This window comes from Lepidochelys kempii, chromosome 6 (genome assembly GCF_965140265.1).
Source record: "Lepidochelys kempii isolate rLepKem1 chromosome 6, rLepKem1.hap2, whole genome shotgun sequence".
Lineage (NCBI taxonomy): Eukaryota > Metazoa > Chordata > Testudines > Cheloniidae > Lepidochelys > Lepidochelys kempii.
Genome location: NC_133261.1, coordinates 96,442,216 through 96,586,394, shown reverse-complemented (window position 1 = coordinate 96,586,394; position 144,179 = coordinate 96,442,216). Strand labels below are relative to the sequence as shown.

Sequence of the window (144,179 nt, the reverse complement as noted above, 5' to 3'; positions counted from 1 at the left end):
CGAGGAGGTGCTGTCATATTTCTGGGCACATGGAGGAGGTCAGCCAGGACAGGAAAATTCTGACATTTTTTATTTTTTTCAGTTTTTAAAACAGAAATTATTCCCCTGGTTACCTTTAGCCAATGGAATTCAGGCCTGGGCCTTGGGTAAATGGCACAGAAATGAGCCTGAAATACAAATTAAGAGAATGTGTCCCTGCCAGGTGGGATTATTCATATTTTATGAGTCCAAATGTGCTTTGCATGTTACAGCTTGTGTTCCCATTAACTCCCAGGCATGAAGGGAAATGTGCAAACACTGACGGCAGGCTGTAGACACACTGTGAAGTGTGTCCACTTCAGCTGAAGTGTGGATCTGTCAGCTCACTAGGCTAAAGATGGCACTTTTTGAGCAGTCAGTTACTGGCTGACCATCATAGCCCTGGCACAATGTATCTGTGAAGAACCTGGGATTCTGCCATTGTCATTTTATTCCTTTTTTAGGGCATGATCCTTTTCCCACATAAAGAAGTGTCAAACTGAATGGTGTAGGGCCCCGCCACTCTGAGCCCCAGAGAGGTTTGGATTCAGATCCATCTCTGTATTTTCTATACTCAGACACCAGCCATATACTTTGCATGACTGACTTCAGTTTAGATTAGGAGAAATGACCAACAAGGAGTAAAGTCTACTTCTGGCAGATTCTCCTCAGATATGTTTACAATGAGCTTGTTCAGTAGAATGCAAGCTAGTATTTTGCCTGGTGTACAGAGGAGAGCAATGCATGCACATCCCCTCAGTGACAGGCTACAGCTCAGAGAACAAAATGGCCACTGTCTGTGTTCTTTGAAATATAACCATGCAGCAGAAAAGAAAGGCATCACAGTCTCTTATCAACACACATCACAAACTTTATACAGCATCTTCATCTTGAAAGATCACCAAACACTTTACAAACAGTGGGACCCAATTGTGAAATCTTTACTCATTTTTTACTCAACCAATTCATTTCAATGGGATTTTTCACTAAGAAAAGATTGACTATGTTCTTCAGGATTTGGCCCAATCTATGTGTTAATATATTTATGGCTTTATAATAAAATGTTGGACCTATAAACCCCTAATGGTGCATTAGGCAGGTCTCTGAGGTATGTAGGGCATTTCTTCCCATGTGATAGTGCAGCAGTTGAAATCAGTAAAATCTCTCAGACTAACACATGATTTAACTGAGAGAGGGCTGCTGACAGGGGATTGTAACATTACAGTTTATGGGAATCAGCTCAATCTACACTGTGGGGGGGGGCTCTTGGGGAATGTGTGACTAACCCAAGAGAAAAGGAGTTGTCACTCTTCTAAGGACGTGGGACAGGACATCAGCTCAAGCTGGATAATCATGCAGGGAGGGAAACCAGTGATAAAGGGCTAAGAGCAGCAATCAAGAATGGCAGCTGGGCAAGTGCTGTGACTGACAGCATTTTTTGTGATTTCCCTGTGACTTTAATTAGACACCTCAAAGGCACCTACATTTATGAGAGTGGCAGAGGTAACTGAAAGAAGCCAAGTGTCTCATCAACAGACATATCAGGAAGAATAATCAAGGCATCTGAAGCAAATCTGGAAGCAGCTGAGCATTTAAGGACAGAAAGGACCAAAATATGGTGAGGCTGTGCATGAAATCTAGAGATAGAAAGAATGAATTACTTTGTTCATGTCAAGCATGTCACATCTCATAGCAGGGAAGAGGGCAAGTCAAAAATGGATAATAATGCATCTAGTATTTTCCCATTAATATTATCTTAACAGCAGCTTTGATATCAAGAGATTCCAAAGAGCATGGGTGGTGGATGGATGGATAAGAATCACTTGACACTGAAGGTAGCCATCTTGTATGTGAAGTGTGTTTAATGGTGACCTCCTACACCATTCAGAGAAAGTAAAGAAAAATATATAATTTGAGTAAATACATTCTGCCTCCCTAACTCCCCTTTTCACTTTCAGTTGGTAGTCCATCACCGATGATGTTGACAATATTGTCATGCTTCTCATATATGGCTACGCATATGACTCTGCAGTCTAAAACCTGATGCACAGAGTTGGCCGCACTGAGGGCTTGGGAAGTCTGTATCTATGATGTTTGATGATGCAGCTTTGTGGTGCCTTTCACATGCAGCCTGGAGATAATATTGTTGATTGTTGATAATATTGTTGATTTTAGCAGATGACAGAACGAGGAGTAATGGTCTCAAGTTGCAGTGGGGGAGGTTTAGATTGGATATTAGGAAAAACTTTTTCACTAAGAGGGTGGTGAAACACTGGAATGCGTTACCTAGGGAGGTGGTAGAATCTCCTTCCTTAGAGGTTTTTAAGGTCAGGCTTGACAAAGCCCTGGCTGGGATGATTTAACTGGGAATTGGTCCTGCTTTGAGCAGGGGGTTGGACTAGATGACCTTCTGGGGTCCCTTCCAACCCTGATATTCTATGATTCTATGATTCTATGATCCCACTCAAACCTGTGTCATGCTGATCTTGTCAGAGACTGCCAGTGAGTCCTGTTCTGAACCATTTGTTCAAGTTCTTTGGGACTGATAACAGCTCGCTGGAGATTGCTCTTCAGATTATCTTTGAAGCGCTTATATGAATGACCCTTCTTTCTTTTGCCCTGACCCAGCTCCCCATACAAGATCTGTTTTGGGAGACAGTGGTCTTCCATTCTTATGACATGCCCGGTCCACCGCAGTTGTGCTCTCAGTAACATTTCCTCAATGCTGGTTGTGTTTGCTCTCTAAAGGACCTTAATATTGGTCACTCTGAACTGCCAGAGAATACTCATTATTGAGCGGAGAGAGCGCATGTGAAATTGCTCAAGCTGCTTAATGTGACGTCTATAAAGAGTCCACATCTCAGATCCGTATGGGAGAGATCTTAGAACCACTGCACTGTAGATCTTCAGGTTGGTGGAGAGATAATGTTGTGTTGGTTAAAAACTTTTGTTTGAAGTTGGCAAGGGCCTGGCTGGCTTTAACTAATTCTGGAGGAGATTTCCTTATCAAGGGAGCTGTCACTTGAGATGGTACTGCCCAAATACTTGAACTGATCCACATTTTTCAACTGTATGCCTTGGATGAAGATGGCTGGCACTGGGGCATTGGAATGAGGTGCTGGTTAGAACAAGACCTCTGTCTTCCCGAGACTGATGGTGAGGCCAAAGAGCTGGGATGCTTCAGAAATATCTATCAACGTGACCTCAAGGTCATATTGTCTATGCGCCGTCAAGGCGCAGTCATCTGCAAAAAGAAGCCTCTCCAGTGTTTTGGTCTTAGCACTGAATCTTCAAAGATCAAAGAGGGAGCCATTGAGTTGGTAGCAGAGGTATATCCCCTTATCCAAGTCCCTTGTTGCATGGCTGAGAACACAAGCCAAGAACAAGTTGAACAGCACTGGAGCAAGTACGCAGCCTTGCTTCACTCCATTTGAGATTTCATATGCATCAGAGAAGTCACCACTGGTGAGTATTTGCACTGTCATGTGACCATGGAACAGACGGATGATTTGTATGAACCGTCTTGGGTAGCCCAGTTTATGTAGAATAGCTCACAGACTTTCTCTGTTGACTGTATCAAAAGCTTTGGTCAAATCGATGAAAACTGTATACAGGACCATGTTCTGCTCTAAAGATTTTTCCTGGACTTGCCTTACAACAAAGATCATGTCCATAGCACTACGACCTGGTCTGAAACCACACTGCACTTCTGGCAGATTTTCCTCAGATATGTTTACAATTGTTCAGTAGAATGCAAGCTAGTATTTTGCCTGGTGTACAGAGGAGAGCAATGCCTCTGTAGATTCCGCAGTCAGCTTTGTTGCCTTTATTTTTGAACAGTGATACAATAATAGCATGTCTGAAGTCTTGTGGCATTTCTTCTTTCTCCCAAATGCTACTCTGGATGTCATGAAACACCTGGATAGCCCTTGGGCCTGCTCCTTTATACAATTCTGCTGGGATACCATCCTTTCCAGATGCTTTGTTCAGTTATCTGATGGTTTTTATAACTTCAACTGATGGAGGAAAATCAAGATCCTCTTTGATGGGTTTCTCAGGTAAATGGTCAAGGATATACCGATCGACTGGATGATCTATTGAGTAGACTGTTGAAGTGTTCAACCCATCTCTTTATGATTCCGTCCTTGTTTTTGATTAGGGTTGTGCCATCTGCCGACTTCAAGGGGGCTGTGTGAGATTTAGATGGTCCATAGACTGCTTTGAGAGAGTCAAAGAACATCTTTGCATTGTTTGTATCTGCGTAATGCTGGACTTCTGCATCTTTCCTCTCCCACCAATCATCCTGCATTCTCCTTAATTCAGACTGGGCCTTGCTCTGTAGGTATTTAAACCTATCTTTCTTTGAGATGGAAGTGAGCTCATTCTGCCATTCAACAAATGCTTTCTGCTTGTCACTTAGGAGTTTGGAGATGTCCTCATTCTCGACTAACCAATCCTGGTGTACCCTTTTCTTTGGCCCCAGCACTGATGTAGCTGTGTCAATAATCACATGTGTAAACTGGTTCAATTTTTCTGATGGGTTGCCAGTGATTGGTAGGCATGAAAAAAGCTTGTCATCAAGTGACCGCTGAAACTGCACCTGATAGTTGGCATGGCTGAGCTTTGCTATGTTGAAGGCTGTTCTATTAAATTTGGGATGCTTCCGCTGTGAAGGGACTATATGCAGGTTCAGCACTGCTCTTATCAACCTGTGGTCTGTCCAGCATTCTGCACCACATATGGCTCCATTAATTCTGACATCGGGATGTCTTGTTGGCGAGTGATAACATAGTCAATCATGTGCCATTGTTTGGACCGTGGGGGCATCCATGTCGTTTTATATTTATAATTTTGCCTAAAGATGGTGTTAGTGATGAGCAGACAGTGTTCTGCACATTTACCCAAGAGGAGGAGTCCATTGCTGTTCATCTTTCCCACTCCATGTTGTCCTATCATACCTCTCCAGTCATTGCTGTCTCTAACAACCCAGCATTAAAATCTCCCAGCAGGATGAGTTTGTCACATGCAGGGGTTGATCTGATGATGGAGTCCATCTGATGATGAACTGCTCCTTGCTTTCCTCTGTGCTAGTCAGTGTAGGTGCATAGGCACTGATGATAGTGACATGCCGTAGAGGATTCAGGGGAAATCGAAATTTCATGAGCCCTTTATTCAGGCCAACAGGGAGATCAGGAAGTTGTTTCAGGAGTGACGTTCTTATGGCAAATCCAATTCCCTGGATCCTGTCTTCATCCACTGCTTTTCCCTTCCAAAAGAAAGTGTAATTACTCCTAGCTCACTGATGGAATCTTCTCCGGCCAATCTAGTCTCACTCAGTGCTGTAATATCAATATTATAGCGGACAAGTTCTCTGGAGACAAGAGCTGTTCTTCTCTCGGGCCTTCATGCATTACCTCCATCCATAAAGGTGCAGACATTCCATGCTCCCAGGGTGAATCGTTTCTTCGAAAGTGTTTTTTGACTGCTGTAGGATGATCTGCCAGTTGCGGCAGTCTGGCCCGATATTATGGGAAAAGCAACGTTTAGGGCACCTTTTCTAGCCCTTTCACTTAACAAGGACGAGCAGTGCTATCCTAAAAAGGACTGCTCAGTCACCTAGGATGCTGCCGAACTTCTGTGCTGCCCCAGGGATGGAGCTGAATGGCCACTAGTCCCAGGGCCACCTACGTGCAAGATTGTGGCTACAACTGCCAGTGGTCATCTCCACCTGTCGCTTCGCCACGCCCCCATTGCCACAGGACTTGAATTAATGATATAATGTTAATGATGATGAGATTTGATAAAACAATGTTAATGGGATGAGAGCTGTGAGAAAACCTGGGCAGGAAATTTTTAAGTGGAAAAAGCTGCATGGGGCAGTCCCATCTCTCGGCTGTGGAAGCCAGATTCCAGTGGCACAAAGAATTGTTAAGGCTGGGGATGTCCTTAGCTGCAGTGGGTGACCAGGACATCTTCCATGCATTGTCATGCTCTCCATGCCCCACAGCATGTTGCTGAACCGCCTTCATGGCCATTGAATCACAAATTGATTTCCTCTGCCCAGTCCACCGGAACTCAAATTAGAATTAAACTAATACAACAAAGTTTACATCCCCCACACTTTCTAATCTCCAAGAGTAGCAGTGACACTCCATTGCTTGGGACATTTCAAGCAGAATTGGACAAAGCCCTAGAAAATAGACTATAGGGAATGGGCCTGAACCAAAATCCCAGATCTGAACATTTGGAGTGGGGGGTTAGAATCAAAACCCAAACCTGGATCTGAATTTCTCAGCTAGCTCCTATTTGTCTAATGGGTTAAATCCAAACTCTGGAGCTGAATATCTCAAACTTTGAGCTTGAAATCCAGAGCTTGATCCAAATGTGGCTCAGGCCTATCTCTGCATGGAATAATCCTGTTCAGTCCCGCAGAAGATGAACACCACTCCTGGAACCTAGAAATTTCACCTGTCCTGCTAGGAGTTTCCAGCCCTGCAGGATGAATTCCATTCAATAACAATGATTTCCTGTGAAAAATCCCCTTCCCCTGCCCCAGTCCCACAGCACAAGGTGCAATGTTCAGTTCCATGGCTCAAGATGTCCTGTTGAGTGTTCACTGACTCTGATTTCTGTGATTCTCTGAGCAGGGCTTCATGCCCTGTGTGGGCGAGAGGCCCTGCAGGGATTCTCAGTTCCTTCAGCAGGACTCATCCTTCATCCAGTGTAGAGATTGGATGCTATGCAGTATGCAAAGCAGAGGGCCACAAACTGAATGTTGAGAATAAAAATATAGGCCAGACCCCCAGCTGGTGTAAGTCAGCGCTACTGTCATCAATGCAGGCTTGCCAATTTCTGCCAGTGGAGGATCCATCCAAAATATCGAAAAGCTGCCTCATTTGCTGAGCACTCCCTACCACAATGGGACGGTGAGCTTGTATTAACAATAGTCTTTAATCACAAAGTCTATCTCGTAACGCACGTGCGAAAAGGGGAAAAGTTAAGGTTATACAGACAGATCTGACTTTGGCATTTTCTTACTTTTGAGCACTTCATTTTGCAACCTGAACATGCTTTCATGTTTTTATGGAGAGAGAGAGAGAGAGAGAGAGTGTGTGTGTATGTGTCTCTGTGTGTGTATGCATATGTGTGTCACTGTCATTAGTGGATGCCAGTTACCTTACTACTTATTTTCCAATCCCCTCTTAAAAGCAACTGCATTATGTTCATATATGTTTTAAAAATACAAAAGGATCAAATAAAGGTTTGTAACTGAATGTAGTAAATAATTCACCTGCAATTTTTTTTTAAATAGACCATATTTCTCTTTCCCTGTGAGCTGGGACTGAGAGTAATCAGGATTTCCCATAAAACTACGTGAAAAAATGAAGAACTGGAAAGCCCAAAGTGCTTCCCCAGCCCTTCCGAGAATTAGACATACAGCTCCATCAGCAGGAGGGCTTGCTGTAGTAACACTTAGCCTGCATCTGAAAGGTTATTTCAAATAGGAGCTTTAGTTTAAAGGGCACTAGAAAAACTGCAGATAAAATTAGTGGGAAATCTACGGAGGAAAAATACGATCTACACAACCTCCAGAAAGATAAGATATTTAATAATAACAACAATATCACATATTTTATAGTCACTTTCATCCCAAAGGATCTCAACATGTTTTACAACTGTATATATACAGGAGTCACTTCATCCTACACTGCAATGCAGCAACCTCTTGGCTGGAACACAACAGCACAAAGCAACACTATGTAACACTTTAGGATAGAAGGAGGCGATGAATGGGGGAGGGATAGCTCAGTGGTTTGAGCATGGCCTGTTAAACCCAGGGTTGTGAGTTCAATCCTTGAGGGGGGCATATAGGGATCTGGGGCAAAAATTGAGGATTAGTCCTGCTTTGAGCAGGGGGTTGGACTAGATGACCTCCTGAGGTCCCTTCCAACCCTGATATTCTATGAATGCTGTATTCATTTGAAATCTCAGGAGGAGTTTAGCAAGATAGGCCAGGACACTTGGGTTAAACATGCTCACTCTTGGGCAAATGCCATGGGACGTTTAATGACCAAAACTGGTCAAGACTTTCATCTTATATCTCAGGTGAAAAAGAGATGGCACCTCTCCCCAGCAACTTAACACCATGCTGAGGAGCTGGTCCATCATTGCCAAATCTCGTGATTTTTATCAGGAGTCTCAGGCATTTTGGTGATTTCTTAAAGCTCCAGGTGCTGGAATATTGGTATTACATGAGAATCTCAGCTTTCATTTTTAAAAAGTAAGCTTCTAGCCCTCATAGTTGCAGAGAAAATCTTAAAAATGGGAGCAGGTGCACCCCAAAGGCTCAGAAAGCAAATTAAAAGAAACCAAAATTTATATATTTTTAAAAAAATCTCATTATCTTTAAGTCAATCTCATGATTTTGGGGAGGAGCCAGACTCATAATTTTTGAACAATTGAGCTTGGCAGTACTGCAGAAGCTTCTCCTTTGCAGTTCCTACTTTTTTATCCCTAGATATGGGTTCCCCAGGACTGAGCTGAGAAACATGGGCAGGCAAGGGAAACTTACTGCTGTGCTGTACTGTGGATAAACAGAGGGGCATTAGTCTCCAGAGCTGTTTACTGACCTTTCATCAGCAATACAATTCCCTTCAACTGTTTTTAAAAGAAGAAATGGCCATGGCCAGCAAGACAGAATTTGGTCTTAAATTTCTTCTTTTAACCTCTGTTTTGATTGCTCAGCTGGTCTTTGATAACATGATGCTTACAAATTCATCTGACCCCATTACCATGTAGTTATTTAATAACAGCACAGTGATCGAGTGTCTGAAGTTATCTGAGCCAGTGCAGTGAATTTCTAAGATGAAATGAGCAAAATTAGCAGTGGGGGAAAAATACCTTTGACTGTGGAGGGATCATTAGAACAGTTCCTCTGAATAGTAATCTCCTGCCAAATTGATACACTTGGACATTATAAAATGTGTTAACACTGTTAAAATTGGCCCTTTTGTGTAGTCTCTTAGAGATGTCAGGGAATGAATGGGTCATGGAGACTTAACTACCCATTAATGCTGCCTAAGTAACATTGTGTTTGTAATGTTGTAGCACTGGCAGCCTAGGGGGCAGTCCCCTCTGCTGCAGAAAATAGAATACAGCAATCTATTTAAAACTAATTACTTTGTATGTAACAAGGAATCCAGTGGCACCTTAAAGACTAACAGATTTATTTGGGCATAAGCTTTCATGGGTAAAAACCACTTCTTCAGATGCATCCAGATGTGGATACAGACTAACACGGTTACCCCCTGATACTTTGTATGTAGACACAAATCATGTTTAGAACCATACCATGTTGCTAAGTTGCAAACTAGGGCCCTGATCTTGCAATGACCATGATGGCGGAACCCTGAGCCCAGCTGGAGACCCATTGAAGTCTACAGGGCCCTGAGCAGGTGCAGGGATCTGTCCTCATGGAGTTCGCTGCAGGATCAGAGCCCTCATTAGCAGGTGTAGCATAGACAGGATACTGATGTCACTTCACCCCAGCAGAGGTTCTTCTAGGAAAAAGCTAGAGGCACATTGACTAGGATACCTCAGGGGACTTGCATGGCCACTACTCAGGGTGCAGCTGCATTATGAATGAAGAAAAGACTTTCAGCCTCCAAGCCTGTTAATTGGCACTCAAATTCATTCAGAAGCAAAGATTTAACCAATCACATCTGGATGGGACCACTTATTCCAAGTTCAGAAGGCCTGGAACTCTGTTTGAACAGAATGAGGAAGCTTCTCAAGCTTAGAGCTCTACCAAATGTTGCTGCATTTTTCTTTTCTTTTTAAATCTGAGAACTTGTAAAATAAAGTTGTTGAAACCTCCAGCCAGAGAGAAGCAGTGGCCTGCAAATCCCAGGCCTGCAAGAAATTTGGTTTTGTTACTAAGATTGACACCTGGAGAGATCCCAATTCAAGGCCCTGCTGTTGCTGCCACTTCTTCCTGTGGTTCCACTCCAAGAGGTGCAGATTTGACAAATGATCAGGCCTGACAGATCATTTGCAGAGATGTTCACATGTTCTCGTGACAAGCGGGAGGCCCAGCCCACTCATTTTGTGTCCCTCCATGGAATCCAGCTTCAGTTCTGTTGCTTTCACACACACAAAAGGATTTTTTGGATGAGGAGGGCTGTGCGATGGAAGGGAAACTGCTTTTCTCTCACATGCTGTTGCTGTCTTCAGGATTTTACTCTTACATCCCAGCTTCAAAAATCTGTCATGTACATGGATGTTGGTTTAGCCCTTGCTTGGGATTTTATTAGGAATATTATGATTCTTGTTTAAAAGACTCTGTAAGTGAGAAGAAAAGCTTTTCAGTTCTGAGCGGCGTCTATACAGTGACAAGCCATTCTCCTTCAAGGGATGCATGGCTGCACCATTCTTCTGCTGAGAAGGAATGGCTGATCCTTTTATGTCTCCTTAAAAAAAATATACACCAGGGAAGTAAATAAACCTCCATCTCAAACTTGTCTGTAGTGCTCTGCTCTGCTGACTGATTATTATTTTAATTGGCTGGTGAGTTCACGACAGGAAAACCTTAAACATGGCCAGCCTGTGGAGAATGTTAAGATAGGATGTTACTTGCGGCATCTCTGCAAAGTGCAGAGCCACTCTGCAATCTGGCATATTTGCTTAATGACTTACTCTTTTTTGTACTAACTTCTTCATTCTTCCTTTCACCCTGATTACTTCTCCTGTCGGAGTGCCAGGTCAAGGCATACATGGGAATGGGGGAAACACATGGAGCAACTGGCCATTACCCAGATCTCAGTATTGACCACACTGCAAAGCCTTGGGGTCATGCTGGCTCCTGGACACACACATTACCACAGCAGCCAGAATGTATAGAAATCCAGGCACATATAATACACCCTCTGCAATCCAATGATATTGAAGGAGAAAATGCCACTTGCTCTGGACTCTGATGCTTCTTCATGCTTCTGTTTGGCATTTCGATACCAAAGTGATAGGCACCTTATAAAAACGATCAACAGACCATTTCAGTGGGGGATGAACTAATTCATAGATTCGAAGGCCAGAAGGGACCATTGTGATCATCTAGTCTGGCCCCCTGTGTAACACAGGCCATAGAACTTCCCCAAAGTAACTCCTAGAGCATATTTTTAGAAAAACATCCAGGCTCGTTTTAAAAATTGTCAGTGATGGAGCATCCACCACAACCCTTGGTAATGATTAATGTTATGATCCTTTGTGATGAAATGTGTTAGGTATATAATATAAGAAAGGAGAAGTTAATACTAGAGAAAAGTGTGAAGTTTGTGGCATCAGGTGTACAGTAGTTCAACATCATCCTTCCTCTCTTTTCCCTTTTTTCTCTGTCTTCCTCATCTCTCCCTCTTCTTGCCTCCCTCCCTTTCATGCCTTAGGATTCATCATCCCATTTCTCTCCTCTGCATTCCATCTCTCACTTTCCCTAATTCCCCCTCCTGTTCTCCTTTATCTTTCTCTTGTTTGAATTTATCTCCCTTTTAGGACACAGCCACTCGATGAGGATCTGTTATAGAAACTTGACCAGGTTTGTGATATTTTATCCAGCACAAAGTATAGAAGGGAAACAGACACAAATGCAAAATTTAAGCACCCATGTAAGCTACATATTAAAATCATAGGGTATGTCTACAGTGAAGCTGGTGGTATTTCCAGCTCAGGGGAATACACCCATGCTAAAACTAGACATGTATCCAGAGCGGCAGGAGCCACTAGCTACCCAAGTACGTACCAAGGTTTCAGATAGGATTGTACTTGAGGCAGCTAGCCCTCCTCACTGCTAGTGCCGCCATAGCTACCCTGGCTATTTTTCATGCACTAGCTGGAAATTACACCTCCATTGGAAATGACACCTCCAGTTCCAGTGTAGACATACCCATGGACACAAGAATCTTGCTGTTGAATTGCATTTTCCTAAGCTATCCTGTGCATTAATGAAATGATCCTTCAGTGCAGAAATATCTACTGTAGTAGCATATGGGATAGTATATAGGTGATAGAGCATTTCCTCTCCAAAAAAAATTTGTTGATGGGTCAGATGGAAATTGAGAAAATGGCAGTCGGAGACTTTTTCCAACATGATGGCGCCAAAACCAAACAGGGTTTGGGGAGCACCCCAGCCTAGCTCTTTGGGTTAGTTGTCAGCATTGCAGCTGGGTTGCATGGACAGTGGCCAGAGCAGACAGCATACTGAGGCGTTCAGATTCCAATGCCTGATTGGATCCCTGACTAATAAAGGGATCTGTGAATTTTTTCTAAGGTTTTCATGCAAGAAACATTCCTAAAGTCAGTTTCACTGCAGGATGAGAAGGGGACAAGCATACTACTCCTGTCATGTTTCTTTGTGCTGTTGTGCCTGGCTGTGCATATGTCAGGGACAGGCGGCATACACGTTGCCAGCATCCCGCTTAGCAGATGTCTCCAGCATATTTTGACATAAAAAGCCATTAGCTTTTTTGGGCTGGCTAATTGCTTTTATTAAACAACAAACAAAATCTCACCAACTAACTTTGTAAAACTGAAGCAGCTTTTAACCAGATGGAGCAAGAGGTAGGAGGCTCTTTCATTATTGTACCAAATTAATCAGAATACAGGAAGGCAGATACACAGTAGGTGTTAGCTGGTGTCGCCCATGAAACAGTTATGCTGGGCGGGTAATACTGGGACTAAGACCTTCAGCAGGCACTAGAGGGAAACAGGATGAAATACATACTTTAGAGGAGGAAATACTGTCACTTGTATACTATTACTTTGAGTCCCTTGAGAGTTATGTTAACCCACTTAATCAGGCCTGGCATTCCATTCAGTAGAGGAAGAAGTTTATACACATTACAGGAAGGCTAGAGATCAAGGAAAATTATTTATTAATTGTAAATAATATTCCTTGTGAATGTCACCTTTTCTCATTTGTGAACTGTCTGCAAACTAATCCTGATTCCTGCAAGTGAATCTATTATTTATAATTATTCACCAAATAGCTTGGATGATGAACAATTTTCAGCCTTAAGGACTGTTTGTGAACTGTTCGATTTTAATATTTGCCACTCTTAACCACAATTCATGGTGTGTGATGGTCACCTAAGTCACATGGTATTGTTTCTGCTCCCTGATTGAATAACTCCTTTTAAACTAGAAAACAACAACACAGAATTAATCTCTAGAATTGTTTTATCTTGTGCTGAGAAATTGCTCTGTTTTGTGGCAGCTTTTTTAGAATTGACCGTTTCCCTTAAGAGTGTTTATTTCTTATTTATCCAGTATGGGGTTTATTGCATCTTCGTTTGAAGTATCTGGTATAGCCACTCTCAGATACTGGAGACCAGATGCACCACTGATCTGATCAATGGGGCAATTACCATTTTCCTATGTGTCTGAGAATAACAAAGAATTTGCAGGAGAATATTCTTTTGTGCTAAGATTTGCGAAGAAACTTTCAGGATTTGCTTCACAAATGTTTGGTGGCCAGCTAAACACTTGAAAATAAGGAATCCTAGCAACTCAGCACTTTTATTTGCTGAGATATTGATGTCTCTGTTTTGTTCAATCTTTAGCATGCACAAACCTAGCTCTCAGATTGGCAAAAATATTTATGAATCAGTTTTTTCAATATCTGACCATCTCTAGATAATGGACAGACAAACAGTGTATTGTGCTGTTGTTTTTAACAATATGCACAAACACATGTCCAATCAGAGGCTAAATTTTGCAGGACTATTCCCTATGTCATTCCTGTTAGAAGTTTTCTAATTTCTTTTTGAATCTATTCTCTGCACTGATGGTACCTCAACCACCTCCACTGGGGAGCCTATTCTACTGTCTCAATTGCACTTGCCATTCAGAATTTTTTCTTGTTGTCTGAATAAAATTTTCCATTCCTTGGTTTCAGGCTGTTGCTTCTTGTCCTACCATTTTAGGAGAGTGAGTAAATTCTCTTCTCTAATTTGGATTACTATCTAGTTATGTTATGGATGGATTGCAGAGATGGCTACAGGGAAAAAAAGAGAAGACCTCAAAATAGCTGGACAACAACACATACCTTAGCGGTTCATCAAAATCACACCTTTTGGACTTCATTGACTATTATTAATTATTATTTATTAGTATTATCATAGAGCCTTGAAGCCCTAGATGGAAACCAGTACCTCTTTGTGTCAGGGGCTGTACAAACACAGAACAAAAAGACTGTTCCTTAAGGAGTCTGTTCTGTCTTCTGCTCCATTACTAATCATCTCTCCTCATTAAATACTGTGATTTCCTTCAGATGACAACTGAACCTCACCCTGGCAGAAAAGTGGAAGGTGACCAGAATTGTTTGTCTGCATTATGCTTGCCTCATGAATAACAATACTGGAAAGGATGTAAAATGCACTTGAATATAGACTCTCCCCTGGATAAGGCAGGTGGATGTTTTTACCTGGGTCATTGTTTATCCCATAAAGTTGGTGCTACAGCCCTGTCTCCTGTACATCCTTTAGCCCAGAGGTCAGTAGTATGCCTTCAGACATTGAATTTTAGAGTGAGAGGCTTTGTGGGACATCATTCCCCCAAGTACTGCTTACGGTGGGGAAGAGGGGGAGAGAGGGGGCTTTGAAGAGAGAAGTTACAAGGAAGCAGCTTTTTGGATAAGGTCGGGAGTCCTCATGGGATACTCAGGCCCTCCCATAAGACTTCTAATTCCACCTCACCCTCATCCTTTAGCAAGAATCTTATTGGAATGATTCTGAGTGCAGTGTAGTCAGGAGACTAAATCCTATTCAGAAAGTGAAAGGCTAAAGGTAAATGTTCTAGGATGCCCCACCTTCTCTAGGCCAACCCTCCCCAAAAGAAAGCTCAGGACATTCAGCATTAATCCTAATGAATTTCCTTTGGATCATGTCAATTAAAGGTAGAAAAGACCTAAGTAATTTATCTCTTTATCTTCCTTCCCTCTGCCCAGCATTGCATTGTTCCTGAGAGTCTATTCTCTGGAATGGTACATTTTTTAAAAACTGAACTAACATTAATTCTTCAGGTCTTTATCCAATCTAGTTCTAAATATCCCAGAAGTTGGGACTTCCATTCTTTCCCTTGGGAGACTATTCCATAGGCTAACAGATTTAACCATCCATCTGGAATCTAATGCTCTGTGGAGTAAAAATGTAGTGCAGAGTGAGGGAGAAGTGTATCTAACTCCCCAGACAAATTAATCTCCAATGTATTTTCAACTAATATTCTTGTCTCTTTTTCTCAAAAGTGAATCACTGAATTTATCTCAGTGACGTTTTTCTGCTGCATGAATGTTCAGCAATAGGATGGAGGAGTATAAATCGCAAGCCCAGAAAAATGAATAAAAAGAGTTTCAAATCATTAATAGAGGAGCCCTAGTTTTATTTTCTTCACATGCTGCATAATCCTTAGAAACAACCTCATATGCAGCAAAGGGTTTAAGCATGTGCTTCTCTTTAAGTACATGCTTAAGTCCCACTGAAGTACATTGTTATTCAGATCTTCATTCATGCTACATGAACAAATAATCTTATTAGAGTTAATGGACTCTTTGACCTAGCACAGCCCAAATGGCTTGATCCCTGTTAGGATATAGATATTCAGGCCTGTCTGTAAAGGCCTATACTCTAAGAATTTAGATGTATTCTTATCACTTAGCTAGTTCTAGAGGTATAAAAGAAAGAATCAAAATCACTGTCTGCTGGAGTAAGGTCCTTCTCTTACTGTGACAGTCTGAGGCCCTGTGCTTAGGCTAAGGCCTTTGGCTAAGCAGCAGAGGCAGCTATAAGCTGGGAAGCAAACGGTCACATCCTCACATTCCAAACTAGTCACATTGAAAGAAGGTGCTACTGGGCTGTTAGGAATCCAATCCTGTCCTGATAATGCCGATCACCTCCAGAGAAAGGGAGGTGCCTATAAAATGTAAAAGGAAACTTAGTCTGATAGCATCCTGTCTGGCAAGAACTCACTTATCAATAGCTGAGATGTGAAATTCTCATTTCTGTGTTTGTTCTGTCATTGTAGTCCCCATTTCCCTACTGTTTGTCTGTATAATCTCTGTCTGGTTCTGTGATTGTTTCTGTCTGCTGTATAATTAATTTTGCTGGGTGTAAACTAACTAAGGTGGTGGGATATAATTGGTTAAATAATCATGTTACAATATGTTAGGATTGGTGAGTTAAATTTCAGTAAAATGATTGCTTAAGGTATAGCTAAGCAGAACTCAAGTTTTACTATATAGTCTAGTCAATCAGCAAGTAAGGGGGGAAATGGGAGTGGGGAAATTGGAATCATGTTTTGCTAAGGGGGGAAATGGGAACAGGGACACAGTTAAGGCTCTGTGGTGTCAGAGCTGGGAAGGGGGACGCTAAGGAAGAAAACTAGAATCACGCTTGCTGGAAGTTCACCCCAATAAACACAAATTGTTTGCACCTTTGGACAATGTTGCTCTCTGTTCATGTCATCAGCATAGATTATCAGGGTTAGAAGGGACCTCAGGAGGTCATCTAGTCCAACCCCCTGCTCAAAGCAGGACCAATCCCCAATTTTTGCCCCAGATCCCTAAATGGCCCTCTCAAGGATAGAGCTCACAACCCTGGGTTTAGCAGGCCAATGCTCAAACCACTGAGCTATCCCTCCCCCATGAGAAGGACCAGGGAAGTAAGTGAGTGAAGGAATAAGCCCCCTAACAATCCCCATCTGCCCTACCCCTGTAAGAAACCTGCCAATGAATGATGGCTAGACTGAAGGCAGGAGGGGATAGCTGGCACATATTTTATGTATTTATAATATTTTAATTACATATGACTATAGCTATATCAAATTGTCTATATTTTATTTTACCTTTCTCCTCCACCCTGCATATGGCACTTTTCTTAGGCTGGAAGCTCTTTGGGGCAGGGGCCACATCTGCCTGTATTTTTGTACAGTACCTGGCATAACAGGCCCAATCCTGATTTGAGCTTCTACCCACAACTGCAGTAGAAATAATAATAATGCTAGTGGGCACAAAACCCTGGCTGTGCAATGGTAGTTAATTACTTCTATTTTGCTGCCAGCCATGCTCTCAGGAATGATTACCTTGTGAAATTTCCCCATCAGATGTGAAGCCAAGAACAAAAAGAGGTTCCTGGAATAGAGGATTACTACAGGAAAACTGGAAGGGTTATGAAAAATAATTTCCTCAGTTTAACTATTAGAAAGAAAGGTAGAAATTTACATTTTTAATTATACTAAAAATGTACAGCCACTGTATTACAATGGTGGTTAACCTGATTCAGAATCTGAGGAAAGAGAGAGAACATAATAAAATAATCCTGTGTTGCCATGGACAAGAAGGTGCATGCTTGTGGTTAGCTTAATAGAATGTGACTAGAAGCAACGCAATGGCACACAGCAAGACTGTTTTGATTGATCTACAGCTACAGACTAGGGACCGAATGGCTAGGCAGCAGTTCTGCGGAAAAGGACCTAGGGGTGACAGTGGACGAGAAGCTGGATATGAGTCAGCAGTGTGCCCTTGTTGCCAAAAAGGCCAATGGCATTTTGGGATGTATAAGTAGGGGCATAGCGAGCAGATTGAGGGACGTGATCATTCCCCTCTATTCGACATTGGTGAGGCCTCATCTGGAGTACTGTGTCCAGTTTTGGGCCCCACACTTCAAGAAGGATGTGGATAAATTGGAGAGAGTCCAGCGAAGGGCAACAAAAATGGTTAGGGGACTGGAACACATGAGTTATGAGGAGAGGCTGAGGGAGCTGGGATTGTTTAGCCTGCAGAAGAGAAGAATGAGGGGGGATTTGATAGCTGCTTTCAACTACCTGAAAGGGGGTTCCAAAGAGGATGGCTCTAGACTGTTCTCAATGGTAGCAGATGACAGAACGAGGAGTAATGGTCTCAAGTTGCAGTGGGGGAGGTTTAGATTGGATATTAGGAAAAACTTTTTCACTAAGAGGGTGGTGAAACACTGGAATGCGTTACCTAGGGAGGTGGTAGAATCTCCTTCCTTAGAGGTTTTTAAGGTCAGGCTTGACAAAGCCCTGGCTGGGATGATTTAACTGGGAATTGGTCCTGCTTTGAGCAGGGGGTTGGACTAGATGACCTCCTGAGGTCCCTTCCAACCCTGATATTCTATGATTCTATGATTCTATGATCTCAGAAGGCACCAAACACTAATATAGGAGATCACTTTCCAGAAGAGCTGGGTGAGCAATTCACAATGAACAATTTAATCCCCAATTGTAGCTCTTTTCCTACTCACATACTATCCACAAACAAAGTATGATTATTACAGATTTGTTGGCTACTTGCAGTTGTCTGACCAAACATTTTGTTCAAATAAGTGTGAGCATCTGGCGTTCTGACTCAGCATATTTGAGAAGCCCAATCAGAGCTGTGTGACTGGTCAACTAAGTCACATGCTGTAGTTTCCATTACCTGACTGGATAATCTAAGCTTTCTATACTACTTCTACTGCTCCTTGTTTCTTGATTAAACAACCTCAGCTACAGGCCTGAAATTCCCTCTCCCCAAATATTAGTACAAAAAAACTCCAAAAACCCTGTGCTCCCTCTCACATTCATGAAAGTGAATATACCAAACCAAAATTTGACTTAGGAGTCACTGAAATGTTTCTGGATTGTTTTTTTAAGTCATTTGCCCAACCGTATTTTCAAGCAAAGAAGACAGTGGTAGAAAAATTTTGCGTTTACTCTCCAGTGTTGGACAGACAAAACTAATTTTGTCACATCTGCTCATCACTTCTTAGCACCCTCTGACTCCCATCTCTATCTCATGTGATTTTCCACAACAAACCTAGTTTTTATTAAGACAGATACAAAATATCTCTCTGCCCTAGCCCCCTGGAAGATTCTGTTTGTGACATATAGGACCCCAGGGATAAGATTGCATGACATTTTTTTTAACTTATTTTGATTTCAAGATACACACCCAGGGGCATGGTGGGAAAGAAATGGAGGAACCTGAGAGGGATTCTCCTTTTCCACAGTACCCATTCCTACAATGGGCTGAGCATCAATTCCCACTGAAAATAACAGAAGTGGAGAGAGTTCACCACCTATCAGTAGTTGTGCTGCAACTTCACTAGACCAGGCTGAAAGTGTATAACTATCTTTCTAATAAATTCTCGCATAACTTATTTCAGAAATCTTACCAAATGACATGAGTTGGATTCTCTACTCCTTATTTAAGCAAATCTCCCAGTCTTCACTGAAAGTTTTGCCTCAGTAAGGAATGAAGCATCAGACCATGTACTGTAGAAAATTGCAAAAAACACAACAGAAATTTGCTTTAAACAGAGATTTACTGCCATTTTCCCCCCAACTGTACTGATCAGCAGGAACAAGAGAAAGCAGTGGAGTTCTGCCAGAGATTAAATTGCCCTGACCACTGTGATTTAATAACACTGGCAGTTAAATGGTCCCAAGCAGTTTTTGTCCTCATTAAGACAAACAGGAGAGTTCACACTCCTGCTGCTATCATGGTTTAAGGCACTTTTCTCCCTGGCTGAGAAGTTAAGGAGAAGCAGCGCATGGGTGATGCAAAGGGCTCCAGACTTTCTTTTTAATAAAAGAATGTCAGGATTCAGCAGAAAACAGCAAAATTCGTGAAAAGGCCCTTAAACGTTCCTAAATCTGTAATTTTATTGTGCTTGTGATTTTCTAATCTCCCTGGTTGTAACCTAACAGGCATTGCTCCTCCTAATGTATGCTGGGAAGTTGCTAATAGAGTAGAGCACACAAGGCAATGCATAGATACAAGACATCCGCGATATGATATAACACTGATGCCTAGTTGGCTGAGGTTACAACAAAGTTTTCTTGCCATGGTTAAATCCCTAACATTGTCCCCCAAAACAGACAAGGGCTCAGTCATGGCGAACATGAGAATAACCTTGTAGCCTGTGCACTCTGGGACCCACGCCAGATGCAGATCAAACCTGGACTTCATGGCACTGCCTGAATTGACTCCGCACTAGAGTTGGCCACTCTGGAGATGAGTTGATCAAGTGGGACTACATCACTGGCCCCAATACCTGTGACGGTGGGAGAGAGCCTCAAAAGATGAAGTAAACTGCCATGCCAGCTGCTTGAGCATGAGTACTCTTCCAGTGACCAAGCAGAGTGCAATGATCTGGCAATCGTATGTGCTAGGATGTGATGGGAAGCAATATGAGGTCACAACAAGAAGACGACCTGACAGCTGAAAATATATAGCTCTCTTATTGCATCCTACTGTAGCTGTGAAAATGGGGCTTTTTGCCCACTTTCTGGCAATGGAGTTTTTCCACATCAGATTGTTAATACAGCAAAAAAGAGGCAGAAAGAGAGAGGGAGAACTGTATTTGTGCTGATAGATTTTGAGAGCTTAATGTCATGTAGCATTCACATTTACCAGTAGATTATGTCAGCTGCTGATATAAATTTTCCTTATTTTTCATATCCCATTAACTAAAAGAACCCTAATACAAAATGACTCTGATGTGATCTGATGGAAAGCTGCTAATGAGAGATGAATCAAATCAACATGTGAAACTGGCTAGAAAGTAATAATTCATAGCACTCCCCAATCCACTAACACATTCAAGTTAGAACTGGTAAGAGAATCGGATCTGGCTCAGCAATGTTTCTAGATCAGAGCTACTCCAATACTTTTCCACAGAAATTCATGTTTAGAAATGAAGATCACCGTTCCAGTGGGCATCCTTAGCTGCACCTGTAAAATGTCTGAGCACATTTGCACACCCAGAATAGGTCACTGAATGTGCACATGTCATTTTTTGCAGGATTTATACATACAAATCCAAGAACATGCAAGCACATTTGGGGCATGATCCAAAGACTCCAATGGAAAGACTCCCACCAACTTCAGTGGGTTTGGGATCAGGCCCTTAAAGGAGGTCTGCTGAAAGTTGATCCCAGTCAAGTTGAGGGACTCTGCTGAGCAATGTAATGCAGCAGAATATATCACACATACTCAGCAAAGCTAGGGATAAATGGCAAATCATGAAGAACTGCTTGTTGTTTTGATGTTCTTCTACCTTTTGTAAAACAAAAAAGGTAGTCAATCCTCAATGAAATTAAGAACACCGACTAGTGGTGTTTCTGAATATTATTCAGACCCTAGGTGGTAAAACAAAAGATGGGGAAATTTTTCATATTAATAATGCTAAATACTGTTATTCTGAATTTACTCAAATTCACTGCTGAATGAAAGCTGCAATAATAAAATGACACCTGATATGGTAGAAGGAAAACAAGACATTTGGGAGAGATCAAGAGGAATTCAGCTACCTCTGATGTGGCGAAGCTGGGCATTACCACCCTCTCCACTTCAGAGATCCCTGGTGCAGTAACTCTATGGATATCTTACATTAGACATCATGGTGCCAAATGCTTGTATTCCGAAGTTCATTCTATGTAGTATTGTGCCTTTGACAAAGAAAGATGGTGGAAATGCTATTTTTAAAATCATAGTCTGGTAGCTAAAGCTCTGGACTTGAGTTCTATTTAGAGACCTGAATTCTATTCCCACCACTAACACTGATTTACTATGTGACCTTGAGCAAGACACCTAACTTATCCATACCTCAGTTTCCCCCTGTAAAATAAGGATAATGATCTGTCCATCACTGGGGTGTCTAGTAAGTCTTCAGTCATCGATTCTTGGAAGTCACTTTCAGATGTTATAGTGAACAGAGGCCACTGGAAACTAGATGGTGCTGTGGGATAATACATTAGTTTTTTACCTTCCGTGATTTCCTAGTCCCAGTTCGCCAACTAATCCTCATTCAAATTCTTCCTTAAAACCCACTTGTTCTACAATGCCCAAAAGAAGTGAGTGTGCTGTAACTTTGAGGAAGAAGAACAAAAAGGCAAAAGACTTTCTTATCCCTGGATGTCCCAATGTATCTTGTCTCCTGTGTGTGTCTAGATTTTATGGTGTACAGGTCTTTGGGGCAGTGAATATCTTTCTATTTGTAAACTGTACTGTGCTGGCATATTGGTGCTAAAAAATAAATGAGATCTTTGTTAATAACGGAAATCCTGTCTTGGGTCACAAGGCTGAAGAATTTTAACATCCTCAGAAAAGATACAGCCCAGGCAGTGATAGTGCAAGGTTACCCTCATAATGGGCTTGTTCCTTGAAGGTGCTGGGCACTCCAACCCAACCCAGTGAAGCATGTGCTTCACTTTAAGCACAATCCCACTGACCTCAGTGAGACTACTTGTATTCAAAGTTAAGCTGACGCTTAAGTACTTTGCTGGATTGAGGGCGTAATACTCAGCACCCTGCAGGATCAAATCCTAAATCTTAATTCTGTGCTGTGTGGTATCTACTTACTGAGTCAGAAGACAATGCAGTCTCCATCACCCATTCAGCGCTTCTCCTTTCTGCTAAGACTGATAATGAGGTACCAACTGTGGACGTAGATTTTTTCAAATGATTATTTTATTTTATATTCACAGAAAGGAGAAAAAGGAAATGGTTGCTGTTCATACAAACCCAATTAAACAGCACAACAGAAGCAATGCTTATAGATAATTAACAATGCAGTCATACTGGCCTGAGACCATAACTCGTTTCACGTAGCCTCTAAACAACCATCACATGATACCAATTTCAGATCCCTAAAACCCAGAGCTGAATTCAAACCAGTGACCCATAATTAAAGACACTAGTGTATCCCATTACCAATTCCCCCAAGGCAAATGCCTTTGTTGGCACATTGCTAATTGTTGCAATGCCTCCTACCCTGATATTTTCCACCATGGAAAATTTTGTCTCATTAATTTCAGCTCAGACTTTGAGACTATTTTTAGCAGCTTTAAAAGACACCAGGAGAGGCATCTGTTACTTGTAATACACATAAAAAACATGAAATTGTATTTGTTAAGGACAGTTTTTTAAAAATTATACTTTGCCCTGTTTGTAAGAGTACAAATGGGTTAATGCCAACCTGGAGTAGGGAGAAAGTTTAGCTGTTTTATAGTGCCACACATACCTGCTCCTGTATCTTTTACTTCATACATCTGATGAAGTGGGTTCTAGCCCACGAAAGCTTATGCCCAAATAAATTTGTTAGTCTCTAAGGTGCCACAAGGACTCCTCGTTTTGCTTTGTTTTTGCTGATACAGACTAACATAGCTACCACTGAAACCTTTCACATATTATTGTAGCTATATGTTAGGAAATGCTTTTAAATGGGTATGAGATTTTATAAAAGCATTAATTAATACTTCCCATGTACATATCACTTTTCATCAAAGGATCTCAAAGCCCTTTACAAATTAATCTTATCTCAATGAGTACTATTATCTCCATTTTACAGGTGGGGAAACTGAGCCATCAGGAGATTACAGTGAAATTTTTCAAATTTGTATGGCCTACAGTTAGACATCTAACCCCATATTTAGACACAGAAATAAATGTCATCATTTTCAGAGGGGCTGAGCCCCTGTAATTCCCTTTAACTTTACTGGCAGCTGTGAGTACTCAGCATCTCTGAAAATCAGGACAGTTGTTTTAGGCCTCCAATAGTGTCAGAACTGTGTTATGGCTTTGGATAGAAAACACACAAAACTCAGTGGTCCAATGTTTTCAACCCCAAATCAGGAGAATGTGGAGACTTGGGCTGAGCTTTGCTTTGACATTTTGGATTTCTTGGAATTCAGAAGTCAACACAAAGATCCCATGGATTTAAAAAAAAATGTTAAGGGTTTGTGAAAAACTACTAAGAAACCAAATCACCATTACCTACCCAGTCCTGGTAAAAGTTCTGCCTGTGGTAAAGGAGTGCTGTAGGATAACTCAACTGAACCAGCCAACTAAGGATACACCTTTCTAAAAAGGCCACAACTACACTAGGCCCCTCCTCACAGATGAGGACAAACCATGCTAACTCTATTCCCTAATACCATCTCTAGGCCCAAATCAGTTTTCCAAAAATATACCCTCATCACGAGATGCCCCAACCATTAAATACACAAATTTATCTGCACCCCATAGAAAACAGCTGTTATTTCACTGCCTCATGTTGCAAATTATTCACAAGGATGCTGCATCATGAAACCTACATTATAGGACATATTGTTCTTTCTACCGAAGAAATTAATCTTACTCTGTCTCCCGTCTCTCAGTCTCCTGTATTTATTTGTCTAGACACTTAAATAGCCCTATTGGTATAATATCTGAGCACCTTCCAGTCATTGTGATTTTATTATCAGGCTACCCCAGTGAGGTAGACAATTATTACAGACTCCATTTCACAAATGGGAAACTGAAGCCAGAACGGTTAAGGCCAATATTTTCAAAACTGGCCACTGATTTTGGGTGCCCAACTTGGTCATTATTTTCAGAGGTGCTGAATACTTGCAGCTCACATTGAAATCAAAGGTGCTCAGCATCCATGAAATGAGTCAAGTCCAAGGTGTCTGAAGCTGAGCACCCAAAATCAATAGCCACTTTTTGAAAATTTTCTCTGAGCAAGTTTCCTAGAATCAGCCAGAAAAGTCTGTGGAGATCCAGGAGCTGAACCTAACTCTTCAGAGTCCTGGTTCAGTGCTTTTACCACAAGGCTATCCTTCTCTCTCTAGTAACCACCCTCCTCTATTAGATTTTATTGTATCTAAAATGCCTGTAAAATGTAGTCTCCAAAACATTCTCAGCTATGTTGTACCAGACACTTTCAAGTCACAGAAAGTTCAATGTTGATACCACAGTGCCATCTAGTGGACAAAGAGCATTTCCACTGTTACCTTGTGGTGGGTCAGATTAATTCATAGGAATAAGATTTATCCTAATGTTGGGATTCCCTCTAAAACCATTTCCACCCAGGGTATGTCTACACTACCTGCCAGATCAGCGGGCAGTGATTGATCCAGAGGGGATCGATTTATCACATCTAGTCTATTTGGGAAGGGCCTGAGCCATAAAGTTCAGATCCTGATCTGAATTTTCCCCAAAGTTTGAGATGTCCAGATCCTGAGGTTTGGTTCACGTATACCTTGGCCTGAGATCCAACATACAACCTAGAAGGGAGTATTGGGAACAGCAAGGGTCAACTACCAAATAGCAAATGCAAATCAAATTCACTCTGCCCCGTCCCCCCAAGTGAGTTGTCTCTTTCACAGGAATTTTGTCTTCTGCAAAGTTTACTTGGTTATTTCACTATTTAAATCATGCATTGATAGTGAAAGGTGCCTTATTAACAGCCCTGGAAATGGATATCCTCTGTGTTTGCGCAACACAAGCACCACTAGTGCAAGCTTCCCGCTAAGCTGCCATTCTTCTCCCAGTGGCAACACCCCTCAACCCTGACTTGCAAGGCCCCCTTTGGAGACAAGAGAGCAGCTAAGCCTCCAGGACCCTTTCAGTCTGTGGCATCCTTGCTGAGCCTGCCAACAATTGTAATGATGGGGTGAGGGGGTTATGTTGACACCTGTTCTGAGCTCCCCACCAAATTCTTTTCATATATTGTGGGCCTCTGGACAGTGACCAGATGGTAACAACAACAAAAGGACTACATCAAACCAGTAGCAATCCACCTGTGCAAATGCTACTGTTGTGAGAGAGCTTTAACTCTAGTGGGGGAAAAAATCTCAAATGCCAAACATTTAAGAATTCCCACAGCAAATTAGATTTGTTTTTCTTGATGTCTGCAGAATACTCCCTTTTCATAAAAATGCAACCTGTAACCCTTCCATTTGTGAAGATTACCTTTCACTGCATAAAGTGATACATTGTTGTCTGGTTGACTCTGTAGAGATACTGAAACCACAGAACCAAGAGAGTAGCATATTTATTTAATTCGTCTTAATGGAAAGGTAACTTTCAAGGCTAGGTCTAATCACGTAAGTGTCATGATTGTGGAACTATTTGTGGTGGTTGCACTGACTGGAAGTTCTTTAAATCAAGGCCCCAAGATTTGATGATTAGGTACAGAACTATAAGAAGTACTGATCATGTCTGCATCACTGTATACATGCTGAAGTGCCAAAGTCTTGGCCCAGAATGCACTGGGTTGAATATAAACCAAGGCTGGATTCTCTGGAAGAAGTCTCTTGTTTGGGCTTGCCAAAGCCTTGATGTGATGTGGTGTATAAACTCCACTCTGGCCATGAAGGGGTTAACTATACACTGAGAGCTGTATTAGCCCCATCTTGATACACCTGGCGGTTGTATCAGGCTCAGGGAGGAGTTAAAAGGAAGGAGTTTAACACAGTGTGGGAGGGACATGGTTTGGAGTGTTCTCTATATAGGAAGGACCTGAGAGGAACCACAGAGAGAAAAAAACACCATGAACTGTGGAAAAAGACACTGTAGTGGAGTTAACTCCTATAGTGGGTCTTGAAAAAGGGGCAAGGCTCCTGGGAGGTAGCCCGGTACACTAGGTGCAAGTTGCTTAGTGTGTAGTTTTGTCAAGATTTTGAGTTTTACTGAGGGACTCCCAGGGGCAGCCCTGTGAGCCATTCCCCTGGAAGAAGACTGAGACTGAAAAGGAACCCAAGAGGAGTGGATGATATGTTGATTGCCATTATTTTGTTGGACATTCAGTGTTGGGGACACTGATACCCTGGAAGGGCTAGAACTATAGTGTGACGTTGCAGGAAAAGCAACTCATTACAGTTATCAGACCACTGAAGTCCTGTGGAGGAGAATGAGGTAGAGTTCAGCAGAAATACCATGTCAGGCCACAAGGTGACTTTCCAACATGGTGGGTCAATGACATTTGCTCAGAACATTGCACTTTTGCTGCTGTGTTGATCATTGTACCAGAAACTAGGTCCAGTTAATGTGGACTCGTGTCTCATCCTCATGGTTCTGTTCATTTGAAGGGATGTTCTGTAGGGATAAGACTGAATTTCCAGTATGCCAAGGGGTCTAATTATTTGGCTCTCTGAGATGCATGCTGAGGTCCTTAAAACATTAAGATTAGATGGACATTCTTTCTTTGTAGCTGTCACTAATCAAAAGATGCTGGACTCCTACTGTTCCTCAAATGTTCTTGTCAGCTGCTGGAAATGGCCCCTCTTAATTATCACTACAAAAGGTTTTTTTTCTCTCCTGCTGGTAATAGCTCACCTTACTTAATCACTCTCGTTAGAGTGTGTATGGTAACACTCATTATTTCATGTTCTCTCTGTATATAAAATCGTCCTACTTTATTTTCCACTGTATGCATCAGATGAAGTGGGCTGTAGCTCATGAAAGCTTATGCTCAAATAAATGTATTAGTCTCTAAGGTGCCACAAGTACTCCTGTTCTTTTTGCGGATACACACTAAAATGGCTGCTACTCTGACTCCTACAATGAAGCTTGAAAGGATTTTGTGAGTTTTCTATAAAACTTGGGGTAACAGCTTTAATAAGCTAATAAATACATTAGCATGATCCTTCCTGTGTGTAATATTTTCTCGTATTAAGATGTAAGAAGAGGGTGGAGTGTAATAGAAAACAGAAACAAAAATTCGTACAGATTTGGGAAGTGGGGAGACAAGAAACAGGAGTTGCTGGTGTACATGATCAGACCATTAGGTCTACTAAGTCTGATATCCTGCCTCCAGCTGTGGCTAAGAACAGATAATTCAGAGGAAGGTGAACTCCCTTCCTTCCCTTTAATGCACTCCGTCAGTTACGATCTTTTACATCCTCTGTAGGTAAATACAAGACGTCATTCTCCGGGACTGTCAATCTGCCACCTTCCACTAAATTTGCTGCTAAGAAATATAAATAAAAATAATAGACACGGTCCCAAGCTTCAGAAATTTGGCTCTGAATTTCTAGCCTCTCCATCACCAAAGTTTCAGGGGAGGTTCAGATCCAGGTTTTTGGTTCAGCTCATTATAGAGGTAGCGACAAGACAGTAGTTATCAATTCCCTGAGTAACTTGTAGATCTGGGTTCTATGTTATGAAGACACAGGAACTGTAATGTGCTTACTCCCTATAGGAGGGTGATAGCCAATATTAGCTGCTACCTGACCATACATTCAAATAGTCCAGGGATCATTGAAATGTTCATCAACCTTAGGTAGCTGGTAACTTTGATTGTGATGAACACTGAAATGGATTTCTTTTCAGAATTTGCACATCTCTAGTGGCTACTTTCTGCCCCCTGAAAATTCTCCTGCTGTTTCAGTGGGAAATATATGCTTCTTCTTCTTTTCCTGTCTGACACAGCTGTGTAGAGTTATTCCGCAGTTACACAGCTGCCAGAGTTCACCCCAAGAGGTAGCTGTGTTTCAGTGGTGGTGAAGGAATGCATGAAAATAAACAGTGCCAATTTCAGCTCTTAATTAAACCATAAATTCACTGAAATCAAAAAAGCTGTGTGGCATAACTAAAAGCATCAAAAAACCCTTAACTATCAGGACTCAGGATCCCTTTCAATTACTGCCCCAATTATTTATCACCCTGCTGCTGCTATGCTTAATCTCGCTGCTGTCCTAAAGACTCCTTGCATAGAGGAGCCCTATTTAATGGACTGCACAGAGGGGCTATGCAGCCAGCTGAAATCATTAGAGGCCTAGTTCTCTTTAATAATACACTTGAAAAAAGAGCATGCACCCTGCTTCTGCTCTTGAGAGAGCTTCCTGACCTGTTCTCAGGCTCTTATTTTACTCAGATGCCATGTGCCAGCAATGCCCCTCTCCCATGTACATTGTGGACAGTCTCTATGCAAAAGAATAAATGGACACAAATCTGACATCAGGAATCATAACATTCAAAAACCGGTAGGAGAACACTTCAGCCTTTCTGGCCACTCAGTAAAAGATTTAAGGGTGGCAATTTTGCAACAGAAAAGCTTCAAAAACAGATTCCAGCGAGAAACTGCTGAGCTTGAATTAATATGTAAACTAGGTACCATTAACTTGGGTTTGAATAGAGACTGGGAGTGGCTGGGTCATTATACATATTGAATCTATTTCCCTAAGTTAAGTATCCTCACACCTTCTTGTCAACTGTCTAAATGGGCCATCTTGATTATCGCTACAAAAGTTTTTTTCTCCTGCTGATAATAGCTCATCTTCACTAATTAGCCTCTTACAGTTTGTATGGCAACTTCCACCTTCTATATATATATATATATATATCTTCTTACTATATGTTCCATTCTATGCAGCCAATGAAGTGGACTGTAGCCCACGAAAGCTTATGCTCAAATAAATTTGTTAGTATCTAAGGTGCCACAAGTACTCCTGTTCTTTTTGCAGATACAGACTAACATGGCTGCTACTCTGAAACCTGGGAAACCATGGTAATTTAAAGGTTAGTACTCCATCATCTTATCCTTGATAGATTTGACTTAAAGGCCTTTGATCCAGTAAATCACCTTTTATTGCTATCTGTGTTGGCCTTGCTTGTTTGTTTCTCTGAATACTTATACCACTCTCATCCCTGTAGTGTCTGAATGTCTTTTTGCCTGAGGGGGCTCTCTAGGTATGGAAACAGGGTGACTGTGATCAGATAAGAGCAAGAAAGCAGGTGACACCATCCATACCTTCCACCCTCTCCTACTGAGGAAGTGATGCTCACCACCTCTGTGCTTCTCCTGGCTAACCACTATTAAGGGCTGCTCCTCTGCACTTGTGTGTGCATAGTACACTGATGAGTCATGAGGGGGAGAGAAGGGAAATCACATGGGACTTTTCCAACATCCCCTTCTGGGTTAGTTCAGTGAGGATGATGTAGGAGGAAAGGAGAAAGAAAAGGGGGGATAGGGGAAAACAGAGTAAGAGATGAAAGGAAAAAGATAAAAGATGATTGGAAAATAAAACAAGTGAGTGGAGATCCTGGAACAACGAAAGCTAGAATAAGAGGAGATGGAGGGGAAGAAGGCAGACTACCACATCAGTAAAGACAGGTTTCAGAGTAGCAGCCATGTTAGTCTGTATACGCAAAAAGAAAAGGAGTACTTGTGGCACCTTAGAGACTAACCAATTTATTTGAGCATCCGATGAAGTGAGCTGTAACTCACGAAAGCTTATGCTCAAATAAATTGGTTAGTCTCTAAGGTGCTACAAGTACTCCTTTTCTTTTCACATCAATAAAGAATCCTTAGAGGAAAAGAGCCTCTGAAAGCAGGGTGACTCTCCTTTTACATTTCCCTTTTTTAATAATAATGGCTAGGGAAGAGGATGGTATTTTCAATAATTATTCACTGACAGAGTTACTGGCCTAATGGGTGGAGGGAACGCAGTAGATATGTTATACCTCAATTTTTGTAAAGTTTTTGACACAGTCCCACACGACATTCTCATAAGCAAACTAGGGAAATGTGGTCCAGAGGAAATTACTATAAGGTGGATGCACAATTGATTGAAATATTTTACTCAAAGAGCAGTTATCAATGGTTCACCATCAAACTGGGAGGGAGTGTCTAGTGGGGTCCCACAGTGGGGTCCGTGCTGGGTCTGGTACTATTCAATATTTTCATTAATGACTTGGCTAATGGAGTGCAGAGTATGCTTATTAAATTTGCAGGTGACACCTAGCTGGGAGGAATTTCAAGCACTTTGGAGGACAGGATTATGATTCAGAATGACCTTGACAATAGGAGAATTTGTCTGAATTCAACAAGATGAAATTCAATAAAGACAAGTGCAAAGTACTTTACTTATGAAGGAAAAATCAAACACACAACTACAGAATGGGGAATAGTTGGCTAAATGGCACTACTGGGTAGGCACTGATAAGAATCTTGGGGTTATAGTGGATCATAAAATGAATATGAGTCAACAATGTAATGCAGTTACAAAAAAGGCTAATATTCATGGGTGTGTTAGCAGAAGTGTTGTATGTAAGACACGGGAGGTAATTGTCCCACTTTAGTCAGCACTGGTGAAGCTTTAGCTGGAGTACTGTGTTCAATTCTGGGTGCCTCACTTTAGGAAATATGTGGACAAATTGGAGGGAGTCCAGAGGAGAGCAACAAAAATGTCAAAAGGTTTAGAAAATCTGATCTATAAGGAAAGGTTAAAAAACTTTGGCATGTTTAGTCCTGAAAAGGAAGACTAACAAGGGGGGGACCAGATAACAGTCTTCAAATATGTTAAGGGCTGCTATAAAGAGGATGGTGCTCAATTGTTCTCCTTGTCCAATGAAGATAGGACAAATAGTAATGTGCTTAATCTGCAGCAAGGGAGATTTACGTTAGATATTAGGAAAAACCTTCTAACTATAAGGATAGTTAAGCTCTGGAATAGGCTTCCAAGGTGGTTGAGGAATTCCTATCATTGGAAGTTTTAAAAACAGGGTGGATAAACAACTGTCAGGGGTGGTCTAGATTTACTTGGTCCTGCCACAGTGCAGAGGGCTTGATGATCTCTCAAGGTCCCTTCTAGCCCTACATTTCTATGATTGTCTGCTTCTTCTCTGCAATTCCTGCCCCATCTCTCTCTCTCTCTCACTTCTCTCTTCTTTTGAGAAGAGTTACATGCATCTTGGTTTTTCATGGCTGCCACAGGTTATATTGAAAACAGAGTTTTGTCCTGGCTTCCACATGATCTGTTTAAAGTATCTAGTCTTATAGTATCTGGGCACCATCAGTTCCCTCAAGGAGGAAGAACAAAACTCTCATCCCCTTACTCAGGGATCATTGTCTGTTTTTACTGCAGTAGTGCTTAGAGGCCTCAAATCAGGCTGGAGCCACATTTTGCTAGCAGATGTAATAATGTATTATAAATTACAAGTCCCTGCCCCAAACAGCTTACATTCTAAAAGACAAGATGTAACTGATGGGTGTCACAAACAAAGGGGTCAGAGAAGCTATTTATTTTAAAAGGAATCCAACGTAGGTTGTTTATAGAATACTTGACCAATCTCTCTCAACCCTGCCCCAGCCAAATTGTACCTCCTCACTCTCAACACAAACCATTCCTTGACCCCTTTTCCTTATCTTTCCCAATCACTTTCTTTCTTTTATTCATGTCTCATTTCTCCGGCTCTTTGTTCATTTCTTCTCCTTTCTTGGCCTAATTCTTTTTCTTTGTGATCTTTTCATCCCAGTACCATTCTGTTCTCTCTCCCTTGGCCTTTCCTCAAACGCACGACAAGAGTGTCAAGGAGAGCTGTCTCTTTCTCCAGCACATGACTGATCTGTAGTGGGGGGAGGGAGGGATTGTAGTCTACTCCTGCTCTAGGTGGTGTAAATGCCATGAATCTGGTGCATACTCAGACACAGTCGATTCATATGCTGCAAAGTGAAGTGCTATAAATGGCCTAAAAATCCTTTGTAGTGCTACCAACTACTGCTTCTGCTTTTAACACAGAGGGTTGCAGATAATCTGTGTTCACTGGTTTCCCTGAGGGTTAAACTGATCTTGTTTTCAGTCTCTTCACTGAGATAAATACTATTAAAACAAGTGTGATGAACAATTCCATTTTCCTTTTGCTTGGCTCCTGATCAGTGGAACAGTTTCCCCAAAACCAGCAAAGCCTACACTGCCTAATTCCCCCAAACAGATCCCTGCAGATGCACCTCGATTCTCCGCATGTGGCCCAATTAGCACGTAGCTGCAGCCCAGCTCAGCTGTGTGCTAAAAGCTGGCCCGCGTGCTTGGGGTCTGCCGGGTTCCCCACTGCCCGGCGCTGAGCAGTCCACCCAGGCTGCCTCAATGGGTTTGGGGGCCTGGGGCTCCTGGCCAGCCCCTAGCGGTCCAGGGCAGCTGCCCAGCCCCGCAAGCTCCAGGGTCTGGGGCAGCTGGCCTGGTACTCCCTGCGTGGCGGGGATTAGGGCAGCCTCCTGGCCCCCCGGGGAGGCAGCCCCACACAGTGAGGATTGGAGTTGGGGCTGCTGCTGCCCTACCACCTGGCTCCTGCGGACCAGGTAACATATGCATATGCGGCCCCCAGTGTGTAATCAGTTGAGAACCACTGGCCTACTGTGATCTCTTTCAATACAGTGAAAGGGTTTGTTTGTGGAGAGGGTTGAATGGCATAAGCAGGGTGTGGTACGGTGCACTACCCCTTTAAGGGGCAGTCTGGAGTTTACCACCAAGATGGCCTGGGTGCAATCAAGGAACACCTTTTCCTGCCTTTGGGGCTGGGCTATATAAACGTGACAAATGGGGGAGGTTTAGGTTGGATATTAGGAAAAACTTTTTCACTAGGAGGGTGGTGAAACACTGGAATGCGTTACCTAGGAAGGTGGTGGAATCACCTTCCTTAGAAGTTTTTAAGGTCAGGCTTGACAAAGCCCTGGCTGGGATGATTTAGTGGGGATTGGTCCTGCTTTGAGCAGGGGGTTGGACTAGATGACTTCCTGAGGTCCCTTCCAACCCTGATATTCTATGATTCTATGAAAAGGAAGCTAAGCAAGAGGGATCAAGCAACCACAAAGAAGCCATTGCTGTTCTGCTACAGGTTGCAGGCCATCGGTCACTAGCCTGACGTGGGTCCTGTGCATTTTGTTTTTCTGATTAGAAGTTTGGCTGCACTAACACAAAGCTCTGAACTAAGGGCCTTGTGAACTGGCTTAAGTGGCTCCTCCCCTGACCTGGCACCTAAGGCCGGCCAGCCAGCATGCCTGCCTGCATCTTAGAACAATAAGAGAATTATGAACTCTGCCAGTTTGGGGCCAGCACATCCCTCGGCCCGCGCCGCTTCCCATAGCCCCCATTGGCCTGGCATGGCAAACCCGGCCAGTGGAAGCTGCGATCGGCCAAGTCTGTGAATACTGCAGGTAAACAAACCATCCCAGCCCGCCAGTTGCTTTCCCTGGTGGACCGTGTGTCAAAGGTTGCCGATCCCTGTTGTAGGCCTTCTTAAAGGTGGCATTTTTTTATTTTTTGGTTGGTTGGTTTTGGCTTTTCCTTCTTGAATCCTGTACCTATCTGGCCAATTTGTGTGGGCCTTCATGGACCTACAAAAGGGACTGATTACAAGAGAAAACACAGGGGAAACAACTGCAAGGAAAATGTAGTGATGGAATCATGGACTCCATGGAGCCAAGATTGTAATGGCAAAGTTCCTCACAACCATCCCTACCAGCGCCTTCTAATTCTGGCCTGCAATTCACGCTTACTCCACTCTTGTGTCCCCACATACCAGCTGATGCACATCAATACTGGCCTGCTGCATCCCCTGCAGTTCCAATTCTGGGCCCCCAAACAGATCCCTGCAGATGCACCTTGAGCCTGACCTGCAATGCATCTCCAGTATTCTCATCCTGGGCTGACTCCAACACTTATCTACCACTACACCTTAGGTCTGACCCCCAGCTTTCCCATTCCTCAATCCTACAATTCCAGGCCTGGACCCCCATGAGACACAGGTGAACTATTTGTAAAAAAATTATTTGATCTTATTTCCTATTCAAAATTATTCAACAAGTGGTTACTTTCCCAACATTGTTCATTATTTATAATGGTTGAATCATATGTCTGAACAAATTACATCCTATGAACCATGCATAAAATGAGCACTGTGATTGTTTGTTGTGTGATTGCCTAAGTCACGTGATATTTTCTCTTTCCTCTGCCCAGATGACTGACATTTTCCAAACATGAGAACAATGGATGTCAAATAATAAATTGATTACTTGTGGCACCTTAGAGACTAACAAATTTATTTGAGCCTAAGCATACACACTGTAACGAGAGTGATCAAGTAAGGTGACCTATTACCAGCAGGAGAGAAAAAAATCCTATTGTAGTGATAATCAAGGTGGACCATTTCCAGCAGTTGGCAAGAACGTGTGAGGAACAGTAGGGGGAAAAAATAAATATGGGGAAATAGTTTTACTTTGTGTAATGACGCATCCACTCCCAGTCTTTATTCAAGCCTAATTTAATGGTGTCTGGTTTGCAAATTAATTCCAATTCAGCAATCGCTCATTGGAGTCTGTTTTTGAAGTTTTTTTGTTGTAATATTGTGACTTTTAGGTCTGTAATCAAGTGACCAGAGAGATTAAAGTGTTCTCCGATTGGTTTTTGAATGTTATAATTCTTAACATTTGATTTGTGTCCATTTATTCTTTTATGTAGAGACTGTCCGGTTTGGCCAATGTACATGGCAGAGGGGCATTGCTGACACATGATGGCATATATCACATTGGTAATTGTGCTGGTGAACGAACCTCTGATAGTGTGGCTGATGTGATTAGGCCCTATGATGGTGTCCCCTGAATAGATATGTGGACAGAGTTGGCAACGGGCTTTGTTGCAAGGATAGGTTCCTGGGTTAGTGTTTTTATTGTGTGGTGTGTGGTTGCTGGTGAGTATTTGCTTCAGGTTGGGAGGCTGTCTGTAAGCAAGGACTGGCCCGTCTCCCAAGATCTGTGAGAGTGATGGGTCATCCTTCAGGATAGGTTGTAGATCCTTGATGATGCGTTGGAGAGGTTTTAGTTGGGGGCTAAAGGTGATGGCTAGTAGCGTTCTGTTATTTTCTTTGTTGGGCCTGTCCTGTCGTAGGTAACTTCAGGGTACTCTTCTGGCTCTGTCAATCTGTTTCTTCACTTCAGCAAGTGGGTATTGTAGTTGTAAGAACGCTTGATAGAGATCTTGTAGGTGTTTGTCTCTGTCTGAGGGGTTGGAGTTCTTCATTGGTCTTAAATACGAATATTTAGATAAATAATGGCACCAACAATTCTCCTGTAAATAGAAACCACACACACACATGTTCACAGAACACTAACAAAAGGGGCAGGAACACAGCTTTACTGCAAGTACACTTTCATAAGCATGTTTTCAAACATCTGTTCTCTTTATTCAATCAGTTGCACTTCCTCTGCAGCATCACAGCTCTGCTGATGTTCCTCAATCCTGAACATCAATACCCATTGCTATTCCAGTCCTGGGTCTCCCTCACACAGCTGTACCTATCCACCTTGCTCCTGACCTATAGTGGCCCCCATGCTAGCCCAGTTCTGGGCCCTTGCTCCAGGATGGATTCTGTGCTGAGTATTAGGAGGAAGAGTCTATGGAGCCCTTAAGTTAGGCAGAAGGAAAGCATTGAGTCCAGGTCCCATTTAACCTTGAAGCCATCCCCATGTGTTACTTACTTGTCTAATTTAATTTGCTTTGGTCCTCTTTTCATCTCTCTGAGCTTTTCCTCACTTAAAGTTGTGTACGTTACCTTGGAAACACTGTATTGATACAGTTGATGCCTAGTGACATCCACAAATGCAGGTAAAGCCAGTTTGTACCAGGGGTTGTAGGTAACAGGCAGGACAAATTCAAATAGACTACCACAGTGGTTCTCAACCAGGGGTATGTGTATCCCTAGGGGTACGCAGAGGTCTCCAAGGGCACACATCAACTCATCTAGATAGCTGCCTAGTTTTACAACAGGCAACAAAAAAAGCACTAGCGAAGTCAGTACAAACTAAAATTTCATACAGATGATTACTTGTTTATACTGATCTATACACCAAAATGTAAGTACAATATTTATATTCCAATTTATTTTATAATTATACGGTAAAAATTAGAAAAATAAGCAATTTTTCAGTAATAGTGTGCTGTGACAAAAATAAAAGTGTCTGATTTTGTAAGCAAGTAGTTTTTAAGTGAGGTGAAACTTGTGGATACGCAAGACAAATCAGACTCCTGAAAGAGGTTCAGTAGTCTGGAAAGGTTGAGAGTCACTGGTCTACCAGACCTACAGTTACAAGGGCTAGGGGCTGCACTCCACCAGAGACAAGAGAAAGGGCTAGAGTGATGTGTGTTATGCGTTCTCCAGTGCTATGTGGTGCTTCCTGTTGATTGCTAACTGAAAGCTCAGGAGTGATAACAACTTACACCTTCACAGGAATCAAGGTGTCTCCATTTTTATCACGGCTAAGAATGAGGCACTTCTCAGGTTCCCTCTGACTTTGTTTAGCAGGAAACTTCTGTCCTATTCCCTGTACAGAAACATACCTGCCAGTTTTTGATACATTTTCTGTTGCCTCTGTCCCTCAGAGGGGATTAGCTCTTCCTCTGGTGCCCAGCTTGCACACCAGGGAAATGTGGAGAAGGCCACTTACTGAATCTGCATTCAGAGAGCCCCTAATCAAACATCTTTGGAACACAACCGAGATTTGCTTAAACTAGCCTGCACTCCAGGAGTTCAATTCATTCCTGGAGTAATTTGTCCACCAAGGACAGAGGAATTACAAGGAGCTGATTTGCTTGTTTCTATTTACACAAGTTGTATCACTATATTCATCACCACAACTACATTTTGCAAGTTTTGCAACGGTAAATTTGTTTTGGAATAAAATTGCAATCTCAATAAAAGTTGAGAAATGTTGCTAGAGGGGGAAGGGATTCATTAACAGTGGAGACTGTAGTTTGCTCTGTGCCTGCGAGCTAATGTGGTCACTCAGTGATATAGTCTGTGTCCATTAGGGGGTGTGATAAGATCTGATTAGATTTTAATGTATTAGCTGGACTGTAGAAATTGGTCCCTGTAGTCTAAAAGGAGAGGACATTTAGTTTTATCCTCTGTGCCAGCAGCTCCAGGAGGATGGAAGTTTGCTTGTTAAATTAATGAAGCAAAAAGCAGCAAGGTCTTTTCCTTAAGGCACAAAAGACAGGGGAATTTGTTCCTTTCCTAGTGATCCTACATTGAAACCTCTTGGGCACAATTTTTCAGGAAACTGAGGTACAAAATCTACCTTTTTTTATAGACTCAGACTGAGGCAGACTTGTGACTAGAAAAGCAAGGCTTCTGAGTTTCTGTTCCAGAGCTTTAACTACGAGGGCATGCTGCTTGTAATTAAAAAATAGATTTTTTTTTCATTTTATTCTTTCCCCATAAATCCATCCCTTCCAGCCGCTTAATGATTTGGGTTGATCTTCCCTGACTTCTTTCTATTTAATCAACATTTTTCTGGTACTGAGATTACTGGAATTGCACAATGTTCCAGAAGCAGTCTCACCAGATTTGTATATAGAATGACTTATCTCTCAGCTTTTGTGATGCCTCTGTACTAAGCACCGTTGTGATTTTGGGATGCATGTCAAGACATTTTGAACAGCACACTCAACTATTTTGCTGTATGCCATCACCTGCAGCAGATCTCTTCTAGCACTATTGCTTCCCCATGCTTCCTCATACTAATCCTGGAGTTTCAGGAGGCTTGAATTGGTGGACAACACATGAACGTTCCCTGTCGCCAGCTAAAACAAACCATCTTTGTGTTAATTCTTGACTGTTGCTGAACAACGCTTTCTTTTGCTTTTGTTGTATATTTTCCTGAAGAGGACATTTGCCAAATAGGCATAGCTCATGCTTCTCAAACAACTCAGAGACAAGGCAGATTGCAGGCAAGTGAGCACAACCAACCAAACAGCATTAAGAAACCTTTTTTCCTGATGGCCACAATGTAACAGCTATGACAAATGTGCAGTATATAGATTTCATTATTTTCTGCAGGAAACCTCACCAAAGCTAACTGGCTCTATTCCATGATAAACTTAAGAATAAAAAATGAGTGATAGAAATACTTCAAAAGGTAGAAGAAAAACAAAACAGTGTCAAAGAGAGGGAACTCCAAGAGTGGGTTTAGGGGATTACAGCTAGGCTCCAGAGCCTTTTACCTCAAGGTCACACATTCTAATTTGGTCAAAGAGGGTAGTAACCAAAAGTTATTACCATCTGCTGGCTGTTCAGTCACCTGTGTGAAGTGAGCTGGAGAGGTCTCCATCCATTGCAGAAGACAGATGTCCACAAAAACACCACCATAATTCAGTCACAGGTTGGTAATGTCAGCAAAAAGGCCAAGAAATGACTTGGTAATAGAGACCTGACTACCCTCTGGCCCTGAAGTGGTGCTTTCAGGTCAAGTTTGAGGTACATGAAGCAAGGAAGTGTCGAAGAAGCTTACACTGCTGCTAACATCTGTGCTAGATACCTGATCATAGACTTTAAGGCAGAAGGGACTATTATGATAATCTAGTCTGATTTCCTATATAACACAGGCCATAGAATTTCACCCAGTAATTCTTGCATCAGTCCCATAACTTCTGGTTGAGCTAGAGCATATCTTTTTAGAAAGACATTCAATTTTCTTTTAACAAATTTTAAGTGGTGGATAATCTACCACATCCCTAGGTGAATGTGATGGCTAATCACGCTCATGGTTAAAATGTCCACCTTATTTCTAATCCAAATTTGTCTGGCTTGAATTTCCAGCCATTGAATCTTATCATGCCTTTGGCTGATGAATTAAGAAGCCCTCTACTATTAGAAATCTCCTCTTCATGTAGGTATGGGACATTCTGTACCTTGGGGGAACACCCAGCACCCCCATGTTCATCCTTATAATATGAATGTCCAAAGCAAAGTTTGTCATGTCAGGTGTCTTCGGAAGGCTCATGATGCACTGAGCATTGTTGTTATAGTACTGTTATGGGTTGTAATTTCATGTATATAATTACGAGGCTGCAAATGTGTCTTCATGGCTTAAAACAAGCCCAGGCAAAAACTCTCCAAGAGCAGAGGGGAGGTTCACACCTCATGAGGGCATGTATAGGACAAACCCAGCCCAGCCTCACAGGAACAAAGGACACTGGCCTAGGCAGCAACAAAGGATTTGTTGGACTCTTGAGTGAGTCACCCCCCTTCCTTTGGTCAGTTTGGGACTACGATGAGGTAATGCTCACCTAACTCTGAAGAGGTGGAGGGGCAAAGCCAAGAGGAAAGAAAGAACATGATAAAAGGGAGAGACATTTGCCATGCCCGCACTCTCTCCCACCTACATCTACAGACACCACCACCACCAAATGACTGAAGCTCTGATCAAACGAGAAAGCCTGGCTGAAGGGCAATCAGCCAGTCTGTGGTGAGAAACAGCTAAGTTTGTAAGGGTACTGAAAGTGTTAAGATCAGCTTAGAATGTGTTTTGCTTTTATTTTATTTGACCAAATCTGACTTGTTGTGCTTTGACTTATAATCATTTAAAATCTATCTTTGTAGTTAATAAATGTGTTTGTTTATTCTACCTGAAGCAGTGCATTTGGTTTGAAGCATGTCAGAGACTCCCCTTGGGATAACAAGCCTGGTACATATCAATTTCTTTGTTAAATTGATGAACTCATATAAGCTTGCAGTGTCCAGCGGGCATAACTGGACACTATAAGACGGAGGTTCCTAGGGCTGTTCTGGGACCGGAGATATTGGCTAGTGTCATTTGGTTGCACAATCCAAGCAGCTTAGATGCTAGAGTTTGTGTGTGAACAGCCCAGAAGTGGGAGGTCTCAGAGCAGAGCAGGGTAAGGCTGGCTCCCAGAGTCGAGGATTGGAGTGACCTAGCGGATCACCAGTCCAGATAACACCAGAGGGGAACCTCACAAGGTACTTATGGATCTCAATCAAGTCACCCCTTAACCTTCCTTTGGATAAGCTAAATGGATTGAGCTTCTTAAGTCGGTAACTGGATGTTGGGGTTTCCAGACATCAAATCGTTCTGATTACTCTTTTCAAAACCCTTTCCAATTTTTCAGCATCCTTTTTGAAGTGTGGACCTCGGGACTGGACACAGTATTCCAGCAATCATCTCACTAATATCATATAGAAAAGTAATAACACCTCCCTTCTTCTCCTACTTATACATTTGAAAAGCTGATGATAATTAGATCACCTCAGTAACCAGAACTGTCAAACCAGCTCCTTTCTGCAGCTCTGTAGGAGGAGGAAGGGAGACAAATACAATGTATAAAATAAAATGATAAAGAATGTTGTGCTGTATCAGGGGTCTGCCGCACCTTAGGCAGGACACATTGATATCTGCTGAAAAGAGAGGCACAGGGCTATAAAATAGGTAGGCTCTATCTCTTTCTCTCACATACCTGTCAATTAAGTATATTCATGCACACAAGCTTCATGTTAGTGTCAGCAGATGGCCTCTTTATGACTCCCACATATACACTATTAGGTCACTTTAACTATGCCTCCATAAATCTGTTTTGCAGCCTACACTGTTTTGCAGCCCATCCACTTTTTGCCCGGGGCAGACCCCATCCCCTTCCCACCAAGCCCTACGCCCAGCCCAGCCAGCATGGAGCCCGGACGGGGAGCACATGCAGCTGTGGGGACCCGCAGTGGACCCTCCACCTGCCCTGGGTGCGGGAGGGCTGAGAGTGGCCCCACAGCTGCCCACCTGGCTCTTATCACAGCCTGACTATGGCTCCAAGGCCTCCGCTCCAGCCGGAGCAGGGTTGGGGAGAGCTGCATGGGCAGCTCTGGGGAGCCAGGGTCCCTCCACCTGCCCTGGGCGGGGGGCCTAGGACAAGGGCAGGGGGCTGCTTTCACCTCCACCTTGGGCAGGGCCCCTGCTCCCCCCCCCCATTTTTGGGAGGGCTCCGGTGCTCTTGCCCCGAGCTGGAGCTAGTGGGGGCCAGCCTACAGCCAGGAACTCCAGGCAGCTGGAGCCAGTGCTCGCACCACCCCTCCACCCGGGGCTGGGGGCCATGCTGCCTGCCCACCTGGCGCCCCGGGGTGGGGAGGGCCGCACTGCCCATCCACCCACCATGCTGGGGGCCATGCTCAGCTGCTCCAGGGCTCAGCCTGGGGGCCATGCTGCCTGCCCGCCCACCTGCCAAATACTCCAGAGCTGGGTGGGGCGGCACTTGGGTAGCCCGGCACTTGTGGGGGGAGCCTCTGGGCTCCATCAGGGCAGAGGGGCAGGAGAGGTGGGGCCCTGGGCATAAGGGGCAGGCCAGCTGGGGGCTGCCTCCTGAAGCCCGTGGTTCACCCGCCGCCCATGAGTAACAGGATGAAGGGACATGTTAATCAAGTTTACCTGAACTACCCCTGGAAGATTGGTTTGACTGAGGGGAGCGGACAGCTCTAAATAACTTTATGAAACATTTAAATTCCAAGGGAGAAAGGTGCTTTATACATCCTAACACTCCTGTGAGGTTGTCTAGTGCTAGACACAAAAAAGATGGGCAGAGGTGGTGGGTATTGGTGATATCTGCAAAGTTTTGTTTCTGTTTTTGTTGACACTATTTTCATGTATATTTTCCAGCCAGCTTTACTCAAAACTGGAGCTGGTCAAGTCAGGGGATGAAATATCTCTTCTGCAGGAAATTCTGACATTTCAAAATTTTCTTTTGTCCCAAACTGGAACAAAAAAAAAACAATTTTGGAATTTATCACAAAACTAAAATTCTGAAATATTTTATTTTGCAAACAAATGACCTATCAAAACATTTAATTATAACATAACATAAAAGTCAAAATGATGATTGGCTTAGAGGAGCCGACCTTGAGAGAGCATCCAGTATATAAGGCCAATAGCAAGCAGGCTGAACTCGTAGTGGGTTTGGGGCTTAAAGAAGAGCAGAAGCTGCAAGACACCTGCAAAGAAGCTACCTGAAAAGTAGCTGCCTAGAAAAGAAGCAGCAACCACAGAATTCTAAAGGGTTGCTGTGGCAATGAGCAACTGCCTTCTAGCAAGCCACCTTCTCTACAACAGAGAACCTGCCATTAACTGCCTCCAGAGTTGGTGGGAAGCAGTCGCAGAAGCCACAATCTTCTGGACAAATTCTTCACAGCAGCTTGCTGTGACAGAGCAGAAGGCCCATTCTGATGAGTCATAGGGATTTTGGTATCCATGTAAGTTTGATCTTCCTACCTATTATGTAAGGAATGTGTGGATTTTGCCTATCAATAAACCTGGATGTTTGTGTTTAAGTGAGATCTCCCCTACGTGTTCTCTGACAGCTCGGCCAATCCTCATAGGATGTTAATGTAAATATTAAGAATAATATTAAGTATTAAATGTTACTGTTAAATTTAAATATTTAATGTTAAGTACTAAGTAAATGTCTCATCTCTAATGCTACAATTATATTGTGTGTGTGTAGAGGCCATTCATGCCACATTTACAATTACAATTAATTAAATTGTAACAGTAGGATCAAGGGTCTCTGGATATACAGGATCTCTATATGCTTGTTACATTGAAACTACAGTATTTCCTGTATATGTTAAATGTCCTACGTAATCTGTGCCTTTTTATTTTACTGTGCCATTTTAATTCTTTCAATTGTATTTCCATTGCATTTGACTCTGATATATAGTCTCTCTTGCCTGTCTAAACACTGTAACCATTGATTTCTTCAAAGAAATAATTCTTGTGGTTTGTTTTTTGTTTTTTTTTAAGAATTACTGCTTTATGTGTCTGTTCTTGATTGGAAAGCTGCATCCCTGTCCTTTCAGGAGTTAGCAAGACTAGCTTGCTCTGGGGAGCTGTAGAGGGGCAGTTACCCTGCTCCTAAGCAGCAAGCCCAGGCTGATTGGGGCGTGGCCCAGCTGTGTCTACTTCCCCAATCAGGCCACAGCTGGCCCTGATAAAAGGGCTATGAGCCAGGAGCTAGTCAGTCTTCCTCCAGCTTCAGAGGGAGAAGGATCTAGCTGCCTGGCAGCTAGGTAACAGAGCAGGGCTGAGGAAAGGCAAGAGGACCTGGGGAGCTCCCACCTGGCAACTCCTCAGGCTGCAGGCCCTGTGTAAGGCCAAACCAGGTACTGGGGTTGCAGCGGCTGCAGCCCAGAGGGTAGGCAAAGGCAGTAGGTCCAAACCCCACTTTGCCAATGATGAATGGCTTGTACTGCAGTCTGCTCCAGTGAGTTGGGGCTAGATGGTGACTGGGAGTCCTCACAGGCTGAGGTGAGGTGGGGATACAGGGTTGGGGGTTCCCCTGGGTGGGGAGACCCAGAGAGAAGGTGTACTGCCAGGGGGAAGCACCCATGATAAAGGGGCACCGGGGTTGGGGAGGGACACAGGGGCCTGAGACAGTGGTACAGCGGCCTGCAGAGGGTGCTCTGAAAGCAGCAGAGCTAATTCCCAGGATGACTGACAGGAGGTGCTGTGCTGGTGAGTCACGCTCGCTACAGGAGCCCTCCGCAGGTCAGAGACAAGCACCCTGGTAATACTGACAATTCTTCTAGGGCAGACTACAACCTAGTTACCCTTTTTAAGGGAACTGAAAGTGCTATTGTAGGTAACATAATTGGCATTTCAAATCTTAGTGTCTCAGGGATGCTGAGAGCCATTGAACCAAACTGTAAACCATGTGCCATAAATATAAAGGGAAGGGTAACCACCTTTCTGTATACAGTGCTATAAAATCCCTCCTGGCCAGAGGCAAAACCCTTTCACCTGTAAAGGCTTAAGAAGCTAAGATAACCTTGCTGGCACCTGACCCAAAATCTCCATTGAGGGGACAAGGTACTTTCAAGTCTGGAGGGGGCGGGGTGGGGGAACAAAGGGTTAGTCTGTCTGTGTGATGCTTTTGCTGGGAACAGATCAGGAAGGCAGCCTTACAACTCCTGTAAACTTAGTAAGTAAGCTAGCTAGAAATGCATTAGATTTCCTTTTGTTTAATGGCTGGTAAAATAAGCTGTGCTGGATGGAATGTATATTCCTGTGTTTGTGTCTTTTTGTAACTTAAGGTTTTGCCTAGAGGGATTCTCTATTTTGAATCTGATTACCCTGTAAGGTATTTACTGTCCTGATTTTAGAGGTGATTCTTTTACCTTTTCTTTTCTTTTTCTTTTAAGAACCTGATTGCTTTTTTTCATTCTTCTTAAGATCCAAGGGTTTGGGTCTGTTCACCTGTACAAATTGGTAAGGATTCTTAAGCCTTCCCCAGGAAAGGGGGTGTAGGGCTGCGGGGGGTGGGGGGGATATTTTGGGGGAAGACATTTCCAAGTGGGCTCTTTCCCTGTTCTTTGTTTAAAATGCTTGGTGGTGGCAGCATACAGTTCAAGGACAAGGCAAAGTTTGTACCTTGGGAAAGTTTTTAGTCTAAACAATTAAGAATAAGCTTAGGGGGTCTTTCATGCAGGTTCCCACATCTCTACCCTAGAGTTCAGAGTGGGGAAGGAACCTTGACACCCTGTATATGATGAAACCACTTCAAGCAAGGGGATGAGGCAGCACCCCTATTTCCAGCATGTGTCTCCACATAATCATTGCAAGAAGGAAGTGGATGGGCAACAAAGCATGTCACTTCTGGATTAGGAGAAGTACAGCAGTTACCAGATAAGGACCTAATCCAACTCCCATTAAAGTCAATAGGAGTCTTTCCATAGACTTCAGTGGGTTTGGGAGCAGGTATTAATAATGGAGTGCAGCAACTCTGGCCACCTTCTCATTAGTATTGTCTCTGTCAGTGACAATGGAAGCTGCACAGGTAACTTATGTTGATGTATATGGCTATCCAACATCTTGACAGATGAAAGGAGGCACAACAAAGTCTGTCCAGCAGCGGCGCTTAGCAGTGGGTATGGGAAAAGAGCTAGATGTACAGGCAGAAGACCTTCCCATAGTGGCTACAGGTCTATTAACCAGAAGGAAGTTAATTCATACACTGCTTCCTAGCTCACCTGCAGGCCTCATTCTGGGCTCTCTGGGGTGTTTGCACCAGTCTTAACCCTCTTCTCCAGAACTGAACAATTGTGGGTAGGATTTTTCCAGTTGTCGGTAGGAATGATGAATTTCTTGAGGCCTTGCTTGACCTTGTTGCTGTTTTGGAGCTTTGGCCATTTTTTTAAATCAATGAATAAATCTTTGAGATTTTTAGCAGCAATTTAATATTGCTCCAGCATTTCTAAGTAAGTCACTATTCTAGTCTTTATCTACTTTTATTGCATCTATGGAGTCCTCTGTATCTCAGGCCTCCTGAAGGTTCCATGTCACAGGTAACATCCTTCTGGCCATAGGGGATTGGATGGAATACTTTTCAGAGCCAATTGGTCCTTAAGCATCAACTCAGCTCACTGTTGAGCCTCAAGAACATGGAAAACCTATTTTCCTTTCTCCAGGGTTGTTTGCAAGATCAACAGATTAGTATAGTTAGAACAAGAGGTTAGTATGTTGCCTGGGGAAGCAGCACTGGCAAGCCCTACTAACTTCAAATGTGATTTTACATGTGTATGCAGTAACACGAATTTAAATAAATTCAAAATATTTTTCTCATGAGACAGTAGCATTTTTCCAGTCTTCTGGGATTAGCCCAGTGATCTCCTTTGCCAACTTGTCTAGAACTTTTGGGTTAAAATTCAGTCTACTGACTTTAAACTGCATATATCAGGAACATACATTTTTAACTAGAAATATTTATTGAACACTTTTGCCTTTTTTCTGTATCATTAACCATTCCATCTCTCTAGTAATGGACCAATACCATTGTTTGCTGTTCATTCTTCCTAATATATTTAAACTCGCTGTCCTTAATTTCACCAGCCATGGATTTTTCCTTTATCTTTAGCTTCCCTTATCAATTATCTACACTTCATAACTTCTTATTTATATTGTTTGCTGTCTGAGTCCCCTTTTTTCTATTTTTATTTTTCATTGATGCCTTCACTTCTCCTAGCTAAATGGGTTTTTACTCAAAGTTGTCCTTTCTTGATTGTGGATTTTTGGTCATCTAAAATTCTCCTTAACTACAGTATCCGTGGCACCTAAGTCAGAGGAGGGGCAGTCCTTTTCCTTTTATCTCTGCTTTTCAACAATAAACTTAGCTTGTGGCAGCAAGTTCCACAGTTTATCATTAAGTCCAACAGCTTAGATTTTTTTTTAAAAAAAAGGATTACACATTTATATGCATAATAACACAGTAACTTTAGCCCAGATTCAGTTTTTACCCAGTGTAAAGTCCTTGTGCAGCAGGGCATAAACCAACCAATAGCAACAAAATTCCCTTTGGACAAATTATTCCATAATTCATTCAGTGGGACAGAGAATTAGTGACGCTATAGCTTAGCAGTTAGGGCACACTCCCAGGATGTAGAAAAGTGGGGTTCCAATCCTCACTCCCATTAATAGTAAAATTTCATACAAAGCATCAAGAGGGCCAAAGACCAATGGTTAGGGCACTCACCTGTGAGATAAGAGACCAGAGTTCAGAGTCTTGCTTAAAGTCAGGCAGAGCAGGGATTTGAATCTGCATCTCTTCCATCCTCAGTGAGTGCTCTAACTTAGGGGTATAAGGGAAGCAGCACCTCCTCTGGCTTTGTTTTGTGCTGGGCCTGCCTGAGCTACTAGGCATGCTCTGAACATGCTCACTAGATCAAGCCCCAGCAGACTTTCAGCATGATGTAGGCACTGGGCATCAGGACTTAGGCAATTGTGCATGTGTCCAGCAGCAGAAATTTAGGGAACTTTATTGGAAGAAACTTAGGCACCTATGGGGTTCGGTAGCAGCTGATCAGGCATTTTAAGGATCTAAATTTTTGACTTAGGCACCTAAATCTATCTGTGGATCTAGCCCTAAACTTCTCTGGTCCTTTGTTCTCTCATTCCCATCTGTGAAATGGGAATAACACTTTAGGGTACATAGAAGCCGAGAGTCTAATTTTTGTACAGGGTCTGACCCAAAGCTTATTGAAGTTAGTGGGAGTGTTATCACTGACTTCCATGGACTTTAGACAAGACCCATAATGTTTTGAGTTCCTCAGATTAAATGTATTTTAAAAGCACAAAGTATTATTTAAACTTTGAGTAGTTACTATTTGTCAGTTCATTTGAAAAAAGGGGCACTGATCATGACCTGCATTTCTCAGTCTAATGCCTGCAGAAAAGATTCTATGGAAGCCCCTAGGTCATGCTACTTTTCAGTGCTTTTTCCATTTTGTCTATGCCAAAATATCTAGTAAAAATTTTACAGAATAAAATTGATTAAAATAAGTGATAATTTTATTGCTGCTTCTCAATCTACCAAGATTATACAGGACAGTATATACCGAATTAATTGGAACTAACACACGCTGAAGACTTGAATGGATTACTGACACAGGATGAATTAACCAGTTCAAAAATAAGCCCCAAACCCCTGGATCAAAGCAACCCAGAACTCTGGGAAGGTTTGGATCTACATCTCAACTTTTCATCTTGCCCCTAACTCTCTAATGAGTACCTCTCTCTCCATCCACCAAGCATTTCAGACAAATGATTATTTGGCTTTCTAGTTGCTCTCAGATCCTACAGGTGGATGCAATCATGTTTAAACATAGTTTTAGGCATTTTCCAAACTATGCTAGGAAAGACACTCTCCAAACACCCAGTAAATGTTAGTATGCTGTGTGGATTTTCATCATAAGACAGTAGTGCTGCAACTATGTTGTAATACGGTTTGGTCTTGTTGTTTTGGATGGGTAAGCACTTGTGTTATAACTGTTATTGAACCATGGTACAGTTCTGGAAAACTGGATGGTGTTACCATCCAGTAGGAAGCAGTGGCTCAACAGTGTCACAAATCAGATGTCAAGAATTAACATTCATAAACCAGTCGGAGAGCACTTCAATCTCTCTGGTCACGCAATCAGACATGAAGGTCGCTATCTTAAAACAAAAAAACTTCAAATCCAGACTCCAGCGAGAAACTGCTGAATTGGAATTCATTTGCAAATTGGATACTATTAATTTAGGCTTAAATAGAGACTGGGAGTGGCTAAGTCATTATGCAAGGTAGCCTGTTTCCTCTTGTTTTTTCCTACCCCCCCCCCCGATGTTCTGGTTTAACTTGGATTTAAACTTGGAGAGTGGTCAGTTTGGATAAGCTATTACCAGCAGGAGAGTGAGTTTGTGTGTGTGGTTTTTGGGAGGGGGGTGAGAAAACCTGGACTTGTGCTGGAAATGGCCCAACTTGATGATCACTTTAGATAAGCTATTACCAGCAGGACAGTGGGGTGGGAGGAGGTATTGTTTCATATTCTCTGTGTGTATAAAAAGTCTGCTGCAGTTTCCACGGTATGCATCCGATGAAGTGAGCTGTAGCTCACGAAAGCTCATGCTCAAACAAATTGGTTAGTCTCTAGGGTGCCACAAGTACTCCTTTTTCTTTTTGCGAATACAGACTAACACGGCTGTTACTCTGAAACCTGTCAAAGACCTATATGGATACTGGCTTATTGGGAGTCTGTTAGCTCAAGAGGTATGGATTTTGCTTTGGAATGGGTGGAATTAGGCTCGATCGCTGCCAGCACCATAAACAAAGTTCTTGATATCATGGATGTGCTCTTATGATGTCAGTGGGGGAAAAAAGAGTTAAGCCACTTTGAGTGCTCTTGAAAATCCCACACATGTGGCCACAATTCTGTTACACAAGAACTGTAAAGACCAGGGCTGTAATACATAGCTTGGCACTGTGTATGCAAGGAAGATCAGACCACGTAATGCAAGGAAGGCATTACTGTGTTATAGTATGCTCCTGTGACATATTAAGATTTACTGTGCAGTTGGGTCTTAAATCCATCAGTGTCTGAGGCTATTGAACACTTTTCCTTTTTGTTGTTGCTCTTTTAATATTAGACAGTTGATCTGCAGAAACCTGTGAAGCTAATGAAAGCTGAGTGATGCTCCATACTAATCAGCTCCTGGATTGCTCTTGGAACTGACATTTTCATGAAGATAAAGCTAGGCTAATTGGCTCCTCTGAGTTTCTCATTTCAGATCGGCTTTTCTGGGTAGCTATTTAATCAACCACTTGTAACCTGGCATCTAATAAAGAAAACTTGTTGAATCATCTAAAATTGTTTCTGAAAATATTACTGGCCTTGAGATTTTTAGATGGGGCACAAAACAGAAGAATGACTCAAGGGACTTCTTTTCCTTCAAAGACAAATTAAAATCACAAACTTCATAGCTTTTGGGTTAGCAACAAGGTGAAAATGGAAATATTAAACCAAATGAATAGCATATACTCCAGGAATAACAGTAAACATAATATATTCAAATAAAAATGTAATTTAAATGAGCCAAATCCTCTACTCTGCACTCTCAAATACAGAGAAGTGGATGACAGATCTAAGGCTCTGTGTAGCTCTGCCTTCCTGGAGCAGTGCTCATCTGGGAGAAGGCAGGATCTGTTAGAGGTCAGGATTTGAAGGAGACAACCCATGGATCGCTGGCTTTCAGGGCAGGTGATCTCTGCCTCCCTGTCTCAGCCACTACACCTGCCCCACTGCACTCACTTATGCCACAACCAGCCCTACAGCACAGGCATAACTTCTGTGCCATGTATAAAAGTCAGAGGCTTGCAAAAATCCAGTTAGACTATGTGTGATGGGTTGTCACCCCTGGCATGCACTCTAGGAGCCATGGGAACAGCTGTGCCTCCTAACCCCCAAGCTGGGCAGGCCTCTCTCATACTGCTTTGCTGGTGATTCAGCCAGCCCCTCCAGGCTCTGTTATCACCCAACATGACAGCAGGTGGCGCTACACAGCAAAGTGAGCTACCAGAGCGCTAGCCCTTGGCCTGCGCCACTTCCCGCAGCCCCTATCGGCCTGGAGCAGTGAACCACAGCCAGTGGGTGCCGCAGTCGGCCAAACCTGCAGACACGGCAGGTAAACAAATTGGCAAACTCACCTGAATGCACATCTGAACTCTGGATCTTCACTGATCAAGGACAGCAACTGTGCGTGGGGTGCAGTGGAGGAAGAGGGGAATGATGTGTAAAAGGAGCACTTAGTGTTTGACTTTCACACAGCAAGGTGAGAAACTGGGCAAAGAACACTGCCCAATAAACTGTTTGGTTTTTTGGTCATATGCTTTTGAATCGTGGTGGTGGTTTCCAAAACTAATGCTTGGTTCCATTTTGTAGTGGTAAGAGGAATTCCTAGATACTGAATCCTGTTGTTGCTGATTCCACCTGGCGGAAGTTTATATAAGGTAATTAAGAGTTTGCACTGTAACTGTACATGTGCTAACTCTAAAACTGTAACTCTTCAGTCAGAAGAGAAGCATTACCAAGTGTGAAATACTAGCTCATTACAAGAGGTGTTATCTCCTCTCCAACAAAAGAAGTCCCATATACACCAGACCACTGTGGATCAGTAAACAAAAGACTTTGTTGATTACTCCCCCTATACCCAGGATGAGGTGACGTGTAGATGAACTTATCCCATCAGTTTGAACTCTAAGGGAAAGGAATAAAATTCCCTGACAAGAAGGAACTGTGTCTTCATGCTGCTTAGACTCTGTGGGGCAAAGATTACTAAGCATAAGCCAAAGATCTGCAGCTGCTTAGCATGGGTTCCCCAGCTTTCACATTACAGCAGCTTCTATTACCTTTTTGAACTTGTGCCCACAAGGGCTGGGGTGGGGGAGATCCTAGTGAAAGGAGGACACTTGGCCCTAAGAACTATCCTTTACTGAAGGAAGGAAGAACTTGCACTCCAATCTGCACGGGGAGCCCCTAGGACACGCAAAGGGGCTGCAGGGGACTCTGGCTGTTTGGGACAGTTGACCAGGCAGGACCCTGCCAGGGGCAGGGAGTCCTCTGCAGTGCTATATTTTCCACACTTATCTCAGGGTTACATGGGGTCACAGCTGGCTACATTCTTATACGTACAATTTATGCTTATTATACAAACTGACTTGTTTACAGGCAAAAATATGCTGAGCTATGCTACAATATCTTTTGGCAGGGTCTGTCGGACAAAGTTCATTGAAACTGCCTGCATCCTCCGCTTACCTCCAGTCACATACTCAGTCCACCACTTAACTCCTCACCAATCTTCTGCAAGCTGGCCCCTACAGAACTTAAGACTAATTCATTTGTGTTTGTATGTTTACCTGCTTTAACCTTGTACATAACTCACATTTCTTTTTCTTAGTTAATCTTTAGTTTATCATAGGATTGACTACGAGTGTTGTCCTTGGTTTGAGTTCTGAGGTGCAAATTGACCTGGGATAAGTGACCAGCCCTTTAGGAATGGGAATAACCTGAATATTGTTGTGATTTTTGATTAAGGGACCATCTTATCATGAAGGGAAGATTACCTGTGTGGCAAGATAGATCAGAGTAACCAAGGGGACTGTCTGTGTGTCCATGTTAAGGCTGTCATAGTGCTTGAGCAGTTTACACTTGATATTTGGTTGATGGAAATCTAAGTAGAAATCTAACTCACACCCTGTTTGAAGTTTGTCCCCTTTTTTTCCAGTTTTCCCTGACGTTAGTGATCATGCTCATGAGCTACTCCAGGGAGCTTGACAAAGCTAATCTCTTTCTCCTAGTACAATTCTTATTATCTACTTACACAGCATCTTGTAGGTTTATAGGTGTGCTCGTATGGCTTTAGCCCTCAATCCTACACAATGATTCAAAAATCTACCTCCCCAATCCTGACCCATCTCCATCCATCCACTGTCACATTTCAACTGGTCTCTGACGTTTCTTTCCAGTATGTCTCACCGTCAGCTTAAATTTAATATGACCACAACTTAACTCCTTCTTCCCTACCTAGCAAGAGGTTTGTTTTATTTTAGTTTAATAAGGACACCCATCACCATGGTATTTGTGTACTATAAACCCTAACCACACCACTCCTGTGTAAAAACACCACCTTTCTTTCTGATACTCAGGCCCATAACCTGAGTATCCTCTTTGACTCAGAATCATAGAAGATTAGGGTTAGAGGAGACCTCAGGAGGTCATCTAGTCCAACCCCTTGCTCAAAGCAGGACCTAAACCACAACTAAATCATCCGAGCCAGGGCTTTGTCAAGCTGGGCCTTAAAAGTCTCAATGATGGAGATTCCACCACCTCCCTAGGTAACCCATTTCAGTGCTGCTTCACCCTCCTAGTGAGTTTTTCCTAATATCCAATGTACACCTCCTCCACTGCAACTTGAGACCATTGCTCCTTGTTCTGTCATCTGCCACCACTGAGAACAGCTTAGCTTCATCCTGTTTGGAGCCCCCCTTCAGGTAGTTAAAGGCTGCTATCAAATCCCCGCTCACTCTTCCCTTCTGCAGACTAAGCCCAGTTCCCTCAGCCCTCCTGCCCCCAAATAATTTTCATTGCCCTCCACTGGACTCTCTCCAATTTGTCCACATCCTTTCTGTAGTGGGGGGCCCAAAATTGGATGCAGTACTCCAGATGTGGACTCACCAGTGTCAAATAGAGGGGAATAATTACTTCCCTTGATCTGCTGGTAGTGCTCTGACTAATGCAGCCCAATATGCCGTTAGCCTTCTTGGCAACAAGGGCACACTGACTCATCTCCAGTTTCTCATCCACTGTAATCCCTAGGTACTTTTCTGCAGAACTGCTGCTTAGCCAGTCGGTCCCCAGCCTGTAGCAGTGCATGGGATTCTTCCATCCTAAGTGCAGGACTCTGCACTTGTTGAACTTCAGAGACTACTTCCTCTTTCTAAACAATATCCAAAAATTCCTCCATATCACCCTGAATATCTGGCCTTTTCTTTCTGTCCATACCACTAAGCCTCTTGTGCAGCAACTCATTGTCTCCAACTACTGCAACAGTCTCCTCTCTGGCCTTCCTGACACCCGCTTCTATTCAGAACACTGCTGTTACAATCATCTTCCTGGGTAGTCATTCTGACTATCAGGGCACCATTTAGGGAAAGTGAGGGGAGGTACTTGCCCCCCCACCACCAAGTTTCGGACCACAGTGGCATGGAAACAGGAAAATGAACTACTGCTCCATGCTCTCACCAGAGGAATCAGAAGCCCTTTGTTGTGGTCTGAGAAGTTGCTTCAGGGCTGCCCCTAAGCAGCTGGACTGGCAGCTCTCCCTGGTCCTGGGAAATATTTCCCTGGCTCTGTCTGCTGCTTCATGCCTGGAAGTGCAAGAGCTGACCCCCCTGACAGCCTACATCGCCAGCAACAGTGGTAGCAGCCCTGGGACCAGAAGGGCACTCAAAGCACTTCATGTGGGTGAATAGCTCCTTGTTACCCAGCTGGTAGGATGAAACACAGGAGAGAGCAGTTTCTGGATAGCTGTGGCCAAGAGAAGAGACCTGTTGAGTGCTGATCTCCTTAAGTCTCTCTTTTTCTCTCTCTCTCTCTACCACAAAGCTGACCAGTTTAATTTTCAGTGTAACAGCCAGTGTTTCCCTTATACATTTCAGTTGCTGCTAGTGGAAATTAGAGGAAGTTATTATACATACCTATAACTTCTCAATCAGAAAATAAAAATGTTTTTGTGACCAGTTGTTTACTTGGGGTGGGGGGGCACATTGAGCATTCTCAATCAGGGCAAACTGTGAAGAATGGGGCAGACAATCCCCCAAACTGGTAGTTATTCTAATTAGATTCACCAAGCCAGCACCAAAACAGCTTCTACAATACCTTGCTGGTTACCCACAAGCCAAAAACACAGCTCCCTTAAAGCAATCCATCCTTGGGCTCCCACCCAGACAGCCAAGTCAAATATGATAAGGATTACTGAAAATCTTGTTCGTCATACATAAAGTTCTACCAATCCCGAGGGATCGGACACATTACCTGCCAGGTCAATTAATATTTCAGATCTCACCCAAATACACACTTAAAACCAATTCTTCTTGACTAAACTAAGATTTATGAAAAGAGTATTTTGGTTAATAGGTCATTATACATAAATATATGAATAAATTTCTTAGGTCAGTTTTATAATAAAGATGGTGAGTAGCTGAACTGCAAAAAGTTCTTTCCAGAATCAGTTAATCAGATTATAGTCCAAAAAGGCAGTCCATAGACAGAGTTTGTTCAAATTCTTCAATGAGAATTAGCAGGACAATCCAGACAGGAGCTAGAGACCTCAGTCTTGTGATTCAAGCTTCCCCTGACCAAGCTTCAGCAGCTCTGAGATAACAGGATCAGGTCCCTAAAGTTATTTTACAGAACTCTGGCAGGCCATTGATAGCCTCTTGATGCAAGTATTACTTGGGTGAAGCACTGTGGCTTTGAAATAAAACCTCCTATTTCCTATGTATACACAGGTAATTATCCATTAAGCAGTTCATAGACAGTTTACTACAAACTTCAAAGAGAAATATAGCCAATGATATCATACCAAAGTTCCATCTAAATGTTAATATTCCCATCTGATCTCTGAATCAATAGAATATAGTAACAGACAGGAACCATCTGGTTACATCGTTAATTTCTAACAAGATACCTTTTAGTATTTAGTATTTCTAACAAAATACCTTTTAGTATTTACCTCTACTTAAACAATAGACTAGAGCTTTGAAATGCAAACCATCTAACATGGCTTTGCTAGCTATTTATAAGGAATGGCCCTAATTACCATTTACATACTTTTCTAATATGTCTTTAAAGGTAGAATTTGGGTCATTTAGCCTGCTAGTTTTATGGCTCAGTGTCACAGTTTTCATTTTTGAATTTGTCTATGTACCCCTGGAGGGCTCTTAATCCTTCTAGGTTGTAACAGCCTTGGAACAGGTCTCTTTACTAGTTTCATTAATATACGAGTATGCCCTTGAAATAACATTGTTTAGAGGGCAAATTTTCTTAACATTTAAGACATATAGTGTCATATTTTCATAAAGGCGTACTTAAGAATCATCCATTTGGGACACTGCAGATACATATTCAGGATTTCTATATTACATTATAGAACTGAACAGTTTCCAGAGGCTAAAACAGGCTTTCAGATCAGTCATTTGTAAATGCAAGTTAAATTTTTAAATTCATTTTCATGTTTTGAATCGTTACACCTTTTGTACCTTGAATTGAAGTGTATTTTCATTTGTGCTGGAGAAATATCTAATGCATTGTATAAACAGATTACAATGTTTAAGACTTTATTTCTAATTACTGAGTAACTTAATATGAAAAGAAAACACACTGTCATTGGAAAAGGGGATAACATTTTTATCTACTGGAAATACACTTTCAGGTGTCTTAGTTGATAGGAAACCCATATCGGCCAATCTATTGTGATTTTTTTTTCTAATTATCACTTTATAAGCTTTTTTGTCTTTCCTGTTTTTTAAGACATTGTGGGGAAAAAATTGTTTTCTAATTTGTTAGTTATTCCATGTTTTAGAAGAATGTTTGAGGGGAAACTCAACTACTTTAGATTTCATAACTTTTAAATGAAAAATGAGATGTACAAATTAAGAGTGCATATGTTTTCTTCCAGAAGGTAACACAAATGAAAATAAAGTATGTGGGTGTTTGGGAGTGATTGGTGTGACGTTGTAAGGACAATGATATTGAGCAAATATTCTGCATGGATTTTATTTACCCGTTAAGTTATTAGTTCTTGTATTAAGGCTCCGATTTACTGATATAGGAAACTAAATGCAAAATAATGCACACTGAAAAACATAATCCCAAATATACATACAAAATGATTGGGTCTAAATTAGATGTTACCACTCAAGAAAGAGAAGTGGGAGTCATTGTAGATAGTTCTCATAAAACATCTGCTCAATGTGCAGAAGTAGTCAAAAAAGCTAACAGAGTGTTAGGAACCATTAGGAAAGGGATAAATAACAAGGTAAAAAATATGCCTTTATATAAATCCATGGTACGCCCCCATCTTGAATACTGTGTGCGGATCTGGTCACCACATCTCAAAAAAGATATACTGGAACTGGAAAAGGTACAGAGAAGGGCAACAAAAATGATTACTGGTATGGAACAGCTTCCATGTAAGGAGAGATTAAAAAGACTGGGACTTTTCAGCTTGGAAAAGAGACGACTCGGGGAGGATATGACAAAGGTCTATAAAATCTTGACTGGCATGGGGAAAGTAAATAAGGAAATGTTATTTACTCTTTCACATAACACATGAACTAGAGGTCACTCAATGAAATGAATAAGCAGCAGGTTTAAAACAAACAAAGGGAAGTATTTCTTCACATAACACAGCCTGTAAAAATCTTTGCCAGGCGTTGTTGTGAAGGTCAAAACTATCACAGGGTTAAAAAAAGAACTAGATAAATTCATGTAGGATGGGTCCATCAATGACGATTAGCCAGGATGGGCTGGGTTGCAACACCATGCTCTTGAGTATCCCTAGCCTCTGTTTGCCAGAAGCTGGCAGTGGACAAAAGGGGATGGATCACTTGATTGCCTGTTCTGTTCACTCCCTCTGAAGCCCCTGGCATTGGCCACTGTTTGAAGACAGGATACTGGGTTAGATGGACCATAGGTCTGACCCAGTATGGTCGTTCTTATGATACCTCAAGGTTTGGGATTGGGAATATTTTGCTGAATTATCTCCTGATTGTTCTAAATTTACATATCCACTTAAAATATGGCTTTGGTGTTTCTATATATTTTTCTTTCTTTATATAGGAATTAGATACAATGCTCCTGTCAGCTACTGTCTAAGTTATCTGCAAAAAACCTAGAGTTTTCATGTACCTATGTAACCCCTGAAATCATGGTTAAAATTGCCCCACCTACCAAAATCTGAAATAGCGCCCCTCCTGACTATGTCACCGTCCACACTCTGAGTCTCTGGACTAGCTCCCTCTTCTTCACCATATCAAATTCAATTTTCTGGTCTTTTCCATAAGGTCCTTTGCAACTTAGTCCCTCCCTACTCATTGGCTCCTGTCCAAATCTTCCAAGAATAAGCTTTCTTGCATCAGCACATTCTGTTTCACAGCTGAATTAGAATAGCCCTTCCACTTTTCAGGAGATGAGGGGCTGCTGTTCGCCCCCTCTGCATAGATATGAATCATAGAATCATAGAATATCAGGGTTGGAAGGGACCCCAGAAGGTCATCTAGTCCAACCCCCTGCTCGAAGCAGGACCAATTCCCAGTTAAATCATCCCAGCCAGGGCTTTGTCAAGCCTGACCTTAAAAACCTCTAAGGAAGGAGATTCTACCACCTCCCTAGGTAACGCATTCCTGTGTTTCGCCACCCTCTGAGTGAAAAAGTTTTTCCTAATATCCAATCTAAACCTCCCCCACTGCAACTTGAGACCATTACTCCTCGTTCTGTCATCTGCTACCACTGAGAACAGTCTAGAGCCATCCTCTTTGGAACCCCCTTTCAGGTAGTTGAAAGCAGCTATCAAATCCCCCCTCATTCTTCTCTTCTGCAGGCTAAACAATCCCAGCTCCCTCAGCCTCTCCTCATAACTCATGTGTTCCAGTCCCCTAATCATTTTTGTTGCCCTTCGCTGGACTCTCTCCAATTTATCCACATCCTTCTTGAAGTGTGGGGCCCAAAACTGGACACAGTACTCCAGATGAGGCCTCACCAATGTCGAATAGACGGGAACGATCACGTCCCTCGATCTGCTCGCTATGCCCCTACTTATACATCCCAAAATGCCATTGGCCTTCTTGGCAACAAGGGCACACTGCTGACTCATATCCAGCTTCTCGTCCACTGTCACCCCTAGGTCCTTTTCCGCAGAACTGCTGCCTAGCCATTCGGTCCCTAGTCTGTAGCTGTGCATTGGGTTCTTCCGTCCTAAGTGCAGGACCCTGCACTTATCCTTATTGAACCTCATCAGATTCCTTTTGGCCCAATTTTCCAATTGGTCTAGGTCCTTCTGTATCCTATCCCTCCCCTCCAGCATATCTACCACTCCTCCCAGTTTAGTATCATCCGCTATGATATGATATGATAGCACAAAGTATGAGTCTGAACAATACTATTTCCTGTTAAGTTTGCTAGCAGTAGAAGTGGTCAACACTTTTCAATTTCTGATTAAATTTCAAAATTTCTGGAAGAAAGTAAGTGAGGGACATTTTGACAAAAGGTTCACAATTCACTACCAGTGCCATGTTTTCTATTCAGTTTTATGTCTGGGTGGGAGTTTTCAAATGTTGTAATTCTAACCAAATCTGGAGATTTAAATAAAATGGGAAGAATTTTCTACAAAGCTTTTCCTGATCAGTTCTGCAGGGGAGCTTGGTGGTTGCTCTCCACTCCTCAGGAACTTGGGGTAGAGAGGGTGTAGGTTAGCATTAGTTGTGGTGTTGCCCTTTGAGGGTCTTTCCCAGTAGGGTTGCCAACATTATATTTAAAAAACACGGGCCAGACCTCAGAGGACCCCAAATTTGACTTGAACCTATGAAGGCAAGTCCCTTTCCCCACCCCCATTCTTCCAAGGGTTTCTCTCTCTCTCTCCAGCTCTGGATGTAGCAGAGAACTCAGGGCCTCAGTTGCTGGGCCAGAGCCGCTGCAACTCCTGTTCAGGTTTGGCACAGGTGCTGGGAGCCAAGCTGGAGACTGCAGTTGCTGATCTTTGACTGCTGCAGCACTGTGCATCCGGCTGGGGACATTGGTAGAGATTCTGGGAGCCAGGAGGCTATACCCCGGGAGTATTGACACACATCCCCTCCCCCCGCCGCCAGACAGAGCTCCTTCCTGACTCCACCCTTCAGTGTAACTCAAGGGCAAACAGCAAGGATCAGCAATCTTTGGCCCATGGCCCACCAGGGTAAGCTCCTGGCAGGCCAGGCTGGTTTATTTACCTGCCACATCTGCAGGTTCAGCTGATCACAGCTCCCACTGGCCGCAGTTCACCGCTCCAGGCCAATGTGGGCTGTGGGAAGCGGCGCGGGCTGCAGGATGTGCTGGCCGCCAATTCCTGCAGTGCCCATTGGCCTGGAACGGCAAACCGCAGCCAGTGGGAGCTGCAATCAGCCCGACCCACCTGGGGACTTACCCTGGCGGGCCGCGTGCCAAAGGTTGCCGATCCCTGGCACACAATCTGTACACTTGCTCTGCCTGACAGAGCCTGCACAGGGAAAGCAGATGGGATTGCTGCGCTTAAGGGTTGGAGTCAGCAGGGACCCTGTCCAGCAATGGCACAGAACTCACAAGGTGCATCTTTCCACTCCCCTCCCAACCCTGGCCCTTGAGCACCGCCTCATCTGCTCAGGTTGCCAAACCTCCAGGATTGTCCTGGAGTCTCCAGCTATTAAAGATTAATCTTTAATTAAAGATTGTCATGTGATGCAACCTCCCAAATATGGGGAACCAAAATTGGCAGCCGACAGCTTCCCCTCTGCAGCACTGAAGGGCCAGGGTCAGAGGGGAGGAGAGAGGAGTTGAAAGATGAGGCACCTGTGAGTACCGGCCCCCTGCTGTTGAAACGCGGGATAAAAGGCGTCCAGAGGTGAGATTTAGTAGGGGACAGGTTTCAGAGTAACAGCCCTGTTAGTCTGTATCTGCAAAAAGAAAAGGAGGACTTGTGGCACCTTAGAGACTAACCAATTTATTTGAGCATAAGCTTTCGTGAGCTACAGCTCACTTCATCGGCAATTATCTGTTTAAACACCGGACGTCGCTTATAATTAGGTTGACTAGATGGCAAGTGTGAAAAATCGGGACAGGAGGTGGAGGGTAATAGGTGCCTCTCTAAGAAAAAGCCCCAAATATCAGGGCAGTCCTATTACCAGCAGGACAGTGGGGTGGGAGTAGGTATTGTTTCATATTCTCTGTGTATATATAAAGCCTGCTGCAGTTTCCACGATATGCATCTGAGGAAGTGAGCTGTAGCTCACGAAAGCTTATGCTCTAATAAATTGGTTAGTCTCTAAGGTGCCACAAGTCCTCCTTTTCTTTTTCCTATAAAATTGGGACATCTGGTCACCCTAGTTATAATACAGGGCTATTGGGAACCCACCAGCTCTTATTTGCGCCCCACCCCAGCTGAGGGAGCACAAATCTGTTCCATCCCAGGGTCACGGGTGAATTACAGCGGGACTCCCAACAACCGACGCACACGGCCCGCCTCAGCTGCTGTACCACGCGCTCTTCGCCGTGCCTTGTAGGTATTGTGGTGCTGGGCCCGTGATGCATTCTGGGTATTGTAGTCCGGACGTTCGATCTCCCTGGGCCAGCGCTGCCAGGGTTGCGATTCCCTTCTTGAGATTCGGTTGGCCGGGCGAAGGTATCCGTCGGTATATAATGTGCTCAGCCAATCCGACTGGGCCATGTCGGAGAAGCTATCGTCCAATGGGCCGCCCGCGCTGTGAATGGCCCACAGTGTTTGGTTGTTGTCGTAGAGCTGGTGTGGCGTGATTGGCCCCCTCGAGGCAGGTGGGCGGGGTGGGGAAGCCGGACTTGGGGCTCCTCGGCGGCGTTGTGGTCTCACAGGAGCCCTGCGATGGATCTGCGGAAGCGGCTGGCGTGGCTACTCTGCGCCGCGGCGCTGTTGAGCTGTGGCCTAGCCACTGCGGGTCAGTATTTAGGGCCCCGAGGGCGTAACCCCCACGTCCCTCTCCCGGGCGGGGCAAGGGGCTCGCCTCTCTACCGCCTCCCTGCCCGTGGGGTAGCCGCCCCTCTAGGACGGCAGCGCGGGGTGCCGGCCTTGGGGGAGAGCTGGGGGTGGCGCGGGGATGGGGGCACTGGGGCTTCGAGGGACTCGTGGCTCGGCGACACGGGCGCGGGGAGAGAAGCGTCGGGATAGTGGTGGGGACTGGAGACAGTGGGGTGGCTGATCCAGGGATAGGTGCGGTGTGGGGTTAAGTGAGGATGGGATGGTGGGATTTGGGGGCACGGGTGGTAGTGGGGTGGATGGGGCAGTGTGGGGTCAGTTGGGGAGGGCATGTCAGGATGGTGGGGGATGAGTGACAGCGGGGTGGTGTAGAGTCAGGTGGGGAGAGTGTGTTGGGGTGGTGGGAGGATGGGGGACAGCTGGGTGGCTGACCCAGTGATGGTTGTGGTCTGGGGCAGGGGTTGGCTGCCTGCGGGCTGATTTTTAGTGGCCCTCAGCTGCCAGTCAGGGTTCCGGCTGCGGGCCCCATTCAGCCCGCTGCTGGCCTGGATGGATGGAACCCCGGGACGGGACCCGGCTGGCAGGGGCTGGCAGCTGGCACCCCGGCTGGCAGCGGGCTGAGTGGCGCAGCGTGCTGCCGGTCTGGGGTTCCATCTGCCATGTGTGCTGCCGATCTGGGGTTCTGTCCGCCAGGCCCTGCCAGCCAGGGTCCCGGCCGCTGGCCCCGCTCAGCCCACTGCTGGTCTGGGGTTCCAGCCACCAGCCTCTGCCAACCGGGGTTCTAGCTGCCAGCCCCACTCAGCCTGCTGCCAGCCCAGGGTTCCGTCCATCCAGGCCGGCAGCAGGATGAGCGGGGCCAGCAGCCGGGACCCCAGACAGGCAGCGTGGGCGGCAGATGGAACCCCAGACTGGTAGCATGCTGAGCCACTTCTCAAAGGTTGCCGACCCATGGTCTGGGGTAAGGTAGGGAGGTGGTGTTGAGATGTTGGGGTATAAGTGACAGCAGGATGTATGGGGTGCTCAGATGATGAGGGGAAGGGGAATGGGTAACAGGTGGCTGACCTAACTTGTAGTGTGGGGTCAGATGGGAACACATGTCAACAGCTTCTAACCTTCTACTTTAGATTGTTGCTGGTGATGGACTTGTCTGTTTTGATAAACTGTTTTAGGGAAGGACTGAAAAACATCATGCTTGAGTTAACACATCAACTGCCCTCAATCTGTTGGCTCTTATGTAGAGTAGAAAAAAAGGTGATTTTATTTTTTAAGCATGTTAGCAAAGTGCCGTTAAGGGGGATCCTGGAAGGTGTTAAGAATTGTGTGCACTGGATGCCAATGTTTTTAAACACCTTGTAACCAAAATGTGTGTTTATAAAAATACCCTTTTCTCTAATTTAGACATGTCCTTAGTAAGTAAGCAGTGCTGGAGTTTCTTCTGTTAATAAAATGTCTTTAGTGTTGTAAGTGTGCATAATACATCGACAGTGCTTCGTTATGTTATTCCAAATACTTGTTAATTGCATTGTTTAATTTATCTCTCTTTCACATTCCCTCAGCCTCCAGTTCACACAACCTTCCCATGTTTTTACAGACAGATGCTTGAAAGGATGTTATCTGGCTACAGAGGCTATGTGTACGATAACATTTTTGTCAGTAAAACTTTTGTTGGTCAGGGGAGTGAAAAAACACACCCCAACCAACAAAAGCATCGGTGTGGACAACGCTATGTCGGCAGGAGATCGTCTCCTACTGACATAGCTACCAGCACTTGTTAGGGGTGGTTTAGTTATGCTGGCATAGAACAGCTACGTGGGAGACCTGACACCGGAACAATTGTAGCAGTACAGCTGTGCCACTGTTGTGTCTGTAGTGTAGACATAGGCAGAGACAGCTTCACCCTGAACTTTTTGGGGAAAAGATGCCTCCCAAATGGGCTTTTTGGAAGATTTGTGATATTGGGAGGTGTCACTTAAGAAGATGACCTCATAGTCAACCTGATAAGTTTTTGGTAAACAAGTCCTAGACTTTTTATCTTTTGCGTATGCTACCAGCTAGAGGGTTAAAAATTGAAGGTTGCCTTGTTCAAGTACTGGATCTCCAATACCGTTGTCACAGCTTTTGTAGATAACATAACTGGCCATCTGTGTGTTTCCCAAAGTGTAGTACAGAAGCATCTAGCTTTCTGAAGTCAAAAAGATAACATAACCCCACTTACCCAATACACTTGCTATCTACCACTTCTCAGAGTGCTTATAAAGAAATTACAAATGAAAACTGGTCTCATCCCACCACATATGAATCAATCAGTCGTACATGCAGGATATTTAAGTGCATGTGATTGGCATGGCTGGTATGTAGCATGTAATTTTTTTGACAGGGCTGTGTTCTCTGGAGTGTGATATCCTGGTAGTTGAACTTTGAACCTAGTACTCAAGGTTTTGTTTTGTTTTGTTTTTTTATACAAAATTAAATCGTGAGTAATTGATGGTATGATGAATATCCTCAACAATAGGGTATGTTTAAAACACATGGCACTATGTATGCATGTTGGCTGCCCTCTTGGTTGAAATATGGGGGATTGATCTGGGGACCTCCAGAGCTAAGAGCATGAACAGCTAAAGAGCCAAGGCTCTGTAGCTGAGGGCTGTAACAACTCATATCCTCTGTGGATCAGCACAGAGAGGGGCTTGGAACACATATTCACCTGTGTATTATGTATTGCAGAGTTCGATTCTGTCACCAGATTTTAATTTTCAGATGCTTAAGTTAGGTACAAACATCTATAATAAAATACATAGGTAATATGTATTTGGTGTGTTAGGTGTTGCTAAGGGGTTGCTATGGCTAAAACTTGGAATGGTCATCATGTCAAGATCCAGATATAACTTTGAATGTATCAAAATGATTTTTGGCAGCCACTGTGATCCTGGAAAGGCATTTCTTAACTAACATTTGCTTTAGAAGGTTATTTTGTGAACTGGTTCTGGCTTGTGACTATTTTCATTGGATTCTCTGATATCCTGCAACAATAGGCCTATTGGTACTTGAAACATTCTTTGACGGGTCTGGTACAAGCCTAGAGGCTTGATGTTGAATGCTAAAACTCAGTTGTTTCACACTTGGAGCAGGCCTCCCAAGTGGATATTTGAATTCCTAAATACTCACCCATAACTTCTGGAGGCTAATCCTAAATCATCTGGGATGTGGAAAAATTATTTCTGAGCAACCTCAAACTCTTGAACCTGCAATTTAATTGTCTGGATTCAAAAGTTTTTGATAAGGTTTCTATTTCGGTTCATAGCTTATCAAATACTGTTTTTGGCCTTGTAACCAAGACTCACAATCCTAGTTTGAAATCTTAATTTAATGAAAACCTTAAACTTTGCTCAAATCAGTAATTTATTGGAGACTTCATGCTTGCTGTTAAGCCAAGAAAAGTGGCGAGGCGCATTCATTTGAGGCCCAACATCTGTTTATAGAATAAGATGTAAATATGTTTGAAAGAGAGTGTGATTTAGATGAGGACTCTCTTGATGTAGCTCAATCCAGATAAAATTTATAAGATACTGGAAGACATGGCAAGGATTACATCTACCGTTTTGGTTGAGGTTCTGTATGCACCACTTGTCAGTAGACTTTGCAGTCTCGGGTGGTGTCGGACTCCCCCCTGTTATTGGATGATAGGCTTGTTTTTGTTTAATCTGCATTGGGTATGGAGATATCTAAACAGTTATTTAGTGGGGTCCTGGAAAAGACTGTTCCAAATCTTTCCCTCCTTCATGGACTTCTTTGGTTTCTTCTAGGTATGTTTATGGAGTATGATACTTACTTGTGCTGATGTGTTGGTTTATTTCATGTCTTAAAGAGTCAGAAATAAATCATGACCTGGTATTACTGATCTTCCTGCAACAAATCAGTTCCCGAATTGTGGAAGTACTAAGAGAAGGCCTGATATTTCATTATTTTGGCTTTATAAGTGGCTTCCAAAAAAGTCTGTGTAAAATACAAATGCTGAAATTGCTGAGTCTAGAGATGTGTTTCTGCAGACCCTCATGTACAGTTCTGGTTGTTATTTTTTTACCCACCACCTCAGTCACAGTATTGTACTTGCTAATGCTGTTCAAAAGTGCTGCCATTCGTTTTAATCACATTCTTCCTATGTAATACATAGACAGTCCTCCAGTGAGAACACTTAGATGGGTTAAGTAGGGATAAAAGAAATCTGTTTCTTAATTATGAAAGTTTAATATAATCATGGACTTATGAGAAGAGTGTGTGTGTGTTTGTTTTTGTTTTTTCCTGTTTCTGTTTGTACACACACAAGTTCAGGTTTCACATCATTTGCTATTGTTACATATTGGAAATATTTCATTTGTACTTCAAGGTGTTCTGGTACTTCTGAGCCATCAGAATAATGTTTTTTTTCCTGATTCATTCCTTTTCACTAAAATCTCAAAACCAAATTACTGTAGCCTAAAATTTTATCCTTTATTCTTTTGTTGTTGCATATAACTATTGCTGGTCCGATTTGAGGCTTTGTCTTGCACGGATTTTTCTCTCTCTTTTTTTTTCCCCCCCCCCACCCCCGGAGGTATTTTCCATCCTGTCTGATAGAGGAGGCATTCTTGGCAGCTGCTGTTATGCTGTGCTCATCCTGGCTGACTTGAGTGGGAAGTAGTATGCTGAAGTCTGATCATACAAAAATAAATATTCCCTCAAAGTTCCCTTGTAGTCTAAACCCCAGATTGTAATTTGTAGAAGAGGATTGCTGTAGAGGTAGCTTTGGAAAAGTTCAGCCAGTAGTTGGAAAGGGGTTTGAACGAACCTTGAATGTTGCCATAAGAGGACTAATACTGACTGGCTACCGTCTTTGCAGTGCACTAATGGAATAGTGGTGGGACAAATAACTGAGTAGGACAATTTGAAACTAACCTTGCTGAGGCAACAGCTTGAAGTGATGGTTACTCAAACACCACATTCCTGGTGATTGGCTGTAATAAGCATGGCATTGTGTACAAATTTGGTTCAGGAGTCTCTTACCTGAAGTGCGTTTTGGGTCAAAATTTGGTATAGTCAGAAGAATTTATCCATGTGAGGAAAGTCCTTTTTTTAATGTTTCATGTTTGTTTATCTTTTTTTTTTTCCCCTTAAATAAGTAAAGGCCAAATTCTATTCCAAAGTATAAACAATCAATTGTCCCTCTCAAAATGAAAGAAATGGTCCCTAGTTAATAAAAACACACACAGCCCTGCATTGATAGTCCATTACTAAAATATCTTGGGTATTGGTTGGTTGTGTGGTATTGTTCAGAATTTGGAGCATTTACAAAAATCTGAGTGGAAAAACTTAATTCTCAGAGATAAGTTGGGCCATTCATGAGGCTTTTGGGAGATTCCTTATGGCACTACTAGATCTCTGGCTATTTCCAAAGGATGAATAGCCATCTTAGCCTGTAATTTTAACACTTTTCTAGACTAAACCTATCAGAATTTCTCTACTGTTGCTGACTGCCCCACAGTGTTGCACATTGACACCTGAGTTGTCCATTTTTTTTTTTTTTCCTCCTGGAGTCTGGGCTAAACCTGTCTGACCTCTGGTGGTGGTCTACCCTCAGATGGCCCACACTGCACAACTTTTTTCCTAATTTCTGGTTCCTCCCACAAAATACAAAAAATGTCTTACCCAACCCTTGTTCCTAGAGGTACTTCTAATGTGGATAGTACACACTATCAGTCCTCTTTCTTCATCATTAATAGGTTGGGTTGACTTGAGCTTGTGAGTGCTTAAAAGAAGTGGCAAAACAAGTAATTAATCCACATGAAATGCCTCATACTTAAGTACTGTAGGTAGAATTTCATTTGGGGCACAAGACAGTTCAGGGCTGATGAAGAAATTTTGCATTAAATTTCTAACTAAAATGTTCTTTTTGTCTTGTATTGTCGGCTTGTTACCTTTTAATAATCTTCACTATCCCTCCATTTGCTTAAAAAATGGTAGGATTAATTTCCAATCAGCCTTTTCAGAACTAGCATCTATAGCACTAGGCAACCCTTCAAACAGATCCAGCAAATGGTAAGTGACCCACTTTTTCTGAGCTTGGATTTGCATTTAGAAAAACAAATGAACAATTAGCTCTAATCACTGTTTGGCAAGTGCATAAACATTATAATCTTTGATTCTATTCACTGGACAAACATTGGTTAATAATTCCCTCTTATTTCAAACCGTGACCTACCACTAGCCCCTCATTAACACCTCCAAAAGATCCTTTTTAATTCTCTCTCAAAGTAGGCGTGCTTTTAATTATAACTGTAATGTCCATGTTCTGTTCAGCAGTTCTGTGTCAAGAATTGTAGGTCTGTAAATGATCCCTTTGCTGTTTGCATTATCCAGTATCACTGCAAGTTAGTCTGCCTAATTTAACTGGAAAATCATTTAAGAGCCCAGTACAGCTAAATAAATTAAAATTGTTTTTGCCTTTTTTAGCAGTCTGGTTTGGAAAGAACGTCTGTGTAACAGCCTGTTAACTATGTTATACCTGCAGCCTGTTAATTTAGAGCTGGTTTCTTCTAAGAGAAGCTACATGATGCAACTGCAATGAAACAGTTCCATTGTTTTGCTTTTGAGACAAAAACAAAACAAATTTAGTCCTGGTTTGTACTGCTAATTCCCCTCACCTGTCCCACCTCAATTTTGCATTTCTGTCCCTATACACATGTAATTGTTGTGAATGGGCAGTTTCATATGTGTATGGAGGGAACACACCCTATTAGACTGTTGGTATTTTGTTTTGTATGACTTTGCCATACAATTAATAAAGTCCTTGGATTAATCAAAAAACTAAAGGAGGATAATGTAGTTAATCAACATAGATTTATGAAAAATTAACTTGATATTTTTTGAGATTATGAGTTTGGTTGATAAAAGTAATAATGTTGACTTCTGTAAGCTGTCTGACTTGTTACTACATAATGTTTTAATTAAAAAACGAGAACAGTATAAAATTAACATGGCACGTATTAATGGATTAAAAATTGGCTGATAGGTCCCAAAATGTAGTTGTAAAGGAGGAATCGTCATCAGCTTCCCGTTGGATCCCACAAAGATCAGTTCTTGGCCCTCTGCTATTTAAAGTTTTTATTAATGACCTGGAAGAAAACATAAAAACATCACTGATCAAGTTTGCAGATGACACACAAATTTGGAGAGTGGTAAATAATGAAGAGGACAAGGACATTGATTCAGAGCAATCTGGTTAGCGTGGTAAACTAGGTGCAAGCAAACAGTGTGTTTTAATATAGTTAAGTGTATACTTCTTGGAACAAAGAATGTAGACCATACTTACAGGATGGAAACTACCCTGGGAATTAGTGACTCTGAAAAATATTTGAGGGGCGTGGTGGATGATCACCTGAACATGAACTACCAATATGATGATATGGCCAAAAGAGCTAATGCAATCCTCAGATACATGAACAGGGGAATCTTGTAGGAGTGGAGAGGTTAGTTTACTTCTGTATTTGTCACTGATGCAACTGCTATTCCAATACTGTGTCCGGTTCTGGTGCCCACAATTCAAGAAAGATGTTGATAAATTGGAGAGGGTTCGGAGAAGAGCCACGAGAATAGTTAAAGGATTAGAAAACATGCCTTATAGGGATAGACCCAAGGAGCTCCATCTATTTAGCTTAACTAAGAAAAAAAGGTTAAGGAGTAACTTGATTACAATCTACAAGTACCTACATGGGGAACAAATATTTAGTAATGGGCTCTTCGTTCTTGCAGAGAAAGGTATAACATGAAAGCTGAAAGTTGAAGCTAGACAGTTTCAGACTGGAAATAAGGTGTACATTTTTGACAATGAGGGTAATTAACCATTGAAACAGCTTGCCAAGGATTGTGGTGGATTCTCCATCATTGACAATTTTTCAATCAAGATAGAATTCTAGAAATTGTTTTAGGGAGGTTCTATGGCCTGTGTTGTACAGGAGGTTGGACTATATGACCACAATGGTAACTTTTCGCTTTGGAATCTATGAATAAATATATTGCTAAAATATACAATGCCAATTAGCAATGAGGGGCTATCAATGCTATTTTAAAATCTTACTTTTGGGAATGTATTAGCTGATATTTGTTGATTACAATGAATCTGCAGATGACACCTAAAGCTGATGTCCTAAACAGTTGTGGCCATTAAAAATATCCTTGTACTTGTAAAGCATTAAATAGTATTGTTGATATCTTCAGAGTGCTTTGCAAGCAGTTAATCCCATAGTATTGTAACTTGACCTTCCTATTTCAGTTTCTTCCACATCTGTAAAATGGGGATAAGTGATTTGCCCAAGGCCATAGAGGTTGTCATAGTCAGGATTAAAATGCAAGATGGGATAGCATTCCTGATGGCTAGTCTGCAAGTCTGTATTTAGAACACTAGGGCCATGTCTACAGTCACTACCACTTATGTCTTCAAAATCTATTGTTGCTCAGGGGTGTGTAAAAACACATCTCTGAGCGACATAAATTTTGTGGGCATAAGTGGTAGTGTGCACAGCGCTATGTTGGCGGGAGAGCTTCTCCCACTGACATAGCGACTGCTGTTTGTGGAGGTAATTTTATTATGTCAACGGGAGAGCTCTCTCCCGTCGACATAGAGTGGCTACACGAGCATTCTTACAGCAGCTCAGCTGCTTCAGTACAGTTGCTCTGCTGTCAGCTCACTAGTGTAGATGTGACCTAAACTATATCATTTTCGAAAGTAAAGATGTTAATCTGAGTGTCATACCTAAATTCCAACTGATTACGTTCTGCTTCCTAATTTCCCCTACATTTTCAAAACAGATATTGGATTCTTCACTTTCTTACCTAAATTGATGTGCAGATTTACTATGTGCTTCTAAACATCTGTTGCATGTCACCATGAAAGTGCTGCACTCCAGTAGTGGGAGAAGTAATTGCAGTGTGTGAGATTCTGAGTTGAAAAGCATTATAGTTTGCTTCAAAATGGAAAATACAGCTAGCATTGCTCCTTTATTAAACGTTTATGGTAGTTTTATAATTTCCTACTGCCATTATTGAATCTGCCAGGGCAAGGCCTGAGTGCGTCAGGAATGAACCATGGTACTTATCCATGGTACTTACATGGCACATGGTACTTATCTTTCATGACAGGAAGTCAGACTAAGTGAAAAAGGGCAAGGGCAGCAACGTCTAGTAGTTGACTTCTAACACTGGCTATTGCATGGCAGTAAACTGTAGTGCAGGGGTCGGCAACCTATGGCATGCGTGCCAAAGACGGCACGTGAGCTGATTTTTAACGGCACACTGCTGCCTGCTGAGTCCCAGCCACCAGCCCCGCTCAGCCTGCTGCCGAACTCAGGCTTTCACCCCGGCAGGCAGCAGCATGCCATTAAAAATCCTGCCCATCCCGGCGCACTCTTCTCTGCCCCCCTCCCACCCTTCCCGTGGGGGCAGGGTGAAGAAGCTTGGTCCTGCCGGATGCTGCTGCAGGGCAGGCAAGCTCTCCCTTCCCCCGACATGCTGGGTTCCTGCCCCATCTCCTCTCCATCCCTGCCACTGATCAGCTGATGGCCCTTGCAAGGGAGGGGGAGAAGTGGAGCCGCAGTGAGCTCGCTGCTCCAGGGAGAAAGTGGAGAAGAGGTGGGGACAGGGCCTTGGGGAATGGAGGTGGAATCAGGGCATATCCCCTCCAGCCCCCTGCCGTGAGCCGCTCTGGGCAGGGGGCTGGGACCACCCCAAGATCTTAGCCCACACCCCCAGCCCTCTGCCCTGACCCCTGCACCTCCCTCACACACCTCCAGCCCTCTGCCCTGCACCCCCTCACATCCCAGCCTCCTGCCCTGACCCCTGCACCCCCCCACAACCCCAGCCCTGACTCCAGCACCCCCCCATACCCAGCCCCCCATGCCCTGACTGCTGCACCCTCCTCACACTCCCCCAGCCCTCTGCCCTGACTCCTGCAGCCCCACACATTCTCACCCCCACACACACATTCCTACCTGCACCCCTCACACCAAATGCGAGCTGCCCAGGTAAGCACTCCACACCTAAACCTCCTTCCCCAACCCTGGGCCCCCTCCCTCATTCTAGCTCCTGGCCAGATCCTACACCTCAACCCCCAGCCCTGTGCTCAGTGCACTCCCACCCTCAGCTCAGTGCAGAGAGAGAGGAAAAGAATGGGCTAGAACCAGGGAGAAAGTAGGTACCCACTCTGTGTGGGCAGGGCTGGGATCCCAGGCGGTCAGCGGGCTGATTGGGGCCGGCGGACGAAACCCCAGACCGGCAGCAGACTGAGTGGCACCGCGCTGAGCTGTTCAGCCCACTGCCGGTCTGGGGTCCCAGCCGCCGGCCCCGCTCAGCCCACTGCTGGTCTGGGTTTTTAGCTGCTGGCCTCTTGCCAGCCGGGGTCCTGGCCGCAGGCTCCACTCAGCCTACTGCTGCCTAGGTGAATGGAACCCCAGGCTGGCGGTGGTCTGAGCAGGCCAACAGCATGAGATCAGCATTTTAATTTAATTTTAAATGACGCTTTTTAAACATCTTGAAAACCTTGTTTACTTTACATACGACAATAGTTTAGTTATATAATATATAGACTTAGAGAGAGAGACCTTCTAAAAAACGTTAAAATGTATTACTGGCACGTAAAACCTTATATTAAAGTGAATAAATGAAGTCTCGGCACACCACTTCTGAAAGGTTGCTGACCCCTGCTGTAGTGGTTCCCAGATGGTGTCGGTAGAATCATCAGAGTTGTGAAGTCAATTAAATGTCATGTTCATCACAGTTTCCATCACTTGTTTCAGAGCTATTAGGGATAGAAAATCTGCAAGTATTCAGCCCCTTTGCTGCAGCAGAATGTGATGGCCTTCTGTTGGTTTTCCATCAGCACGTCTTTGCTTCAAAGGCAGTGTGTGTAAGTTAATAGCAGAAATGTTTTATTCTACATGCTATATACATATAGCAGTCCTTAATTGGCTAATATAGTACTTAGCACTTCAAATAGAATTTTGTGTTCAAGGTATTGAATAGCTATTATTTTATATAAAGCATACCTAGATTGGTGAAAGTAAGGTTTGTCTCTCTGAACTCAGCCTGTTCCAAGTCTTCTGCAGTACATTAGATTTCCTTTTCTAAGGCCCTGCAATGCATAATCTGAACATAGTAAGGTGAGTTAAGGACAGACCAGTAGCTTTAACCCTATTTGTCCTGACTCTTGGTTTAAGTGAAATAGTCAATGTTTTAAGATACTGCTGTATTTTGCGGAGTTATCTTGTATTTTTGCTTGTCCAAGTTGTATTTTATGATTAGGTCTCCTCTCATACTTGGGAAGGTCCCACATCATGTGTGACAACTCGAGACTCTTGGTCAAGGAGACTAGTGGAAACAAAAAATAAGAAAAGTTGTTTACAATAGAGTGAATGCATCAACTATGCAGGACCTAGGGCAAATCAAGATGAGAAATACAGGAATCTACAAAATACATTTGAAGCTGCTAAAAATAGATCTATGGTACAGTTCTATTTCCCTCTTACCTGAGATCACAAAAACAAACAAGACTGTGCAACTGACCTGTGTGTTCTAGAGTTCCTTGTCCTTCTTTTAGATGTATTAGTGAACTCAAGAGCTCTAGTATATCTCAAAAGAATAATGCTAAGCAATATTATTTTGTTCTAGCTAAATTTATTGCTTTTATTTAGGCAATAACACATGTTAAAATAGCTTCTGAACTAATTTTTAAAATTCTTTACAGATGAAGAAGGCGGTCAAGATGAGTCATTAGAATCAAAGGTAAGCAATAAGTCTCACCGAATGATGCGTTCCATTTTCTTCTCCCTCTTTGTGGGACTACTAGAGCAGGAGTTCTCAAACTGGGGGTCGGGACCCCTCAGGGGGTCACAAGGTTATTACATAGGGGGTGGCAAGCTGTCAGCCTCCACCCCAAACCCTGCTTTGCCTCCAGCATTTATAATTAAACACTTTTATATAAAAAAGTGTTTTTAATTTATAAGTGGGGGGGCGCACTCAGAGGCTCGCTATGGTGAAAGTGGTCACTAATGCAAAACTTTGAGAGCCACTGGACTAGAGCAAGGATCTGAAAATCAGAACTCAATGGAGTCTATTTAGAACCTGCCACTAACTTGCTGTATGACGTTGGCCAAGTCACTTAACATCTCGGAGCTTCAGCTCACCTCTTTGAAAAAAGAATATTTGTTACCTCATTGAGGGTTTCGTTAAGTAATACCAATAAAGACCTATGGAAATATTAGTCATTAAAAATGTAGCATGTGTAAGGCTACGTTTTAGTCATGGGTATTTTTAGTAAAAGTCATGGATGGATCACAGACAGTAAACAAAAATTCGTGGCCCATGACCCACCCATGACGTACTATATACCCCTGCCTAAATCTGGTGGGGAAGGAGGGGCGTGTGGCCTGGGACCCCTGCTGGTGATGGGGTGGGGGCTGGCAGGCTCCTTACCTGCCCCCTTGGGTTCCCCAGAAGCAGCGACATGGCTCTCCCTCAGCTCCTAGCTCCGTGCACTGACTTCGCAGCTCCCATTGGCCGGGAACCACAGCTAATGGGAGCTGTGGGGGCGGTGAGGCAGCATGTGGAGCTAGGAGCTGAGGGAGGGACATCGCCACTTCGGGGGAGCCCCCCATGGTAAGCGCCGCCCAGAGCCCTCACCCCCTCCCGTGCCTGAGCCCACTCCCACATGCACCCCAACTCCTGCTGCTGGGGAGGAGGGTGATTGCCTGAGACTGCCCCAGCAGCGGCCCCCCTGGGCCAGCCGCACCAGTCGCTGCAGAAGTCATGGAGGTCCTAGAAAGTCACAGAATCCATAACACACTCACAACCTTAAGCATAAGGAGAGTTGATTTACTGCAGAAGTAAGGTCATTTTCCCTCTTGTCGCTCCTTTCATCAGAGCATATCAACGTGCTTTAAAAAACACAAATTTAGCCTTACAGTATATCTGTGAGGTAGGTGATATACCTGTCTTACAGGTCAGGAAACTAAGGCAAAGAGACTAGGTGTGGTGGTTTTTTCCCCACTTCTTTCTCCCTCCTTATTTGGCTGTATTAAAGCTAAAACCCATCAATCTTTAATTCTAGTTCTTTGCTCTAAATAATAGACAACTTGCCTTCTAATTTTTCACTAATATTAGAATATAAATGGGAGATTTTAGGAGAGAGGAAACAAAGAATTGTGGTCAGAGGGTGATAGACTTGAAACTAATATTACAAGCACTAATATTACAAAACTGATAGGGCAAGTGAAGTCCCTTAGTAAGCTTTCAACTAAGTGTAATAGAAAAGCCTGTTACAATTCAGATGGAATATCTCAAACATGAAGTCAAGAACTGGTGGTGGAATACAAGATAGTACAGGAAAAGTTTACCCTTGGAAGGAGAAATTTCAGTCTACTTAGCTGTTTGACATTAGGACAAAGGATTCCCCTTTAGAGAGCCTTATACAGTCAGCTCTCCACTAAACACTTGGGTCCGTGTGTCCAAATTTGACTTTCCTGTGACTTGTGATAGTTTTTTTCCTTAAGTACAAAGGGAACTAGTCTCCCCTTCTGCTATACTTCCAATACTGTCGTTGAGTGCCTTAGCTTTAAACAGGTCATTCCAAATCAGCACAAATGAAGCTCCATTTTTCATATAAGCTGAAGTGATGTGCACACAAATCTGCATGAATGAAGAGCAACCAATTTTGTGTGAGAGTTTTGGGACATCTCCATTGTGAAAAGAGTTGCTGGTTTTGGTTTCTTTAAGAATTAAAGGGGAAGTGGGGAATAGGGGCTGAAAGGAACAATTCAACACATTTATCTTAACCTCAAGAGAGAGAAGTAACATATTCAGTTCAGTTTCCTAGTAGGCTTCATAAACCAAAAAGGGGTAGACATTGAATAGCAATAGTCAGTGAGAGGACTAGTCTCCTAAATTCTGCTCTCTTCTTCTCTAGACTTCCTTGCCTTCAGAAGAACAGGTCGGGGACCGCTCCACAGGAACCCGTGTTGTCGCAGGTCAGATCTTCCTTGAGTCAGAGGAATCAGACTCTCCCACTGAAGATGAAGAGCGCTATAGGAGCCAAGAAGAGGAGAAAGAGAGCATGTTGGAGGAGCTTAACTCTCTTGAAATGTCAAACCTATTAAATAAGAACTTGGAAGATGTAGCAAGGCAGAAACCAGGTAACTTTGCTTGAATTTTGCAGGCTTCATGAACCAACGGCAAGAAGCAAAATCAATCTGGAAAAATTTGGGAGATTAGTGGGATCCAGAAATAATCTTCATTTGTCTCAATTGTCTAACTGAATAGGGGGTTTCAGAATGCAATGGTCATTACAGCCTTAATTTTCCCTACCGTAATGTTGGCTAATACCTATATCATTTACTTCAGATGCACTTTAAAATGTTTTCCATAGTTTCTGTTGATTGCACAGCACAAGAAAATTCGCTCAAGTTAGAGAGCCTTGCTCCTTTTTTTTTTTTAAACAACTTGTGAATAGAGAGAACAATCCAAATCCTGAAGTTCTAACATGAACATGACTCATATCTTCTTACTTTGAAGTATAGATTATGATCTAAAGCTTTTCTCTCCCCAGAAATAGTCACTTTTTTGGCCTGATTATAGCTTTGTCATATGGGGAAGAGGGGAAACACTATAAGTGGTCGTCTTGTTCTGGTAGTTGATTGTATTTAGGTTTGAGTAAAATTGAGGAGAATGGAAGCAAACTTTGACATTGAGGCAACTTTGTGCATTGACAACTTCTTAGGAGCCGTAGGGCAGTACCTTATTTCATATAAACTAGGGTAACTTTTCAAATAAAAACCATGCCTAGTTGTTGTCAGATCTTCCAGGGAAGCTGAGTAGGAATAGCTTTTTAACTCGTAATGAAAAGTTAGAGTTCATCTGGTTAATATCCTTGCCTTGCAGCTGGCATTTGGGTATCCCTGACGTAGGCTGATGTACATAAAAAGGAAACAACTTTTTTAATGTGCCCAGAGTAAATTAACTTTTACTCTAACCTTATGGAAAATGGTGATTGTATGGTAACTTAATGTTTAACTCAACACTTTGTCTCTAGCAGTTCTTTTCATATGCCTTTTCACAAATGCAGATTAGTGTGGTGAAAGGAAGCAGTAATTGTGCAGAACTGCCTCTAATAACATCTGCTAACCTCTACCAGCACCATACACTTAAAAAAAAGTGACATTCTATAAAACATCTGTAGCCTCTTGCTAATACAAAATGCTCTACGCTTTTCTTGAGCACTTGTAGATGTTGCTGTAGATGAGTATGACATCGTACAGAGATGAAAGATATTAATGAAGTGGGAAAAGTGAGTAAAAAGACTTTTTAGTAGTATGAGCAATTGTTGCTAGCCTTCAGATTCAAGCATCATGTTTAGTCAGCCAGGCTTCTTAATTGAAGGTGAAATTTCATTAAGATACTTTGTATCTTCCCATCATAATGCCATGAAAGTGCTTTGTTTTCACATTGTTCAAATCTGATCTGTAAAAATACCTCAGCTGGTTGCCTGGAACATTCCCTACTATAGCAAGATAGCTGAATCCCAGACTAGACTGTGTACAGCCACTTAGATTGTCACCTGAGTAAATATGCTTACTAGCCCGTACTTGATATCTTAATATTTATAAGTTTATAAATAACTTCCTCTTATACTTGCCTCTCATACAAAGTTCATGGTTCCATTTTTCTCCTGTAACAGCACTATCACAGTGTGTGGACTGTAGCATCTTGCATTGTTTTAGGTGTTAGTAAAAACACCTGTTTGTGGGAGAAACAAATACTGTGCCCGGATTTAAAATAAAAACAAGAAGGTGGTGCGGGTAAGGAAATAGGATATGGCTAGCTGAATGTTTGACTACTAATATCATAGCTATGCAATAAGGTGTGAGAGGCAGTTGTAAACTAATGCCACCATCTAAAGTGCTGCATGGTTTGCTTGGTGCATTTTATGTATTTATTTTCCTTCCTCTAAAACATCCAGTATTTTCCACTGCTGGAGGCCAGGAACCAGACTTGATGAATCCAGTAGTTTGCTCTGGCATGGTAAATTCTAAATTCATTGAACTTTAGTCTTGGCCTGAAAAAAGCTGTTGAGTGCCAAGAAGGTGAACTAGTGAGTGGAAGAGGGGGAAATGTTCATTGCTATTGGTTCATATGAAACCATCTTTTGTCTATTTATGCAACTTCGAGAGAGAGAGGTTCTTTATCATAGTTTCAGTTTTACACTACATTGACCAAGCAGGTGCAACCTAAGCTGACTTAATTTTTTTCCCCTTCATTACTATGCCATGTCACCAGTACTTAAAGACCTTTCTAACTTCATAGACTTTAGCATAGTGTTATGTGAAACCAGCTTAGGGGGATAATGCTAAGTAAATTTAGGATTCTTATAAAAAGTGAATGGATATTCTTCCATAGCTTTTTGATTAACATGGTTAAAAGGAGGAAACACCAAAAAAGTAACTTTTAAAACTTCCCCTTGACATGGAAAAAATTGTCAGGCCTTCCAAAACAATAACTGCAATACAGACAAAATCCAAGTTCTCAACAGGGCTGATGCCAAGGTGCTGAGTTGATTGGTCACTGATTGTGGACATCTTTTAGTTCAGTACTTGAGCAGGTGACAATAGAATATACATGTAGTCAGTTTAATTCTGCAGACTACTCCAGGATTGGCAGTTATTCGTGACTGTTGTGCTAAGCCCCTGTGCCATAGTTGCTGGGGCTGGCCAATAACTGTGTGCATATTCTGAAGAAAAATCATTCTGCCACTAGTTAGTGTGTACCGTTGGTCAAGCAACTAACTTGCTCACACGTCATTGTCTTCCCAAAAATGAAATCTTTGGAATTGTCCAACATAGCAGTGTTCCTAGTAATTCTAGAAGGCGGCTTGTATGTAAACAGCTCTTCTTTTTTATAGAGGAGACTTAAACAAAACCTATATAATAATGTATCTTTAAAATATTATTGATACCACCCAGCATTCAAAAATCATAAGTTTGGCTTACTTAAAAAAAACCAAAATGTAAAGTGTTTTATGGCTTTCTAGTTTCTGAGCCTTCAGGGAGTCATGTTTTCAAACTTTTCTTTCTAACCCTGAGGACTAGAAACCTACATTTTTGTTTAAAGTTGAGAGTATCTTTTATTCACGTGACTCCAGGAGCCAGGGCTTTAATGAAAATACCAAATTGTGAGACTCATGATTAAATTGTGAGAGTTGGCAGTGCTTATAAAATGAGAAGCTTTCATGAAAACTAGTAGAAATTTCCTCCACTTTTAAAAAAATCCATAAAAATTCAGTGAGATTTAGATCTAGATATTTCTCTATGATGTTAAGAGACTCAAACTGCAGTATTGCACAAGTTAATACATGAGAACCGACAAGTCAAACTTCCTACAACCAAATGACAGTCTAATAATTCTTTTTCATTGCCCTAGCTGAGTGAAGAGCAATACAGGAGCAAGTAGAATATGGGCACTGGAAGCTAAATTAAATTCTAGCTTTGATATCTTAAGACTTCGAATAATCTAAAATGGCTAATAATATAGTACAGATAACATTAAAATGTCCTGTCTTTATTTCCCTTTTTATAGTGTTGCATGAATAATGAAACTGCAGCTTAATGAGTTTGTGTTAGTAAAACTCAGAAACCTGGCATACAAAGAACAGTCCCCTGTGGTGGTGAACAGTTTGTTTGCTACATTGTGAGAGAGACAGATCTCATTCCTGGGTTTTTGTTTTTTGTTTTTTTTTTCAGTTTTGACAGCCATCGGAGGCACTGCAGACAGTGAGCCCTGCCACTTCCCCTTCCTGTTCCTGGAGAAGGAGTATGTAGAATGTACTGCTGATGGGAGGGAAGATGGCAGGCTTTGGTGTGCAACAACCTATGATTACAAGAGAGATCAAAAGTGGGGCTTCTGTGAAAGTGAGTAGCTAGATACATTTCTTTCATCAAAGAATATTTACTGAGCTTAATGGTCTCCTTATCCCTTGTGGGCAATTGTCCCCATAAACATAAGGTTTCCACAGTAGAAGTAATGGGAAAGGGAGAGCCATCCTAGTGACATAGATGCCTATTCCTACATTATCATGTGGTACTCCCACTTCCTGGGCTCATGGAAACTGAAAGTGACCTTAATGCATAAAATTTCTCTTGCAGAAAGGAAGACAAAATATGTGTGTTTGAGGATATTTTCTCTCCTTTATCCCCCACCTTCCAGAAGGATGATTTGAGCAGCCTGGTGATAGCAAAATAAATGAAAGACTAGGCAAATGCACAAAAAAGGGTGGCTATAAAAACCCAACAGCCCATTGAGACAACTTTCTCCCTCATTGCCAGCACAACCTCTGTATCTTGTCTTGCAATAACAAGATCATGTGTAGGGTCCTACCAAATTCACGGTCCATTTTGGTCAATTTTACGGTCAGAGGATTCAAAAAATTGTAAATTTCATGATTTCACCGATTTAAATCTGAAATTTCATGATGTTGTAATTTGTAGGGGTCCTGACCCAAATAATGAATTGCGGAGGTTATTGTAGTGGGGGTTGCAGTACTGTTACCCTTACTTCTGCGCTGCTGCTGGTGACCGCACTGCCTTCAGAGCTGGGCAGCTGGAGAGCGGCAGTTGCTGGCTGGGAGCCTAGCTCTAAAGTCCGAGCTGCCGCCAGCAGCAGCACAGAAGTAAGGAGGGCATGGTATGGTATTGCCATGCTTACTTTTGTGCTGCGGCTGATGGGGTGCTGCCTTCAGAGCTGGGCGCCCAGCCAACAGCTGCCACTCTTCGGCCACCCAGCTCTGAAGGCAGCGCAGAAGTAAGGATGGAAGTACCACGACCCCCTTAAAATAACCTTGCAACCCCCCTGAAACTCCCTTTTGGGTCAGGACCTCCAATTTGAGAAATGCTGGTCTCCCCTGTGAAATCTGTATAGTAGAGAATAAAAGCACACAGAAGACCAGATTTCATGGGAGGACACCAGATTTTACAGTCCGTGACACGTTTTTCATGGCTGTGAATTTGGTAGCGCCCTAATCATGTGGCCAAGGAAGAATCTGCCATGAATACTGGCAAAAACAGAGATTTAAGAGACCAGCCTCTTGCATTTGATTTAAATCACTTATCTTTTTTAGCTGAAGAGCAGTCTAATAAGAGAAGACAGATGCAGGAAGCAGAGGATGTTTACCAGACTGGGATGAAAATCCTTAATGAGAGCAGTAAAAAGGCACAGAAAAAAGAGTAAGTCCCTGCTTGAACATTAACATAGATCTTTCTTGGGAAAAATGGATGACTTGGTTTAGTATGATGTCTTGTAACCAGGACAAAGCTTAATGAGACACTGGGTTTTAGACTTGAGTGATACTAGAAGTTATATAGATTGAATTTCATATAAGTCAGTCATGTGGCATTGAGAATAAATGGTAACTGGAGAACATTCACAGGAACAGAAACTCATGACAGCTTTCTTTGAGTAGATCCACAAAAAGTAGCCAGACTTTTTCCAGCATGGCATGTGTGCAGATAATTCTAACAATGTTCATTGTACTGCTAAGCAGTGCAATTCTCTACTTCAGCACAACAACCATTGTTTTTCTCCAGCCATGTAACAAGAGCTAGGCAGGAGGAATTTTTTTTTTTTTTTCCCCACATACACAATTTCCAAGATTTAAAAAAAAAAAAAAAAAAAATTCCATCCTAAAGCAGGACAAACCTAAAACCTTTTGAAATCTTCAACAAAAAGCGAGACTCACCCCCCAACAACCTGAGTAGCCAATAGCCCAGTGGTTAGGGTGCTCACATGAGATGTGGGAGACCCAGGTCCAAGTCCATGCTTTGCCTGGTGAGTCCTTAACCACTTGTCTCTGGTTTCATTGAAGCTAATATGTTTACATGAAAAGTTTTTGCTAAATCAGCATTTTCTCAGTTAAAAATCAAAAAAAGACTTTGTCAAAAAATTCCTGGCCCTCTCTATACCTAACCTATGCTGAGAGCATGAATTGTAGAAATTGTTTTTGTTATAACATGTGGTACCTACTTCAGCAGCAGAGAGGAATATCTTAAAACCACCTCTGCAGGATGTAACAGCTGCCCTGTATGAACTCTAAAAACGCCATATCTAGATTCACTGACATTTGACATATCCAGTGCCTGTTTGGCACCTTTGACTCTCCTCGGATCTTTTTCCTTTCAACTCAGGATCTCACTGACTTCTTCAAAGATTAGATTAAAAAGATTCAGTATGACCTTCTCTACGGTTGCTTGATTACCATGAAAGCACTATATATAACTGCTGAGTATTGATTCTATTCTCTGTTCTAGCTAATTAACTCAGTTACTACAATTTAATTTTGTATAACGTAAATGGATACATGCAAAAGAGGAAACCAAGGAAGAACAAGGGTGAGATGAAACTCTCATTCTGCTCAGTCTGGTTTCTTTTTGCTCCATCCATCTAGTAAATCCAGCTACCACTTCAGATCTGCTCATGACAATTTCTCCTTCAGCAGCAACGTCAGGTAGTTCCGACTTACTGTAAATACTATAAATCATGTGTATTACAGTAGCATCTAGAGGCCACATTTGAGATCAGGACCTCTTGTTCTAAAGCACTCTACATAGACATCGTAAGATACAAAGACCTCCAAAAGTTTAGTGTGGGCAAGACAGAGTATGCGAAAGGCAGCATTATTCCACATTACACACGGGAACTGAGGCACAAGAGGCTAAGTGATTTATCCAAGGTCAGGCAGGACATCTTTGAGAAAGCCAGGAATTGGACTCTGAAAATCTGGTTCCATTCCAGTACCTTAGCTGCAAGATCATCCTTCCTTGTGTGCTTTAAATATTATAGGAATTAGTAGCGGTGGTCTTTCAGTTTCAAGTCGCTGTACTCCTCTTTCTAAGGATATTAAACATAAGACTACAAGAGAGTGGTGCGAAAGAAACCAACATGGAGCATGAAGCATAAAGACTTATTTACAGGGGAGAAAGGAAGAAGTGCAGAGAATAGGAGGGAAATTGGAAAGCAAACAAATAGGGAAAAAGGAAGAAGTGAGACAATTTCCTTTAAACCATTCAAGGTAGTTTAATATCTTACACAGATTAAAGTATACAAAACAATTTTTTTTATACATTAATCTGTTTAAATAGTACTTTTTGGGGATCACAGTGAAGAGACCTTTTGTGTGTATTTCAACCATGGATCTTGCAAAATCAACAAAACTAATTTAGCAAAAAGGCCTTTTCCCAAAAACTTCTCATGGTTAATCTGGCTACTTCATTACAACAACAGTAACAACTACATAATCATTTTAGCCCAGTATTTGTATGGAATCCATTGGTGCTTTTAGTTTTTTAAATTGATTTAATATTGAAGTGAATCAAGATAGTCAAGTTGATGCCCTCCGTTTTTTTCATGTGACCTATGAAACCACTATAAAGCACTGGTGATGGTAAGTTCACTTTGTCACTAGATCCTGTGTCTGGTGTCTTCCATTACCAGAACAACAACAACAACAGAAGAAAATCCTCTGTAGTGTAGTGTCTGACTCTGGGAACTGTTAAAAAGGCTCATGAATAATATTACATTATATGCTAACAATGTATGTGGAGGACTGTGAACCCATGGATATTCTCTTAATTTGTGGTGGTTTAATCATGTGAGGTTTTGAATATTCTACTGTGAGTGACAGGTTGGATCACAGAAACCTCTTAGGGGTGCCAAGACTACTTCTGACCCTGCTTTCCCTGCCAGCTTGGGACTCCAGCACCCTGTCTTGTGGAGCCAGACACGCCAGTCTGTTTCAACCCGGACCCAGGGTCTGAACCACATGCCCCAAAGCTGCAGATTTAACTGAAAGCAACTTAAGAAGTGTTCCTGTCTCTAACACTCAGATGCCCAACTCCCAATGGGGACCAAACCCCAAATAAATCCATTTTACCCTGTAAAAAACTTATACAGGGTAAACTCATAAATTGTTCGCCCTCTGTAACACTGATAGAGAGATATGCACAGCTGTTCTCCCCCCCCCCCCGGTATTAATACATACTCTGGGTTAATTAATAAGTAAAAAGTGATGTTATTAAATACAGAAAGTAGGATTTAAGTGTTTTCAAGTAATAGCAGACAGAACAAAGTGAATTACCAAGCAAAATAACATAGAACATGCAAGTCTTATGTCTAAGAAAACTGAATACAGATAAAAACATCACCCTTAGAGGAATTCCAGTAAGATTCCTTTTACAGACTATTCTCTTTCTAATCTGGATCCAGCAATCACTCACACCCCCTGTAGTTACTGTCCTTTGTTCCAGTTTCTTTCAGGTATCCTTGGGAGTGGAGAGGCTCTCTTTAGCCATCTGAAGACAAAATGGAGTGGTCTCCCAGGGGTTTTAAATAGTCTTTCTCTTGTGGGTGGACACCCCTCCCTCCCCCTGTGTAGAATCCAGCTACAAAATGGAGTTTTGGAGTCACATGAGCAAGTCACATGTCCATGCATGACTCAGAACTTACAGGTAGCAGCCATGGTTCATATGCTACCTTGAATGTCCTCATGTAGACTTCTTATGTGGATTGGAGCCTTCCAAGATCCATTGTGCGTTAAGTGCTTCTTGATTGAGCACTTAACTTGCAAATTCCTTTCTAAAGAAGCTGACCAAATGCCTTACTAAGATTATTTAAAATCAAAAAGTATATAGCCAATATTCATAACTTTGAATACAACCATGACACATGCATACAAACAGGATGAATATATTCAGTAGATCATAACCTTTACAGAGATATGTTACATGGCATATGTAGCATAAAACATATTCCAGTTATGTCATATATACATTCACAAGCATAGTTCCATAAAGCCTTATGGGATGCACCGGCACACCGTCCTCCTGAACTTACTGCCAGAGACTTGGACACTGTCCACGGTGGAGGCAGTACATGTAAAATCCTTGTTTGTCTTTGGTCACACTCCCTTTCAGTACCTTTAAACCATATGATGTCATTCATAAGTGTTCTAGCAAGTTTTGGAGTTCCTGGTCCCCAGATGCCTGAGAATAGGTTGGGGTGTAGTGTTGCTAACAGAATGCAGACAGCAATATTTGTTAAAGTGTAAGTGTCTTGGCATTTAGCCACCAATGCCATGAGGTGGTGTGCCTCGGTTTCCCCTTCTACACACAGCATGGGCCTATTATGCTTTTGCTGCTGTGCCAAGCTTCCAGCCTGTTTACAGGTATAGACTGAAAAGTAACATGCTTGTGGGACTGTCTTGTCACCATCCCTAGCATGTACAACAGTTTCTTCCACAAATCAGGTCTGTCCCACATCTTTACCACTAGTATTAACTCCTTTGTTTTAAGCCATATATGAATTAGCAAAAGACACCAGATTAACAGCAAATCTATGGTGGACAGGCTTTGTTCACATGATTTAGCTTGTTTGATGCATTTTCCCATTTCTTTGTGCCCCCTGGTAGGCACTCTGATGCAGATTCTTCTGCCTCCTTGGAGAAGGCTTTTAATTCAGCCCTGTGTTTGAGGCTTTGGCAAGGAAAGGGTATACAGCACCCATGCCTGCCCTTGGCACCCCCCCTCCCCCAAATTTCTCTGGGCTGGACCCCACTTCCTTGTGAAGTTTCACCCATGCAGAGATTTTTTTTTTCCCTCCTGCCTTGAAGAGACAGTTTTATTTCTTACAAGCGTAGCAAGTACAACATCTTTCAGTGGGGTGCCTTGGATTGGTAAGACCCCTTTTGGACACCCCACTTTCAATTCCCAAAAGGCTAGCTGGAGGGGTGGGTGTCCCCTTGTGGGAGATCAAACCCCCAGTCTTCCCTTAAACCCTGATCCACAGGACAGGGGTCTGGCATTATAAATGCAGATTCTTCACCCTCCTCCTGGGAGAGATCCTCCCTACAAAAGGTGGATGGATTCTCCAGTCCCCCCTCACCTTCTGTCTGGGCTTCCCACTCTGGGCTCCCATCTGGGTCAGACACTCCTGTGTCTCTAAAAAGGGAAGGTGACCCTAGTCCGTCTGTGGGCTCACAGCTACCAGCTATGACAGACCCTTCACAGGCCAGCAAAATTCCCCCCCCCCCGTCCCCCCTTCACTCAGGTTGGGCTTGCTTCCAGCTACAGAGTCCTTGGGGTCTGTTCCCACCGCAGTGGTCACCAGGACCCAAATTCTACCTTCAGGACACATGTCTCTGTGCAGCCCAGGGCAGGCCCTGCCCCCTGCTGACCTGCAACTTTCTGGCAGTCAGTAGCTGGGGTGGCCCCCCGCCACAAGGTGGTACATTCCCCTTCTCCGGGGAGATGATTATGGGACAGGAGCTGTCTTCTTCCAGCCCCTCCCTCTGGAACTTGCCTTGAGCCTCGGGGCTACAGGAACTGGCCACAACCATCCCTGCCCCCAGAGCTGCATTCTTTACTGCTATGGAGGAATCTAAGAGACACCCTCCTATTCCCCCAGCAGTCCACGTGACCTCCTCCTAAGCATAAGATTCCTTCTCACTGCTAACCAACCCTGGGACAGATTCTGCCACATCAAAGAAATCATTCCCTAGTAGAAACAGTGCAGAATGTGTTGTTTCAGAGTAGCAGCCATGTTAGTCTGTATCCACAAAAAGAAAAGGAGGACTTGTGGCACCTTAGAGACTAACAAATTTATTTGAGCATAAGCTTTCGTGAGCTACAGCTCACTTCATCAGATGCATTCAGTGGCAAATACAGTGGGGAGATTTATATACATAGAGAACAGGAAACAATGGGTGTTACCGTACACACTGTAACAAGAGAGTGATCACTTAAGGTGAGCTATTACGGTGGGGGGGGTGGAACCTTTTGTAGTGATAATCAAGGTGGGCCATTTCCAGCTGCCTGTTTCCACTCAGCAAGGGACACTTATTCCTCAGGTGCTCAGTGGACTTACAATGATTGCACCTCTTGGACCCCTCTGCTTGTACAGGAAATTTGGGATGAGTAACAGGGAATGGGGAGGTGAACGCCCCCACCCTCCTTTTTCCCAGGGTAAAATGGTGATTCTACTTTCCCCCAACCTTGTACCCCTCTGCCAGTGGTTTGTTTAATTGCAGCTTGCTTGCTCATAAGAGTCCGCATACCCAGCTAATTCAACCACTGCAGTCACTTTTTTGTCCCACAAATACTGTTTTACATTGTCACTGCACATATTCAGGAATTGTTCCTGAGTAACCAAATCACACATTTCTTCCAAGCTTGTAATGCCTTTCCCCCTCACCCATTTATCTACCAAATTTCTCATTTCATTTAGATAAGCCACATTACTTAATCCAGATCCCTTCTCAAGACTCCTGAATTTAACCCTGTAGGTTTCAGGTGTAACTTGAAACTATTTCAAAACCAGTTCCTTAAATTTACCATAGTTTGAAGCATCATCAATAGGTATCGTATTGGATATGTCCAGAGTTCTGCCAGTCAATTTTGCTATCAATGTGATCATCTTTTGATGTTCAGGGATCTCATGGAGGGTGCACAGTCTCTCAAAGGTGATGAAATATTCGGCAATATCGCTGGATTCATCATACTGTGGACATAGTTGCTTTCATTTGTGGATTTTTGGGGCAGTGGAACCAGCAGCTGGAGGGTTTTCTCTCCAACTCCATAACAACCAGTTCATGCTTCTGGGCCTCCACAGCTCTCTTGTGGGCAGCCTCCTCTGCATTAATGTCTAATTGTCTTTATTCCATCGGTCTCTTATGTTTGTTTTTCTTTCTCTTTTGCTTCCAGTCTAGCCAGCTCTAGTTTAGTAGCTGCTTCACTGGAAGTCATTTTTCTGCTTTCTGGTGCTGGGCCACACCCCTTCTGCAGTTTACTGAAACTGGGATGTACTCAGCTCAGGGGCTTCTTAGAGACAGGGACTTTCGCAGCCAGGGCTGGCTCTAGGCACCAGCAAAACAAGCAGGTGCTTGGGGTGGCACATTTGCAGGGGCAGCATTGGGGCTATCCTTTTTTGCTTGTGAGCCGGCCCTACAGGTGCTCAACCAGGTAGATGCTGTCCCGACCCCCAAGCTGATGCTGAAGTCCAGGTGGAAGAGCCGCAGTGGGTGGCCAAATCTGGCCCTGGGGTCCAGCAGCAGCGTAGGGGGAGCCCTGGGGCCGCTGTGGTTCGCACCGCCGGCTGAGCCATCCAGCGGGCTCCAACACGTGGAGCGCAGGACACTTGGGCTGGGGCCCACCCCATGGGGCGCATGGAGCTGCCTGCAAGTGCCGCAGCCGGGGCCGGGCGAAGCAGCCAGAGCCGCCCAGGGGCTACGGCTGAGCGGCCAGGAGCAGCAGCAGTGTGGCCACAGAGGGGACCGGTGCCCTGCCATGCAGGGCCCGTGTCCCGCTCTCTGGGGCTCCGCTCCCTGCCAGCCGCTCCCTCTGTGGCTGCCCTGCCCCGGCTCCTCAGCCCCCTGCTGGGGCGGTCCCCCGGGCTCTGCCCTCCCAATTCCCAGCCAGTCCTGGAGGTGGGAGCCACGGCTGGAGAGACCCTGGGCTGAGGCGCGGCCCAGGAGACCCACTGCTTACCCTGACCTTTCCAGCATTGGACCGGCTGGAAGCGAGGGGGGAGCTGGCCCTGCAGGCGCTCAACCAGGTAGATGCTGTCCCGACCCCCAAGCTGATGCTGAAGTCCAGGTGGAAGAGCCGCAGTGGGTGGCCAAATCTGGCCCTGGGTCTGGGGTCCAGCAGCAGCGCAGGGGGAGTCCTGGGGCCGGGAAGGAGTCGGGTGGATGCAGCCTCCGGCCCTGCTACTGTCATGAGCGGAATGCTGATGACCCACCCTGGGTGCGAGTTACCAGTGACCCAGGGCTCGGGTGGCAGGGGGGGTGGGGGTGCGAGCCCAGGGCTGGGGCAGCAGGGGGGTGCGGGTGGGGGGGGAGGGCACTGGTGGGGGCTAAAGGGGAGAACCCAGAGCTAGGGGGTGCGGGTGGGGTTAGGGGGAGAGCCCAGGGCTGGGACAGCCAGGGAGAAAGGGGGGAGCCCAGAGCTGGGGTGGAGGGCAGCCAAAAATGTTTTTGCTTGGGGTGGCAAAAAACCTAGAGCTGGCCCTGTTCGCAGCGTCCAGTGTTCAGCCTTTTTGGGCAATTTGCAACCTGTGCAGTTCTAGCTTGTTCTGATCCTCACTTTTATTTATTTTGCTTCTTTTTCTGTCCCTACTTCCCTTACCCAAAATAAGCAAACAGAAAATAACAAACCAGTAACCACTTTGTCTGTCTGTTCTCCAGCCACCACACTTAAAACTCATTTAAAAACACTACCAGTATCTCAAAGCAATCAGCTGTGCACAGATCCTGCTCGACTATGCCACTGTGACGGTTTGGATCACAGAAATCCCCTTGGGGCTGCCAACTGATGAGCCAAGACTACTTCTGCCCCCGCTTTCCCTGCCAGCTTGGGACTCGAGACCCTGGGTCTGTGTTGGAGCAAACTGGCATGTCTGGCTCAACAAAACAAGGTGCTGGAGTCTCAAGCTGGCAGGGAAAGAAGGGGCAGAAGTAGTCTTGGCACATCAGTTGGCAGCCCCAAGGGGGTTTCTGTGATCCAACCCCTCACACTGTGTTTAAAAAGGAAAACGCCTGCAAATTAGGTAGTGATGGATATAGAATGATAATTAGGACAGAGTGAGGCAGTGAAGTTTCCTCTGTACCTTTTAGCTTTACTGATAGAACTTGTTTTGTTTGTTTAAAGGTAACTAAACCTATAATTACATTCTTCTTTAAGAGCATATCAGTATCTTCTGAAAGCAGCTGACATGAACCATACCAAGGCAATGGAAAAAGTGTCTTATGCTCTATTGTTTGGGGATTACCTGAAGCAAAACATCCAGTCTGCTAAAGAGCTGTTTGAGAAACTGAATGAGGAGGGATCTCCTAAAGGGCAAACGGTATGTATGCTCTAAAGCAGTAGTCCCCAAACTGTGGGAAATGCCTGTCTACGGGGGTGCAGAAGAATGTTTGGGGGGGATGCAGCAGGGCCTTGGCCAGTCCCCAGGGGGGTCAGAGAGGGAGCGCCGCTCAGCCCGATCCAGTCGCGGCTCCACTTCCAGCCTTAGCTGCCGGCTCCTGGCCCCAGTCGTGGCTCCCAGCCATGGCTCTGCTCACGAGGGGACATGGGCAGATTACAGTAGGGAGGCACTGGTCTAAAGGGAGTTTTGTTTAGCATTCATGTTGTCAGCTTCAGCAAGGGCTGGATGGGCCATGGAGACTGACCTCCCCTCTCACCTCTAGAATGGGATGAGAAACGTTGATAGGGGAAGCTGGCTCTGCTTTTCCTTGGGCTATAAATGTTCTGTGGATAAACAGGGCTTAAGTCTCTTGGGCTGCAATCCTAGCATCTTTTTTGCTCTTAAATAAATAAATCTGACATCTAGAACTGATGTTTTGACTTAATGACATTTAGAAGTAAATCTTTTTTTTTTTAAATCTGTGTGTAAGTAGCGAGTTCTGGTCTGCTCATCGCTTTAACTAACTACCAGCTTGGGTGTAGGTCAGGAAAATACAGGCAGATACAATTTGAAGACTCTAGCCAACCAAATATCTTTTAAACTTCTGAGTCAATGGCCCAGTGCTGTTTGTTTTTGGCTATGGGATTTACATAAAGATAACTGCTGATATTTAAGCTCTTTCAAGGTTATGTAGGTTCCACTGGGAATTTAACAACTGTTGGATGAAACATAATTGCCCTTTTAGTCACAAACATACATGTTTTAAATTTTCTAGAATTGTGGACTTTTGGTTTCAAAGGCTGTAGGTATCAACACAGAATTTTCATTAAATATTTACACATACACTTTATGCAAGGTATCAATATCTGATTGTGAAGGAAAGCCTCATCCTGACACTTTAGACTTTAGTCTGAGATGGTTTCCCCCCCCCCACACACACACACTTCTCTCCCTTAATTTCTCTTGTTGCGTCCATCTTCTTCCTCACACAGACCTTAATGTCATTGAAGCACCCGCTCTAAATAGGAGGCTGAAAAATAGTTTTTGTTAAAATGTCTTTTATAAAAATATATAAACTTCTGGTAATGGAATGGAACACAGCTATTCCTATAAATATAACCATGTGCATATACTAATCATATTAAGTGGGATTTTTTTTTGTTCTAAAAGTGCGTGTGCTAGTCTAAAGGCATTATACAGTCTAAACATATGACCAGTAATGTATTACTTCAAAGATCTCCTGCCCCATTCAAGTAAACTCCCTCACTCCACTCCATAACCTAATTCAACCCCTCCTCCTGGAATCTTAGAACACCGATATTAAGAGAACAGATTTCACAGCATGCTCCATCACACGAATGCAGGCGATTCAAAGGCTTGTTAGCAGCATGCAAGTTTATTTGTAACTTGTCTAAAGGGTACGACTATTGTTTGAACCGGTTGTCTAAATTAGTACTGTTCCCCTTCCCTTACTCCCCAGTCCTGGCACAAACACAATAGGTTTTTCAGAGCTAGCAGTCAGGCTCACTGAATTTGTTATCAATGTGTTTAGCAGCTCTGAATATCTTGAGAGCAAATTACAAGCAATGGAACTTTTTCAGTGACTCTTATGGTGTAGGGCTGCTAAGTACTGGAAATATCAGCAGGAATACTTAGATCTTTTTTTTCAGTTACTAAAGACTGTCCACAACAAGGAATTCTTGAGGGAGAGAGCTAGTGCATAGGCCCCTTATTCATCTAGTATTCATACTGCAGTACCGTCGCTACCATACATCTACACTAGAGGTTTTTAAGTGGAATTACATATTTGATTGTGGTTACAGATGTCTGTAGATTAGTATTTATAAACCTGTTGGCTATCAATTAACTCTAGTTAAAAACAGTACTATAGACAAACGCTCTGAGATCCTGTCTCCACAATTTCAGGCAGTGAGGTGCAGATCAAGACTGATGCATGATTCATGATTCACCTGTAGCTTTGCTACTTTTGAAATACTGTATGCAGCCATCACTGATAACTGATCAGCTGGTGTGGCTTCTGGTTTTGGTGGAATTATATTAACTGTTTGCTGTAGGTGAAGTCTCTTGATTATCCTAACATGTCAAACTGTGGAAGTTAGCTCTTACAGTGTCACACACAAATATATCTTCTGTGTTCTCCCTCTGCTGGCCCACACAGCTGTACCAGGTGGCAGAGCTAGAGCAATACTTTATTTTTGTTTTTTCCTCAGAAAATTTTAGATGTCATAACTGATTTTACAATCGCAAATGATTACTACCCAGCAGCAAAACTGATCATATACAAATAATGAATTAGCTCAGCCAGCCAGTAAATTAAAGCAACACACCTACCCCCGGGATATACACTCAAACGCTGCCCGGCCAGATTTATGTCAAATAGGTTTTGCAGCATATCTGAAAATCCATCAGCTCTGGGCTATTTTGAACCAAGGTGGGGAGAAAGTTCCACAGTCCCAAAGCCCTCTTGGAGAACACCCTTCCAGCAGCTCCTTCTCTGTATAGAACTTAATTTTTTGTATAGAGCATTGAAAATTTAAGTAGTCCTCGCAAAACAGTCCATGTGAGAGAGAAATTATTTCTGTTTTACTAATGAGGAAACTGAGGCATAGGTTAAGGTGCTTGCCTAAGGCAACTCAGCAAGTATGTCAGTCATTATTAGATCTCTTGAGTCTTTGGCTTGCAGCTCTACGCTCCAGGGGATACTACACAGCACTGCCTCTTCTAGAACATAAGAGAAATGCATGGTAGCCTACTTGACCTTGGAGAAATCATGTACTTTATATTTAAAAATAAAACCTGTTGCAACTGAATTAGACATGGGTGTTACCCAAATAAAGTGGATTTTTTGGTCTGCTTATATGCACTCAAGTACCTGTTGTGTTTCCCAGGTCACTGCAACTTCATAGCAGTATAGGTTTCTAAACTGGGACAAGTCCTTTTTCTTGACATTTTAAACATATTTACCTTTTTTTGTTCCTAGTCTACAAACCTAATCCTAAAACTTCCAAACATTCATTGGCTTGTATTTTTAATTTCAGGCTCTTGGATTTCTCTATGCATCTGGCCTTGGTGTCAATTCCAGTCAAGCTAAGGTAACTCTGTCAATTCTTCGCTTTTGCTTTTATTTCACTTCAGATGCAAATGATTAAATATCTTCTATTCTTATTTTAGGCCCTGGTTTATTACACTTTTGGAGCTCTCGGAGGAAATCTGATAGCGCACATGTTTTTAGTAAGTGAGATTTCATAGCTAATTCACAGAACTAAAGTTAATAGAAATGCTCCTTTTTATCTAATTTTATATCTCGATTATTAAGATCATGAATGTTTTATATTCTAAACACCTAAAAGTATAGGTGCTTAGTTTGTATACACATGCTCTAGTGTTTAAAGTGCCTTTTCTTGCCTATGCATTCCATTACTTTTTAATACAGAAACCTTCCACAAAAGGTGGAAGCTAACGCTTAGGACTGGAGTCTCCTTCACAACTGTTTTGCCCTTATTTATCTCCAGGGATTTCAATGGAGTTACTCCAGAGTTACACTGGTATAAATGAGAGGAGACTCAAGCCCTTAAAAACCAAAGCAAGATCTTGTTTTTCTCCAACTGCACGTATAAAATGCACAAATAGAATATGATATATAAGATGCAAAACCTTTAAACAGAATGTGTTAAATTGTTGCTCTTGAGGCATGAAAATCTGTTTAGTTGTTTTGTGTGATTTAAAACACAAAGCTCATTGGCTACACTTGCATTCATTTGTAGGGCCCTACCAAATTCACAGCCATGAAAAATGCATCATGGACTGTGAAATCTGGTCTCCCCCCATGAAAACTTGTCTTCTGTGTGTTTGTTTTTTACCTTGTACTATACAGATTTCATGGGGGAGACCAGCGTTTCTCAAATTGGGGGTCCTGACCAAAAGAGAGTTGCAGATGGGTCACAAGGTTGTTTTAGGGGGGTTGTGGTATTGCCACCCTTACTTCTGCGCTGCCTTCAGAGCTAGGGTGCTAGAGAGTGGCAGCTGCTGACTGATGGCCCAGCTCTGCAGGCAGGAATGCAGAAGTAAGGGTGGCAATATCATATCATGCCATCCTTTCTTCTGTTCTGCTGCTGGAGGCGGCTCTTCCTTCAGAGCTAGGCTCCCGGCCAGCAACCGCTTCTCTCCAGCTTCCCAGTGCTGAAGGCAGTACCGCAACCCCCCTACAATAACCTTGTGACACCGACCCCACCCCAAAACTCCTTTTTGGGTCAGGACCCTTACAATTACAGCATCAGATTTAAATAGGTGAAATCATGAAGTTTACGATTTTTAAAATCCTATGACCATGAAATTGACCAAAATGGACCATGAATTTGGTAGAGCCCTATTTATTTGTGTTAGGACTAACTGGCTGACATCCCAAAAATCCTTCTGACCTTGTATTTAACAGTACGTCTAATCTTAAGCATTTCTTCTGCTGTGAAAAGTTGATGAAAGTCACATGAGTGCATCCGGCTATTTAACTGCATAAATGTCCAATAAGTGGCTGTATAACTGATGGTTCCTTGCTTTTGTATCTTTGCAGGGTTACCGGTACTGGGGTGGGATAGGAGTCCTTCAGAGTTGTGAATCTGCTCTCACTCACTATCGACTTGTGGCTAATCATGGTAAAAAAAAAATTCATATTAATGAAGGAGCAAATCTAGAATTACCTACAATATTTGTCTGGGCATACTTCAAAATATTTAGAATTTTATTTTCTTATACTTCCATTAGTTGAACACACTGGTAGGTTAGCTCTTACAGATATTGTAGACCAATTTATGATAACTTATTCCATGTATAACCTTTAAATTTAAAGTTTTAATTCTGAAGGATACCAAAGTACTTCAAATTGATATTCCCAGGCAGAATTAATCTTATAAATTAACTGATTTTTCTAGAAAAACTTAATAGGTTTTTGTATTTATTTCAAAAACATCCTTTGAATTCTGGAAATTCAGAGTTAAGGTTGGTTGTGGAACCTAACCTGTCTTGCACTGTGCACCATCCATGTACGGCAGAGTCACAACCAAAACTGTCTATTCCCCTTTATCATGTGCCTACAATACACAAAATCATAGCATAACTAGTTTGTTCTTGAGAAGTACTTACTCTAATATACCGGCCCCTATGCCCAGTTTATGGGATCTGAGTGAATGTTTGATTTCGATAAAACCAGTCTTTCTGGTGGTGTGCCAAAAATGTAGCTCTCAGTTGAAAGTTGTCTGCAAATAGCTTACTTTATATGTCTTTGTATGTTAACTTCATGTTGCTTTCCTTGTTCTTCTCATCTTCTTGTCACCAGTGGCTAGCGATATATCTCTGACAGGAGGCACAGTTGTGCAGAGAATTCGCTTGGCAGATGAAGTGGAAAATCCAGGAATGGCCAGTGGGATGCTGGAGGAAGATTTGATTCAATATTACCAGTTTCTAGCAGAGAAAGGAGATGTACAAGCACAGGTATGATCAGTGTGACACAGTGGGGTGGGACTCTTCCAGAGGCTGTTGGAGCAGTTGCAAATGTGTGAAGCTCTCAAGAATCCAGTTTCTTCTCTTGCTCCCAGACCAACATGGTTACTAGAGCTGATCAGAAATTTTTCACTGAAACGTCTTTTGATGGAAAATAGCTTTCTGATTATATTTTTGTTCTGTTAAAATTTTCAGGTATTTGTTGAGAAACCAAAACGTTCTTGGTTTTCAAACTTAAAAACTCCACCAATAAAAACTGACGAACACAATTTTTTTTTTTTTGGGGGGTGTGCTTGGAAAATAAAATTCCTTTTTTGATCAACATTCTAATGGTTGCTTTCCTCACACCCTGAGGAGGAGAGAGCTTTGCAACACTCCAACTCCTCTGGCCAGTTTAAGAGCAGAATTGGCTGTTCTGGAGGGAGCCTTGACCAGAAGGACTGTCACAGTGCAGGGCCTTCAGGACAGAGGAGCAGAGGACTGCTGAGGGCCTTGGAGAGACCAATATGACCATAGTTAGGTATCTTGTCTGCGGTTGTAAGGTGGCTAGATTTAACTAGAAGAACTGTCACGTGCAACCATCAATGTTCTCCATCCCCCTTTGTTGCTGTTTTCTGCCTCTGTTCAGTAGAACCCAACAGAATTCTACGTAGCACTAATGTTACATTAGAAATGTTCACCCTAAGGAATAAACATGGCACACTGGAGTGGCCTTTGGACTAACAACATACCAACCATGTATGGCAGCAGTGACACAGTTAAGTAGAAGGATTGAGAAGATATGATTTTTTAAAACTAAGGTAACAAATTCAAAGATGTTCGATCTTTTTTTTTTTTTATATCGTAACAAGGATCTTAAACCTGGAGGAGCTAACTCATTTGCTTTAGCCTTTTGCCTCAAACTGTGGTGGCTACTAAAGCAGAATAATTTCGTTTTCAAGCTTATTTCCTTTCATCTTTATCTCTGATAAACAATTTGGTATGCTGTTTGCTGAGCATGTGATTAATTTATTCAATTTGTAATTATATTGCTTGTGTATAAAGCTTCTGTATACAGGGACACACAATGTGTTTAGTTTTTGTTTTCGTTTTTCAGGTTGGCCTTGGGCAGTTACATTTACATGGAGGAAGAGGAGTGGAGCAAAATCACCAGGTATCCATTTTACATCATTGCTGGCCTTTAGTGATAAATATAATGATTTACAAGAGAGTAAATTGTCTAGTCCTCCTGAAAAACTAAAACGGTTGTCTAAATGTTGGGTTGATACAGCAATTGTGACTGGCTTTCTTAGCTAGTTGTATGCACTATTCTGATTGGTAGAAGGACCAGATTCTCTCCCTGTTTACACATTAGTTGAAGACATTGGAGATGAAGTCAAAATACATGGTGCAAGATTCCTGTACAGAAGAGACAACACACTTCATTGCATATCTCAGTGACTGAGCTTTTGCATGCATAAGAGGCTTTTCGTGGTGTGCTGATGCATAGATTTGAAATTAGAATCTGGCCCTTGTTGTTTACAAGAATTGTTGCTATACAATAAATATACTCTTTCATGGTTGAATAAGCAGCAAATGGATGTGTGGCTTTCAGTACTGCCAGGTGTTCACAATTCCCAGCTCATTGCTGAGTTGGCTTATGCAATAGGAAGAAATTGACTTGCTGCAAAGAAAGGCAGGCAGAATTTTTAAAAAGCTTATGTGATGGTAAATGAAGATCTTATGTGTATCCCATAAGACTCAGAGTGGACATGTCATGAAGATGATTATTCCAGACTAATTCCCAATAAGAGAGTGAGTGAACTCTGCAGTTGTCTTTAAATCAACTGAAAACAAACAAAAACATCCTTTGTTCAGCATTGTTTTTGATCCATATGTATCGTTCAGACTGGGCACAGCCACAGAGTCTGCACTGAAGATGAAGGCAATTTGAAATACCTAACATGGAGTTTTGTAACTGCCAGAGTGATAGTGTTCCCACTCGCTCCTCAAGTATCAATCAAGAATTTATAACCAAGGAGGCCTCTTAGAGCCAGCAGCTAGTTCTGGTCAAACTGAACTTTAAATTTAGCCGATTTAAATGAGCTTTCCCTAGTGACATCAAACAATCCTGGGTATTCAGCTCAGAATAGTACAAAATCAGCTCTAAATATCTACCCAGATTGGAGAATGTCCTACGGACACACATGTCCCTACAATTAAGTTTTTTTTGGGATGAGTTAGGCTAGGCTAGTAGGGCTCAGCTGCTTAGACTGCTCACAACTGGAAAAATGAGGCATCACCTCCCTGAATTTTGGGGGAATGCCAGGCCCAGGGTGCCTGCTGGTCTAGGTATGCAAATTATGTGGGGGGAACCTCCTATTACATATATTTAATCATTCAGTGGACTTGGGCAAACTGTCTAATTAAACAGCTCCTGTTTCCCAATAGTGACACTCAACTTAGTGTTAAAATCTTGGTCAGAATTTTGGCCATTCTGTGCTTAAAAAGAGAGAGCCATACTGGAGATAGAGGAAGACCAGAAAGGTTTCATGAATGGCAGGTTGTCCTCAGACACTGTGTGTAGCTTTTTTCTATGGCGGGGGGGAAAAAATGCACCTGGAGGCAGTGCTCTCAAAATGGATTATGGAAAAAGAGCTGTAATTTTAGAGTGGATTTACCTTATGCAAATGCCTAGAGAATTCATCTTCTGAAACAGGTTAATATGAAGCTGCTTTGCAAATTGAAATTAATGGCATTATTTCTGACCCCTCGTGCTAACTCATGGCATGCCAAGAGATGTTCATCTTCATGTTGGAACCTTTACTGTACATCACAAGCAATATTTGGTAATATACCTGTTACCAGTGGAGTGTAATATAGAATCTATAAACACTGTTTGTTTATGGAGAGGAAATGCTTTTATTGACTACAATACTTTTGGACTCTTTCTTACAGAGAGCATTTGAATACTTCAACCAAGCAGCTAATGCTGGTAACTCGCACGCCATGGCCTTTCTAGGAAAGGTAAGACACTAGTATTTCCAAAGCATGCAAATGTGGATGACTGTTTCATTGAGGGTTGCTGGGTATTCTCCTTTTTTTGAAAATCAGTATGATTATTTAGTTGTCTAATTAAAGACTTAAGCTCCTCAATTAGGCATTCACTTTACCTCACCCTCCTTGTCTTTCTAAAGAGGCTTTGTTTTAATCTCTTATTGGACCAACTTCTGTTGGTGAAAGAGAGACACTTTTGAGCTACACAGAGCTCTTCTTCAAGTCCTAATGCTTTAGAGGAAGGTGTAAGAAACTTCACAGTAATCATTGTTTTAGTAATACAAGAGTTCTAGCTCTCCGTTATTCACTCCTAAGCCTTTCCAGCATATTCGGTCTGTGTGTATGGTATACACTACTGTTAATGGAGCAATATGGTAGCTCAACTTTTTCCAGAATGCCTTTTGATGAAATACAAAAGTTTCCAATAACAAAGCCTCCTAATCAACATCATCTAATTGGTTAAAGAGCAATTTCTTTTGATAGATGTGTTTTTCTTGTATTTTTAAAAGACCACTATTTAGCCTTAGTCTAAAACCACATCTTTTCTTATCTATACATGTTGAAATTTGCACTAAATAGAAATTGTTTGTATATTTTCAATGACAGCCAATAAAAGAAATGGACATGAATTCCACATGGAAAGTTAGTCGAGGTTCTTCACTTCTCCCACTTAAAACTAAACTTTGCCCCTTACTTAACTGTTAGTTCTGCTTTTGTCTCCTAGATGTATTCGGAAGGAAGTGATATCATACCCCAGAGCAATGAGACTGCTCTTCAGTATTTCAAGAAAGCTGCTGATATGGTATGTTTTTGGTGGTATGGGGGTTTTTTTGTTTTTTGTTTTGTTTTGTTATATTTTTTTAATTGAGTTTTTTTAAAAAAAAAAAAAAGGCCATATCTGCTGAAAGGTAGATCGTGATTGTTCACAAAAGTCTCCCTTTGACTTCATTTTTTGTAACTTAAATAGCTAAAAATTCATATGTAAAGTACTTTACAAACATAGACTATTTCATAAGACCTAAAATTAGGTTCCTGACCACAGTGCTTCATGGAGTTTGCTCAATGCAACAGGTGCAACAATTTTTTTATGACCTGCAACTATTGCTTCTGGTTTAGATGTTTAAATCCCGTCTCTAAATTTCCCCTGCTGTGTGTGTGTGTGGTCTTCACTTACTCTCCTAAATGGTTGTATAGCAAAGCTATAAATTAAACTGACACTGTGTTCTACCACGGGCTGCAGTTTTTCTCTTGTCCATGCATCATATGCTTTCATTTATTTTGATAATATGCTCAGATTATTTTACTGAGTTTTAAATACGAAAGAAGCTTGAGCATTTAAAATTTTTATTTTATGGGAAGATTAGCTTGAGGCAGAAGTAGCCTTCTGGGAAAGAAATACAGTGCATGTATAAAATGTGGTGAGAGTGAAGTTCTTTGGGTTTTGGGATAAAGTGCTAGTACTTTTCTTACTCTTCCATGCCCTGCAAGATGACAACTAAGATTAGCAACTTGATTACTGCTTGAATTTGTCTAGATACCTGGGGTGAGATTCTCACCCCCTTTCCAGACCTTTTATACCACTCCAGCACTTTTTACCCAGCATAACAGGATCCTAACAGCCCTGGTAGGGGGAGATTCCCCCCAGTGCATGCACTGTGAAAGACAGCTGTGTAAAGCTGCCTTCAGAGGAACACTCACAAGTCCTGGTGTATGGAGGTGGATGTCAGGGCAGAGCCATAGCATGCAGTGCGGTAGAGATTCTAGGCAGTGCGGCATGCCATAAATTGACCATTCCAGAGAGGTTGTCATAATTTAGGGCCCCAAGGCTATTTGCTACACCACAGGTCCCTCCAGTGCTCGGAACAGCCCAGACTCAGCAGCACACAGGTGGCTGAAAGCTATCTTAGTGCCACCTCCCCTTGGGGACTGCAAGTTCTGTGCTGTCTCTCTGAGAGTCACAGCATAGGTTCTTACTTCAGGAGTTGGGTACATCCTAGTTTTCTACTGAAATCAATGGAGTGGTAACAGAATAAGGGTAGCACAATAGGCGCCAAGGAGAGGCTAGCACCATAGGCCTTAAATAGGGACCGTGGCATTTTAAAGAGTTTATGAAAATCTGTTAATCTTCAACAGTAGTTATCCTAGAGGATATTAAAGGACATATTAAAGACTTTGGTAAAACTTGTAGCCAGGTCTTCCCTCCCTCCCCCCCGCCTTTTTTTTTTTTTTCCTCCTTAAGTGTTTTTTCCTTTGTTGTCAGGGTAATCCAGTTGGACAGAGTGGGCTAGGAATGGCTTATCTGTATGGAAGAGGAGTTCCAGTGGTAAGTCTGAATAGTATCTTTTCAGTCCTGATCACCTTGTGGAAAAACCAGTCAATTTCTAAAATACCTGGTTGGTAGAAGAGAGGTATAATAATCTTATTTGCTGATTTTTTCCTTCATAGGTAATCAATTTTTAGTTGCTCAAATCCTATGGATATAAGTCGTGAAAGTAAAACTCCAGTACTGAGAAATATAATACCCTTATATTTTCAAATAGCTTGAACAGCCAGTGCCCATTAAAGATGTTACTAGTCACAGGACTGAAATAATTCTTAAAATACAAAACCTACTATAAAATACTTTTAAAATCCAGCTTTATTTTGTCTTGCAATTAGACGTAGCTCTGAACTATTCCTGTTTATTTCTTGGTTCAAGGACACGCAAGTCTATACATAGATTTTTATGGAAATCTGCAGGGACAAATGCTTATATCACTTGCCTTGCTAGTGATTCCATGTGCAAGATATACCTTCCTGGAGCTCCAGGTATTCAGCTCTGCAAACAGATAAATTCAAGGTGTCTGTAGTTGAGCTGAACTATTTCAAAGCTAAATAGTGCAGCTAAGAGGTTCTAGAGCTGTTTTCTCCTGAAACAGTACAACGTGTCCATTCCATGTAGCTAAACAAACAAAAATTATGTCTATGCACAGCACTGCAATCAGCCATTGTAGTATCAAAGCTTTATGGATACCCGTCCTATAGCTACTGGCATAGGTTTTTGAAGCAGAGGTTTGTTGGAGAGCCTGTAAAATATTTAGTGATTTCTTGGGTGTCCTAAAAGACTGAGTTAATAGCCCCATTTTCTACACTTGCAGACAAGTGCTAGAGAATAGTCTACTCTGAAGAGTACATAAAAATCATAGAAACGTAGGGCTGGAATGGACTATCAGGGTCATCTAGTTGGGTCGTGCCTCAGTGCAGAGGACTGTAGTATACCTAGTCCACCCCAACAGGTGTTTGTCTATCTAGCCTGTTCTTAGAAACCTCCAGTGACAGGAATTCCAAAACTCCCTTGGAAGCCTAGTCCAGAACTTAACTACGCTAATAGTTATAAAGTTTTTCCTAATACTTACTCTGCAGCAAGGGAGATTTAGATTAAGCGGAATACTTCTTGTCCTGCATTCAGTTGACATAGAGAACAGTTGATCCCCATCTTCTCCGTAACAGCCGTTAACAATTTGAAGACCATTATCAAGTTCCCCCTCACTCTTCTTTTCTCAGGACTAAACATGCCCAGTTGTTTTAACTTTTTTCCTCATAGGTCAGGTTTTCTGAACCTTTTTGTAGCTCTCTGAACTCTGTCCAGTTTGTCCACATCTTTCCTAAAATATGCCTCCCAGAACTGGCCACATGCTCCAGCTGAAGCCTCACCAGTGCCAGGTAGAGCAGGACAGTTACCTCCTGTCTCTTACATATAACACTCTTGTTAATACACCCCCCAAGAATGATGATAGCTTTTTTCACAGCTGCATCACATTGTTGTCTTACTCAACAGAACTCTTCTTTGTGTTTTATATGTAACTCTTCTACATAGCTGGAGAAGAAGCATTAATTTATTTATTCTCCTGTTGTCAGCAAAAACATATAGACATTTATGGGCATATAATCCATTCTTGATGCACAGATACATGCATACAAGTCCATCCTCATTTTGATGAGGCTATATCTCCTTAGTGTGCCACCCTGCTAGGCTCTATAATGACTCAAGCTGTCTTACTGCAGAATTATGAACTGGCATTAAAGTATTTCCAGAAGGCTGCAGAACAAGGCTGGGTAGATGGACAGCTTCAGCTGGGCTCCATGTATTACAGTAAGTGGCTTCAGAATGTTGTTGCATTACGTATTCACTAGATGGCACTGGGACAGTAGGAGTGTGTTTAACATATGAGTCAGTACTGTATATTCATCAGAGGAATTTAGACCACCTAGCACAAAATATAGTAAAATAGTCTTCATGTTCCTTCAGTCTGAATACTTAGACCTTACCTGATGGCATTTTTCTTAACAAATTGCCTTCAGCTACTGTTTCTTAATTGTTTTAAATTAAAAACACAACTACTATATCCTTCATTTTGGTTGCCGTTCTGCCTTTGTGGGTATTCATTTGCAATCTCTGAATAGTGTTGACCTCAGGCATGGCTTCTTTCTTTGTAGATGGCATTGGAGTGAAGAGAGACTATAAACAGGCTTTGAAATATTTTAATTTGGCCTCCCAGGGTGGTCATATTCTGGCTTTCTATAACCTGGCACAGATGCATGCCACTGGCACCGGGGTGATGCGCTCCTGTCATACTGCTGTTGAGGTGAGGCCCTCTCTTCATAAATTTACAACCCAGGCTAATTTGTAGAGCTGGTCAGGAGTTTTTGATAGATTATTTTTGTGGAAAATGCTGATTTGTCAAAACAAAACTGTTCATAAGAAACAGTCAGTTTTGTTCTGAAAAAAAATTGAAAACGTCTTGATGCTTCTGAAATAAAAATTCCAGGTTTTTTTTGTTTTGTTTTTGAAATTTTAAGATAATTAAAAAATTGGTCAAAATTGAAACAATGTTTCAATTGATTCCAACCAATTTTTTTTTTTCCAGACCGTTTGTGAAAATCTTCAAGATTTTGACTTTGTCCCCATACAGGACAGGAAAATTTTCAAATTCTTAAATGTTCTTGGGACAGGAAAAGGGTTTCCCATCCAGTTCTACTGATTTGTGAAATTGAGTGAAAGTTACTGACTATGTAAGTAGGCTGCAACTCAGTTGAAATCAGTGGAATAGTACACTTCGCCCAGTCCCCACTGGTGTTGAATTTTTCCTGTTGAGTTTAGACCCTGTTTCACAGTATAACTTGATAAATGAACAAGCACCTATATATTCCGTGGCAAGGTTCCTAGATTCTGTGGCACTCTGCAGTGGCATCTGGAAGTGTTGCAATAGCTTCACTTAAATTAGAAAGAAAGAAAAAAAAAAAAAAAAAAAGCAGGGGGGAGGATTTTTAATATGAAGGCAAACGATACAACCAAGACGGTAGTCCCTATTTATTTTGAAACTTGAGTTCTCCAGCTGGGGAGGGCTTCAATATTATCTTTGTAATGGAGAGCTAGAAACTTTTTTTTTTTTTAAAGCTGAGTTCTGAAGTAATGTGGATTCTGCCACAGATTTTGTGGAATGTGTGGGCCTTGTGCACAAACATATGCAATACAGACAATTCTGAATACTAAACAGCTCTTTCGTAAAAGAAACAAGAAAACTGGTAACCTCATTTTTCCTTGTGCTGTCTTGTCTGGGATACGTATTCACTTTTCTTGGGTTAGCCACTTATTCTTCACACTGGCTGAGGTATGGACCTCCTACAACAGAGACTGCCCTTTGGATCTAGAGTTATACTCGAAGAAACCTAGTGTTTTAGTGGTTTGTTTTGAGGCTGTTGTATTCCTGCTGTACTTCCATTGTTAAGGATGTTCTATTAGACTATTAAGCCACTTAGGTCCTTCTGTGTTTCTTCCTGTTTCCAGAACCCTTATTGTCCATTTAAATAAACTGTTTCAAAGGCTATCTAAGACGTACCTCTTCAGATCTTTTAAACAGTAAACTTTTGAAGAAGCTTCTGATAACTGTGTGTTCTTTTTTTTCCCTACAGTTATTTAAGAATGTATGTGAACGAGGGCGCTGGTCTGAGAGACTCATGACTGCCTACAATAGCTATAAAGATGGTGATTCAAATGCTGCTGTAGTTCAATATCTCCTGTTGGCAGAACAAGGCTACGAAGTGGCACAGAGCAATGCTGCCTTCATACTTGATCAGAGTAAGAGGCTATGCTAGCTTGTGTCAAAAAGTAGCTCACTGTGGATTAGTAGTAACTGTACATTTAACATGCAATGCATCATCAAGCAAGGCATACCTAGGACTAAATAGCTGGTCTGAACTAATAAGGTTTCTTGGACAGCAAGAATTCTCCCCCATCCTGACTGCCTCCTATATTCAGAAGTTATTGATTCTGTTTCTCTTGCCCTGTAAGGATATTTTTCTGGTCTGAGTGTTAATGAACATTTTGAAGTCGGACATACCTGTTTCAGAGTAACAGCCGTGTTAGTCTGTATTCGCAAAAAGAAAAGGAGTACTTGTGGCACCTTAGAGACTAACCAATTTATTTGAGCATGAGCTTAGGAGAGGTTGGGAGAGTGAGGCCTAGAGCTTTACTTCTTAGTGAAGTGTTGTTACCCTCTTATTCTTGACTAGAAAGCATGACAAATAGTTAGCTGGGCAGGTGAGCTCTTTCGTTAGACTTGAAAGAACTGTTTAGTAATTAAATCAAGCTTCACTAAAAATGGGTGACCAAAGTAAAGTCTGTGGCAATACAGCAGAGTTATCAGAACATACTAGAAGTAGAGTGATACATGGTTTTTAAAAAAAAATCTGGACATTTATCAGAAAAATGCTGGGTTCCTGCACAAAGTTTTGTGCGGATCTCAAAAATACAACTGCTATGAGCTTTGTGTGATTACCTTACCAAGTCAACCTATTGACTGCTAGTAGATTTCATAGTTTTGTTTTGAATGATGCTAAAAGGTGCCACGCTGAGCACCGTGATGGCTTCGATAGCCAAAAGGGATACAACAGTGGCAGGGTATTTTGGAAGCTTGTTCTGTCAGTATGTCTCAGTCTTGATCCTGAAGACATCACCTCTAAGAGTAAGAGGACAAGTTTCCATGGACTCTGAGACTGCCATTTGTGGTGTCACTCTTAAGAAGTGATCATATGTCCATTGGGGACTAGACTGACACAAATGCATTTTACATAGGGTATCAATTGCTGCCATATAATATTTCAAATTTGAAACCAATACTTTAGAATTGAAAGAATTTTAAATGGAATATTAATCTCTTGACCCATGCAGCACTTCCACAGCCATCCCTTTATGTGTGACACTGTGTCAATAAAAGCCTAAAACTTCCACACGTTTCTGAAATGGATTCTAGCACTGCACACAGTGGGTAATTTTTCTTAACTACTTAGATCCTTCAACCATGCTTGGAGGTTACACGCTTTTGAAACTTGTATTCAGAGTTAAAATAACTAAAATTGTTCAACTCCTGTGTTCAAAAACTGTGCTTTTTAAGGCTGGATTTTCAAATCTGCCCAGCTTTCATTGAAAACAGTGGGAGTTGTCGCGTGCTGAGCTCTTGGGGGGGGGGGGGGGGGAACCTGTTCACTGTATTAGATGCCTACATGGGAACTAAAATTGTGATAATCTGGCCTCATTAAAGGTGTTAAGTACGCTGGAAAATCTAGCTACTAAAAATTTTGGGCTGTTATCACAAACTATTCCAGCTCCCGTTAGAGTAACAGTAGCTGTTATCTGCAGCACAAATTGTCTACAAGAGAAATAAACTTTATATTGTACCATGTCATATATGTTTTCTAACTTGTAATCCATTCTGCAAAGGAATGGTATAGTGCTACTATTGCAGGGATCGGCAACCTTTAGCACATGGCCCGCCAGAATAAACCCTCTGGCGGGCCGGGCCTGTTTGTTTACCTGCCGCGTCTGCAGGTTTGGCTGATTGCAGCTCTCGCTGGCTGTGGTTTGCCGTTCCAGGCCAATGGAGGCTGCGGGAAGCGGCGCGGGCCGAGGGATGTGCTAGCCGCTGCCCAAGTTCCCCAAGGACTGAACTGGCCATGCGTGTAACTTAGAGCAGGCTGCTCTAAATTCCCTAGATTTCTCTAGCTGGAGTAATGTTGTGCCATATGTGGATTGCCCCTTTGTACTTTTGGTCCACTTGGGAACCTAGAAAAGGGTATAGAATGGGAGGCATAAAGGTAGCTACACCACCTTTACACCACCCAAAATTCTGTCCCCTTTGCACCATAAGTGGAGCACAGAGAATAAAGAACCAAAGGTCAGAATCTGACCCATGATCTCTGAGGCACAGCCGTTTAATCCAGCTCAGCAAAGGTTTTTGTAAATGGTGAACATGGACACTGACGTGCACATAATCAGAAAGACAGTATGGAGGTTCTGTGCCCTGTTCCTGCTTGACTTAATTACTTCCTTTTTTTCCTGCAGAAGAGGCCAGCATAGTAGGAGAGAATGAGACTTATCCCCAAGCCTTGCTGCATTGGAATAGAGCAGCCTCCCAAGGTAAGTCAGAGTTCAATGATGACAATTTCACTTTGACCACCTGGTCTAGTTTCTTATCTACAGGATATTAACTTTACTACACTTGTTTTATTTGAAAGGAGAGAGTAACCTACTTAGTATCGACAGACCGTTACTTTCTGGGTCATTCCTTGACTGAAATATTCTGCTGTCTGTCTAGGACTTACTCTTTATCCAGTTTTCAATATGAGAATTGGCTCACATACTACTTGAGTCTTCTGGGGATTAGACAAGATTCAGTGACTTTCAGCTCTGCAGTCTTACACTTGCTGCCTACCTTATAGGCTTTCCTACTAGCATGGCTACTGCTCCTAGTGATTTCCCTTCTAAATCACTACTTTGAAGGATTTATAATTACTACGACAATAATCAGACAGTTTTTGTAGTCTGTCTCAAATCTGTTTGATAGTCCTTGATGTGAGTGCAAACAATAGTTCACTGGTTTGGAGCACATCTCTTGGGGGTCATGTTTTCCTATGACTCAAAGAACAGATCTGTTTTTCAGAAAGCTGTTTTGCTGGCCACTGGCCAAGATTAAAGTAAGTCCTGGTGCTGTTTACAAAGAGACTGGGTAAGAAGGAAAAAGTCAAATATTTAAGATTCTTTCAGATGGCACATCCTTCCAAGCATATGTTGGTTTAACTATCTCTGAACTGATCCTTGAAAGACATAATGATCTAAGCGCTGACACTGAACTACGTAGGCTCGCTGGAATTCCAGATTTAAATCCCTTCAGGCTTGATTCAGCCTTTCATCCTTCTAAGCTAGAGTGCCATGCAGTTAACTGTGATGATGATCTCTGGAATGGGTCCTTATAAACTGAGGCTCTGCACACTGTAGCCACTGAATGTCCCATGGCTCCTTTCATAAAAGTAGAGGTTTACCTGTGTGTGGTTAGGAAACTTTCCTCACCACATCAGGTATGCTCTGTAGTGCTTACCTGGTGCCCTTCAACCCAGAGATAGGTATATTTCAGTGGTATCAGAGAGACAAGGTGGGTGAGGTAAATATCTTTTATTGAACCAACTGCTGTTGGTGAGAGAGACCAGCTTTCAATCTCCAGTAAAAGATATTACCTCACCCACTGTGTCTCTCCAATATCCTGGGACTGACACAGCTACAATTACACTGCAGATGGTGATATCTTAGTTTGCAGTGCACAAGGCATCTAGGCCACAGTAGATGCAGCTAGGTTGATGAAAGAATTCCATTGACTTGGGTAGCAGCTCTGGGAGAGGTGCATTTGTTGCAGCAATGGAAAAAGCCCTTGTGTTGCTGTAGGAAGTGTCTACGCTACAGTGGTACAGCAGTGTAGCTGCACCTGTGCTGCCATAGCGTTTATATTGTAGACATACCAAAAGTCTTTGGGCATGTGGCACAGATCTGCAGTGTTGGCTCCAACAAAACATTGGAAACATGGAAAAATTGATGTATGAAAAGGACTAACACACCAACCCATTTGACAAGTATTTTTTGAAAAAGCTAAAACTGTAAGTGTCTCTTTTCTGAGCCGGTGGGGGTGTGAGTATATTTTTAAATTAGCCAATATAAAGACATTGTAAGGTAAAAAATTAGCAAATAAAATAGTAGCCAAACCATTATGCAGGACACCCAAACATATTTTATAGATTTCCCAGAGGCTTCAGTCAATCTTAAACTGCAGTTATTTTGATAATACTGCTGTGAATATGGAACCCTTCATTATTTTATTACTTTGAACACTTACATGAAAGCAGGACAGCTCAGCTGGTGATGCTCTTATGAACACCTTGGGAATAAGATTCTGTTTTCATTGTGCAAGAAGAAAAATAAAGCAAATGATAAGATGTACAAGACATATTGAAACAAAATGCTTTTCTAGAAATCATCAGTGCATCTTAAAATGAAATTAGAAGAACACCTTGCACATCTCACTCGTCTCTTATACTTGTTCTGCCTTTCCTCTAATTAGGTTACACTGTTGCTAGAATTAAGCTTGGAGATTACCATTTCTATGGCTTTGGTACCGATGTTGATTATGAAACTGCATTTATTCACTACCGACTGGCATCAGAGCAACAGCATAGTGCCCAAGCCATGTTTAACCTGGGATACATGCATGAGAAAGGACTGGGCATCAAACAGGTGAGCACAGCTTGATATAAGTTATTAGTTTTATTCAAAGTATTATTTATTAATAAATATATTTGTATTGTAGTAATCCCTAGAAGCCCCAACTGAGATTGGTCCCTGCTGTGGTAGGCACTATATACAAGCCTGAATAGGATGTAAATAGACTGACAAAGGGTGGACGGCAGGAAATATTATCATCTCTGTTTTGGAGTTGGGGGAACTGAGGCACAGAGAAGAGTGACTTTCCCCAAAGTTGCAAGATGTCTGTGACAGAGACAGGAATTGAACCCAAATCTCCTGGGCTAACGCTTCCAAAGAAGAATATATGTACATATAAGAACTGCTCAGAACTCTCATACATTATTATAGGGACATTTAGTAGCAACCTGTCTCTGTGTTGCCTATTACTTTCCATCTAGAAAGGATTCTTGAGGTCTTTTATTTTATTTATTTATTTATTTATCTCTCACCTCCTTTGCAGCAGGTCTTTGAAATCCAGCATACGCTCAGGCAAATGTGCTTTGGTTTTTTGGTTTTCTTTTGTTTTGTACCCCCCAATTAAATTAATTCAAATTTTCTCAGGAAGAAAACTTTTTTAAAAAAAAATCTCTATTTCTCTTCTCTTTCTTGGGTTCCTCAGAAAACTTTTGGCAGCATGCCAAGATAATTCATCATGAAAATGCTGGATCCCTGCTGTTGCCAAAACAGCAGCAGAACACCTGGATGGCAAGGAGCCAGGCCATGGACCCAGCACATGTCCTTAACAGTCCTGTCTCCCACTGTGGGAACATTACATGGGGTAGGGGGGAAAGAAAGGAGCCAAGCCAGAGCTCCCCCTCATCCACTTCTTGGAACTAGCACATGGCTCCATAGACCCGTAATCCTCTCTCCAAAAAATCCCCCCCCCCTTTGATGGCAGCCTTTTCCTGTTGTGAGCTAGTGTGATTAGTCCTATAACTCAAACAATAGAAGTCTTTGATGCAATGCCGAAGATTCGGGGTTCAAACTGTGATGATGGGAGAGGGGGTGGAGTACAGATTGTTCCAGATATACAAAAAATTTTTATCTTTCCTTAACGTACACACAACAAGCCAGGAAATTGCATGTAAAAAACTTATTTAGGTTGGCAAGTCAAGCCACTGAAAGTTATGAAACGCCAGATTTGCGATTGCTATGCTATCTTCATTTTGCCACCTTATGTGTATGTATTATGTATCTTTAATTGCACGGTAATATACTGATTTTCCACAGAACCTCTTCCCTATTCAGTGCATAGGTTGGTTTCACAAGGAGGCAGAATTATGGTTGCAGTAGGCAACCGTAAATCTCTCACTTCATAATTTTAGAGTATTTGTGTTTGAAACTTTAATATTCTCTTAATGTGTGTGGGGGGTGTATGTTATAATAATAATAATAGGCAGAGCAGGTAGCAACACTCTTCTGAAAGTGGCCCAACATTTCCCATTAGAAGACCCTGTTTTCAGTTGCTTGTAACATTTTGCTAAACTGTAACTGTTTGGGAAAAAATTTTGCATGCTGGGTGTCTACCTCAGGCTGAATACTTTGTGGAAGATTTCAGCCAAATGGGTCAGCAAGAATGAGTCTAGGAAAATGTTTTTGCTCATTTAAAAAAATCACACAACCTTTTTTCTTTGAAAAGCTTTCATGTCCCCATGCTTTGGAACAGGGACTTGAAATTAGAAATGTACCTTTTGCCATCTCCATGAAAATCTATTCAAATTTGGCAATATTATAAGCCTTTCAAAAATCATTACTATGTGCTCTGTAGAGTTATTAAATTTTACCATCTAAATTTCCAAAAATTGCATAGGCAGCCTTAATTCTGGCATTACCTAAAATTTGATTGCTTGGCTTTGCAACCTTAGTGTTCTTTTAACAATCTTTATTTGCCCCTGGGGGGGCAGGAGGAGGAGAGTGTGTGGGGGGGAGAGGGAATTTCAGGCAGCTTCTTAAGTATTAAAGAAAATACAGATCGTTACTCACATTAAAGAATTATAATAGGAAATTAGAAATCAGACTCTTTCAATTAAGAAAACACAGCAATTTACAAAGTTTAAAGGAAAGCCCAAGTTTGTGTTTACAGTAAGTAAGGATATGAACATACCCTGTTTTCACTTTCACTAGTTAGTCAACTCATGCTTTTTAATTTAAACAAGTGCTTCCAGACTTCAATAGTTCTCAATTTTTGAAGTGTTTGTAAAAATAAATAAATAAATGGTGTTAACATCAATATTTCTAGAATTTGTCCCAAATGAGATGCTTGATTATGGATTTAAAAACAGAAGTTTTTCAAGGGATGGAGAATGGATTGAGAAGAACTATTTTTATTGCATTGGTTTAATATTTGAGAAAAATGAGTTTACCATGTTGTATTAGCTTCTTTCTAAAAAAGACTCTTGATGGGGGGGGCTGCTTTTAACAAGTACTGGGTATCGTTAATGTTCAAAATTGAGTTTGCACTTAACAAATTTATAGCAAATATTTTGTGTAAGGAACAAACTCACTAAACATTCTCCTTCGTAAAATAGCAGAAAGAAATGGAAATACAAAGTGTGTATAAAATAGTGTATAAACTGAACACAACAGCTATGATTCCAACTAAAAGCACTAACAAACTTTATGGCTAACTTCATTTCCCTTATTACTGCTAGTATAGCACAAGTGTGAAAAGGGAAGTGTTCTCTATCAGCTTGAACAAAAAGCTTGCTAGGGGAGATTTCTAAGGAATTCTCTCAACCTTTCTATCTTTTATTGAAATAAAACAACCAACAGTAATATAGCTAATATAACCCATCAGCACAAGGTGTATATAAGATGGTTTTCTGTATTTCTTAAAATTCCAATATAAATTAAGGCTTTGTCATGTAGCAGCAAGCAGAAAGATTATGGAGTCACTTGGTAGCATCTGCATAGTTAGGGTTGCATTCTAAAATGCATTCAATGAAGCCTAAAATACTGGTGCTTGATTGGTTGATATTCTCTAATGTCTGTGGCCAGTCTGCTATAAGGAGTGTCTGCGGAAGGGTGTTTTAGGATGAAGGCTCCCCTACTGCTTTGCAAAGTTCTGTGTGTGTATTAAAATATATTGATTGAACAACCACTCTTACATCAATTTCGACAGTTTTACTCTCACAGCATGTGAGTATGGATGTGGATGCAAATACATGGCCTGAAACAGAAGGAGGTGGGGTAGAACAGATCTTAATGAAATAAAGTTGGCCACAAAACAATTCTTCCTTTGAAAAGGCTTTTTTTTAATGAATGGGCATTATTGGCTCTTATCTGGCAAACGGGCAAAGTATAAAAATTCCTTTCGGTATCGGAAGCTCTTGGCCCTGAAGTAACTGCCAGCTTAAATACCTTAATTTTGTTTGGATTTCTTTGGAAATAGATTTCAGTGTATTATGTATTAATTACAGGATATTCACCTTGCAAAACGCTTCTATGACATGGCAGCTGAAGCCAGCCCAGATGCTCAAGTTCCTGTCTTCCTAGCACTCTGTAAACTCGGGATTGTCTACTCCTTGCAGTATGTACGAGAAACCAATGTAAGTAATGCAGACACTTAAGAGTGAGGGCAAGGAATCTTTATTCCTAACTCTGGAACCTCCTTAGAAGTGGAAGCAAAGCATCACATCTCCACCCCAAACTCCGTACCTTTTAGGATAAGCTTTTCTGCACTGTCTTGTTTTCTTCTATGTCTCCAAAAAAATGGAAAACAATGCCTTTCCTACCTCTGCAGTTGCAGGAAATTGTGTGGGATATACTCATTTTATCCTAATAATTAATCCCCCAATCAGTGTTCTAGACGCTGTGCTAATACTCCCTTCAAGAGAACTTTCCTCGCCCAAAACTTGGTAACTTATGTGGGCAGGCTTCCCCAGAATTAAGCTTACCATCCCAGGAACAGCATGCCAGTGTTTATTTGCTTTCCTTCCTTGTGGCTTGATCATACTGTATTTGCACTCCCTTATATGTAACCATAACAATTCCACCCCACCCCAGTCAGAAACTATTATCAACACGATTATGGTGCTGTTCTCTCAACAGGGTCTCCACATAGTGCTTAGTGATGGGCATTAAAGAAATGTTTGTCTGGGTACCTATATGGCCCCCATCACCATATTATCTGACTGCCTCAGATGTTCATTAATTTAATGTATTCCCTCAACACCCCTAAGGTCAGAACACTCAAAGAGTGAGAGCAATGATAATACCCATTTTGCAGAAAGGGAGCTGAGGCACAGAGAGATTAATTGATTTGCTGATGGTCAAACAGGAAGTCTGGGCAGAGTAGGAGGCCTAGATTCAGTTCCCTTAGACCTGGTTCAGTGCCATAAGCATAAGACCATCATCCCCTTCTCTCTGTTTCTTCACTTCTGGTTTCTACTTCTGCACTTTTGTTCAGGACATTTGGCAGGCTCCAGCAAATGAAAAGAAAAAAAATAATAAAACTTCAGCATTCATCAGAAAATAAGCAAATGATACCTGAACTACTGCAAAATTCTTTTCCTGTAGTTTTCATGCAAATGTTAAGTCTTGAGCTCCAAGGAAGAAAATGCGATAGAAAAAAACCTTCAGTCTGAAGGAGGAGCAGAACAGTTTCTACTTGTTAATGTGGCAGCATGGGTTATTCTTGCCTCAGGCTTAAGACTGGTGGGTTAAAGGCTTTGCTCACATGAAAGATGTGTAACCACATAAGAAGAAGTTGCAGGTGTTCATTTTATAGTGCATAGCATTTCCTGTTGTAGCTGTTGAAACGGGAGCTTGATTTTGGTTAATCTGTAATGACAAATATTGGTACTGGTGTATTAAAAGAAAACTGCTAAAAATAAAACATGCAGGTGGCTTTCCCCAGAATTAAAGATGTCTGAAACTGCTATGACATTTCTGACTCATGCAGCCAGAAGAACATAATAGTGAGTTGTTTGTTTTGGTTTTTAGGTCAGAGAGATATTGTCACATCTTGACATGGACCAGCTGTTGGGACCTGAGTGGGACCTTTACCTTATGACTATCATCGCTTTGCTCCTAGGAACAGTTATAGCTTACAGACAGAGGCAACATCAAGCTATCCCCAGACCGGCAGGGCTGCGGCCAGCTGTGCAGCAACAAGAACCTCCACCAGAACATCAGCCTCCACAATAGCAGCAACCGGAATCTCAATGAAAAGAACTGTATTCTCCAGCAGAAACTATTTTCATTGTGATTTAGAACGGATCAATGGTCCTTTCCCTTCAAAAGAGGCTCAAAGAAGCATAAAATTCTGAAAGCTGCTTAGAATGATGCCTTTTTTCAGGGATAAGTAACTTTTTCTAGACTGATTTGAATGTTATTTCAGTGCCAATGGAATAACACAATGGCTTTTTTCGTGAAACACAAATGTGCTACTACAAAAGTGATGCCTGCTATATCCAATTTCTCTTTATTCAAAGTCCTTTTTCATCATCTCTTAAAGTGTGTGGAAAACATTGGCTAACATGAGCTGACCCATGTAGAAAGAAAAAAATGTTGGAATGCTGAAAACCTGAACTCTGCTCTTCTGAGTAAAAAAGAGATCCTCTAGAACTGTGAGAGAATTTTTTTTCTTGTCTGCATCCCAAGTATTCCTACAGACCTTATTTTAATTATTCTTTAATTATTTTAATTATTCACCGTTCACGTAGTCTCATTATTTGCCTTTGATGTTTTGACTGAATGTTTCCATTCAGAAGAAGCAAAAACAAAAGCAAAATCTGTAACTAGTGAGCAAATTTCTTGTTCTTTGTGATTTGCACTTTCAGGGTTTTGTTTTTTCCTTGCAGCATACATTTTGCTAATGGCCAATCTCTATTCCAGAAGGTAAATAGGGATAGATTGCATTTGTAAAATAAAAGAATGATTTAAAAAATCCTCCACTGAATGTCCTCCACAAACATTTGGAAAAGTGGTGAATATTTTCTTGTAGCCTCTGTGCAACTTGTGGGATTTCTTAGCACAAGAGCAAAAAGGCAATTTGTTAGTCTTCCTGCTTTATTTTTTTATTCTTGTCTCTCTAGTAAGGAGAGAGTGGTTAACCATAGAATGCAGCAAGAATTAGTGTTAAGAAAAGACTCTGATGGGGGGGACATAGCCAGAAGCCTTCTCAGCTCAGTTATAGGTAGACTATTTTTCTAGTGTTTCTTTTATTAAAAGGTGGGACTCTCATGTTTCTCCAGCTAGTCTTACAACTTCAGCAATCCAGTCAGTAATTACAATGGAAATGACCTGTATCACAAGGTCTTATGCAGCTAAAATCTACATATCTTGCTACATACATAGTGGGTGCAGCAGAGAATCTGCCTCTATCTGCTGAGCACATCTAAATGAAGGGGGTACAAAGGGGTGAATTCCAGCTCCCTACTATTGGATCTGGATTTTCATCAGCATTGCTGCACTTCAGAGCAGCCTAAGAACTGCTCGGAAATGTGCCGGCTGGTAACAACCCCTCACTGGAACACAGGAGCATCTAGAGTGGAGGTGGTCCTAATGGATTATGGCTCCTTCATGTCACCAGAGCAGTGGAAAGGTGCCACCCTGGGGTAGAGAATCTGACCTATAAACTCAAGGTTCTTGTTCTGTAAAATTCTTGATAGTTGTTTTAACTGATCATAACCATTTGGAAGCTAAATGCACGAAGTAAATATAGGAGAATAGCTTTCGGGGGGAAGAAGGCAGAAATCTGTACTCCTTTTTCTCAGTAGCAGATATGGATATTTGTTTCCATATTAATGCTATACCCTGTGGATACACTATTTTAAAGCAAATTGAAATTTCAATATTCAAGACTGATGCTTCCTCTAGATCATACATTGTGCATTTAAAGAGTTAACTGCTTCCTTTTTAAAGGCTTTTGTTCAGTAGATCAGCATTTAAGAAAGAACCAGCCTATATGAAAAGGCTTCGAAACTGTGAGATCGTTTTGTACATAATGTATTATAAAGAGTTGAATGGGCAAGGTCTCTTTGCAGTTAAGTCGTTGCATTTTGGGAGAAGGGCTAAATATTCGTTTCTGGAAGCTAATGTTTTGTGGCTGACTGCAGTATTATGAATGCAGAAAAAACTTTTAGATACTCCAAGAGCATGGAGTCAGAATCTCACTAGGTCTTCATGGAAGTTGCATTCTGGGGCAGGAGGATGTTTCAATTCTATTTGAGAGGGAACAGTATTGAATTTCTACATGATCTGATTAAAATGTATAGCAGTCCAGTACCTGCATTATTTAAAAAAAAAAAATTCAGTGAACTTCCAGACCTTTTCCCTCTGCAGTATTTTATCTCTTCCCTTGATTTTGTAGATCTCTCTAGCTCAGCATGAGGTAGTTAAAGGCTGGATGGAAAACATTTTCCAATTCACCACCACTGAATGCATTGTGTATCCATAATCTAATAGAGCTAAATTCTAATGGCTTAATCCTAGCTATGTGGTTTATAACAGCAGTCTTTTGTAGCTGGCTTTGCACATAGCTGACACATTTTACATTAAAGAAATCAACAGAAGGAAATATATCATCAAAACATTTTTTCATTTTATAGAATTGCCTTTTGAGGAGTACAACATAAGCAATAAGGAAGTTTTCCCCTACTGTTGACCATGGCTTAATCTTGTCAAATGGCATCCATTTGAATAAAGTGATAATAGCAGAAACTAGTTAATATGAATAACATCAAACTAACTCAGGGATTAAAGAAATATGAGTAAATTTTCTAAGTCCGCTGCCTACAAGGTGGTTCAGTTTTTCTGACAATCCCTTACTGTTCTGCTCCAAACTTCGCAGCCTATTTTGCTTCTTACAAAAATAAGACTTAGTAATATTGAATTATTTCAGGTTGTGCACACAGTTTATCAACCAGTTCTTTCAATTTCCTAAGTAAGTAGGAGTGGGTTTTTAATTATCTTGCTGGTATTTGTTTTTATAGAGCATCTTTTCATTTTTAGTGGCACACCTTGTCTTTCTAGTTGTGTGCAAGAGCAATTTGAAGGGGGATTGGGTTTAAAATAAAATTCAGTTAATCACTTGGTGTGGCAGTTCATTCAAATTCTGTTTCTAATTCAATGAAGTTATGTTGCTAAAGTTGCGTATGCACCTGCCTAACTCTGAAGGCTAATATGCGAGTTCTGACTACTTCACCACTGGGAAGTTAGGTAACTTCAGTCAGAAATAAGTGATAATTTGAGATTGTACTTGGTTAAAAATCTACTGACCCTAAATTCTGCTTGGTTTATTTTCCCCTATATTTCTTTTCTCTCATTCTTTATTCTGGAAGCTTGAATGAGAACAGGGTTTCTGAATGTGAACCATACTGTGTTCTGAGGGTTAAATAATTGTATAGCCCCCCCCACACACACACACACACACACACACCCGGCAGTGTTTTAAGTGCAAACTTTACCTATGTAATCTTCCCAGTGCTTACTGTACTGAACAGTAGAGTACCCAAATGCCATCAGTGGGAGTTCTACATATGGAAAGAAATTAGGAAGATGAAGATCTGAGGAGACAATTTTATTCCAGTGACCTCAAATCACTAACGTTATGTACCTATCAACTTAAAAATGTTGCTTGTAATTTGAAAACAAAACTCTTAAATAGTTGATTTAACTGCCAAGTTGAGAATTTAGGATTCTGTCATGTACCTTTTCCTTGGTGATGTTTGTCCAAGGGTCTGCTTACATCAGTTGTCATTATTCATTTGTTTGGAAATATTTCACCCTATGACTAATAATTTCAAATGGGGAATAAGTAGCGGAAGAAAGGAGCTTGTGTTAATACAAATGTCCTTAATCATTTTTTCAAAACATAAAAGTGAAACTTTTTCCATGAGACTTTGGTTGTTGTGATAAACTTGCTGAAGTAAAACTCATCAACCTGTCTTTCCGTGTGACTTTTCAAGAAGGTTAAATGTATTGTCAGAGCATTTATAGTGTTCAAAAATATTATGTACCAATCCTGTTGCCATCAATATATCAATTAAGTTTGGCACATTGTTATTACAGGGGAAAGCTCAACTTTACCAACTCTTTCCTTTTTAAATAAGCAACCATAAAATGATATTTATGTTTGGGTTCCAGAAAATATTCACAAATATACAACAAGGAAAAGGCTTAGTATGACTTGAGAATTACTACAAGTGCATAAGGGCAGGCAAGGGCTACTGGCAAAAGTCCTTTTTGTCTTTATCAGCTGCAGCTGTTAAGAGGGTATTGTAGGGATTTTTAAAATTTATTTTGTATTTAAGGAAATGCAGTATAAAGGCTGGTAAAGTGTAATATAATTGTGTAAACAAATTATGTTAATAGAAAGATGTACAGATTCATTTTGTACTGTGTCTTTAATCCTGTGAAATAAAGTTACCACCTCTGTATGCTGTAAGATACTTTGGTTCTGATAACAAACTGTTCTAACCATAGGCTAAAACTATATATAAAGTCCTGCTTCTTTGTATTTTAATTCCAAATGCTGTCCTGAACACACAAAAGCATTGCATCTGCTAATTCAGGGAGGCAGAGTTGGTAAGGCACTGGGAATTGGGAAACCAGGGTTGTAATGCCAGATCTGCACAAGTACCATATACCAAGTCTATGGCATATTGCTTAATTTCTGTACCTCCATTTTCCAATATTTAAAATGGCAATAATGCTTGTTGCAGACATGGAGCTGCTATGTAACACTGATCTGTAATAGTATGTAACTGTGTTTGACCTGGTCAGTGAATTAGATTCTTCTTTGAGTGGATGCAGCCATGTATTCCACTTAGGTATGTATGTGCATGCTGGAGTCAGAGAATGTGCCTAGCAGTACCAGGGCAGGGGGAGGGGGACGCTCCTATTTCATGGCTGTAGCCCCACCCCTGACTATATGCAACCCCAGTGTCTCTCAGTTCCTTCTTATTGCCCATAGCTGGAGTCGAAACTCTGTAGTTTTCAACTTCACAATCCTCTATTCAGTGACTTTTTTTTTCTAGTTGTATATAGTTCATTAGTACCCCAGTATAGTGTGTGTTAGACTTTGTGTTAGTTGTAGTTAAAACGTTGGCGGGGGCGGGGGGGGGATTCCCAGTAACGATCCCCACATGCGGTGCGTGGTGTAACTAGGCAAAGCCCATGTCAAGAGCAGTGTTCAATTTGTAGATCGTTCACTAAACAGACTCAAGTGGCAAGAAATCTTTGTCTGAAGCAGCACCTGCTCAAACAGGCCATGCAGCCTACTTCAGCATTGAGGCCTTAGTCACATTGTAGGTAGCCCTTGGGTTCGAAGAGTGCTCCCGTTTTGCATCCTGGAGTTGGCACCTCTCTGAAGAGATGGAGGAGTCATTCCCCATCGAGTGCTCTGAGGAAAATTTCACATAAGGCCAACCGAGGCCACTCCAGGTCCTGTGGAGACTTGTCTCTCTCCTCCAGAAGGGGAGAGTAGATTAGCACCACGTGAATGCCAGTGTGCATGATGGAAGAGGTCCCGTCAACCTCTTCCCACCACGCAGGGAGCTGTGCTGTTGACATCGGTTCCAGCCTGGGGGTATCCATCCATTGAGTCTGGTACCGACAAGACCAATGCCAGCACCAACTGCTACCACCCCAGTGGTGTATCATGCAGCAGCAGACCTCCACTGCCTTTCTGTCCCAACCTCTCCCTCGGTCCAGGACTTTGCCAGGGCTGTATCTTTTATAGCCCCTTTGGCTGAACCTATGGGTCTGTCAGCACTGCACCCCATACTCAGTGGAAATGGGGCCAGTACCAGAGTCAGCACAGAGGACTTCCTTGGTACTAGGAGCTTCTCTGGTACCCCCATGACTGGCGCCCCCAGTGTTGCCGTGGCAGCAGTCACCAGTCTCCGCTTCAGCACCATTACTTACTTTTGGTACCGATCCTTACTTTGGGACCAACACCACTCTCAGCACTGGAAATAATGGAAGCGTACTTGGTGCCAGCAGTACCATTTCCACTGTGAGCACCAGCCCCCTCCTCATTCTGGGCTATGGATAAGTCAGACTGGCTGCACCCTTATCCCATTGCTATATCACAAAGCCTGGGGACTCCTCGGTGTCTAAGTCAGGATCTTACTGCTCCTGCTCTCCATTGCCTGAGTGAGGGCCATGCATGGAGCGTCAAGGGTACCAGGATTGATGCTCATCTTGTGCTTAGGACTGGGTCCCCTGGCCAATGCCTACTGGCCACCAATGCCCTATCCATACCACTGGCCTCTGTGGATTCTGTGGGGCACTCCTGGGTCACAGAGGTCCCACTTCTTGTCCCACTCGAAGCTGAGATCACCAACCAGGTCTGTGGTGGTAACAGTTGATCCACCACAGGTCCAGGTACCGGTGAAATTTCCCCTTGAAGCCTCCAAAATCATCCTGCCCAGGCCTGTCAGCCCTGGAGCAGGATCCAGCACTGCACAGTTAACTGCTTCATCCCCATCCCTGGACAATTCTGCGATGCAGGGCTCTACCTCCCCTTCAGTACCAGAGGATTTCAAGGCATACCAGGACCAGTTGCTGGGCAAGGCCACTTTCCTAGGTATTCAAGCAGAGTCCCAGCAGGAGAACACTCACAAGTTGGTGGATATCCTGCAGCCATCAGCCCCTTGGAGAGTTGCCCTCCCTATTAACAATGTGCTCCTTGCGCCACTAAAGTCCTCTGGAGCACACCAGGTTTGGTTCTGCCCGCAGCTAAGCGCATGGAAAAGTGCTACTTTGTTCCCACATAGGGATTTGAGGGGGTTTATTCCTATCTGGCCCCAAATTCCTTGGTAGTAACTATGGTGAACGATAGAGCCCAACAGAGCACTATTAAGTCCACTCCCAAGGACAAGGACTAAGTGAATGGACCTGATGGGCAGAAGGATTTACACCTCCTCTTCCTTGCAGATGCAAATTGCTAATCAGCAGGCCCTCCTGTCCAAATGTGACTGTCAACTGGACAGCTATATCTAAATTTGTAGACCAGCGAATTCCCTGAGGAAGAAATTTCAAACATTTGTCACCAAGAGCAGCTTGGAGACTTAGACTTCTTGGCAGTCCATGCTGGATGTCACGGATACTTCAGCCAGAGTGATGGCCTCTGCGGTGAGCATGAGGAGGTCTTTCTGTGCAGAACTTGAGCATCGCTCCCAGTGCCAGCAGGCCACTGAGGATTTGCCAGCCACTTTTCTCAGATAAAACAGAGAAGACTGCACTCCTTAAAGGATGCTAGGGCTACTGTTAGGTCCTTTGGGGGTGTAAACACTGGCACTGCAGATGCACCAGTATGACATTCAACAGCAACAACTGCAGTAGCGTCTGTAGTGCACGTTTGGGCAGCCTTTCTCTTCCCCAAAACAGCGGTACTACCACAGAAAGGGGCACAGATCCTACAGAAAGAAACAGATGGGTTCGGGGTTCAGGCAGGCCATGCACCCTCTTCCAGCAACTCAAACATCAGTTTTGACTCTTTCATCCAGAGCAGTGTTCCAGTCCTCACTCAAGGAAGATAAGGCCATTGTGGAGAAACTAAATGAATTCTTTGCATCAGTCTTCACTGCAGAGCACGTGAGGAAGATTTCCACCCCTGAGCCATTCTTTGTAATGACAAATCTGAGGAAATGCCCCAGATTGAGGTGTCATTAGAGGAGGTTTTGGAACAAAGTGATAAACAGTAGTGAGTCACCAGGACCAGATGGTATTTACACAAGAGTTCTGAAGGAACTCAGGTATGAAATTGCAGAACTACTAACTGTGGTATGTAACCTGTCATTTAAATTGGCTTTCTTACCAGATGATTGGAATATAGCTAATGGGGTGCAAATTTTTTTAAGACTCCAGAGGTGATCCTGGCAATTACAAGCTGGTAAGCCTAACTTCAGTACCAGGCAAACTGGTTGAAACTATAGTAAAGAATAGACTTATCAGACACATAGATGAACACTATTTGTTGGGGAAGAGTCAACATGGCTTTTGTAAAGAGAAATCATGCCTCACCAAACTATTAGAATTCTTTGAGGAGGTCAACAAATATGTGGATAAGGATGATCCAGTTGATATAGTGTACTTAAACTTTCAAAGCCTTTGACAAGATCCCTCACGATAGGCTCTTAAGCAAAGCAAGCAGTCATGGAATAAGAGGGAATGTCCTCTCATGGATCAGTAACTGGTTAAAAGATAGGAAACAAAGGATAAGAATAAATGGTTAGTTTTCACAATGGAGACAGGTAAACAGTGCTGTCCCCCAGGGGCCTGTACTGGGACCAGTGCTGTTTAAACATATTCATAAATGGTCTGGAAAAAGGGATAAACAGTGAACTGGCAAAATTTGCCGATGATGCAAAATTACTCAAGACCGTTAAGTCCAAAGCAGGCTACAAAATATTACAAAAGGATCTCCCAAAACTGGTGACTGGGCAACAAAATGGCAGATGTAATTCAATGTTGCTATATGCAAAGTAATGCATGTTGCAAAACATAATCCCAACTATACATACAAAATTATGGGGTCTAAATTAGCTGTTACCACTCAAGAAAGAGACCTCAGTCTCATTGTTGATAGTTCTCTGAAAACTACTGCTCAATGTGCAGCAGCAATAAAAAAAAGCTAACAATGTTAGGAACCATTAGGAAAGGGATAGATAATAAGACAGAAAATATCATAATGCCTTAATAGAAATCCATAGTATGCCCACATCTTGAATATTACATGCAGATCTGGTTACCCCATCACATAAAAGATACATTGGAATTGGAAAAGGTACAGAGAAGGGCAACAAAACTGATTAGGGATCTTGAACAGCTTCCATATGAGGGGAAATGGTCTATAAAATCTAGACTGGTATGGAGAATGTGAATAAGGAAATGTTATTTACTCCTTGACATAACACGAGAACTAGGGGTCACCCAATGAAATTAATAGGCAGCAGGTTTCAAACAAAAGGAAATACTTCTTCACACAATGTATGGTCAATCTGTAAAACTCTGCAAGGGAATATTGTGAAGGTCAAAACTATAACAGGGTTCACAAAAAAACCAACTAGGTAACTTTGTGGAGGATAGGTCCATCAATGACTATTAGCCAGAATGGGCAGGGTTGCAACACCATGATCGGAGTATCCCTAGCCTCTGCCAGAAGCTGGGAGTGGACAACAGGGGATGGATCACTCGATGATTGCCTGTTCTGTTCATTCGCTCTGAAGCACATGGCATTGGCCATTGTTTGAAGGCAGGATACTGGGCTAGATGGACCATTGATCTGATCCAGTATGGCCATTCTTACATTCCCCCCGCCCTATCCCCTCCATTTACGGACAGGCTGGACCACTTTCATAATGCTTGGGGCGTAATCACCACTGACAGCTGGGTCCTAAGCTCTGTCAGGTCAGGCTATGCCATCCAGTTCCTCTCCATCCTTCCTATTCTCCCTACCTCTCCATCCCTCATCAGCAACCCTTCTCACGAGTTACTGCTCCTTGAGTAGGTTCACTCTCTGTTTGTGTAGGGGGCGGTGAAGGAGGTTCCACCAAATCACCAGGGTCAGGGTTTCTATTCCCAGTACATTCTGGTGCCCAAATCCAAGGGAGGGCTAAGACCCATTCTTGACCTTCGCAGCCTCAACAAATATATCTGGTACATGAGGTTCCAAATGGTCACTGTCAATTATCCTCCCTGCATTGCCTCAGAATGACTGGTTTGCTGCCCTAGACCTTCAGGAGGCCTACTTTCATGTGGTGATTTTACCGAGCCACAGAAAATTCCCTTGATTCATCATAGTAGAGCACCCTTTCCAGTGTGGGGTGCTTCACTTTGGCCTCTCTTCTGCCCCTTGAGCTTTTACAAAATGTATGGCTATTGTCACAGCATATCTCAAATAGACATGGAACCCCATTTTCCTGTATCTGGACAACTGGTTACTGAGAAGCAGATGCAGAGAGGAAGTCCTTTCTCATGTCAACACTACACTGTGCTTGCTTGACCATCTGGTTCTCATCCTACACACTAGGAAGTCAACTTTGATTCTCACTTGGAAAATAGAGTTAATTGAGGCCCTAATAGACTCTATGAGTGAGTTCAAAGCATTTCTACTGACCGACCATTTTCAAGCAATTTGCCACCTCTGCCTCAGTCTGCAATCCCAACCTTCTGCAAGAGTTCGGATGTGCCTGAGGCTCTTGGGCCATCTGTCTGCTTGCACTCGGGTGGTCCAGTTTACAAGGCTGCATCTTTGCCCCATCCAAGTGTAGCTCAGGACAAATTACTGTTTGCCTCTTCACTCCCTGGACAGATTGGTCTGTCTTTCTCCAGTAGTCCTGGACTCCTTACAGTGGTGGCCTCTTCTCAAGAATGTTTGTCAATGTGTTCCTTTCGTCTAGCCCTTACCAACCAGGATTGTTGTCACCAACACCTTGATGGGCTGGGGAGCACATCTGGGGTTGCTGAAAGTCCAGGGTCTGTAGTCAAAGTCCTCTCTGCATATTAAAGTGCTGGAACTTCGGGCCATTTACAATGTGTCACGCTTTTCAGATCTATATCAGGGACTCAGTGATTCACATATCTACCAGCAATACCACGGCAATGTACTTTGTGAACAAGCAAGGAGAAGCACATTCCAGAATCCTTTGCTAAGAGGCAGTCAGGTTGTGGCAGTTTCACATCAAGGAAAGTATCACTCTGATAGCCAACCACTTGCCCAGGATTCAGAATCACCTTGCAGACCATCTCAGCAGGAATTTTTCACTGAGTCACAAGTGGTTTCCATGAAGACAAGCATCCTTCAAACTATCTTCACAATTTGAGGCATTCTGACAATTGACCTCTGTGCCACAGAGATAACAGGAAATGTCATCTGTTCTGCTCTCAAGGGGGCTCAGTCCAAACTCCCTGTCCAACACTTTCCATCTCAGGTGGCAAATGGCTCTCTTCTATGCCTTTCCCCCAATCCCAATCATCCCACAGTTGGCATGGCCAAGGCAGTGCTGGTTCTCCAACCTTCTTGTACTGTCAATTCAGTCTCCCATATTGCTTCCTCTCCATCATGGCTGCACCTTGTACCCTGTGCTCAGCTCCCTGTATCTCATGGCCTGGCTGCTGCATGGCTGACTGAAGAGGAAGAGCAGTGTTTGGCAGCTATTCAGCAAGTTCCACTCAACAGTAGAAAACCCTCTACCCGGATGGCCTATTCAGCAAAATGGATATTGTTTTCCATTTGGTCATTGACCTGCAGAAGTCAACCACTGCTGCTGTCCATCCAAGAGATCTTGGAGTACCTGCTGCACTTTCAGTCATTGGGACTTGAATTTAGTTTATTGCAAGTGCATCTTCAACGATATTGACATTTCTGCCCCTCATTCAGGGTAGGACAATCTTCTCCAATCCTAGAGTATCAAGATTTTTAAAAGGGCTTCTTCGTCTACATTCTCCAGTCCGAGAGCTGGTTTCTCTGTGGGACCTTAACATGGGCCTACCTGCACTGTATCAAGACTGTGGATGAAATAGCTTTGGCTACTACCCCTCAGAGGGTGTGAACTCATTCAATGAGAATACAAGTAATGTCAATAGCATTCCTCGATGACGTTTCCATCTGGGATGTTTGCAGGGCTGCTACGTGGTCTTCTATGCATGCGTTTATGAACAATTATGCCATTACTGCATCTTCCTGGGTGGATACAATCTTGGGAAGGGTGATGCTGCAGGCCTCGTTTAGGCAGACTCTGAGCCCTGCCTCCTGGGAGGAGTATTGCTTGTGAGTCATCTAAGTGGAATACATGGCTGCATCTGCTTGAAGAGGAAGAAACGGTTAGTTACTGTAACTGGTTCTTTGAGATGAAGACGAGTGTTCCATGACCCACCCTCTGTCTCTTTGCATCAGAGTCTCATCTCCAGGCTTTTGGTGCAAAGGAACCAAGAGGGGTTGGGGTAGCACCACCTCATAGCCCCTCCCCTGGGTATATGGTCACGAAGTGCAAGCATCACCCCTCTACAGGTACTGCTAGGTAAATGCTTCCATGCCAGTGCACTGGGTGCACACAGACCTAAGTGGAATACACATCTGCATCACATCTAGGGTTGCCAGGCATCCATTTTTTGACCAGAAAACCCAGCTGAAAAGGGATCCTTGCGGCTCCTGTCAGCACCACTGACCAGGCTGTTAAAAGTCCAGTCAGCGGTGCAGTGGGGCCAAGGCACATTCCCTGTCTTGGCGTGGCTCTTGGAAGCACCCAGCGTTTCCCTCCAGCTCCTAGGTGGAGGTGAGGCCCTGAGTGCCGCGGCTAATTGGAACTGCTGGGGCAGCGCCTGCAGATTGGCAGGGCACAGACCTGCCTGGCTGCGCCTCCACCTAGGAGCCGGAGGGAAATACTGGCTGCTTCCAGGAGCCACCTGAGGTAAGCACCGCCGGGAGCCTGCACCCTGAACCCCCTCCTGCACCCCAAACCCTTCATCCCTGGCCCCATACCAGAGCCTGCACCCCCAGCCAGAGCCCTCATCCCCTCCTGCACCCCAACCCCTTGCCCCTGCCTGGTGAAAATGAGCAAGGGGTGGGGGAAGAGTGAGCAATGGAGGGAGGAGGGATGGAGGGAGGGGGGCTTAGAAAGGATGGGGCAGGGGTGGGGCCTCGGGGAAGGGGCAGGGCAAGGGTGTTCGGTAATCCGGCAACCCTAATCACATCTCGAAGAACCACAGATACAGTAACTGTTTCTTACTTTATAGCTATATTGGGTTATTAGAGGAACAAAAATGATTAAAGGTCTAGAAAACATGGCCTATTTGGAAAGAATGAAAAAGAAATTGGTTTGTTTAGTGTGGAGAAGAAAAGACTGAGGGGGGACGTGATAGTTTGAAAGTACATAAAAGGGTGTTACAAGGAGGAGGGAGAAGAATTGTTCTCGTTAACCTCTGTGGATAGGACAAGAAACAATGGGCTTAAATTGCAGCAAGGGAATTTCAGGTTAGACGTTAGGAACAACTTCCTAATGATCAGGGTGGTTAAGCATTGGAACAAATTATCTGTGGAGGTTGTGGAATCTCCATCATTGGAGGTTTTTAAGAACAGGTTAGACGGATCCCGTCAAGAATGGTCTAGTTATTATATAGTCCTGCTTGGAGTGTAGGGGACTGGACTAGATGACCTATTGACATACCTTTCAGTCCTACACTGCTATGATTCTATTATTACTGTATGAATGTATTGGGCTAGCTTAGTAGGGGCTGTTGGAAAAACAAGCAAGTAAACCCACACCATGGTCATAGATAAGCAGCCTCTAACAAGCACTTGAGGGTCAGGAGACAGTTAAGACAATGGCCAAGCTGTTACCAGCATAGATGACTTGTGCCTCCCCATACTGAGGGTGGGGGGAGGCAATCTAAAGGGGAGGACATATGACCCCCCTCACAGGTCTCCTTTACCCAGCGACCCCTCAACCCCATGCTCAGCCCCGTTACCTTTGTGGGGGAGGAGGCTCTCTCTTTCTCCTGCTGTACCTGCCCCCTGGCCACGTTCGGCTGCTCTCCCTAGCAGCTGGGCCCAGGTGGGGAGCAGGACAGAGCCACTTCTCACGCAGCGGCTGCCTGCAAGAGCCAGGCTGGGGAGACAGCGGCAGTGGGCCACCCGCCCTCCAAGCCTGGCTGCTGGAGACAGGGTCTGAGCAAGCAGGAAACATGCTGCAGGGGAGGCAGGGTTCTGGCTCACTTGGCCCCTGTCCCTGGCAGCCGGGCCCCAGCAGGGGTCGGCTCACCTCTGCTGTCTCCCCAGCCTGGATCTCATATGCAGCCACCACAGTGCATGAAACAGCGACCCAGAGTGGCTAGCGTGAGAAACAGCTGGTCCTACCCCCTCCATTCCCCTCCCAGGCCCAGCTGCCAGGGACAGGGGCCAAGCATGCCGGCCAGGGGCGTGGGGGGGAGGCACAGCAGGAGGACAGAGCCACCCCTCCCCTGCCCCCCCAGCAGGCCGATTTGGGGGAGCACTTGACCCTGTATGCTCCACACACACGTGTCACCTATGGTTACTGGTGAAGGTGACTTCCAGGCTCCATCCCAAAATTACACAGGTGTTTTGTCAAGGCTGAGAGCCTGGAGACACTAAGCTATTAAGGAAGGGAGAAGGGGAAGAGCTCTCTGTGTGGAAAACGGATTAACTTGGAAGATAGACACAGGTCCTGTGAGAGTGTTTGACACAGTTGGGGCCTTCCCCAGCTTCCAGGAAATGGAAAGTCTTAGGGAAAGATAGGCATGCATGTAGACGGTAGTTTTTAAGATCTTTTTTTCTCTAAAATATTTTGATTCTACATAAACCATCAGGTAACCTTGGTAAAGCACAGTGACTGGATTACCACTTGTCATAGCTCCTGGAGGGATCAGAACTGTAGGTACTGAATGTAACATGGCCTGCTGAGGTAATTGTGGTTAGTACCTGGGGACTGCAGCCTGAGGCCCAGTCAAAGTAGGAAAATCATAACATTTCACCTTGCCCCGGTGACTGATCGAGGCCTGAGATTTGAGTGGGGCATAGAGAAGACCAGGAGCAATCACAGGGGCAGAGAGCCCAGGAACTGTGGCAAAGCTTACCTACCTTTCTAAGAGCCCTGAGATGTCTCTGGAAAGCACTGTTCATGCTCTGCGTTTGTTATGGTAGGACTACATTTCACCCTCTGGTATTAAATTGTTGGTCTTTCTTAAATAGACATTTTGTAAGTAAAATGGAAGCTGAAACAGATGTTCTCAAGTCAAATGCTACTTTTAAATAGCTGATACAAGCTGAATTGGGCCACATATTTTCTGTAGTATTTCTATCCAGACTAAAACAAAAATGAAACATTTCTTAATCAAATTGATTAAACCAGTGTAAAGTGCAATCTAAAGTGTACAAAATGCTACAGCACTACTCTCAAAAGATATTAATACTAATTTCTAGTGCAGTAAACTATATCCTTTATGTTCCTTTGAAAACAAAACCACCCACAGTGGAGTATCCCTCATGCAGACCTGTTGGGTCAGTGAATGAATCATATAGTTTTGGATTTGCCAAAAATGCAAACTCTCTTTTAAATTCCAATCTCCTCTGGTTTTGACTAACAAGTAAGGGAACATCTTGCTGTAGAACAGATGCATGATCAAACTGGTTCTTTGCTTTTTCCATTGTTTGTGCACACAGGCTATTGAATTGCTCACATTGTGGTCAAGGGGGAAGTTATCATATTCTGTCATGGGAGAAGAGCGCCTCAAGTATGCAGATTACAATGCTATAAAATGACTACTAAACCTTGCTGGTGAAAGGCAAGTGTCACTGATGCTGTCCCTTGGCTCTTAGTCCTACCATCCTCCCTTGTTGTCAGTTGCTTTAACTACTTTAGTATGAGACCAGAGTTCTGTTTGAAAACATAAGCTTCAAATTCACAACAGACTGAAACATGCACATCCTCTGTTGGATCTCTAAAGCAATAGGAAATTAAGTATTCTTTATATCAAGTGACCGTAAGTTCCTTTCATAATTTCTGTCCACCTCCAACCCAATAGCTTTAATACAAGTCAGGGGTATAAAATGGCCATAAATATTCAGAAGGTGATATTTAATCATGAATTTGAATAAAGAATACTTAATATATTTATAACATAGGGAACTGATGTAACCCCAGAGAACAAAAATCGTGGAAATAATATTTACTAAGGATCAGAGTGGTCTTTAGGGGGGTAGCAAGCAGGGCACTGCATCATATATATAGAGTCACTGTGGGTAAATGTAACATGACCATTACAGTAATTTAATCTCTAAAAGTGGAAATAAATCACACTAAAGCAGCAGTTTTCAAACTGTAAGGTATGCCTATGGGGGTTTGGAGGAACATTTGTGGGGGGCAAGAGGTGATGCCAGGTGGCTCAGGCTTCTGCCCCCAGAGCTCAGGGTTCAGTCTTGGGAGGCAAGGTGGGGGCCCATGCCTTAGTTTCTGCCCTGGGCCCCAGCGAGTCTAACACCAGCCCTGCTAAGGACTTAATCAAGGGTATTGGAGCATTAGAAATGAGATTAATGATGGAGAAGGAAAAAACCTGAAAATCAAATCCATAATTCTTAATCTTCTGAAGGTTTTTGCTTGGAAATTTTTTTTGCGGGGCGAGGGGGGTGTCAGGGAAGGGGTTTCTGTCCTATTATGTGAGTGAAACAAGAACCAAAGAGTGACCCAACTGAAATAATCACAAGTGGGGTTTTTTCCCCCTGTGGACAGAAAAGAAGAATGGCATTACTTTCACGGCTGTAATTTGGGCTCCATAGTGAAATGTACCTTGAAGTAAACCTCTCCCAGATGGACTTTAGCAGAAAACAGAATGTTTCCCCCTCCCCATATATAAAAAATGAAGCACCCTGGACTTAAGCATGAGTTCATGAGACCTCCCCACTAAGATAATCAAGATCACATCCTACCCTCACCTCCTGGAAGCAGGAGCAGATACAGGTTGGGGAAAAGCAGGAGTGGAGTCCCCTGGAGCTACCCACTCCTGAGCAATGGAAACAGCTATTGGGAGGCTGGGACAGATCTCTGGTGTGGTCTTGTTCCTTCAGCATTTCACTCTGATAGTCACTTACTAGGCCCAGGTCTACACGGGGGGGCGGATCGATCTAAGTTACGCAACTTCAGCTACGTGAATAACATAGCTGAAGTTGACGTACTTAGACCTACTCATCACAGTGTCTTCGCTACAGTGAGTCGACTGCTGCTGCTCCCCTGTTGACTCTGCCTGTGCCTCTCGCGGCAGTGGAGTACAGGAGTCAACGGGAGAGTGCTCGGGGGTTGATTTATCGCATCTAGACTAGACGCGATAAATCGATCCCTGCTGGATCGATCGCTGCTCACCAATCCCGCGGGTAGTGTAGACATACCCTTAGACTGCATGGGCCTGACTTTCAGAAGTGCAAGCACTTGCAACTTCAGCTGAATGTAGCTGGAGCTGTGACTGTTCATAATCTCCCTGAAAACTGCACCCTAGAGCAGTCTTGTTCTCTACCATTGATGTTTTGGCCCCTAGGGATAGGTCTACAGAGCAAAAAACATAAAAATAAAAAAATGCAGCAGAGAGTCTCAGAGCCCAGGTCTACAGACTCAGGCTTGCGCTATGGTGCTAAAAATAGTAGCATAGATGTTCATACTCAGGCTCTGAAGCCCAGGGAAGAGTGTGGGTTTCAGAGCGTGAGCCTGAACATCTACACACTTAGTTTTCGCATTGTAGCACAAACCTTAGTCTGTAGACCCAGGCTCTGAGACTCACTGCTGTGGGATATTTTTGGCATATAGATAGGTGTCATCTTCTATGGCTTCATGTTCACAGGCCACCGTGGTGTATAGATCTGTGCTAAACAAACCAAGTGGAAAGTTAGCTAAAGAGCTACTGCTGGATGTCTCAGGGTAAATCTGATCAATTGTTCCACAAGGATCTCTTTCCGTGCTATGCCATGGTTACACAGGAGGGCAAGCCTCCACCATAATATCTGGAAAATCTTAGTCAGCTGGTTTGTCTTGGGTTGTGGGCATACTTGCCAATTAAAATCCTTCCTATTACTGGTCGGATGCGGGCTGAATTCTCCAGCTCTGTGGAAGCACAGCAACGTTCTGGGGGGTGAGGGGAGGGGAGGGAAGACAGACAAACACAGGCCTTTTCTGCTTGAGTTTCATCCTGTGTTGCTCACCAAGGTGTTAGTATTTTGAGCTATCAGCTTTGCATCTAACCCATGTCCCTCCTAGTTAGTTAATGCCCATGTTAGGGGGCTTATTCCTTCACTCACTTACTTCCCCGGTCCTTCTCGCATGAATAGAGAGCAACAAAGTCCAAAGGTGCAAACAATTCAATGTTTATTGGGGTGAACTTCCAGCAAGCATGATGCCAGTTTCCTTCCTTAGTGTCCCTCTTCCCAGCTCTGACACCACAGAGCCTTACCTGTGTCCCTGTTCCCATTCCTGCCCTTAGCTAAACATGATTCCAATTTCCCCAGCCCCATTCCCTGTTCCTATTTCCCCCCCCTCACTTCGTGATTGACTGCAGACTATATAGTAAAACTTGAGTTCTGCTTAGCTATTCCTTAACCAATCATTTTACTGAAATGTAACTCACCAATCCTAACATATTGTAACATGATTATTAACCAATTATATCCCACCACCTTAATTAGTTTACACCCAGCAAAATTAATTATGCAGCAGACAGAAACAATCACAGAACCAGACAGAGATTATACAGACAAACAATAGGGAAATGGGGACTACAGGGATAGAACAATAAAGAAATGAGGATTTCACATCCCAGCTATTGATAAGTGGGTTCTTGCCAGACAGGATGCTATCAAACTAAGTTTCCTTTTACATTTTCTAGGCACTTCCCTTTCTCTGGAGGCGATAGGCATTATCAGGACAGGATTGTATTCCTAACAGCCCAATAGCACCTTCTTTCAATGTGACTAGTTTGGAATGTGAGGATGTGACCGTTCCCTTCCCAGCTTATGGCTGCCTCTGCTGCTTAGCCAAAGGCCTTAGCCTAAGCACAGGGCCTCAGACTGTCACAGTAAGAGAAGGACCTTACACCAGCAGACAGTGATTTTGATTCTCTCTTCTATACCTCTATAACTAGCTAAGTGATAAGAATACACCTAAATTCTTAGAGTATAGGCCTTTACAGACAGGCCTGAATATATATATCCTAACAGCCCATAAGGAACTGTTGGGTTTATTACTGGTGGAGACTGATAATGCCTTCAGCATAGCAGCAGGTTTGAAGGAGACTTGAATGTATCATTTGCTCAAGAGATTTACTGATCTTGACAATTTGCCCAGTTATCAACCAGTTTCCAATCTTCCCCTTTTTATTTCCTTCCTAAGAAAGTGATCTGATTTTATTTTCTCCTAGAAACACCCCCCCGCCTCCCAAAAACCAAGAAACCATGAGGGCCGTTAGAATCCAGAGGATTTTTCTTGGAGGAATTACAAGACTCTGGAAGGGAAATTTAACTTAGGAGAGCCTCTTGGTAGAAGTTACAGGAGCTTTTCACTGACTACCATTTCTTGGAGTTGCTCCTTACCCTCAAGCTGAACAGAGGAACCAGTAGTTCCCCAAGGGACTCAGCTCACATTTTAGGCCAGCCTGAGTGGGAGAGAATGGCATTAGCAGCTGACACAGACATAACCACTTTTTTAAAAGCAATCATGTGCACCTTTGTGGGAGTGGAAGGCTGCTTTGGGGAGGTCATTGCAGGTCATTTGGGGAGGTCATTGCAACTGGCTATTTGTGGAGTAGCGCTCAGAGAAGTCTGTGGCAGCCAGCTGCCTGCCCTCTTATTTGGCTAAGGCTGGCTTCTTAATATTAAACCATTTTTCCAGCACCTGGGCCATTGTCAGGGAAGAGCACGGCAGTACTTCTGGAATTCAAACCCTTATGGGAATTTTGAATGTCAAACTTGATTAGGAGCCTCAAATGGGCTTTGGAAGGGATCTTCAGAGAAAACAATTTTAGCCTAAAAGGCACCCAAGCTCTGAGAAGGATGGTTCCACCATCTGAGGAGGCAGAATAAAACTAATGAGCTTTTCAGTTAGTGCTACAGTAACTCAAGAGTGATGTACACTTAGGGAAGGGCTGTGAAATCTGGAGGACAGAGACTTTTAGGATGTTCTTGGCACACAGCTTACTAGATGCAGATGTCTTTCATAACATTCACTGTCACGTACGTAAATCAGATGTTGAAAATACAAGTTTATGCCCATCAATACTTGGTGACAAAAAGACAAAGATTTATACATAGAAATATACTTAAGAAAAAGATTTTGAGTTGAATAGCTGCAGTCCTTCCCCTTGCCAATTTGTGTCTACTTAACAAATTCTGCCGTTTGAAATATCCTCCTCTGGCCTAGGTTTGTTTAGTTTTCCAAACTCCATCCCCGTGGGAGCTTCCAGCTTCTTCAGAGACCCCAAGCTTAGTTTTATTTAGTTTTATCAGGGGAAAGGAGGACCAGGAGCCTCCTGCACAACATTTCATGTGCTGAAATGCATGTAAATTAACTTTAAGTTCTTCAGGAGCCCAAAAGGAATTTTTAAGCTTTTATGGGCATTTTATGCTGACCTTGCAAGCCTATCAGGAATCCATGGCAATCATTTCAGTGCCCAGCATTTAAGCATATTAAACTTGTATATGCCTATACTAAATTGTTTTCATTGCATACAGAACCAGACATAGCATTTCTATGCATGAAGTCTATTTTCTGCACATAAACAGTATTCTTTGGGCAGTGAGTGGTAGTTCTGTAATTAGGCCTCCAGCTGCTTCATGCTTTATAGGTTAATTAAAACCAACATCTTGAACTCCAGCTACAGACTTATGGGCAGTCACTGACAGATCCCAAACTATATGATGTCATGGGTTGACTGTGTGACACATCACTTAATAAGTAGCTGGGTGCGTTCTGCACTAGCTTCATTTTCTGAAAATTCTCAGAAAATATTGTGTGTTTATAGCAGTCTTATATTGGAGGCAGATGCTGGGGCAGGAGCAAGGTGTGCATCCATTTTCCCCAGCTCTTGTAACTTTTAATGCCTCTGGCTATGAAAGTGGGATGTGTCCAAGATTTGCTTGTGTATTCAACCAGTAGAGGGCCCGAGATACCTAACTTTAAGACATATTTTAGGTCTGTTAGTGAGGCTCAAAAGACTTGAGCCCACATAGTTTTTAAGAAAATCTGCATGATAGATTTTCCCTCTTTTTCAATTGGTTTAATTTGTGCATTTCATAGCACTAAGAGAGAGAGTGAAAGTATCTATACACAAGCTATAAATAAACAGACCGTCCATTTACAAAAACTAGACAAGGACACTAAACTATCTAAACTACTACGTGCCACAAGAGGCCACAGCAATGGTTCCCTTAACCCACCAGCAATATTGTCAATCTATCCAACTATACTCTTAGCCCAGCAGAAGAATCAGTCCTATCTTGGGGCCTCTCCTTCTGCCCCTGCACGCCCACGAACATGATACAGTTCTGTGGTGACCTAGAATCCTATTTTCGACGTCTCCGACTCAAGGAATATTTCCAACACACTTCTGAACAACATACTAACCTACAGAGACCTTCCTACCAACACTACAAAAAGAAGAATTCTAGGTGGATTCCTCCTGAAGGTTGAAACAACAGACTGGGCTTCTACATAGAGTGCTTCCGCCGACGTGCACAGGCTGAAATTGTGGAAAAGCAACTTCAATTGCCCCATAACCTCAGCCGTGCAGAACACAATGCCATCCACAGCCTCAGAAACAACTCTGACATCATAATCAAAAAGGCTGACAAAGGAGGTGCTGTCGTCATCATGAATAGGTCAGAATATGAACAAGAGGCTGCTAGGCAGCTCTCCAACACCACTTTCTACAAGCCATTACCCTCTGATCCCACCGAGGGTTGCCAAAAGAAACTACAGCATTTGCTCAAGAATCATAGAATCATAGAATATCAGGGTTGGAAGGGACCTCAGGAGGTCATCTAGTCCAACCCCCTGCTCAAAAGCAGGACCCATACCCAATTAAATCATCCCAGCCAGGGCTTTGTCAAGCCTGACCTTAAAAACTTCTAAGGAAGGAGATTCCACCACCTCCCTAGGCAATGCATTCCAGTGTTTCACCACCCTCCTAGTGAAAAAGTTTTTCCTAATATCCAACCTAAACCTCCCCCACTGCAACTTGAGACCATTACTCCTTGTCCTGTCCTCTTCTACCACTGAGAATAGTCTAGAACCATCCTCTCTGGAACTACCTCTCAGGTAGTTGAAAGCAGCTATCAAATCCCCGCTCATTCTTCTCTTCTGCAGACTAAACAATCCCAGTTCCCTCAGCCTCTCCTCATAAGTCATGTGTTCCAGACCCCTAATCATTTTTGTTGCCCTTCGCTGGACTCTCTCCAATTTATCCACATCCTTCTTGTAGTGTGGGGCCCAAAACTGGACACAGTACTCCAGATGAGGCCTCACCAATGTCGAATAGAGGGGGACGATCACGTCCCTCGATCTGCTCGCTATGCCCCTACTTATACATCCCAAAATGCCATTGGCCTTCTTGGCAACAAGGGCACACTGCTGACTCATATCCAGCTTCTCGTCCACTGTCACCCGTAGGTCCTTTTCCGCAGAACTGCTGCCTAGCCATTCGGTCCCTAGTCTGTAGCTGTGCATTGGGTTCTTCCGTCCTAAGTGCAGGACCCTGCACTTATCCTTATTGAACCTCATCAGATTTCTTTTGAAACTCCCTGAAAAAGCACAAGAACAAATCCGCACAGACACACCCCTGGAACCCCGATCTGGGGCATTCTATCTGCTACCCAAGATCCATAAACCTGGAAATGCTGGACGCCCCATCATCTCAGGCATTGGCACCCTGACAGCAGGATTGTCTGGCTATGTAGACTCCCTCCTCAGGCCCTATGCTACCAGCACTCCCAGCTATCTTCGAGACACCACTGACTTCCTGAGGAAACTACAATCCATCGGTGATCTTCCTGAAAATACCATCCTGGCCACTATGGATGTAGAAGCCCTCTACACCAACATTCCACACAAAGATGGACTACAAGCCGTCAGGAACAATATCCCCGATGATGTCACAGGAAACCTGGTGGCTGAACTTTGTGACTTTGTCCTCACCCATAACTATTTCACATTTGGGGACAATGTATACCGTCAAATCAGCGGCACTGCTATGGGTACCCGCATGGCCCCACAGTATGCCAACATTTTTATGGCTGACTTAGAACAACGCTTCCTCAGCTCTCGTCCCCTAATGCCCCTACTCTACTTGCACTACATTGATGACATCATCATCATTTGGACCCATGGAAAAGAAGCCCTTGAGGAATTCCACCATGATTTCAACAATTTCCATCCCACCATCAACCTCAGCCTGGACCAGTCCACACAAGAGATCCACTTCCTGGACACTACGGTGCTAATAGTGATGGTCACATAAACACCACCCTATACCGGAAACCTACTGACCGCTATTCCTACCTACATGCCTCCAGCTTTCACCCAGACCACACCACAGGATCCATTGTCTATAGCCAAGCTCTACGATACAACCACATTTGCTCCAACCCCTCAGACAGAGACAAACACCTACAAGATCTCTATCAAGCATTCTTACAACCACAATACACACCTGCTGAAGTGAAGAAATGAATTGACAGAGCCAGAAGAGTACCCAGAAGTTACCTACTACAGGACAGGCCCAACAAAGATAATAACAGAACGCCACTAGCCATCACCTTCAGCCCCCAACTAAAACCTCTCCAATGCATCATCAAGGATCTACAACCTATCCTGAAGGACAACCCATCACTCTCACAAATCTTGGGAGACAGGCCAGTCCTTGCTTACAGACAGGCCCCCAACCTGAAGCAAATACTCACCATCAACCACACAACAGAACCACTATGCAGGAACCTATCTTTGCAACAAAGCCCATTGCCAACTGTGTCCACATATCTGTTTGGGGACACCATCATAGAGCCTAATCACATTAGCCACCCTATCAGAGGCTCGTTCACCTGCACATCTACCAATGTGATATATGCCATCATGTGCCAGCAATGCCCCTCTACCATGTACTTTGGTCAAACTGGACAGTCTCTACGTAAAAGAATAAATGGACACAAATCAGATGTCAAGAATTATAACATTCATAAACCAGTCGGAGAACACTTCAATCTCTCTAGTCACTCGATTTCAGACCTAAAGGTCGCAATATTAAAACAAAGAGACTTCAAAAACAGACTCCAACGAGAGACTGCTGAATTGGAATTAATTTGCAAACTGGATACAATTAACTTAGGCTTGAGTAGAGACTGGGAGTGGATGTGTCATTACAAAAAGTAAAACTATTTCCCCATGTTTATTTCCCCCCCCCCCCACTGCTCCTCGGAGGTTCCTGTTAACTGCTGGAAATGGCCCACCTTGATTATCACTACAAAAGGTTTTCTCCCCCCCCACCCGCTCTCCTGCTGGTAATAGCTCATCTTAAGTGATCACTCTCCTTACAGTGTGTATGATAACACCCATTTTTTCATGCTCTGTGTGTATATAAATCTCCTCTCTGTATTTTCCACTGAATGCATCTGATGAAGTGAGCTGTAGCTCACGAAAGTTTATGCTCAAATAAATTGGTTAGTCTCTAGGGTGCCACTAGTACTCCTTTTCTTTTTGCGAATATAGACTAACACGGCTGCTACTCTGAAGACTGTCCCTTGTTTGTCTGTGTGGGGATCTTTCACACACAACTGTGGGAGAGTTTCTTTAAATGATTATAAATTTACAAAAAGGGGCAGGGGACTCCAGGACAGACACAGTACCTGATGCTATTGTTAACCTATATTTGAAAATAAGTGGTTTTCAAGTTGAGGATGTCCCTTTAACCAAATTTAATTCAAACAATCATTTAAAACCCCTTTCCTTTTTATGCCCTGAAATAAGCTTTGTTTACTTCCTGCAGACCCTGTGCTTCCTCTTCCATCCTTTCTAATGAACCCTGCCTCTGCCTAAACTGATCTTCACTCTTTGTCTCTTTTCTCGCCCTCTCTCAATATTGGTGTCTACAGTGAAATGCTCCTTCACTGTGTTCTTGCAACCTCTCTGTTCTCACAGCTGTTTCAACATCCACACATAATGCCCCTGCCACGCTCCCAAACATTTCAGGTAAAACATCTCTACAATCCTGCTAAATACTCCAATCAGAAGGCTGTTGCAACACTGTTTTCTCATTGACTTCAGTGGAATGTCAGACCTATGGGAAACACAGCCGGTGAAGTAGAGGACCTGCAGCTAAGAGGATAATAATGGGTTACTGAAAATCTTATAAAGAAAAGGAGTACTAGTGGCACCTTAGAGACTAACAAATTTATTTGAGCATAAGCTTTCGTGAGCTACAGCTCACTTCATCGGATGCATTCAGTGGAGCACCTGATGAAGTGAGCTGTAGCTCACGAAAGCTTATGCTCAAATAAATTGGTTAGTCTCTAAGGTGCCACTAGTACTCCTTTTCTTTTTGCGAATACAGACTAACACGGCTGCTACTCTGAAACCTGAAAATCTTATACTGGACTCTAATTGATTAGTGCTAGGAAGCCGCTTTTCCTACAGATTTTTCCATAACTGTCCACTACTGGGTTTCTTGCACCTGCCTTTGGAGTATTTGACACTAGCCATTGTCAGAGACAGGATCATGGACTAGATGGACCACTGGCCTGATCCTGTGTGGCAATTCCTACCTCAGTACAAATTTTCTGAGTGTGGATGCTGCTTCTCATTAAAATAGGTCAAAATGCCACAAAATGCCTCTTGTCAGACTCATTAAACTGGAATGGAGATTCAGAAAAAAATCACTCAGTTATACAGACAATGAGAACATAGTTACATTTGATTTGGTGTATAAACCCTCATGCTACAGGTGTTCTCACTTCACATAATTGCTCAATCCTGGTTTGAAGCCTGCTTTGCTCTTAGCCTTGCTATCTACTGGTAATAAATTCCATAAGTTAATTATGCATTCTAGGTGGGTTTTTTTAAGTATGTCTTTACCACTCTGGTTTTGAACGGACCCTTTTAAGATTAAAATCACATATAGACTCATAGACTGTAAGACCAGAAGTGACTATTGTGATCATCTAGACTAGTGGTTCTCAACCTGATACCCAATCAGCACACAGCCATGGTTCATGTGACATCCTCAGGGCCATACAGGTAGTATATATATTGTGAGTATGCAGCCCACATAACACATAGAGAGCTGCATATGTGGCCCGCAATGGTAAACAGGTTGAGAATCACTGATCTAGTCTGACCTCCTATACATTGCAGACCACAGAACCTCACCCACCCAGTACTGTGGTAGGCCTGTAAGTGGTGTCTGAGTTACTGAAGTCCTCAAATCTTGAGTTAAAGACTTAAAGTTACAGAGAATCCACCATTTACTTTAGTTCAAACTAGCATGTGACCCATGCTCCACACTGCAGAGGAAGGTGGAAAACCCCCAGGGTCTCTGTCAATCTATTTTAAATAAAAATCTTACCCATATTGCTAAAAGCACCTTTAGATTATTGAAAATTAACATTTAAAAAAAAGGAGTACTTGTGGCACCTTAGAGACTAACCAATTTATTTGAGCATAAGCCTTCGTGAGCTACAGCTCACTTCATCGGATGCATACTGTGGAAACTCTAAGCTGTAGCTCACGAAAGCTTATGCTCAAATAAATTGGTTAGTCTCTAAGGTGCCACAAGTACTCCTTTTCTTTTTGCGAATACAGACTAACACGGCTGTTACTCTGAAACTTAACATTTAAAAAAACTAATTAACATTTCATAGTCATAGATTTTAAGATTATATGGGATTATTACCATCATCTAATCTGACCTCCTGTATAAATCAGGCCAGAGGATTTCACCAAATGATTCTTGCTTCAAGCCCGTAGCTTCTGGTTAAGTGAAAGCATATTCTGGGAAAGGCATACAAACTTGATTTAAAGATTTCAAGCCACGGAAAATCCACAATAATCCTGGGTAAATTGTTCCAATAGTTAATTACCCTCACTATTGATGCTGTTTGTTTACTTTTTTCCTTTGCCCTCAGAGCAGGCCATTGAGATTAGTTTGGTTAGGTTCATTTTCAGTTTGTACTTTAGTTTCATTCTCTGGTTCTCACTTTGTTCTCATCAGCCAAGTCTGTTAGACCGAAGCTCCCAACACTGCATGGGAAGGATTACATCCACAAAAACACTATTTTGTAGTGAACATAAATGCGGGAACTAGGAGTGCAGGGGGTGCTGCAGCACCCACAGGTTTTGTGTGGGGTCCCGGCCACCAACCCCACACGCAGGGTCCCAGTGCTGCCGACCCTGTGCCCAGGGCTCTGCTCCCAGCCCCACGCCCAGGGTCCCAGTGCTGCCGACCCTGTGCCCAGGGCTCTGCTCCCAGCCCCACGCCCAGGGTCCCAGCTACCACTGGCACCCGGACCCACGCCCAGGGTCCTGGCTGCAGGAGCCACGCCTGGGACTCTGCTCCTGGCCCCACTGTGATTCCAGCCTCAGCCCCCTTAGCTCTGTCTGCGTTCCCCCCTACCCCCGGAGTCACAACACGGTCCTGGCCACAGCTCTGGGGAGAGGGGGCATGGACACGGGTAAGGGGGGTATGAAGTAAAAAGTTTGGGGACCCCTGGCTTTCAGCACCCCCACTGTAAAAAGTGTTCCAGTGCCCACTGGTAGTGAATTCCGAAAAGTCATTTGTCCATAGTCGGGTGGGTTTTTGGTCCCTTTTCTTTCAAAGTTTCTTAAAATAATTTTTGGGCCGAAACTGATTTTTGTCCCTTTAACTCTGATAGTTAGGGGAAAGGTTGCGCAGGAGGGAGGTGGCTAAAAAGGGAGAATCCAAATAGTGACATAAATGTGATCTCACTATATGCAGCTGTGTTGGATTTTTCTGCCACTCTGCTGACCAGGCAGGCGTGGTGGGGTTCCTATGGGCTGCCTAATTGTCTGTCAAATTCAGGGTGGTGGAGGAGTGCATCCGGGTGGAAGTTTAAAGAACTCATGGAACTTTAAAAAAAAAACAAAAAAACATGAGATAAATTCCAGTGTCTTGGTCAATCACCCTTCTCTCAATTAAAAACAGATTCTGCTGGCTCAGTCTGTGTGTAAACTACTACTGCCAGCTGTGTTTGCCTTACACATTCAGTGCAAGAGCGGGTGCAGTGATACAAAAAGCAGTTACATTGTTTTTCAGATAAACATGGTGAATTCTCTCTGTTTTATTATTATTTGTTGTGCTAGAGTTGGGACCCTAAAAATTCAGTGATTCACTTAGACACTTGTAGCAGAAGCTTCCTATTTGTTGTTCACTAATTGTCATTTCACAATTTTTCTGCTCCAAAAGTTACTATAATCCCATCACAGACCACATGTGTAATTTAGGTGACCCACCACACACCATGAGTAGCAAGTATTTAAAGATAAATTTGATCTATCTGTGTATTTATGCTTATCCCCATGGACTGTGACTGCCTTATAGTTTTATAGTCAAAGCAAACATTTTGTAAATTATCCATTTGGTGAAAATTGTACAAACAAACCATTCAGCAAATACTGCTGAATAATGAACACAGTTGGAGAAAACATGATTATTTCACAAACAGAAAACAGAGTTCCCTTCATAACAGTTCTACTCATTACACTTCCAGTATCTTAGCTCTTCTATAAAGCCCCTTGGCACACAGGAACAGTGAAAGGTGCTAGATAAATACTTGGGTTCTACATCAGTCTTTCTTGCTCCTTTGAAATGTTCTTGTTCCAATGCAGAAAACAGTACAAGTGAATACTGTATTTCTGGCAGCTGTAGAAGAGATGGATTTCCAATGATATAGTCAAGCATATTTGCCAAGCCTTTAAGTCTCCCTCCCTTTTTCAATGAAATTAACACTTGCAACACTGGCATTGTACAGATTGGCAGATAACTAATGGCTCAAGCCTACGACTTGCTGATGTCCTCAATTCCCACTGAAGTAATGGGTGCTGGGCACTGCACACTAGAGGTGAAATTTCCTCTGCTGCATAAAACCTGAGTAACTGGATTCCAGGTGGGTATGATGCAGGGTGGCTGGGAATGTGAATTCCAACACACACCCCGCCCTCCCTCCCTCTGCTATTCCAGTCTATGGGTTGAAATAGTCGCTGCGACCCCTTAAAGAGTATATCTACACTGCAGTCTCAGGGTGTGACTGTAGCTCATATGTACATACCCGAGCAGTGAAGTTGCAGCAGCGCAGTTACGTATGGGCTGTACAAGCCAGCCTAGAACTCAGGGTATTTATTATGCTGAAACCTGTTCTGCCACAGTTTCACTGCTCTAGTATCCGAGCTAGTTAGACCAAAGCTAGGTGGGGTATGTCTATGCAAGCTGTAGTTGCAGCCTGTGATTGCCTTGTCGACAAACCCAGAGACGGCTGTGCGCTGTACCAAGACAACTGGATGCACATAAACACAACTCAGTGGCTTTCCCTAGACCATATCTGGCCTGTCCCCAAGTAATGAGTGTTAGGCATTTGGATAATTTACTACTGGGGGACACACAAGTACCGAGAGAGACTGAGTGGTCTTCCATACTAGCCTGCATGCACTGGAGCAGAGACCATTCCCCCACGCATATAGGATGAGCAGACACCCCAATATAGCTTCTAAGCAACCAGACTCCTCTTCCATGGTCTCGCTGTAGGTCTTAAATGGTTCTGAGAGCCTTGGGACAGCCCTCTCTATTGGGGGTGGGGGTGTGAAAATGCCAAGGAGTATGTAGTTCTGTGAGCTCCATATGGAGCGGCGAACCGTGGCCCATGGGAGCTGCAATCGGCCAAACCTGCAGACGCGGCAGGTAAACAAACCAGCCCAGCCCACCAGGAGGCTTACCCTGACAGGCCACTTGCCAAAGGTTTCCGATCCCTGGTACAGATAATTCTGGCCCCAATTCAGCAAGGTACTTAAGCACATTCACTTCCATGGGACTGCTCACACACTTAAAGTTATGCATGTGCTTTGCTGAATCACAGCCTTAATGTGTAGTCTCCAAAGGGTTAAATTATCATTCTCCTGGGAGACAGACACCCCACTGCCACCACAACACTTTACTTTGTTCAATATGGTGAAACATTCCACTGTGCTAACTAATCTAATTCAATTAAGCATACAATGGGATTTGTTTGAGAGCCACCCACATTTGAGATTGGAATGAAACAGGAAGTCTCAGGGCCTCCCAAAATAGCTTGAATTATTAGTAAAACCTTTGTAATGAAGATTTCATATAAAAAAAACCTAATCAATTTAAACAAACAAATTAGATGAACAAAAGCAGTGTTTATGTATTTTCAGACTAGATTACAGAAGGGGATATTTAGATCTTTTGGTCTTGTTGAATAGTGCAGCCAATACCCACTCACAGAATCAGCTGAGATACTCTAATCATGTATTAAATAAAACTTAGAATGCACATCAACTGGAAATATCACAGGAACAGAACAGTGTGCCATGGTCAGAATGCAATGTTAGCTCGCACGCTTCTTTGTTGTCCTAGTTCAGAAAATAGCAGGGTGAAAATCATCTTTATTCTTCAATCACAAATATTCAGAGTGGGGAAACCATATTTCATATACCATAATTAGTTTATTTACTTAGTCCTTAGTTCAGGGACGCTCATTCCCACATACTGAAGTTAGTCCTATTCAGGCCAGCATTTAAACACGTGGTTAACTTTAAGTTTCACTTTTACACTTTCCTCAGTCAGAATTTTATTGAATGTTTCAGTAATTTAAGGTTTCAGAGTAGCAGCCATGTTAGTCTGTATCTGCAAAAAGAAAAGGAGGACTTGTGGCACCTTAGAGACTTTAAATAAATAAATTTGTTAGTCTCTAAGGTGCCACAAGTCCTCCTTTTCTTTTTTCAGTAATTTAAGGTAATTTTGGATACAAGTTCTCTGTGAAAAGATGGGTTTAAAAATCCTAAGGTTGACTGCTAATTTTTATCCTTTCTAAAAAGTTAGCTATATGCCATTCCAGCCATTGTCACAACCCAGCAGGACAAGAGCAGGAATAAATAGTCTGAGTATCTCTTAAGTCTGAATAGAAGAATAGTAGTTGGGAACAGAACTTTCCAATAGTGAAGTAGTCTGATCGACAATGAAAAAGGATCTCTTTTGGTGTGTGGTAGTAGGGGCACTACAAAGATTAGTTCTAACCAAATTATGTTCCCAGTTAGCCACAAATAGGAAAGTCTAAGTGTCATTAAAGTATCCCATTTGTATATATTTATTGCAGGTGGCAGATTTATGTATCTTGACATTGTTGGTATAATTTCCTTCAGATTTTAGTTTCCTAAACCCCTTTTCAGTGCCTCTGACAACTTGACGTACCTCTTCATCTAGTGTTGCACACAAGAAGAAACAATTTTGAAACTGAATTCTCTGGATTTTCTAGTCAGCATGACTTTTCCCACCCCCCAATATCTGTGGCT

At 42.7% G+C, this 144,179-nt stretch overlaps 1 protein-coding gene across 2 annotated transcripts; it reads left to right on the top strand.

Annotated features, from left to right (window-relative positions):
* The first annotated feature begins 60,789 nt into the window (after positions 1-60,789).
* On the top strand, positions 60,790-117,531 carry SEL1L (SEL1L adaptor subunit of SYVN1 ubiquitin ligase). Of its 2 annotated transcripts, XM_073349350.1 has the most exons (21): positions 60,790-60,939; positions 72,748-72,785; positions 74,965-75,190; positions 78,791-78,958; positions 80,164-80,269; positions 88,772-88,934; positions 92,054-92,107; positions 92,187-92,246; positions 93,583-93,664; positions 94,345-94,499; positions 95,605-95,661; positions 97,446-97,514; positions 98,269-98,346; positions 99,805-99,867; positions 101,589-101,676; positions 102,021-102,169; positions 103,497-103,662; positions 105,925-105,999; positions 107,969-108,141; positions 111,570-111,698; positions 113,095-117,531. In XM_073349350.1, exons 1-21 carry the CDS (start codon positions 60,867-60,869, stop codon positions 113,296-113,298), a joined length of 2,376 nt encoding a protein of 791 aa, XP_073205451.1. In that variant the 5' UTR covers positions 60,790-60,866; the 3' UTR covers positions 113,299-117,531. The 2 variants fall into 2 exon arrangements, with proteins under 2 accessions (XP_073205451.1, XP_073205452.1); XM_073349351.1 differs by lacking the exons at positions 102,021-102,169; positions 105,925-105,999; positions 107,969-108,141; positions 111,570-111,698; positions 113,095-117,531 and having other exon boundaries at positions 103,497-103,573.
* The last annotated feature ends 26,648 nt before the right edge of the window (positions 117,532-144,179 follow it).

Coding starts and splice junctions, on each gene's coding strand:
- SEL1L (XM_073349350.1), top strand. CDS start 60,867: ATGGATCTGCGGAAGCGGCTGGCGTGGCTACTCTGCGCCGCGGCGCTG. Junction 103,663..105,924: donor TGCCTTCATACTTGATCAGA/GTAAGAGGCTAT, acceptor TTTTTCCTGCAG/AAGAGGCCAGCATAGTAGGA. Junction 106,000..107,968: donor GAATAGAGCAGCCTCCCAAG/GTAAGTCAGAGT, acceptor TCCTCTAATTAG/GTTACACTGTTGCTAGAATT.